Source organism: Mercurialis annua, linkage group LG3 (genome assembly GCF_937616625.2).
Source record: "Mercurialis annua linkage group LG3, ddMerAnnu1.2, whole genome shotgun sequence".
Taxonomy (NCBI): domain Eukaryota; kingdom Viridiplantae; phylum Streptophyta; class Magnoliopsida; order Malpighiales; family Euphorbiaceae; genus Mercurialis; species Mercurialis annua.
In genome coordinates, this window is record NC_065572.1 from 530342 (window position 1) to 674520 (window position 144179).

A 144179-nucleotide genomic window follows, 5' to 3' on the forward strand; every position below is an offset into this window, starting at 1 on the left:
TCGGTTAAAATGGTGGGTCCGAAATTTGCTCACCCTATTGATTTGTGCTTACTAAAATATAATTATTGGTAAGAACATGTGTGTTAAAAATATTAGATATAATTGAAATCAAGTTTATAGAATTAAATGGAGCAAATTGCCCGCTGATCTCACCACATGTGTGTCATAATTTACATTTCTATTTTTCTTATTAGAAAATCAAATGATATGATTCTCTACTTTTATTTCCATTAATATTTTAGTCTTTCGATCTTAAAACAGTCTATTTTTAATGTTAGTCAACCAAACCAAAAACACTTAACAACAAATGGTCGCTTACATTTCATATTCAATAAATTATATTATAGTGATTATTTTAAGAGAATAACTTTGTTTCATGTTAGATTCATAATGCAAATTACCCGGAATATTAATTTTTATAATTTTTTATTTATAAATTTAATAAATTAATAAATTTTTAATCGATCAAGTATTTTAATTATTAGAGAGTAAACAATATAAATATAAATAAAATAATTGTGAGGTTATTATGAATATTCTTTTCTTGGGCGGATGAAAAAGAAATTCGGATCCATATTTTACCCGACAAGAAAGAAATCGATATACGAGGTTCAAACCCAACTCCAAAACAAGCACCCGTTACATGTCATCAATTTGATGACTCACCACCACCTTATTCGCAGTGCCATCATACTCACGATCTATGACTTTCCGGATTGATGACGTGTATGGTCCAGATTCACCGTCCAGCTTATGTTTAGATTCGAATCGCATCGGCTCCATATAAACTCAACCTCTTTAACCAAACTCCATAATTTTCCTCTTCAATCAACTCAAGTTAATGTTTTCATTTCTTCATTATTCAAGAAAATATAAAGAAATTTCCTCCATCTCCAAGCTAGGCTTCACGATCTCAATTTAAGTAACGGCAGATCTGGAAGATCGAACTTCCAAAACTTATAATTCTTCGATTCTTTAATTTTCACGGAAAAAGACCTAACTTAAATTTATCTGTGTTTGTAACATACTTAAATTGGATTTTCTTGTGTTTTTACATCCTGATTTCTTGATTTATGTTTGTTGTTGTCACCGATTTTGGATCTAATTGTTTCAATAAAGTAAGAGAACACGAAACAGAATTGGAATCCGAAACCCTAGATTTTTCAACGATGGGGAACGAAGAAGAGGAGATTAATAATAATAATAACAGTAATAGTACTAATAATAATGATAATACAGAAGAGGTAGAAGACGTTGAAGAAGGTGAAATATCCGATACGGCGTCGGTTGAAGAGATCAGTGCAGAAGATTTTAACAAGCAAGATGCGGCTGAAAAATCATCAATTAGTAATAAAGAGACAACGAAGCAAAAAGAAGAAGAACAAGGAGGTAACGGTAATAATAATAATGGAAATGGAAGGGTATGGACGATGAGTGATCTGTACAGGTATCAGATGGGAGGTGGTTACGTGTCCGGTTTGTATAATCTTGCGTGGGCTCAAGCAGTACAGAGTAAACCTGGTAAAAGTAGTAAACCGTTAAATGAGTTGTTAGTTGAAGAAGTGGACGAGAATTCTAAGCGATCTTCTTCACCTTCGTCTTCTGTTAATAGTAATGGGATGGTTAATGGTCATGATAATGACAGTAAAGAAGAGGGGGAGTTAGAGGAAGGTGAGATTGATTTCGACATGGAACCCACTGAGAAAGTTAATAACGGGACTCAAAATGGGGATGTTCCGAATAGTGATGATGATCATGTAATGAAATTTGATGGGTCAGAGGTTGAGGTTTTTGAAAAGAAATTGAGTGGAATTCGAGAAGTTTTGGAGAGTGTAACTGTGTCTGAATCTAGCAGGTAAAAAGCAAATATTGTTGCTGACGTTTTGAATTGGAATCAAGATTGCTAGTGTTTGAATCTTTTTTGACTAAGTTGTAGTTCTTGCAGATCATTCGATGAAGTTTGCAATAAACTGTGCTATGCATTGGACGGCTTGCGGGAAGTTGTAAATGAAGATAATGTTCCCTTTAAAGATGATCTTAAGCAATTGTCATTAACTTCTGTTGGAGTTCTTAGTTCTGTAAGTCGTCGATTCTATATGTCTGAGATTGTTTATCATGACTTTATCTTTTTGGTTAATTGCAACATTGATTGTTTGTATTTGCGGCTTGTTTTGTTTGCAGGTTTTTTCCTCCATGAACTACAAAACCAAGGAATGTTATAAAGACAGTTTTTCAAGGTGTCATTTTTTGTGATACTTATTGTTCTCTTGGTAAAAAGTTTCTGACCGGAAATTGTGTAATAATGTGTTTGTTTGCATGTTTATAACAGACTTCTTTCCCTTGTAAATAGCTGTGTTCCTTTGCTCTTCACCACTGAGCATGCCAAAGAGGTATGGGAAATGTATTTTTATCCTTTGGATTTGTTATTACTGTAATTCTTGTGTGGGTCGTGCTATAATTTGGAATGGTTTCGGTCACTAAGAAGTTTAAAATGAATTTATTCCCACAGATAGAGGCCTTTCTCCCCTCTCTGCCTTCTTCTGGAGTTTGCTTGAGTTCTATATCTAGTGAAAAGGAGAAAGAAACACCGATTTCCAGCATGGTGAATAAGAGGGATAATGATGTCGTTGGTAGAACTGTAATTTATGATTTGAGTACTATGGATAAGTTTTCTACTGATCCATCTATTAACAATAAAGCAAACACGTCTCTTGAAGCTCCAAAACCGGGAGTATCTATTTTTAAGAGCAGAGCTGTTTTGCTCCCTTTGTTAGACCTTCACAAAGATCATGATGAAGATAGTCTTCCATCACCCACACGAGAAGCTGCACCTCCTCTACCTGTACATAGAGTATCAACACAAAAGTTGGTTCTTGACTCTCGAAATTCTAGAATGCATCCATATGAAACAGATGCACTAAAAGCCGTCTCTAGCTACCAGCAAAAGTTTAGTAGAAGCTCATTTGCTTTGAATGATATGCTTCCTAGCCCAACCCCTTCAGAGGAATCCGGAAATGAAGATGGCGATATAGGTGGTGAAGTTTCTAGCTCTTCAATTGTTAGTAACTTTAAACCTGCAAATACACTGAATTTAGGGCAGGCTACTGGTTCTATAGCTCGTTCTCCATCGGATGGTTCTGGTATGGCAGGAGTATTCATAAGTAAAAGTGCACCACTGAGTTCTACCCCTAGTTTAACTGCAAAAGCCTCAGCAAAGAGTCGAGACCCTAGGCTTCGGTTTGTTAGTACTGATTCCAACGCGTCGGACCAAAATCATCGCTCCTTGCCTGTGGACAATGCACCCAAATCTGAACCTGTTGGAGGAATCATTAATTTAAAAAGGCAGAAATCTGTTGATGATCCTCTTGCGGATGCCAATTCATTAAAAAGGCACAGGAATTTATTGGAAAATTCTGCAACCGTCAGGGATGTAAAAACCGCAGCTGGAAATGGTGGTTGGTTAGAGGAGAATGATATTGTTGGACCTCAAACAAATCAATTGGTAGACAATGCTAAATCTAATCCCTGGAGAACAGATAGTGGAGGTTCTTGTACTAGTAGTAGTTGTGGTATATCTAGTGCGAGTATTAGTGGAATTGAGCAGATACCACTTGCAGGAATTAGTGTACCTATTGGAGGTGAGCAGGTGCCTCTGACAGGTACCAATGCAGCATTTATACCTGATTTACTGAAAAATATTGCCGTAAATCCAACAATGCTGATAAATATACTGAAAATGGGACAACAACAAAGATTAGCATTAGAGGCTCAGCAGAAGCCTATTGATTCTGCCAAAATGACATCTCATTCTACGAATTCAAATTCAGTTCTGGGAACTGTACCTGTTCAGGGTGCTGCTATTCCGCAGCCCTCAGGGACTGTGATGAAAACAGTTCAGGTTCCATTTCAACCAGTTAATCAGGTGAGTTTTAACAGTTTTTTATTATTGTTGAGGTGTAATATTATACTTGTCTGAATTTTGGACCTTGGATGGGAATTGTTTTGTTTAGGTTAGTGCTGCTGATGCTGTTCTCTATAATCTTAAAGAGTTCTCTCTGGTCTTGCCTTTTGTTTATTTGCCCATGATTTTCAAAGCGTTGTAATCTGTATCAGTTGTTCTGTCACATTTGTTTTACAGTGGTCCCTATGATTTGACATAATTCTTGTGATATGAAACGTTGGAACTTTGACACTTCCATACTTTAATGGGTTTCTTTTGTATGGTTGGATGATGGGTTGTAGGATGAATTGGGGAAAATTCGAATGAAACCACGGGATCCTCGTCGCATTCTCCACAACAATAATCTCCAAAGGAATGGGAGCATGGGATCTGAGCATTTAAAAACAAATGTAACCTCTTCACATATTAGCCAGGAGACTAAAGACAACCCGAAATTGCAAAAGCATGATTGTCAAGGAGGAATGAAGCCAGTGCCTTCACAACCTCTTGCTCCACCTGATATTTCCATGCCATTCACAAAGAGTTTGAAAAATATTGCTGATATCGTGTCTGTTTCCCATGCATCGACATCTGTACCGCTTGGTCATCAGAAGGTTGGTTCAATGCCTGGTGTTGCAGCTGGTGCTTGTCCACAGAGCGCATGGTTAGATGTTGAGCATCTCTTTGAAGGATATAATGACAAACAAAAAGCTGCTATACAAAGGGAGAGGGCAAGAAGGATAGATGAGCAAAAGAAATTGTTTTCTGCACGCAAGCTCTGTCTTGTTTTGGATCTAGATCATACACTTCTTAATTCAGCCAAGGCAAGTTCTTATTGATAATGTAGTTCTCACCCCATTGATAATGTAGTTCTCACCCCATGTTTTTGGCCTCATAGTTGAGGACTAAGTGCCTGTAGATTGAAACATTACTTCTGTTAAGTTTTTCAGTTTGCTGAAGTTGACCCTGCGCATGATGAGATTTTGAGAAAGAAGGAAGAACAAGATCGCGAAAAACCACGGAGACATATATTTCGTTTTCCTCATATGAGCATGTGGACAAAATTGCGACCTGGGATTTGGAATTTCTTGGAAAAGGTAGTCTTTTGCAGGAAGTTTCTTTCTGTTGAAGTATTGTTTGTTCTTTAATTTGAACGGCAAGCTGCAAGCATCGCTAACATGTCTTATTTCTGCATTTTAGGCTAGTAAACTGTATGAGCTGCATCTTTACACAATGGGGAACAAGCTGTATGCCACTGAAATGGCAAAAGTTCTGGATCCAACAGGGACTTTGTTCAATGGACGAGTTCTCTCTAGGGGCGATGATGGGGATCCCTTTGATGGTGACGAGAGGGTTCCCAAGAGCAAGGATCTTGAGGGGGTCCTCGGCATGGAGTCTGATGTTGTCATTATTGATGATTCCGTGAGAGTTTGGCCTCATAACAAGTTGAATTTGATTGTTGTGGAAAGGTTAGTGTAAGGATTGCTGCTCACTTTAAATATTACCTTTTTTGGTTTGGTGCAATACCTTTATCTTCTTATTTGTATCGCAGGTACATATATTTTCCTTGTAGTAGACGGCAATTTGGGCTGCCTGGTCCTTCTCTTCTTGAAATTGACCATGACGAGAGACCAGAGGATGGGACTTTGGCTTGCTCATTGGCGGTGAGTCAAAAGCACCTTATCTAAAAAATTCTTACATTAACCTTACACTCAGTCCCTTGAATATTATGTCTTTGGTTGAATCAGGTTATTGAGAGAATACATCAGAACTTTTTCGCTCATCCCTCATTAGATGAAGCAGATGTTAGAAATATACTTGCATCAGAGCAGAGGAAGATTCTGGCGGGTTGCCGTGTTGTATTTAGCAGGGTTTTTCCAGTTGGCGAAGCCAATCCCCATCTACATCCGCTATGGCAGACTGCTGAACAGTTTGGTGCTGTCTGCACAAACCAGATAGACGAACAAGTGACTCACGTAGTTGCCAATTCTCTTGGTACTGACAAGGTACGGTTACAAGCTAATTGATGCTTTTTTGGGTGACCATTTCAATTGAAATAAACTTAAAATGTTTTGGGGAGGGGTAATTTTTTTGTATATATAAATTAGACTGGTAAAATTGATCTGCAACAATTTATTATTGCAGCAATAGAAGGCAAGATATTTGTGTAGTTGCAGGAGTTGCTTATGTTTTTTTTTTACCTTTTAATAATGGCAAATATATCTATTTGGGACTGGAATTTTATGTGTTTTTTCAATTTGGTGCATAATGCAAGTTATTTTGAACAGGTAAATTGGGCTCTGTCTACTGGAAGATCTGTTGTCTATCCTGGCTGGTGCGCATCTGAACTGTTTGCTTATATGAGTTTAGCATTTTATTCTCCGATTAGTTTGCATTTGGCCAATGGCTCCCTCTCTTCTTTGACTGTAAATTATGTTCACAGGGTTGAAGCATCAGCATTGCTTTACCGGAGGGCAAATGAGCAAGATTTTGCCGTTAAAACATAAAAATTACCATTTTGACCTTTTAAGTAAACCATTAACATCCACTTTTAGTGAAAGTCAGGTTGTGATGGGTGGATTATGGGGAGGACAAGGGACGGCTCGGCATAATTTTGACCCTTTTAGTCGGGAATCTACTAACCACCATCAAATTTTCAAATGGCCCGTAAAGCTTTAAAAGAGAATTTTAGTTGGAGTTCAAGTTGTTGGAATCCAAAAGTTCCCAAAATCTGGGTCTTGCTTGCGTTTACAATGAAAATGATGGATTCAGATTTGGTGGCCGACTTATATGAAAGTTACCCTAGTTATACGAAACCAAAGAGAAGTGGTGTAGCATTTTGGCTAACGTTAACCCAAGTTTTACAAAACCAAAGTGAAGTGATGTAGCCTTATTGCTAACGGTAACCCAAGTTATACCAAACCAAGGAGAAGTTGAGTAGCTTTTTGGCTAATGTTAAACTCTGGTTATATCAACTTGAAGTGTCGTTGCCTTCTAATGCGGATTAAACAATGGGAAAAACAATCTTCGAAAATGTTGGGGAAGCATTGACAATGAACCTCGAGAGGGTTGGCGGGGGAGAGTGCGAAAAGGAAATATATGAATTAAACTTACTAGGTAGTAAAGACAGAAGAAAGCATTGAAGTTAAGGTGGAACATCATCTGTGAGAAGTTATTGTCAATGCTGTCAGTGGGTAGCTTCTGAATTCCCCTATTTGGTTTGCTATGGCTCATCTGTTCGAAGTGGCCTTTTCACCATTTAATTTTTGTCTATTTTTTCCCATTCTAAATTTAACTTGAAGAAAAAAAATTAAAGAAGAAAATATATAATATAACAAGGGATTTTAAGCTCAATTTTGTTGTATTGAAAGGTTGAGTTGCTGATTTGACAAAGGTAATAGCTTAGAAAGCATGATCCTAAAGTAGAATTGATAAATGAGAACTTCAAAGAAAATGCCTTAAAGTGTATGAATTGTTTAGAGGAAGAAGTCCTTAGGCTTGAGGTCTGGCAGGAACAGAGTTGGCAGATTCAACATCAATGCCTAAACTGTGAAGAGGAATACATGGACATGGAATTATGGTGGGGTTGAAATGGACAAATTGTTTCTTAAGCATCTCAAAAATTTTATTTTCTTTCCATCTACTCTAACCACCTTCACACCAGAGGCAAAAAGTTATAGAATAATTCTTGAATTTCCTTAAAACTGATTTTACAAAATAAATAAAGATTGAAAATCAAAGATATCACACAAAGAAATATTTGACGGGGTGAAATTTTCTTCTATATTTAACTATAGGTATTTTACGTAGCGATTATTATTGTTTTTTTAATTATATTTTGATAATTGAACGTTTATTTTTATATCAACAAGAGTTTTAAAAGCAATTTGGGTTAAAAATTACTACTTATAATCACATTTGACACCGATGTGACTTTCCATTGGCACATAAATAATCTTAACATGAATTAATATATAGTAATGTTTTATTAATGTTAAAATAAAAATTGAGCTATCAAGAATATAGCAAATGGTTAAACTGAGGACCAGACAACTGTCCAACCCGACAAACTAAAATGGTAATTCAGTCCAACCGGATTGGATTAGAAGAATTGACGGTTAAAATAGTGATAAAACTGGTTCAATAAGTGATTGAACTGGTTAACCGGACCGGATCAGAAGACTTGACGGTTAAAATAGTGATAAAACTGGTTGAATAAGTGATTGAACTGGTACTTAACCAATGGTTGGACCGTAAACCATGAAGTTAGGTTCATTTTTCATATTTTACTCAATCGGTTTAACTGGCGGTTGAATCTACACCGAGAGCCACACCTGTGCTGATTTACTGATCCAAAGAAAAGGTACTGTAGATTTGTTTGAGTGAGAAAGAGTTGAATACAAGATAGGCATCCTTTCTAATGAGTTTAGTTTAACAATCCTTATCAAGTCATACCCTATCTACTTTCTTCTGGTTCGGTTTCTTTATCAAGAGCCATTATGACCCTTCCTCTTAAGAATAAGAAACAACAACTAGTTTCCATGGCGAAGGAAGCCAAAGATGACGACGACAACTTGTCTGCTTCATTTTCATGGTGGTCAGATAGCCATAATCGTCCTCATAATCAATCTCCATGGCTAAAATCCATATTCTCAGGTTTTTTTTATCTATTTTTTCAGTTTATTTTTAGTTATTCAAGAACACAATGCACACTAACCAAATATACTATATCATGCAGATTTAGATGACAAGATTAAAACGATACTAAATATCATACAAGATGATGGAGATTCATTTACAGAAAGAGCTGAAATCTTTTACAAAAGAAGACCTGAACTTTTACAAATCTTGCATGATTTGCACAACTCATATCACTCCTTATCCCAAAACTACGACCAATCACCTCTACAAATCTCAACCGACGTCGCCGGTCTCCAATCGGACGGCCAGGATGAGGGGTATCATCATATGACGGTGTCGAAACTGATAGAAGATAATCGGAGACAGCAGGCTGAGCTGATAAGGAGAAATGATGAGAAGAGACTAGTAATTAAACAACTTCGTGCGCAGGTCAGTAGGCTAATGGATGATAATAGGGCATTGATGAGTCGTCTTCCTCTTCCGAGTTATAAGGTGGATTTGAAACGGAGCGAGTCGACTAGTTTCTCCAAGATCAAGGGACTCAATTGCATTGGCAACTTCCATGACTAAAGCACTTTCATAGTATTGTTCAAAGGAATCTTTGATTGTTTTGGATTGTTGATTAACGATGATAATTTTGTTTAATTCATTTTTAATCTTAATAATTTGCTCTTGCTGTTTTTGGATTCTACATGTGTTACAAACTTACAATATCAAAGGAATTAATGATATTTTACAAAAAAATAAAAAATAATTACTGTCTGAATTTTATTGGTTTTCATGTATCAAACAAGCATTTTTTTTTTACCAACGAGCTATAGCTCAAATAATATAAGCGTTAGGCATCAAACTACTAGGTCCCACAAGTGCTCCCCCTCCAATTATCAAAAAAAAAAAAACAAGCGTTTGTTTTTATCATTTTTTATCACTAAATACTAACTAAATGAATGAACTCCAAATTATTTTTATAATTTCTCATTTTAATTTCATATAAACATATATAATAATATTATTTTCCAATATGATAATAGAGTTTAAATAAACATTTGATTTAACTTTACTTTGTTGTAATACTATTAATGATGGAAAACTAAGTAAAATTATTTATATAAAATGATATAAGTGCTGAGCAACAAACTATTAGGTTATGGGTTCAAATCATCTCATATACGTTTTTCCTTTCCAATTATGAAAAAAAAATTAAATAGCTGGATTGCTAAACACCGCCCGGTTTTACTTACCACCGCACAGGCAAAAGACATTTCTGCCCTTTTAGCAAAATTTTGAAAAAAAAGTTCTCTCAACTCATTCGAACAAATACGTAAAAAAATCGATTAAAATGACGAACAACGAGTACAATTCATCGGATAACGAATATCGACGTTCGGAAACAACCCCCGATAAATATTTTTTTTAAAAAAAACTCGAAATAAATAATTTTTTAAAATTTTTTTAAGGAGGGACGTTTACATTTCACGTCCCCTCCAGAGGAGTGGACGCCGGAAAGCGGCGTCCCCTCCTCTGGAGAGGACGTGGATTTCCCACGTCCTCTCCTGAAGAGGGGACGTCGTTCGTCCCCTCCTCAGGAGAGGACGTGGGAAATCCACGTCCCCTCCTCTGGAGAGGACGTGGATTTTCCACGTCCTCTCCTGAAGAGAGGACGTCGTTCGTCCCCTCTTCAGGAGACGACGTGGGAAATCCACGTCCTCTCCAGAGGAGGGGACGCCGCTTTCCGGCGTCCTCTCCTCTGGAGGGGACGCCGGACGTCCCCTTTTCAGGCGGAGGGGATGCCGGAAAAACAGAAAAAAAAAATTAAAAATTATTTTTTATCTCGAAAAAGCCGGAACATATTGTTTCCGACTGTCGGTACTCGTTTCCCGACGAATTATACTCGTTATCCGTCATTTTACTCGACTTTTTACGTAGTTGTTCGAGTGTGTTCGAATGAGTTGAGAGAATTTTTTTTTTTGAAATTTTGCTAAAGGGGTAAAAATGTCTTTCGCCTGTGCGGTGCTAAGTAAAAAGGGGCGGCGAATAGCAAAACCCTTAAATAGAATAGAACACTAATTCACAAAATATAAATACATAAACACTTAACTTTAAAATAATTAAAATCACTCATATATGAAAGAAGCACTTTGTCTATGACCATTGTAGAAAGGATATAAACGATAAAATCTTATAAGTAGTAAGATAATCAAAAATTTGCTAACCGTAAAAAGTTGGCAAATTTTATAATAAAATAAAAGTTTAGACAAATATAATGTTGTTAAAAGTTCATGGACTATTGGTATAATTTATCCCTAAGAAAAAGAAAAATCTCAATGAAAATCTTAGTAACCATACACGCGCGAACATTCTCTAGTCACACTCACAACACTAGTCATACTTACTCTCTGCATTTTCTTCATCCTCTGTTCACACACTCTCACTATTTTTGGAGACCGACACTTCGCCGTTCGTCTCTCCGTTTATCGGAGATCTAGCTAACATTACTGCATTTCCGACCAACCTTCTTTATATTTCTTTAACTTATTATGCTTTAAAATGAACCGGAACAGGACCGAGAGCCCGGTTTATGCGCACCAGTGGAGCAGCGAATCTAGTGGTTTAGGCACAGTTCCGGCATCGCCACCGACAATGTCGCCTGGGCGTCCACACCACGCGCGCTCTTCTTCCGTCTCTGGAATTTCATCCATTAAGAGAAACCAAAATGTGGCGGCTAAAGCAGCCGCTCACCGTCTGGCTCAGGTCATGGCTTCTCAAACAGCAGACGATGATGATGAGGAAGACGACGATCTAGGGTTTCGATATAGTGCACCTCCTCCGTTCTCTCTTTCAAGAAATTCTAATGCTAATAGCAGCCCTAAACCGGCTCCTACCAGAACCAATAATAATAATAATAGATCTCCTTCACCTTCAGTATGTTTTCTTTTTTAATTATATTCTTGAGTGCTTTTTATTTTATTTTTATTTATTAAGTTAATTTATTCAATAGAATTTTCATGTTTTTTCAGTTGGCGAGGAACATACTAACGGAAACGGCACCAGTTAGATCAACAGCAGCAGCACCGCCACCAGTGCCGCCTAGTAAAGGAACATTGAGGACTGCTGTTTCTTTGCCGCCATTAGAGCCTCCTAGAAATGGTCACAGAGACGGTAAAAGGTAAGCATTATTGCCTACAATGTGAATATTATTCGATAGATCTAATTAAAAATGTAACATTCTTTTTGTGTGGCATCCAGATTCTTGTTGGATGTTGGACTTTTGAAACCGAAAGATGCAGGAGATCTGCGTGAGGCTTCGGCTCTTCGTGATGAAGTATATATGCTACGAACTTATTTGTTTAGTTAGTGTTATTATCATATTTTTGTTAAGATGTATATAAAAGGAATGTTTTTGATTTTACAATATGGAGGGAATGTCTTTGTCAGCTTGATGTACTACAAGAAGAGAACGAGAACATGCTTGAGAAGGTGTCGTATTTGTGTTCCTTTTCTTCTTTGTGATAAAAGTTTTATTAGACTTCAAATTTACTTATTTTAGTATATACTAAAATTCCTGTAATTTGCTTTACAGCTTAGGCTTGAGGAAGATAGATGTAAGGAAGCAGAGGCTAGAGTTAGAGAGCTTGAGAAACAGGTGATTGTTTGCTGTCTCTATGTATTTAGTTATTACTAGGACTCGTAATACTCCTCATTCCCATCACACATGAATGTATACTGCTTTTCTGGGTCTTTAGGTTGCTGCTCTTGGGGAAGGAGTATCCCTGGAAGCCAAATTATTAAGCAGGTAAGTAGGTGTTCTAACAACTTTGTGGTTCGCCATTTTCCGTCGTGATTATTGTGGTCGTGACATCTTCTTCTTCTGCAGAAAAGAAGCTGCATTGCGTCAACGAGAGGTAATGGACATCGTTGATCCTATTGCACAGTTATAAGGTTTTTGTATTTTCTCATTTTTTTTTCTTTTCAGGCTGCTCTTAAGGATGCAAAGCAAAAGAATGTGGTTGATAAGGAAATTGTATCTATTCAGTCTGAGGTGGAGGTAACCGGCCACCATGTTGTCTGTGCCTTGTGCCATATTTTCCTCTAATGCTAGTTCAAACTTTTAAAAGCGTTGTGCCATCTTGAAGTTAATCTTAATGTATTTGAGTGTCTTGGTTAAATCAGAACGCAAAAGAGGAGGCCGCAACTGCTATGAGACAGCTTAATGGAGCTGAATCTGAACTGAGAGCGCTTCAGTCAATGACACAAAGAATGATATTGACTCAGAAGGAAATGGTATTTTATCAAAGATTGAGAGAAAAAAAATTCGTTGGGAAATATTTAATTTTTCCTTAACTTGCACGATTGTATATCAGGAGGAAGTTGTTCTTAAGAGGTGCTGGCTTGCTCGTTACTGGGGCTTAGCTGCAAGATACGGTAACCTTTTGCTCAAGATTTGTTTTTGATTTATCACTGTAGTTTTCATTAAACATTAAAAAAATTCTTAGTTGCATTTTAACTCATGAATTATGCATTAAGATAAATAAAACTTTTCCTTTACCTTTAGCAATTTTAACTTGCTCACTGTCAAATTCCATAATTCCACTGAAGCTCTGAACTTCCAGTCACAGTTCTGTCTCTTGAATGGAATTATGATACATGATGAGTTTTAATAATAACTGTTAGAATTTCAATTAAAACTCACACGAGATTCCAAGCTGATTGTAATGATATTAATTCTGCTTATTGCTGCATAACGGTATCTGCGATGCTCTCGCATATGCTCTGTGGATTTGTTCTTCTGAGCTGGTTATGTCGGTCAAGTTTGCATTTGACTTTCATTTTTTTCATGTTTAGGTATATGTCCAGAAGTTTCTGTATCAAAGCATGAATACTGGTCATCTGTAGCTCCCCTTCCCTTTGAGGTTGTTGTTTCTGCTGGACAAAAAGCAAAGGAGGAATGCTGGGAGAAAGGTTGGTTTTGATAGATGGTTATCTGTTTTCCCTTATCATATTCCATCACTGGCAGCATTACTGGATACTTTATGTTGATTGATTAAAATGGTATCAAGTTTATGCAATTTATATCAAATCATCAATTTTTGTTGTCAGGATTCTCACTCCTGATTATTTTCAGTAGGTCATGATGACAATGAAAAGAAAAGTACCCTTGTGCAGGACCTGAGTGATCTAACTGGAGAAGGAAACATCGAAAGTATGCTTTCAGTTGAAATGGGCTTGAAAGAGCTCGCTTCCTTGAAGGTAATGTTTTCCTTTTTTTTTATTTTCATTGCCTTCAAAATAATTGGTTAAAGCATTTGCTCAGTTTTAATACTACCATAAGCAGAAGGTGGATATTAAACTCCCTGGGTCACTCGACTCTCAAGAAATTTCAAAAAGGTCACTAAAATCAATTTTCTTACAAAGTTGTCACTGAACTATACCTTTTATTACAAAAATATTTCTATTGTTACGAAAAGAACACTAAACTTTTTGTGAACTACAAAAAAAATCATTGGGTTATTCCTTTTATTACAAAAAGGTCACTGAACTATGTTCCTTTTTGTAATTTTAGCTTGCCACGTAAGCAAAAATGTTAGGTTTTTAAGTCGTTTTATATAGGTGAACCCTTTTGTAATAAAAGGTATAGTTTAGTGACCATTTTGTAAGAAAATTGACTTTAGTGACCTTTTTGAGATTTCTTGAGACTTGAGTGACCTAGAGAGTTTAATATCCAGCAGAAGGTATTACAGGTACTGATTACAATGTTATTTTTCCTTTTTGTAATCTCTTTCAATAATGCTCTTAATGTATGGCAAAAACAGTTTTGCCTTTTTGTTTGTCCTCTTTATTCTCTATTGGCATATACTTTATATTTTGCTTCATTGAGATTCGCATATTCAGGTTGAGGATGCCATTGTACTTGCATTAGCTCAACAAAGGCGGGCAAATTCAGCCCGAGTGTCCATCTCAGGTATGTATTGTGTCCTTTAGACCTATTTGGGTTTGATGCTTTGCTGACAGAAACTATAGCTGGCTTGGTTATTTACTCCACATTTTAAAACTATATCTGCTTTGGTGATATGTATATTGAAATTGAATGCTTATTTTCCATTATTGCATTCAGATATCAAATCACCAGGTGATCCAAAATACATGGAAGCAGTTGGTAAGTTATTTGGTTACTGCATTATACCTTTTTCATGAAATAAAGAGGGGTATACCTAATAACAAACTAAGTTTATATTGAATATTCTTGTCATCACATCCTAATTATTATTCCGATGCATCTTTATCCTCACAGAACTGAGTCCTGAGGAGTCTGAAGACGTTCTTTTCAAAGAGGTGCGGCAGTTCTTGATCCATTCTTTATTAACTTTTTGATGAATTTTCCAGTGTACTGCTTCAACCTGTTCTGTGAAATATCTCATCTTTCTTCATGCATTTTTTTTGGTTCTGGACCTTAAAATAGAAGCTTTTGATGAAGTGCTGTTGAAATTCAATTTAGATAACCTTGCTTATCACGTAGAGTTTTAGGTACCTGGGAGCAAATCTAAACTAGTGATAGACATTTAATTGTACTCGAATCAGCTTCCATGCTCATGAGAGAAATTTTTGGATGCGTCTTTCTTCTACAAATTAAGTTAATACATTTTATATTATCTATCTGTTACTTATTTATGGTGTCTGCAATGTTGTTCTAATATCTTTCTTTCACATTATAATGACTAAATGTGTGTTGCCATTTGATGAAACTAATAAATCCAAGGCTTTCAACTTCTATAGGCTTGGCTTACCTATTTTTGGAGCAGAGCCAAAGCCAACGGTATAGAGGAGGATATTGCCAAAGAACGACTTCAGTTTTGGATCAACCGGCGGGGGCATTCACCTAGTTCACATGATGCCGTTGATGGTAAAGTTAATAACTTTGAATTTATTTTTTCGAACCATAGTGCTTTCTCGAGTTGCTTTGTTCATTTTATTTTGTTTAACATAAAAAATTACAAATTTAATAAAATTATTGTACAATTTTAAACAACAAATTTCGTTAGACTTATATATAACATATGTTGATATTGCAACTTGTATTCTAGAAAAAAAGTCATGAGCTATATTGTATGTTTGATATTCAGTGGAACAAGGTCTGACGGAGCTCAAGAAGCTGGGGATAGAGCATCGACTGTGGGAAGCATGTCGCAAAGAAATTGATCAGGACTCGTCCAATAATGTAACACGGAAATGTGATGCACCCTAAGCCTGAGATAGCCTGTACAAATTGTGTCTCTGGGAATATGTTAATGCATACATCTTATTCTTTTTAGTATATAGTCTCTAGTTTTGTAGCTTAAGCATAGTACCATTAACAACTTAAGTAACCAAAAGTAGACATCTAATTACTGTTTATTCCATGCAATGATTGTCACATGTCATATTAATAATAAGTTAATAATTATATGTAATAGAGAATTTTTTAATTATTAAAAAGGCCTAATTATTTAAAAATCACTCACCTTGTAACTTTTTTTCATTTATACCACGACCTAAGAAAATTTTCAATTGTACCTATTTTCGATTTTTATGTTTCGTTTGTACCCTAAGAGTAATTTTTTTGATAATTTAATTAATTTAAAGATGAAAATATTAAAAATAAGATACATAAATGATTAACATTAACGTTTTATTAGAATATAGGTTAAAAATGAAGGATTAATTTAAACTTTTTTTCAAAAGAAAATAGGTCAATTCAACTCATTAGGGTAGAGATGAAACATAAAAATCAAAAATAGGGTACAATTGAAAATTTTTCTAGGTCATGGTATAAATGAAAAAAAGTTACAAGGTGGGTGGTTTCTAAGTAATTAAGCCTATTAAAAATTCCACATGATTTGTTACACGAATAACATGCTGTACGGTTGCATTGAATAATTTTCTCAATCTTAGAGGTATGAAAGATTTATCATATAATTTAATAAAGGTTATTTCAAGTTAGTTTTCAATGGGTAAGTAAAAAGATCTCATAGTCTATCTTTTCTATAACGTTTTACTTTAACTAGTGTCGTTTTATGTGTTTCACACGTGGCTCGTATTAGCGTGACTCGTCAAATTATGAAATTATATTTAAAATAGTAGTTAATTAAAATAGTTTATTTTATTTAATATTTTAAATAATTTATTAATAGTTTAACGTTTTTAAATAATATTTTTTATATTTATAGAAATTTTAAATTTTAAATATAAAATTATATATGATTAAAAATAATTTAAATAGTAATAATTAAATATTTTAAATAGTCTATTTTAGTTAGTACTGTCGACAATTATCTTAATATAATAGTTTATTTTAATTAGTATTCTAATTTTAGTATTTATCTTAACATGGAGTAGTTTATTTTAGTTAGTACTTTAATTTTAATAATTTTTAACTAATAATTATATTTTTTAAAATAGAAAGGATATTAACGTAAATATACATTGTCCCAGTCCGTGTTTTTATATATAAGATTATCAATAAAAATAAAAGAGTTAAATATTTGGCTTGACTCGACTCGTTTACGCTCTAGGTGTTAGGAGCGAATTACAGTGGCAGGGAAATTGTGTGTCACGTTTTAAAAGGAAACAAGCTAAAATACAGCTGAGCTGATGAAGCCAATGAGAATTTGTTTCACTAATTTGCTTCCTGATGATATCGCAGTCTTTATAGAATAACTTGGGTTTTGGATTTGGTTGGGTAAGCTATTGAGCTAACATTAAAATTCCGGAAACCAAAAGCAAATATAATGGACAGAGGATAGCTGATCAAGAAGTATGAAGAGCAGCCCTTGTAAATTGTAATGATATGGAATGTGAGGAGGCTCATGAAAGAATGAAGGAGGCATTTAAAAGTCGAGCGCTGGCTCTAAAGCGGGAATTCCACAGTAATTTCATGTTTTCCCTTTTTAATTTCAACGTTGGAACCCTAGTATTTATTGTATTTGTTGTTGTTGACTAATTTTCTGATGATGCATATGTTTATCCTTAATAATGCCAGGTAGGGAATCAGTTGAGGCAACTGATAATGAAGAATTCAAAGGATTTTTGGAGCCTAGTGATGTATGATTTTCTTTTTTCCCTATTTGTTTGGCTATTAATTGTAGGTTTGGTTTAAGGTTAGGAATGAGAATGAGAATGATAATGAGAATAATGAGGTTTCATATGTTTTTTTGGTTCAATAAATTAGTTTGGAATGAGAATGAAAACGAGTGCAAAAACCGAACCAAATTTGGTCCGGTTTGATAATAAAAAGTAATTAGTTTTTCGGTTCAGTTTGGTTTTAGACATAAATTTGTACTTAAATTATAATTAACCGAACTGAAAATCGACCTAACCAAAATCCGACCAAACTGATCGATCTAGTTCGATATAACAAAAAAATTAATTCCTTAAAATTTTGGTTCGATTCTTTATTGTAGAAAATAAAAAAAATTAGCTTGGTTCGAATCAATTCAAAACAATAGAAAATTCTGATTCGGTTTGATTTGGTTAGTTTGATAATATATAAAAATGGTTTTTGGTTTGATTAGCTTTTGGACATAATTTTATCCCCAATTAAGTTCTAATATAAACCAATCCGAAATAAGTGAATCAAACTAAAAAACAAACCCAAATTTTCGGTTTGATTTTATAAATAACAGAATTTTCGGTTCATTTTGGTTAATTATGTCTAAGTTCCAAATAAACCAAACCAAAATGATCGGCTGAATCGAAACCCGCCCGTACTGACGGGTCCTGCAATATTGTGTTAAAATACCACCGAGGCTAGTTATTTGAAAATAAGCTAATAAGAGTAGTGAGTGAAGAAAATATATTAATAATGAAGATGAAACAATATGGCATTGTTTGATTTTTAAATTTAAGTCCAAACTCTTCTGTTGCATAATTAGACGGTGGAATATGCTTCCGGACTCGACACAAGATTATATAGCATGCTTATTGCCTATCGACACAAACTCCTCTCTTTGACTTCATCCTGTTCTCATCTAATGAGGACTGCTCAAGAAAATCTCATGTTTTCTTTCCTTTGCCGTGTACTGTAGGGTAAAGCTGATAGTGATGCTATGGCATATATGCGAAGAGAAGGCCGTTTGCATCATAGTGAACACATTTTTCTAGCTGAAGCATTTCTTGATATGGCTTCAACTGCCGAGTAATGCTTCGCCCGCTGTTAGCATACTTTATGTTTTAAAGTCTTGTGAACAAGATTATATATCATGCTTATTGCCTAAGTGTCTTAACTTGGTGCAGGATTGAACAACAGCAAGAAGTTTTCGCCTGGTCGCTAAAACTTTTACGCCAGCAGTGGACGCATCTAGACTGGCAAAATAATTATTTATCTGAACCCCTGGGTATAGTTCGTCTATGTTCTGAGACACCATTTATGTGGTCGATTTTTCACACGGTGAAGTTATTTGAGAAGGCACTTAAAATAAGTGGAGCCAGAAAAGAATATACAACTTTACATAAATGTTCAACGAGTAGTCGCTTGCATCCAATGGCTTCACATCTGTCCTGGATGCTCCCTCCTCTTTTAAAAGTATAGTTTGCATAAGAAATAACAATTTTCTATTTGTCATTTTATATTATCTTATTTGAAGCCATAACTACTGAAAATATGGGCTGATGATTTGCAGTTGCTTCGCGTCATACATTCTCTTTGGTCTCCTTCCGTAAATCAAGCATTACCTGAAAAATTAAAAGCTGCCATGTCTATGAGTGATGTTGAGCTACATGCTCTTCTTGGCAAAGAAAATCCCAAATTGTCAAAGGGTTTTGTAACATTTGCTGATGGATCTCAAACTGACACAAGCAAGGAAGGGTATGCAGAAATCAGTAAATTAGATATGCAAAATTGGTTAATTGATATTAGAGACAGTGGGTAAGTACCAAGTGCTTTCGAGATAGTTTAAACTCTTTCATTGTAATTGTTGTCAAAAATTTATGTGTCGTTTACTTCCTTCTTTCATTCCCGCTTCTCTTCTTTTCCTTTTTCTCCCATGTCTTGCATGAATTTTATTATGGTGTCTGTTTTATTTCCCAACTTGTAGTTTTATAATTGTTTGCTCACCTAGAATAACTGGCTACCATTTGAGATTTATGTATTTACATATGGTTTTTCATAGAAAAAAAATGGTGGATGGAAGGAAAAGCATCAAGTTTATTTATTGTCTTAAATTAGGTTTGCCTATTGAAATTAACTCTTGATCCGTTGTTCATGATTCCAGGTACACAGTCTTGGGCCTATCAATAAGCATTGGAAATCCTTTTTTTAATTGCTTGGATATCGATTCTGTTATGGTAACAGTAGCGCTGGTGGAGAATATACAGTCAATGCAGTTCAGGCATATAAAGCAGCTTATTCGTTTAGTTTTAATTTACTTAGTCAAATCTTGTCCTTCAGAGATGTGGGAAGTCTGGCTAGAAAAGCTGTTGGATCCCTTATTTATTCATGTGCAAAATGTTCTTTGTTTTTCTCGGTCTATTAATTTGCATGAAGGTAAAGCAAAGGTGCCTGATGTCGAAAACATGCCTTCTGAATTAGATGTGAAAGTGGATGTCATGGCGGAGAAATTGCTTCGAGATGTTACTCATGAAACATGCTCACTTCTTTCTGCTATGGCATCACTAGAAGTAAATATTGGACTTCCTTTTTTGGAACCATCAGGGCTTGTGAACCGTATGGATACATCTTCTCTAAAGGATCTGAATGATTTTGCGATAACCTCTATGGTTGGGTATGTCTATAAGAGTAAACTTTATGTTTAGTTAGGGAGGTAACTTTGCTTCTTTAACTTCTGTTTTATTACGATCACTGCTGCTTATGTGTAAAATTTTATTATATTCAGTTTCCTTTTAAAGCACAAAGGTCTCTCGCATCCAATACTACAAATTTGTTTAGAAGTTTTTAGTTGGGCGGATAGTGAAGCAGTGAAAAACATTTCTGTTTTTTGTGCTGCTGTTGTTCTTCTTGCTATTTTAGCAAATGACGTTGAAGTCCGAAGATTTGTTTCGAAAGATCTATTCAATGCCATTTTAGAAGCGATGAAGCTTGAATCAAATTCAATTATCAGTGCCAATCTTGTTGGTCTTTGTCGAAAAATATTTTTTTATCTCCGTGATAGAGATCCATCACTAAGACGGGTAAATAATCATTTTCGATACTATTCAAACCTGTTAGATTAAAACTATTGTCGGTGTGATGATCAATTGAAGACCTATGGATTGTAAATTGAAATATGTTTTTCTTTTATATATGCAGGCTCTACTCTCTCTCACTGATTCAACCCGTAGATGTTTGATTTTGTTTGAAGAAGATTTGACAAAAACATCGAGTACTGAGGAACAAAATCAGTGTATGAAGAGGTTTCTCATATCAGTTGAAAGATACGAATTGTTGGCACTTAATCCTCCTATTATGGAGGACGACTCTTGTGATGATATACCAAATCTCAGCCCGTCAGTTATGGCAAGGGTGATTGAAAATAGGGCACGTTCTAAAGCTCATAAAAAGAAGATGGCAGAATACAGAAAACAAATGGGAGCTATGAGGAAAGCATATTATAGCAATCCTGGTAATCTTATTTTACTTTAATTTCATATAGCTGTTTTTCAGTTTTAAACAAGATCATTTTACTTGAAAGCTTGAACCCTATAATTTATTTATTCGTTGAAAGTTTTGACAGATATAACTGATAAAAGTTTTGACAGATAATCCACTTTTTGAGTCTAATAAAGAACCCGATGAGTGGTTCGATTCGGATGGTAAACATGAAATAACTGATGAGGAATTGAAAAAATATATGGAACAACTTAATGCTAGTGGGGTATGTATTTGTCCTCAATTTCCAAATTATTTTATATAATTTTCTCTAAATACTAAGCCTTCAAGTCCTAGAAGTATTAATCCTTTATTTGTGTTGTTTTTGTATAAATACATAGGGTTTTGAGATGGGCGACTTTCCAAATGTTTATGAATTTGGTATGATTCAACCAATGAAGTTAAATGAGCGTTCCGTTGCAGAACTTGATAAATATATTAAAATGGCACTTGAAGAATTCAATCAGAAAGAGGTTTGCCTGTGTTTTCTTTAATCTTTTCGGTGTTGTTTTTACCGGTTCTTATATGTCCTAATGCATTTACTGTTCTTTTTTAGAACTCAAATTTTGAATGTGTGGAGATTGAGAAGGCAAGTGTATTAGGGGGACTACGCACAGAGTATTATATCACTTTTAAAGCAAAAGATGAGAATAGAGTTTCAACCTTTACATTTCAAGCTTTAATATTTTATGATTATGTTTGTGAAAAAAGACACTATGAAACATCAGTGGGCATTTGCAGATTGAAGCCAGATACTGCTCCTGGGCATGGTAAATAGCGTATCAGATGTCACAATTTATATTATTTTATTATTTATTTATGTCTTAATTAATTGGTGAAACATTCAAATTCAGTTTTTTTTACGTTATGAAAGATACTTCTAGTCGGCAATTAAAAATTGATTTTTTTTAATTTATTTTATAGAAATGAATGAAAATTTGTATAAAACTAATCAATTAAATTGCTACTCTCTCCATTTTTTTTAGTTATCATTTTAGACAAATGTATTTTTTTTATCAATAGTTGTCATTAGCTATTATCTTTCAAATTTATTTCTTTCTAATAAATGACACTATGACTCAATTTATAAAAGCATTTACTACAATATAGGGTTATATGAGTATATTTATTTCCATAATTTAAGACAAAAACCCCACTTTCTTATATGTACAATATTAGCTAAATGGAGGGAGTATAATTTATAATCCGCTTATCTCTAACTCGTGAACTTAACCGGTACAAAGTTATACGATAGCACCCCATTTTTCCGACTCGGCAGTTCAATCTATGATTTTCAATTTATCATTCATGGACTTCTTTATAACCACAGCTTTGAAACACTTACCTATAATCTAATCACTGCCTTATTACCCTAGGAGGTGGTTATCCCTAACTTTACCACATACAGGTCAAGCATCTTTGTCCCCTCAGCTCAGACTTAGCCGCAACATTGCTACAATAATAAAGATGCATAGTATAAAAAGATTATAGTATAGGATAAAGTAAAGACAAAGACTAAGTAATAAATAAAAAAAGATCTTCTTTCTTATGCAGATAGAAGTGAGGCGTGTTGGTCATGAGGAGGGGGGTTCAGGCAAGGATTGAGAGAGATCTCCCATTTCAAATAAAAAACAACCGGATATAATATATATTATAGTATTAGTATGAATTGGCGATCAGCTCAACTGCATACATTACTGCACTTTCACTTGGCACCTATCGTAATGATAAACGGCTGGTCTCGCCGTGACCGAGCAAATTGCTTTAAGGCGCCTTATGTTAGTCATAATTCACAGTTTAATATCCTTATCTGAAAATCAAACAATTTGATATTTCAGTTTTGATTTTACAAACACTTATAATTTTGAAAGAAAAAGAGATGTCTACTTAATAAATGGGAGATGATATGATTTTCTTTTTTACTGTTTTAAATCTAAGAAGAAAGACACATTATTCGATATAGAAGGATTTGAACAACCTCTACACCGATTACTAGGGATTTGTAACCAACCATAATTTGTTAAAATTATATATACTAAATTGTTAAAATTATATATACTAAATTTGTTAAAATTATATATACTAATTTGTTAAAATTATATATACTAAATTGTTATGCATGTGAGTTGTACGTGGTTTATAATTTTATAATTTATTATGATTTATATTTGAAATTGTTGAATGTAATTTTGTAATTATATAGGTATCATCATTTTATATTGGGTTAATTCTATATAAAATCATCACATTTACACGTTTTTTCATTTTAATCACGTTCTTTAAAAAGTGTTAAATAAAATCGTCACCTTTTATTTTTTTGCAAATTTATCACGAATGTGAAAATTTGGTGTATATTTGTTGACTCGGCAACCGGAAACAACAAGAAAAAAGTAAGACGAAGATGTTTCTTGTGTTAATTAGGGCATTAGTCAAATTATGATATTTATTTGAGAGAAAAAAGACACCGGATTTTCTCATCGGTGTTAGATTTGCAAAAAATAAAAGGTGGTGATTTTATTTAACACTTATTAAATGACGTGATTAAGATGATGATTTTATATGGAATTAATTCTTTTATAGTTGGAATTATTCTATGTGTTTTTTTTTCAATATTTATATATCCTCTTATACATTTGATATTATTTAAAAATATATTAAAGACGTAATAATATAAATAACTAATACATATGGCCATATAAAGACTACGAAACTTAAAATATAATATATTATAAGTAATAAGATTTGTTTATATATTATTTATAACAGAGAAATATTAATTTAATTTGGTTGTGTGTGTGTGTGTGTGTATATATACATATACTAGGACGGAACCCTCGCGATGCTTCGGGTCATAACTTTTTTTAAATATTAGTATCAATAATATTTTTCATAGATCAATGCTATGGTATTTTCATCAGTACACATTTTAAAAATAAACAGATTTGATTCAAAGGAAGTATATAGCTCTAAAAACCCTTCATGTCATATGCAGCTCAACAAAAGAACTAAATATCAATCAGTGTCTTAGTTATTAGTAACTGCATTACAATCATTAACACGACCAGAATTCAAGCTTCTATAATCTCTACCGTTAAAAAAACTTAATTATGCATAAATATTAATCAACTTAAAGCTAGAAGTAAAAAATTTAAAAAAATTAATATTTACAATTCCTCCCAAAATAATTACATCAGCATCAATATGAAAAAGTCTCACTCCCACAAGCTTTGCAAAGCTAGAAATTAAAAAGTCTACTGAAACTAACTTGAACTTGACTGCACGTCTATAAAATAAAAAATAAGACACGTCTATAAAAATAAAAAATAAGACAGAGAGAACTCAGTAACTGGCAAACAATCTGTATAGAAAAACAAATCAAACATAACCAAGGAATAACTCTAAGCACATATAATACATCAGCAGTAAAGATTTCATGAAATGTCTTCTTGTCCAAATTGCTTGCTATCAACAACAATCTTCATGGGAATAATAACTTGTACCTTATTCTATTCGTAGGAAAAAAAAGAGTGTATTGCTTTCGAAGCTTTACAAACTGCCAAGAAAACATCAACAAATAAAGGATCAAAATATCAAAAAAGAGTTCAGTTTCAGTTACTGGATCAAACTTACGACATAAGATGATATAAATAAAGGAGACATTTATCTAGTCCTGTAATTCTTACCCTGTACAACATAAATGAAGGAGAAATTTACCATGTACATCACAATATGTGAAGAAAATTAAATTCCAAATTGAGAGAATAAGCCATTAAACATTCATCAACATGTAGAAGACAAATAAATTTTCACTGAATCTAAAAGAACTGAATACATAATGTTTATATAATCACCGAAAGCTAAAGTATAGTAAAGAAAATATGAATTTGAATGTACCTTGAATCTCCTTTTCTCTGCTTGATAAAAGATGGGTCCTCTTAAATCTTGTGTTTAGTTTCTGGAGAAAATACAATTTTAACAATTAAACAGTCTCCAAGTTTTATCTTTCTCTTGGGTTGAAGAATTTGATGTAAATTGAAAAGCCTAACTTCTGAAAGTGATTCACTAAAATCTCGTAATTGGTAAAATTTGAAGTGAAATTTATGATAAAAGTTTAATAAAAATAATTAAATTTAAATAAGTGTTTCTAAAAAGGTGGGAACTGATGAAAGTGTTCTATTTGGTGAGAATCAATGAGGAGCCTCCGTTGATCCTCTCAATTATATAATACTAGTCGTAAGCCCGCACATTTGTGCGGAATCAGATTTATATAAATTAAATTTTAATTTTTTTTATATAATTCAGGAAAGGGAGCGATTATGGAAGAATTTCAACCACGACTTAACAGTATTCCGCTAACGCTTGTACTATTTGATATATAGTTATAAAAAAATTAATCATACCTAAAATTAAATATTTTAAATTTGTGAACTTAAAATAAAAATAAAAATCTAATTTAATAATCCAAATAATATTTTTTTTTAAAATATTGACACATTCTTTTCATTTTATATTTTTATATATTTTTTATAGTATAATTTTATCTTTATTTCTCTAATAAGTTTTTTGATAAATTTCAACAAAAGAGCACACTGTTTTTGCTCTATTGCATTTTAATACCATATCATATTGACCTTGTTTCACGTGACATGTGAATTTATAAAAAAACTCAAAATCCAATTTTTTGAAATAATCTGAATTTTAAGATTACAATATTTTTTGATGAATTACACTATAAAATTAAAACTAAAGAGAATGATGTTGAACTATTTTTCCAAGTATTTGTACCTTATCTTATTACTAATATTATCACAATATTAATTATGATCGAGGTAATTTGATATTTTATTTGTTTAATATAAACATGATGTCACTTATATAAATGAATATGAAAAATCCAATATTATTTTATAAATCTGTAAGAAAATTAGCTATAATAAAAAAAATCAAGCATAGCTATTTTTAGAAAAATTAATGTAAATATAATTTAAATAAATTATTCTTAATTACAAAAAATATATAATCTAAGCACGTATATGTTTTTATACATATTAATTCTAATTGTATAATAATGTCTTAATTAGATTTTTTTGACAAAATGGAACTGAGAGACACGTAAATGAAAACAGTTCTGCCATATTAAGAGAATGGTCACATTAATTTAAAAAAATAGCCCTAAAATAACCATAATGCCGAAAAAAAACAATAACCATGAATTACACAGACACCAATAAAAAGAAAACTAATGTAATTCTAACGAAGTTTTTTTTGCTACAAATAAGAAAAATATTAAGAATTAAAAATTAGCTAATAATTATAACTTTTAAATATTAAATAAATATTTAATTTAAATTTAGTTTTCATAAAAATGTACATTTAGTATAAGTATTTTGTTCAAATTATAAAACCAATGAGAATTATTTTTTGATAATATTTTTTAAAAATAAATTTAGTATTTATCTAAATTGGGAACTCATGAGAAGGCTCCTTCAGTCCTTTCGATGATCTTTAATATTAATATTTTTTAAAAAATAACTTTTATATTAGGTAAAATAAAATAAAGCATAATTTTAAAATCATTAAAATTAAATAAATATTTTTTATAACATGTAAATTTGTCAATATTTTAGATTAATTTTATTTTTAAAAAATTAATAAATGATTTGTAGAGATTAGAAGGTAATATATATTTAACACTATAAAATGTAGAGAGTTAATATAGATTACAACACTATAATAGGTAGAGATTAGAATTTAATATAGATTAGAACACTCATTAAAATAAGGTCAAATCCTCAAAAAATACCAAATTTTTGAAATTTTTATCAGTTATGACCAAACTTTTCAAAATTTGCAAATATATTTAAACATAAGTGATTCAAAAAAAAATGGAAACTGATGAGAATGCTCTTTTTTGTGAGAATTAATGAGAAAATTCTATTTTGTGAGAATTAATGAAAGACCTTCATTGGTCCTCTCAATTTTATAAGTAGTAGTCGGAAACCCGTGCGTTTGCGCGAAATTAAATTATTTAATTTAAATGATGATTTTATTAAAACATACAAAGATTGTTAAAAAATTAATACATACTTTACATTGTATTTTGCATCGGGATTTGATTTATTTCTCTCTAATAATTACTTTTATTAGTATGTTCAAATAATTTTGCGAATCGAATACCATAAATCTCAGTATCTTACGATTTACATCAAAATTGTTATATTTTTTTCCTATCATAAAATATGTGTTCGATAACTGCATATTTTCTTATAAGATTGTTTTAAATTAAAAAATTCTTGTAGTCTTTTCTGCATTTTAAAGATCATCTTTAATATAAAAAATTTTATTGAGAGATGTTTAGATAGCATCTTATAGATAAGAGTAATATTTTTAATTTGAGTCCAATGAACTCCCTCATATTGACATTTTATTTTACTTGATTTTCACAACTATTAATAATTATATTTAGTTTCGTTTATTTTCATTTTTAATATATTTATTTATTCAATTCATATAAAAACGAATTATATTCCGAAAGAAAAAATAACCAACTTAATTGTCTCTATATATACACAATGACGGAGGAAGAGGTTGGTTGAGAATGGCTTTGGCAACTTTTTTTTCTTTTGCAATTTGACCCTCTCAACTTTTAAAAGTTATCTCTTATATATATATTGCATATTACTTTGGCCTCCCGATATAAAAATATTTAGTTCTGCCATTGTGTATACATATACATATTATTTCACATATGTAGAAAAATGTTAGAATATCAAATTAATTTAAGTTAAGCTATACTTTTAAAAAAATCAAATCTTTAATATTTTAAAAAGTGAAAAAAAAAAATACAAAAAAAAATACCAGTAGTGATTATTAAATCAGTCCACAATTATAAAACAAAAAAACTACCTTATTTTGTAAATATTCAAGTTGTTCTGAATGTTAGTGGCCATCATTGATAAGTTTGTTTTTCTAAAGAGTAGATTACTGTTAAGTATATTTTCTATAGCAGTAAATTCTATCTTATAGTAGTGAATTTTTTTTAATCGTAGTAATAAATTTTTTGAGATGAAGTTGATATACATTAAAAGTGATATAATAAATAATTAAATCTAAATAAGTGTTTTAGAAAAAATGGGAACTAATGAGAATGGTTTATTTGTTTAAAATCAATGAGAGTGCTCTATTTTGTAGGAATCAATGAGAGGGCTCCGTTGGTCCTCTCAATTATATAAGTATATAGATATAGAGGTGAGAACTGATGAAAGTGTTCTATTTGGTGAGAATCAATGAGGAGCCTCCGTTGATCCTCTCAATTATATAATATATAGATATAGATATAGATCATTATATTAGTTAAAGTTAAAAAGATATAAAAGGGTTCATCCGCTGATGCGCCTGCCTCTTTGTGTTGTGTGTTAAAAAATGAACAAAGGATCAATTCACCCCCTCAACTTGTCACGAAATATTAAATGAGTCATTTTTGAACATTTTTGGGTTAAATAGACCCACAACTTGCGTTTTTCGCTCGAATCAGCCCCTCTGATACAAAACACCCAAAAGAGAGTGAGATTGCTAATTAAGCTAATTAATTCTAATTAATGACAATTAATACCTTAATTAAACACAATTAAAATCCTAATTAAACCTAATTAGTCTAATTATTTTATTTAAACATCTAAATCTAAAACGCCGAAAACCGCTCGACCACACTCTGTCACAACCCAAATCCGCTCCTCAGGCCGTCATAAACCGCTCCTTACGCGAGGAGCCGATGCTCCTCGCCTCAGGAGCAGCAGATCTACTCCTCCGGAGCAGATCTGCTCCTATTGCTCCTCTAAAATGAGGAGCAGCGAGGAGCTCTGCTCCTCAGGCGAGGATCAGTAGCTCCTCGCCTGAGGAGATGAGGGGGAGGCGTGCTCCTCAACTAAGGAGGTGGGGGGGGACGGCGGCGGCGGCAAACGGTGGTGGTCAGAGTAAAGAAAAAAAAGAAGAAGAATAAAAGAGAGGGAAAGGAAGAAGAAGGAAAAAAGAATAGCAAGATCCTTTATTTTTTAATAAAAATTAAATTAGTTATTGAATTTTTAAAAAATTAAAAGATGTAATTGAAAATTATAATTATTATGTATTAATTTAAGAGATAAATAAAATATTGAGGATTTTTTAGAATTTTTTCCAAAAAAATTTAAGAGAGTGTAACACACTTGTTTAGCTGAGAGTGGGGGAGGAGTCTTTTGACCGAAAAACGCAAGTTGTAGGTCTGTTTGAACCAAAAACGTCCAAAATATTTTTTTTGATATTTCGTGTCAAGTTGAGGGGGTGAATTGATCCTTTATTAAAAGATTGTGTTTGTTTGACGCTTTTAAAAAGGAAACAAGCTACCGCAGTTTTAACAAATTATATTTAGCCTTAATCACTCAAAACCCCCTTACCTTTAAGTTCTTTTGCAAATATATCCTGATTTAGAAATTTCTCCTATTTTACCCTAATTTGCCCTTTTATGTGTCAATTGACCAAAACACTAAATTGGCCCTATTTTCATTTATAAAAAAGTTTAAAATAATTTTTTATTTTATATTATTAATAATATTAGAGTCTAATTGAAATAGGCTGAAAATGGAGAATTATTTTAAATTTTTTTACAAGTGAAAAGAGGTCAATTTAATATTTAAGGTACAATTGAAACATAAAAGGGTAAATTAGAATAAAATTGAAAAGATTACTTCGTCTACAAAAGGGGATAAAGTGGGGTGTTTTTGAATAATTAGATTATATTTATAAAATAACTTTGGTTTTCGGTTCAGTTCGGTCAGCTCTTGTATATACTTTACCGAACAGAGCTGTGACTCATATTAGTAGAAAAACACTAACTTCGCCATTGTTCTATCTTTTTGAGCTAAATAGGAATTTTTTTTCGGAAAACCAAAAGCAAATTAGAATAAATTATTATCAAGAATTAGATATTACTTATGGAGGGAAGCTCTTCTACAGATATGCAAAAGTTGAGTCTTTCGGTGATGGAATCTAAGGATTCGGAAATTCCACAGTAATTTCATGTTTTTCTTTTTAGTTTTTAAACCAGATCAGATAATTTCAATGTTGGAACCCTAATATTTATTGTATTTGTTGAATAATTTTCTGATGATGCATACAATAAGTGATAATTGTTTTGCCAGGTAGGGAATCAGATGATAATGAAGAATTCAAAGTATATTTGGAGCTAATGGAAGATACTGATGTATGATTTTCTTTTCTTACTATTTGTTTGTTTGGCTATCAGTACTAAAGCATTAATTCCTAATTTCAATATTCTGTGTTAAATACCCCCGAGGCTAATTATTTGAAAATAAGCTGATAGTCATAGAATAATAACCAAGATGATATAATAGCATTATCTAAACTTTAAATTGAAGTCCAAACTCTTCTGTTGCATAATTAGACAGTGGAATATGCTTGTGGACTTGAAACGAGATTGTATAACTCCTGTTTGCGGAAGACTAATCTCTATCCTGGTCTCGTCTAATGAGGATTTCTCAAGAAAATCTCATAGTTTCTTTCTTTTGCTGTGTACTGTAGGGTAAAGCTGATAGTGATACTATGGCATATATGCAAAGAGAAGGTTGTTTGCATCATAGTGAACATATTTTTCAAGCTGAAGCATTTCTTAACATGGCTTCAACTGCTGGGTAATGTTTCACGCGCGTCGAACATACTATTATATGTTTTAAAGTCTTGTGAACAAGATTATAAATTTTGCTTATTGCCTTAAGTTTCTTAACCGATGCAGGACTGAACAACAACAAGAATTTTTGGCCTGGTCGCTAAATCTTTTACGTGAGCAGTGGACGCAGCTAGACTGGCAAAATAATTACTTATCTGAACCCCTAGGTATAGTTCGTCTGTGTTCAGAGACATCGTTTATGTGGTCAATTTTCCACACCGTGAAGTTATTTGAGAAGGCACTTAAAATAAGTGTTACCAGAAAAGAAAATACAACTTTACGAAAATGTTCAACGAGTAGTCGCTCACATCCAATGGCTTCACATCTGTCCTGGATTCTCCCTCCTCTTTTAAAAGTATAGTTTGCATAAGAAATAAATTCTTTATTTTTTTCATTTCATATTATTTTTCTTGAAGCCATAACTACTGAAAATATGAGCTGATGATTTGCAGTTGCTTCGCGTCATACATTCTCTTTGGTCACCTACCATATTTAAAGCATTACCTGAAAAATTAAAAGCTGCCATGTCTATGAGCGATGTTGAGCTACATGCTCTTCTTGGCGAAGGAAATCCCAAATTGTCGAAGGGATTTTTAACATTCGCTGATGGATCTCAAACTGACACGCACAAGGAAGGGTGTGCAGAAATTAGTAGATCAGATATACAGAATTGGTTAATAGATATTAGAGACAGTGGGTAAGTACCGAGTGCTTTCGATATAGTTTTACTCTTTCATTAATATTGTTGTCGAAAATTTATGTGTTTACTTTCATCCTCGTTTCTCTTCTTTTCCTTTTTCTCCCATGTCTTGCATGATTTTTATTAGGTTGTCTGTTTTGTTTCCCAACTTGTAGTTTTATAATTGTTTGCTCACATAGAATAACTGGCTACCATTTGAGATTTATGTATTTACATCTAGTTATCAATGAAAAAAATGGTCAATGGAAGGAAAAGCATGAAGTTTATTTATTGTCCTAATTAGATTTGCCTATTGAAATTAACTTTTGATTTGTTGTTCATGAATCCAGGTACATTGTCTTGGGCCTATCGATGAGCATGAGAGATCCTTTTTTTAAATGCTTGGATATCGATTCTGATATGGTAACAGTAGCGCTGGTGGAGAATATACGGTCGATGCAGTTCAGGCATTTAAAGCAGCTTATTCATTTCGTTTTAATTTACTTGGTCAAATCTTGTCCTTCAGAGATGTGGGAAGTCTGGCTAGAAAAGCTTTTGGATCCTTTTTTTATTCATGTGCAAAATGTTCTTTGTTTTTCTCGGTCTACTAATTTGCATGAAGGTAATGCAAAGGTTCCGGATGTCGGAAGCATGCCTTCTGGATTAGATGTGAAAGCGTACGTAATGGCAGAGAAATTGCTTCGAGATATTACCCATGAGACATGCTCACTTCTTTCTGCTATGGCATCACCAGAAGTCAATGTTGGAGTTCCTTCTTTGGAACCATTGGGGCTTGTGAACCATATTGATACATCTTCTTCTCTCAAGGATTTGAATTATTTTGCGATAACCTCTATGGTTGGGTATGTCTATAAGAATAAACTTTTATGTCTAGTTAGGGAGGTGATTGTTGCTTCTTAAACTTCTATTTTATTATCCAATTATTGCTGCTAATGTGTATTTTTTTAATTATATGCAGTTTCCTTTTAAAGCACAAAGGTCTCTCGCGTCCAACATTACAGATTTGTTTAGAAGTTTTTTGTTGGGCGGATAGCGAATCAGTGACATTGATTTCTTCATTTTGTGCTGCTGTTGTTCGCCTCGCTATTTTAACCAACGATGTTGAAGTCCGAGGATTTGCTTCGAAAGATCTATTCAATGCCATTATAGAAGCTTTGAAGCTTGAAACAAATGCAGTTATCAGTGCTGATTTGGTTGGTCTTTGTCGAAAAATATATTTTTATCTTCGTGATAGAGATCCATCACCAAGACGGGTAAATGATTATGTTCTATACTAGTCAAACGTGTTAGATTAAAATTATTGTTGATGGAATGTTGTCCCGTTGAAATTTTTATAAATATGTTTTCTTTTATGTATACAGGTTCTACTCTCTCTCACTAGTTCAACCCACAGAGATTTGATTATGTTTGATGAAGACTTGACAAACACATCGAGTTCTGCGGATCAAAATCAGCGTATGGGGCGCTTCCTTCTATCCGTTGATGGATACGAATTTATGGCACTTGATCCTCCTATTATGGAGGACGACTCTTGTGATGATATGCCAAATCTCAGCCCTTCAGTTATGACAAGGGTCATTGAAGCTAAGGCACGTTCTGAAGCTCATAAAAGGAAGATGGCAGAATTTAGAAAACAAGTGGGGGCTATGAAGAAAGCATATTATGACAATAATGGTAATCCACTATTAATTAAATTTCATGTAGCTGTTTTCCATTTTTAGGTAAGATCATATAATTTGAATCCTTAAACCATAGAAATTATTTATTCGTTGAATTATTTTCTCATGATGCATGTGTTTATACATTAGATAACTTATTAAAGTTTTGCCAGCTAATCCAATTCTGGAGTCTGATGAAGAACCTGATGAGTGGTTTGAGTGGGATGGTAAACATGAAATTACTGATGTAGAATTAAAAAAATATATGGAACAACTTGAAGCTAGTGAGGTACGCTTCCTCAAATTTCAAATTATTTTATATGTTTTCCTCTAAATACTAAAGCTTTAAGTCCTAGAAGCATTAGTCTTTTATTTGTATTTAACTATTAATTATATTTTCTGATAATTTATCAATTTTTGTTGTTTTTGTATAAATACATAGGGTTTTGAGATGGGCGACTTCTCAAACGTTCGTGCATTTGGTATGATTCAACCAATGAAGTTGAATGAGCGCTCCATTGCAGAACTTGATAAATATATTAAAATGGCACTTGAAGAATTCAATCAGAAAGAGGTTTGCCTGTGTTTTCTTTAATCTTTTCGGTGTTGTTTTTACCGGTTCTTATATGTCCTAATGCATTTACTGTTCTTTTTTAGAACTCAAATTTTGAATGTGTGGAGATTGAGAAGGCAAGTGTATTAGGGGAACTACGCACAGAGTATTATATCACTTTTAAAGCAAAAGATGAGAATAGAGTTTCAACCTTTACATTTCAAGCTTTAATATTTTATGATTATGTTTGTGAAAAAAGACACTATGAAACATCAGTGGGCATTTGCAGATTGAAGCCAGATACTGCTCCTGGGCATGGTAAATAGTGTATCAGATGTCACAATTTATATTATTTTATTATTTATTTATGTCTTAATTAATTGGTGAAACATTCAAATTCAGTTTTTTTTACGTTATGAAAGATACTTCTAGTCGGCAATTAAAAATTGATTTTTTTTAATTTATTCTATAGCAATGAATGAAAATTTGTATAAAACTAATCAGTTAAATTGCCACTCTCTATTTTTTTTAGTTGTCATTTTAGACAAATATATTTTTTCATCAATAGTTGTCTTTTTAGGAATTCAAGATAACATTAGCTATTATCTTCCAAATTTATCCCTTTCTAATAAATGACTCTATGACTCAATTTATAAAAGCATTTACTACATAATTATATGAGTATTTATTTCCATAATTTAAGACAAAAACCCCACTTTTTTAATATGTACAATATTAGCTAAATGGACAACTTAAAAATGGAGTGAGTATAATTTATAATCCGCTTATCTCCAACTCGTGAACTTAACCGGTACAAAGATATACGATAACACCCCATTTTTTCGACTCGGCAGTTCAATCTATGATTTTACAATTTATCATTCATGGACTTCTTTATAACCACAGCTTTGAAACACTTACCTATAATCTAATCACTGCCTTATTACCCTAGGAAGTGGTTATCCCTAACTTTACCACATACAGGTCAAGCATCTTTGTCCCCTCAGCTCAGACTTAGCCGCAGCATTGCTACAATAATAAAGATGCATAGTATAAAAAGATTATAGTATAGGATAAAGTAAAGACAAAGACTAAGTATTAAATAAAAGGCCAAATGTTGTAAAAAGGCCAAATCTTTTACAAAAGTTTCACAAAAGTCCTGACCTTTCAATTTTGTCGATTTTGGCCGAAAACTGATTATTTGGTTTCACAAAAGTCCTGACCTTTCAATTATTTTGTTTCACAAAAGTCCTGACCTTTCAATATATGTGCATGCCACGTAGGTGACACATAGGCAAAATTGAAATCAAATTGAGAGTTGGCCACAATTGAAACCAAATAATATGTTTTTGGCCAAAATCGACAAAATTGAAAGGTCGGGACTTTTGTGAAACTTTCGTGAAAGATTTGGCCTTTTTAGGACATTTGGCCTAAATAAAAAAGATCTTCTTTCTTATGCAGTTAGAAGTGAGGCGCGCTGGTCATGAGGAGGGGGGGTTCAGGCAAGGATTGAGAGAGATCTCCCACTTCAAATAAAAAACAACCGGATATAATAGTATTATAGTATTAGTATGAATTGGCGATCAGCTCAACTGCATACATTACTGCACTTTCACTTGACACCTATCGTAATAATAAACGGCTGGTCTCGACGTGACTGAGCAAATTGCTTTAAGGCCTCTTATGTTAGTCATAATTCACAGTTTAATATTCTTATTTGAAAATCAAACAATATGATATTTCAGTTTTGATTTTGCAAACACTTATAATTTCGAAAGAAAAAGAGATGTCTACTTAATAAATGGGAGATGCTACGATTTTCTTTTTTACTGTTTTAAATCTAAGAAGAAAGACACATTATTCGATATAGAAGGATTTGAACAACCTCTACACCGATTACTAGGAATTTGTAACCAACCATAAAAATCAAAATTGATTATTTTTTAAATTCTAAGAGATCAAATCGAAATAAAAAAAAAAAATTATATATACTAATTTGTTAAAATTATATATACTAATTTTGTGATGCATGTGCGCTGTACGTGGTTTATAATTTTATTATTTATTATGATTTATATTTGAAATTGTTGAATGTAATTTTGTAATTATATAGGTATCATCATTTTATATTGGGTTAATTCTATATAAAATCATCACATTTACACGTTTTTTCATTTTAATCACGTTCTTTAAAAAGTATTAAATAAAATCATCACCTTTCTTTTTTTTTTTTCAAATCTATCACGAATGTGAAAATTTGGTGTATATTTGTTAACTCGGCAACCGGAAACAACAAGAAAAAGGTAAGACGAAGGTGGTTTTTGTGTTAATTAGGGCATTAGTCAAATTATGATATTTATTTGGAAGAAAAAAGACACCGGATTTTCTCATCGGTGTTAGATTTGCAAAAAATAAAAGGTGGTGATTTTATTTAACACTTATTAAATGACGTGATTAAAATGAAAAAATGTGTAAAGATGGTGATTTTATATGGAATTAATACTTTTATAGTTGCAATTATTCTATGTGTTTTTTTTTTCAATATTTATATATCCTCTTTTACATTTGATATTATTTAAAAATATATTAAAGAAGTAATAATAAAAATAAGCTAATACATATGGCCATATAAAGACTACGAAACTTAAAATATATTATTTGTCGTATAAGATTTTTTTAGAATTATTTTTTGCAACACTCAAAATTTAACCTACGTGTATTTGTAAACCTTGTTAATATATTTATTTAAAATTACACTTTTAACTTATCTATTAATTATGTTTTAAGTGCGACATACATAGTTAATTAATATAATTATAAGTAATAAGATTTACTTATATATTATTTATAAAAGAGAAATATTAATTTAATTTGGTTGTGTGTGTGCGTGTATATATATATATATTAATTTAATTTAATTTTTATATTTATCGTGATTTAAATTTAAGATTTTTACACGTGGTTTTTTTGACAAAAGGTACAAAATCTTCTAAATTTATCCAAAAGTATAAAACAACCCCTTAACTTATTTTTGGCACAAATAAATCTTCACAGTTCTAAAATCGAACAAAAAAAACCACTTTGTCCATGATTTTGACAAACATGCGTTAAATTAGTGACGTGGCATTAGAAAAAAAATTCAAAAACACCCTTAAATTTTAAAATACTTACCAAATTCATATCTCAATTTTTTTATTATTTCACCCTCATAAAAGGTTCAAAGATACACTTATTATTTCACCTTCTTCTTCCTAATTAACTCTAATTATTTTTTTATCAAAATCAATTAAAAATTGAACCACCGTAACTCGACACCTCTGGAACAAACGACAGCAGGCACATCAAATTAACATCTTTTTTTATTTTCAATTAAATTTTTTTAAAAAAGGTAACAACCTCAATTAATTAAATTTCAATTAGTAGAACCTAATTAAGTGTAATTAAATCAATAAAAACCAATTAAATTAAACAAAACTAATTGAATCAAATTTAATCTAATTAAAACCTATTTGTAAACCCCGAAACTATCGCCACCCCCTAAACCACCCTCGGCCCCAAAATCATGGTCAGTCCCAAAAAAACTGCGGGTCCAAAAATCACCGTCGGTCAAATCTTTTCTGAGAGTGTCGGGTTACGGTGGTTAATTTTTTAATTGATTTTAACAAAAAATTAATAATAGTTAATTAACAAAAAATTAAATTAATCATTTCCGGCACCGCCTCCTCGGGCCCGTCGCCGCACTCCGTCACCGCCCGCTTCTGCAGATGAGCTGCTCGTCTTCCATGGAAGACCAGCCGCACTGGTCGTCGTTTGGGGAAGACCTGATCAGTAAGAAAGACCATCTTTCCCAAAGGAAGACGATGACGGAAAGTGGCGGCGGGTCGGGGAAGTTGTCGGAAAAGAGGTCGGGAATATGTGTTTTTATTTTTTTTATTTTTTTTAAATTAGTGGAGAAGAGGGTTTGATTGAATGTATTTTAAGTTAAGGGTATTTTTGAGCTTTTTACGAGGGTGAAATAATAAAAAATAAAATAAAATATTAATTTGGTAAGTATTCTAAAAATTAAGGGTGTTTTTGAACTTTTTTTAGTGCCACATCACTAATTTAACGTCCGTTTGTCAAAATCATGGACGGAGGGTGTTTTTTGTTCGATTTTAGAATTGTGAGCGTTTATTTACGCCAAAATATGCTAAGGGGTTGTCTTATACTTTTGGGTAAACTTAGAGGTTTTTTTGTACCTTTTGTCTATTTTTATTTAAAATTGTTTACATATAAAAATTGAAATTAAAAATTAAATCATTAATACAAATAGAAAAATTTGATGTCATTCGTAAATTATTATTATATATTTGATTAGAGTTAGAAAACACTTTTAAGTGTATGTTTAGGATTAGGATTAGGAAAAATTTATAAATAGTTAAAAGTTAAAAAGATATGAAAGTCTTCATCCGCTAATGCGCCTGCCTCTTTGTGTTGACTGTTGGGTGTTAAAGATTGTGTTTGACGCTTTTTAAAAGGAAACAAGCTAAAATACAGCTGAACTCACCAAGTCAAAATTCGAATCTGGTCGCCTATGAGAAAACTTCCCACTAATTTGCTTCCTGATATCGCAGTCTTAACAAATTGTATATATATAATAATTGCGGTTGGGTTCGGTCAGCTCTTGCATACACTTTACCGGCCAGAGCTGTCATATTAGGGAAAAACACTAACCTCGCCGTTGTTCTATCTTTTTGAGCTGAATAGGAATTTTTATTCGGAAAACCAAAAGCAAATTAGAATAAATTATTATCAAGAATTAGATATTAGTTATGGAGGGCAGCTCTTCTAGTGATATGCAAAAGTTGAGTCTCTAAAGCAAGTGAGGAGGCTCATAAAACAATGAAGGAGGCTTTTAAAAGTCGAGCGTTGGATCTAAAGCGAAAATTCCACGGTAATTTCTTTTTAATTTTTAAATCAGATCAGATAATTTGAATGTTGGAACCCTAATATTTATTGTATTTGTTGTTGTTGTATTTGAATAATTTTTTGTTTTGCCAGGTAGGGAATCATATGAAGCAACCGATAATGAAAAATTCAAAGGATATTTGGGTCTGGTGGAAGCTAGTGATGTATGAATTTCTTCTTTTTTCCCTATTTGTTTGGTTATCAATAGTAAAGCATTAAGACCTAATTTCATCTGTATTAGTAACTTTTAGGTTGCTGATTTTTTGAAAATTAGCTGATAGAGTAGTAAATGAAGAAGAAATAATAATCATACTCTTCTGTTGCATAATTAGACAGTGGAACAAACTCAACACAAAATTATATAGGTCCTCTTTGAGGAAGACTAATCTTCATCCTGCTCTCTTCTAATGAGCACTTCTCAAGCAAATCTCATATATTCTTTCTTTTGCTATGTACTGTAGGGTAAAGCCGATAGTGATACTATGGCTTATATACTAAAAGAAGGCTGTTTGCATCATAGTGAGCATATTTTTCTAGCTGAAGCATTTCTTGATATGGCTTCAACTGCTGGGTAATGCTTCACCGTGAACATACTATAATGTTTTAAAGTTTTGTGAACAATAATATTATATGTTTTGCTTATTCCCTCAAGTTTCTTAACTGGTGCAGGACTGAACAACAGCAAGAATTTTTTGCCTGGTCGCTAAATCTTTTACGTGAGCAGTGGACGCAGCTAGACTGGCAAAATAATTACTTATCTGAACCCTTGGGTATAGTTCGTCTATGTTCTGAGACACCGTTTATGTGGTCAATTTTTCACACCGTGAAGTTATTTGAGAAGGCATTTAAAATAATTGGAACCAGAGAAGAGAATACAACTTTACGAAAATGTTCAACGAGTAGTTTTTTGCATCCAATGGCTTCACACCTGTCCTGGATGCTCCCTCCTCTTTTAAAGGTATAATTTGCATAAGAAATAACTTCTTTCTATTTGTCATTTCGTATTATCTTTCTTGAAGCTATAACTACTTAAAATATGGGCTGATGATTTGCAGTTGCTTCGCGTCATACATTCTCTTTGGTCTCCTGCTATATATCAAGCATTACCTGAAAAATTAAAAGCTGCCATGTCTATGAGCGACGTTGAGCTACATGCTCTTTTTGGCGAAAAAAGCCCCAAATTGCCAAATGGATTTTCAATATTCGCTGATGGATCTCAGACTGACACGAGCAAGGAAGGGTATGCAGAAATAAGTACATCAGATATGCAGAATTGGTTAAAAGATATTAGAGACAGTGGGTAAGTAGCAAGTGCTTTCAAGATAGTTTTAACTCTTCCATAGTTCATAGAAATTGTTGTCGAATATTTATGTGTCATTGACTTCTTTCTTCCTCGTTTCTCTTCTTTTCCTTTTTCCTCCCATGTCTTGCATGAATTTAGTTAGGTTGTCTGTTTTGTTTCCTAACTTTTAGTTTTATAATTGATTGATCATATGGTATAACTGAATACAATTTGAGATTTATGTATTTATATTTAGTTTGTCCATGGAAAAATGGTGAATGGAAGGAAAAAGATAAAGTTTATTTATTGTCCTAATTAGGTTTGCCTATTGAAATTAACTGTTGATCTGCTGTTTATGATTTCAGGTACACTGTCTTGGGCCTATCAATGAGCATGCGAGATCCTTTTTTTAAATGCTTGGATATCGATTCTGATATGGTAACAATAGCGTTGGTGGAGAATATACGGTCGATGCAGTTCAGGCATATAAAGCAGCTTATTCATTTAGTTTTAATTTACTTGGTCGAATCTTGTCCTTCAGAGATGTGGGAAGTCTGGATCGAAAAGCTTTTGTATCCCTTTTTTATTCATGTGCAAAATGCTCTTTGTTTTTCTCGGTCTATTAGTTTGCATGAAGGTAATGCAAAGGTGCCGGATGTCGGAAGCATGCCTTCTGGATCAGATGTGAAAGCGTACGTAATGGCAGAGAAATTGCTTCGAGATGTTACCCATGGGACATGCTCACTTCTTTCTGCTATGGCATCACCAGAAGTCAATATTGGAATTCCTTTTTTGGAACCATTGGGGCTTGTGAACAGTATTGATAGATCGTCTCTGAAGGATTTGAATGATTTTGCGATAACCTCTTTGGTTGGGTATGTCTATAAGAATAAACTCTTATATCTAGTTAGGGAGGTATCTTTGCTTCTTTTACTTCTATTTTATTATCCGATTATTGCTACTAATGTGTATTTTTTTTCATTATATGCAGTTTCCTTTTAAAGCACAAAGGTCTCTCGCGTTCGATGTTACAGATTTGTTTAGAAGTTTTTTGTTGGGCGGATAGCGAATCAGTGACAAAAATTTCTACATTTTGTACTGCTGTTGTTCTTCTCGCTATTTTAACAAATGACGTTGAAGTCCGAGAGTTTGTTTCAAAAGATCTATTTAAGTCCATTTTAGAAGCGATGAAGTTTGAATCAAATGCAGTTATCAGTGCCGATCTTGTTAGTCTATGTCGAAAAATATATTTTTATCTCCGTGATAGAGAGCCATCACTAAGACGGGTAAATAATCATTTTCGCTACTATTCAAACGTGTTAGATTAAAAAAATATTGTCGATGGGATGTTGTTCAATTGAAGATTTTCTATTGATTGTAATATATGCAGGTTCTACTTTCTCTCACTGGTTCAACCCGTAGATATTTGATTTTGTTTGAAGAAGACTTATCAAAAGCGTCAAGTTCTGAGGAACAACAACAATGTATGAAGAGATTTCTCATATCAGTTGAAGGATATGAATTGTTGGCACTTAATCCTCCTATTATGGAGGATAACTCTTGTGATGATATACCAAATCTCAGCCCTTCAGTTATGGAAAAGGTGATTGAAGCTAATGCACGTTCTGAAGCTCATGAAAAGAAGATGGCAAAAATTAGAAAGCAAGTGGGGGCCATGAAGAAAGCCTATTATAACAATCCTGGTAATTTTAATTTAATTACATATAGCATTTTTCCATTTTAGACAAGATCATTTTACTTTAAAGATTAAACCCTAAAATTTATTTATTTGTTGAATTCAATTCTCATGATGCATGTGTTTATACATTGTATAACTGATAAAAGTTTCGGCAGCTAATCCAATTTTGGAGTCTGATGATGAACCTGATGAGTGGTTTGAGTCGGATGGTGAACATGAAATGACTGATGAGGAATTTAAAAGATATATGGAACAACTTGATGCTAGTGGGGTATGTATTTGTCCTCAATTTCCAATTTTTTTTATGTTTTCCTCTAAATACTGAAGCTTCAAGTCCTAAAAGCATTAATCCTTTATTTGTATTATTAACTAAAAATTACATTTGCTGATAATTTATCACTTTTTGTTGTTTTTATATAATACATAGGGTTTTGATATGAACGACTTTTCAAATTGTCGTGCATTTGGTATGATTCAACCAATGGAATTGAATGAGGTTTCAGTTACAGAACTTGATAAATATATTAAAATGGCACTTGAAGAATTCAATCAGAAAGAGGTATTGCCTATGTTTTCATTAATCTTTTGGGTGTTCTTTTAACGAGTTCATATTTGTCCTAATGCATTTACTGTTTTTTTTAGAACTCAAATTTTGAATGTGTGGAGATTGAGAAGGCAAATGTATTGGGAGGACTACGCACAGAGTATTATATCACTTTTAAAGCAAAAGATGAGAAGAGAGTTTCAATCTATACATTTCAAGCTTTAATATTTTATGATTATGTTTGTGAAAAAAGACACTATGAAACATCAGTTGGCATTTGTAGATTAAAGCCTATTCCACCGCCTAGGCATGGTAATTAGATATCATATTTTAAGTTCTCAAGCTAGTATATCAAATAATTTAATTCTCGAACAAAATGACCTGTATAATTATTTAGGTCTTTCAATGGAAGTCTGTTATGCGCATGATTTCACGTTATTAAGAATATAAAATAATTAAAAAAATGACATGTATGATAATAATAATTACATTAAAAATACACGTTTGTAAATTAACATGACATGACAGCGGGTTTGTTTGAATGGGTTAATGGGTTTGAGATATAAAGGTTTGTTTATTTATTTTATGGTTCCAATTCAACACAAACAGAAATTGCCTCGAAATTATCAATTTGAGTGGGTATGCTAATTTTAGGGTTTCCAATTTGATTATTTCTGATTTTAGGTTTTGTAATTTTAGGGGTTTCTGGTAATTTTATGAAATTCATCTTCTTCTTGGGAGGATAAGCTAATTATAGAGTTTTAATTAGATTTTATTGTTTGTGTAATTAGGATTTCAAATTATTAGGGTGTTTGATTTTAGGTTTGAGGGTTTATGATAAAAGGGTTTTTGATTTAGGTAGAGTTTCTGATTTTATGTGTTTTTGATTTTATAGGGTATAAACCGTTAATGCATTGTTTCTGATTTTACGTGTATTGACAGGCCACACAATCGCCCTTCTTTAGATGGTATGATGATGAATATGCTTCTCACCTCAAGCACATGTTGTATATGAAAAAATCCAATGAGGAGCTACAGAAGGGAGGGGAAATCTCAAAGAGAAGTGTTCGAGCTTAAGTATTTAATTGATAAATGATGCGATTAATGTGGAAAATCATCTTATTCAAGCTAATGACAAAATTGAGAAGATTGGAGGTGGAGCTAACATATTTGTATTCTACTAAATGGTTTCTATATTTTCACAACCAACAGAAATCCTCCCCCTCATTTCTAACATGTCATGGAGGAGAAGGCTTCAGGTAGGTGAGTAGGTTTTGTATCGTGTTTTGTCCAGCACTATTTATGGTATTCTAGCAACAGATAACAAAGAGGATGAGCCTTTTTTATGAATATGAAGAGGATGAGCCTTACTGGATCTCGATGGCTAACAACTACATGTCGAGCAGCTTCATCAAAATCTGTCATGGCAGTTCAACTTCAACTTCAGCAAATGTTATCTATAGCAGGCTTTGGAAGGCTAAAGTTCCACCGGAAGTTTAATTCTTTGTTTGGGTCCTTCACAAGGATCGTATAGTTTTGAAAGAGTTATTATTTTATCGCCGGATTATTAATGAGGATGCTCTGTTATGTCCGAATTGTTTGATAGAGATTGAAACAGGAATCCACATAATATTTCACTATTCTTTTGCTTGGGATTTTTGGTATCACTTTCTTTGTCGATTGAAAGTTTCCACTGGGTCTTTTCCGTTTGATTTATAGAGCTTCTATTTTCAGTGGATGAAATTGGCTAGTAGGAAATAGAGGGACTTTTAGGAAACAATTTGATTTTTTAATGTCTGGGAGGTTTGGAAAGCTCGCAATGAAGTTTTTGCCGGGTTGCTAGAACCTTTGATCCGGCCGTGGATGAATCTAGACTGTTATTTATCTGAACCATTCGTCTAATTTTTAAGACACCATTTATGTGGTCAACTTTCCACATAGTGAAGTTATTTGAGAAGATACTCAAAATAACTGGAACCAGAAAAGAAAAAACGACATCACAAGAATGCTCAACAAATAGTCTCTTGCATCCAATAACTTCACATATGTCCTGGATGCTCCCTCGTCTTTTAAAAGTATCTTTCACTTAAGAAATAACAATTTCTTTTAGTCATTTCATGTCTTCTTTCTTAAAGCCATAACTGCTGAAATTTGGTTATTCATTTGCAGTTGCTTCGTGTCATACATTCTCTTTGGTCTCCTTCCATATATCAAGCATTACCTGATAAAATAAAAGCTTCCATGGCAACAAGTCATGTTGAGCAATATTCTTTTCTCGGTGAAAGAAATCCCCAATCGCCAGAGGGTTCTTTAACATTCACCGATGGATCTCAGATTGATACCGGCAAGGCAGGGTATATAGAACCGATGTATCATCTATACACAATTGGTTACATGGTATTAGAGACAGTGGGTAAGTATATTGGTTTGGGAGTTTTTAGTTGGACAAATAGCAAATTAGTGAAAGAAATTTATTCTTTTTGTGCTATTGTTGTTCGTCTCGCTATATTAACCAATGATGGTGAAGTCCGAGGATTTGTTGCGAAAAGATCTATTCTATGCCATTATTGAATAGGGCGAGCTGCAGCGGCCGCCCCTTCCTTTGGCGAAAAGCTTGGTACCGGTTACTTCATCGACATAGGGTTATGATATGGACGACCGCCTCAATATAAGGTTTTTATATAGACGATTTCCCAAATGTTCATCCATTTGGTACGATTAGACAAATGAAATTGAATAAGCGTGATGTCACAGAACCGGAAAAAAATTAAAAAAATTTGTCGGGTTTCGGTGGTGGGTTTGTAAATTAGTTGAGTACGGTGATGGGTCAGAATTTATTTATTTGTTAATTTATTTAATAAAATTTTAAAAAATAACTAATTTTTAGGATTTATTTGAATATTTTTGAAATTGAAGGACTTGTTTGTATTTTTCAAAATAAAAAAAATATGATATAACCCTTCTATTTAATTGTTTTTAGTGTTTTCATCCTTAAGTTAATTAATTTGTCAAATTTTTTTAAAATTATGATAGAGATGAAACCTAAAAATCCGAAATTGGGTAAAATTGAAAAATTTCATACGCTAGGATATAAATGAAAAAAAGTTGCAACGTGGAGTATTTTTAAGTGATTAGGCCCTTATCTTAATTACGTTTGACTTATGCAAATTAACTGTTCATTTGTTCATCACAATTTTCGGTACACTATCTTGGGCCTATCAATGACCATTGGAGATACATTCCTTAAATGCTTGAATGTTGTTTCTGTTAAGGTAGCATTGATGGAGAATGCGAGGCCGATGCAGTTCATGCATTTAAGCAGGCTTGTTAGTTTAGTTTTTATGCGCTTAGTCAAATCGTGCCCTCCAGAGTTGTGGGAAATCTGGTTGGAAGAGCTTTTGGATCCTTTATTTATCCATGTGCAAAATGTTTTTTTGCGTGAAGGTAAAATAAAGGTGCCACATGTCCTAAGCACGCCTTCTGGGTTAGATGCGAAAGTGGGTTGACACCATTTCTAATATGGCATCACTTTTTTCTGCTATTGCATCATTTCTTTATGATATGGGATTGTCGGGAGTAAATACTGGACTTCCTTCGTTGGAACCATTGGAGCTTGTGTACTATATCGATCCATATTCTATAAAGGATATGGATGCTTTTGCGATAAATTTTATGGTTGGGTAATCATATTTTTGCTAATTATGTGTAAATTTTCATCATGTACAGTTTCATTTTAAAGTGCAAAGGTCTTTCCCTTCCAGCATTACATATTTGTTTATGAGTTTTTAATTGGACAGATAGTAAATTAGTGAAAGAAATTATTCTTTTTGTGCTATTGTTGTTCGTCTCGCTATTTTAACCAATGATGTTGAAGTCCGAGGATTTGTTGCGAAAAGATCTATTCTATGCCATTATAGAATAGGGCGAGCTGTGGCGGCCGCCCTCTTCCTTTGGCCAAAAGCTTGATACCGGTTACTTCATCGACATAGGGTTGTGATATGGACGACCGCCTCATATAGGGTTTTTATATAGATGATTTCTCAAATGTTCGTTCATTTAGTACGATAAGATCAATAAAATTGAATAAGCGCGATGTCACAGAACTGGGGTGAATATGCTAAAATGACAATTAATGTATTTAACCAAAAAAATGTTTGTCTTTTTCTTTTGTCAGTTCTTTATTTTCTGATGAAATTATTGTTCTTATTTTAGAATTCAAATTTTAAATTTTTAGAGCTTGAAGACAAACAAATTAGAAAATTTATACTTCCACTATTACATCACATTCAAGGTCAAAAATGACAGTAGTATAAAAATATTTCTAGTATTGGATTTGAATGAGTTCATAATTAGAAATAATCAATTCAAACATGGACAACATTTTGTAGGTTGAAGCCTATTACTACTCCCAGCCAAGATAACTAGCTTCTCACGTATCAAATCATATGTTTAATATTTTGAATTTCTTTTCTAAAGGGTAAGATATAGTTAATACACTCGATTTTTAGTTGTTTTTGCAATTATCGTTTTGCGATCATTTTCACACTTGTTTTAATTTTTCATGCAAAAAAAATTTACCTCTCCTTATTATGGTACTTATTCTTAAACAAGTCTGAAATGCCGCTGCTGCAAAAACTGTAAATAGAATACTTTCAATGTGGGCTCTATTGCAATTATTCCTTATTTTTTTCCCATTATTTAGACAATATTTTAGATTTACTTTTGAAGCAATTTACGAAAAAAATATAATAAGGTCTTCTTATGATTACTGAGCCTCGAAACTTATCTGATGATAAATGATTTTTTTAATTTATAGTCAATTCAACTTACTGTTTTATTTTTTAATAAAATTTTTAGTCATGGAGATGAGTCTATTGATTCAAACAAAGTATTCTTACCTAAAGAAAAGAGTGACAATTAGTGGCGAAGGTAAGGTGAGGCGAAAAGCTTGAGACAGGTTATAGTGTCTTAATACGTACGACCGCCCAACATAGAATTTTGATATGGACGACTTTCCAAATGTTCGTTCATTTGGTATGATTAAACTAATGAAATTGAATGAGCGTTATGTCACGAAACTTGATGAATATGCTAAAATAGCAATCGAAGTATTTAACCAGAAAGATGTTTGTCTTTTGTGTGTGTTTTTTTGCAGTTGCTTATTTTTTTGAATGAAATTATTGTTCTTTTTTAGAATTCAAATTTTAAATATTTGATACTTGCAAAGGCAAACAAATCAAAAAATTTATATTTTCACTATTACATCACATTCAAGGTTAAAGATGAGAGTAATATAAGAACATTTCAAGTTTGATTTTTGATGAGTTTATAATTGGAAAGAATCAATTCAAAAACATCAGTGATATTTTATAGGTTGAAGCTTATTGCTACTCCCAACCAAGATAAGTAGTTTGCCATGTATTAAATTATATGTTTAATATTTTGAATTGATTTTCTAAAAAGGTAAATATGTAGTCAATAGACTCGACTTTTAGTTGTTTTCACAATTATATTTTCGCACTCATTTTCACATTTATTCTATTTTTTTATGCATGACAAATTTATCTCTTCTTATTGTAATACTCATCTATACTATATATGAAAGTACGGATGTGAGGGATGGGTGGCGGGGGGGGAGGGGGGAAGGGACAGGCACATTTACGCTAATACCCTTAATGTTATTTTAATTATTATTAATTATATCTAAATATTAGCTAATTTAAACTACTTTTACTATTCATAAAAATACTACTTTTAATACAATTACAATACTCACCTATTTTATAGAATTCCATAGTAATTATTATTTTCCTATTATAAAAAGAGTCAATTAGTAAGCAAATTACCATGGATTATGTTTTTTTTTAATATTTGATCACTTTATGCTCTGTTGTTTATATATATGATTTTAATAAATTGATTTAGAAATATTGATGATCAGAAGGAGAAAAGTTAGCTTTCTTCCATCCATCAGGGGTCTTCTTTCTCAACATAGGACAAGTGCATGATCCGGTGGCCGTGAGATCGGATACCGCTGTTTCATAAGACCCAACCTCTTGATAATAGGTGTCCATAGCCACTTTCTATTTGTGGCTTTCTTCCCGAAGAAGTTCTTTGTACTCAGAGACCTTTGCAGCCAATTCATAAAAGTCTTTGAACTCCATCCTCTAGAACTTCTTCTGAAGTTCAATATCTAAACCTCTTTAAGCCATTTTGACATATTCAGTTTCTGGGAGGATGATTTTGCACCTGCTCCTCATCTTCTTGAAGGGTGGATATACATGTTTGGATCTTCTCCATTTCGTTGAGAAATTCTGGATAATTCTGTAATACAAATATCCGGCTCAGCATGGTTAAACTGGGTATGAAACAATATTTCCATCTCCGACCATGTTAACACTGAGTTTCTTCATAAGGTGGCATACCAAGTGAAAGTCGTACCTGTCAAGGAGTTAGGAAACAACCGTAATTTGAAATTAGCAATATTATCAAGATTGGCCAGAACCCCACATTGAATGATAAATTTTACAACATGTTCAATGGTGGAGTGGCCATCTTCTCCAGAAAACAAAGAAAAATTCTGGACTTATATTCCATATGGTAAGGATTTTACCTGGCAATATAATTCAGGTATGGTTTGTGAAACTATGGTCGGTCAATTTGTCTCAAACCTGGACCATACAGGTCATGGACAGCTTTTCTTACAACCTCCATGTCTAGTGGTCTTTTTAGAGGTTGGAGTGGCACCTGAGGTGGGTTCCGCCCCTAGGGAAGGTAGTTTCCCCCCGAACCCAGAGGTTGAATATAATTTTGATTAACCTCTTGGTCCTCCATAAAAGGATGATTAACAACACCTGTGTTATTAAACGGCCTAGAATTCTGGCCAGTTTGATTATTAGTTTTAAAAGAGTTAATTTGAACAGGTTCATCTCTTTTATGTGGTGGTACATACCTTTCTTTAGGGGCTGATGGATTCGAGATTGATACATGACTAGTGCTTCCAATCTCCTGAAATTCTGTAGATGATTGACCCCCGAGTCGGTTAGGATCTCGCTTAGCTGTGTTAACAGCCTCTGGTAAATCACCATCCTTTTAGGATGATAACTTCACCGCAACTATCAGTTCAGCCAAGTAGCGTTCCATGTTGCACTGCTTCTTATCCATCATCTCATGCTTCAGATTCATTTCAACCTGAGCATGGTTCAAATTGGATGACTCTCTCCATCATAGCCTTTGAGAACATTTCCAACACTTCCGCCAATCTCGGCTCAGAATTTCGCCGAGTCGGTGTTTGTTGCCCTCCAAAACCAGGTGGTACATCTCCACTCACCTCTCCATGGAGAAGTAATTTTTTTTTTTGATGTTTCAGACCATGTGAGGCACATAGTCTCCATGTCCTACATTTGCAGAAGTAGGATCATCCATTGTATCCTGAGATACAATTGCATTCCTTTTTCACTTCGAGTTCTCCGCATAACTCTAGTGTCCCACTGGGCGTGCCAAAATTGTTACTGGAGTTTTGAGATTGTTGTGAATAATCGTAACAAGTGTGTGAATTTGCGAGCGTGCCAGAAATAGATTCCAATTTGTAACTTGACTTCTAAAAACAAACGATCGGGGCTTGGTTGACCTCACTACAAGTACTCCAAAAATAAATGCTAAGAGAACTTGAATGAAAATACAGAAATTCAATCGTAAATGTGTTTACTGGTTGAAGAATTGAGATTACAGAATGTTTTAGTGTTTATGCCTTTGGGTGGTGTTTTTGTGGAAATTGATTGGGCTAAAAATCGTCATGCTCCTCTCTTATTTATAGTGTTTCTGGAAACCGTCAGTTGATAGTACTTCTTCAACTGCCCACGTTCCACAATGCTCCTCCACTTTTAAAACTGCTCATGAAGCGCCGATTCACGAAAAAAGCACGTGTAATCCTGGGCTTGTGGTCAATTAAACTTCTGACAAAAATATTTTTAAGCTTCTGACTAATTAAACACGGTTTAATGGCCAATCTAATTATGGACTTATTCTTTTAAGGATGAACTTGGACTTTATAAACCTTCTGAAGAATTATTTCTAAATTTATGGCTAAACCTATGAAATTAACTCTGAACTTCTAACTAAATCTGTTATACTATAAATTAAAGCTAAGAGAAAACTACATCATGTATAAACGGCAAAGCAAATGAGATATAGTGAACAACTTGAAAATTGAAATGATTGTAAACGACATATGAAAGTGAGCTACAGAGCCAACGCATCTTTCTTTTTTGTGAAAACTAAAGCCTAATAAGTTAAAAAAGGATGGAAAAAGTATTATTTTAACTTCTTCAACATATTAAAATAACCACTTTAATTCTTAGGTTTTTATTTTTTAACAAATTTATTTTTCAAAAGTAAATAAATTTTTAAATTATAAATATATTTAATAAAATAATTTTTTATATGATCATATGAAAAAATAATTATTAAGCCCTTAATTGCTCTTTCAGCCACTACTAAGGGTGTTGTGGTCAAAGTTTGTGAATAACTTTGTTTAATTAGAATGAGATTTTTTTTTTAATTTTTTCTTTAAAATATTGACATTTTACGATTATTTTTTCAATTGCTTACTGCTATTATTTTTTCTATTTGTAAGATGACTTTATATATATATATATATATATATATATATATATATATATATATATATATATATATATATATATATATATATATATATATATATATATATATATATATATATATATATATATATATATATATATATATATATATATATATATATATAATTTTCTTCGTAACTCATCATTTTTAGGTTATTATTGATACTATATATTTTTATCTTTCGTGTTTTTCTATTTAACTACAATCTGAAAAATATGGTACCATATATTCTAATTTTTTATTTTATGGCATATATGACCTAAACATCTTATACGACATCGTTTTAGTTATTCACTTGTCAAAAACATTATTATTTTTACGGAAAATAACGAATAAAACACAAACCCGGCTATAGTACGCAAAGTTTGAAATACTTGGAATATGAGGTGAGACGTTTTTTAGATTGTGTTTAAATCGAAAATAACACCAAAGATGAGGATATATAGTAGCAACCCTATTTTTAATACATTTTTTATTATATATTATTTAATTTTAAGTGATTAAAATAATATTGTTAACTAGACAAATTCTTTTATATATTCTTCGTGCTATGTTATTTATATAGATAATTAATAATATTTTATTAAATATTTTAAAATTGTAAATATTTGAATTATATTACTTTTTATTTTCAATAATTTTATAAAACATTACTCCATCGGTTTCGAAATAATAGCATTATTTGCCACTTTCACCTCTCTTAAAATAATAGATCTATTTATTTATTCATTTTATATTACATTTCTTATTTATGACAATTTTTTTAAAATATTATTAAGTGAAATACTTAAAAAAAACACTCAATTTATTAAATGTAATATTTGAAAAGTTCATTTGTTGATTTTTTTTCAATTGACAATTTAAATGACCGTAAATTATTCACTTTGACAAGTTTTAATATCTTCTTATACTTTCCAGTCATATTTTTTCATTTTATATAAAGTCTGATTTAATAATAATTAATAAGAATTATATAGATTATAGTTTCCGCTGCATCGCGCAGATAATATACTAGTTAAAAATTATTTATAATAACTAATTACGGTCTAATGGCCTTTCTTGATAAAAATGTCGGCTTATGAATTTTGGGTCATATTTTTTATTTTGTATAAACAATTTCAGTAACAAGTTGTTCTTAAAAGGGCTGGCCTGCTCGCTACTGGGGCTTAGCTATAGTAACCTGCCGCTGAGGATTAGTTTTTGATACTAGTCGAAAATCCCGCGTATTTATGCTGAATCAAATTAATAATTATTTAAATAATAAATTTATGAAAAGTATATAAATATTGTGAAAAAATATCATACGCCAACTAATAAGATAAAAATCTACTTTAATTTAGTAATAAATTATTGACTATCTTTAATATTAGTATTTTTTTAATAATAATTTCTATATTAGTAAAAATAAAATAAATTATAATGTTAAAATAATAAATAATAAATAAAATTTTAATATAAAATGTGTGTTTGTTAAAATGCTAGATTAATTTTTTATTTTTTTAAAGATTATTATTCAATAAAATAAATAATTTGTAGAAATTAGAAGTTAATATATATTAAAACACTATGATGTTTAGAGATTAGAAGTTGATACAGATTAGAACACTCATTAAATTAAGGGTTAATGTTAAAAAATCACGAACTTTACACGTTTTCTCATTTTAATCACGCAGTTTAATTTTTTTCATTTGTATGCACGAACTACCACTTTTTGTCAAATTCATGCACGGTTCTGACGTAGCACTAATTTATTGGTGTAAAAAGAAACATTGATTCTCCTCATCAAATTACACAAATGGAGTCTTGACATCTCAGCACGGTGCATGCACATGAGAAAAAGTGGTTGTTCGTGCATGAAAATGAGAAAATTTAAACTGTGTGATTAAAATGAAAAAACGTGTAAAGTTGGTGAATTTTTATGATATTAACCCTTAAATTAAATATGATTTAAAAAGTGATTTAAAAAAGTTAATAAAATAATATTAATATTAAATTAAGTAGTTTAAAAGAAGTGAGAAGTTATGGAAGAGCTCCTTTGATCCTCTCAATATAAATTTAGATAATTTATAATTTTAAAAATAAATAAATTAATGGATATGTAATAGAAAATTAACCTGCGCGATTTGCTATCAATTAATAGGTATATTATCTTCTCTAAAATGTTATTTACTTTTACCAACATAAATATCAAACTATTTTATAGAAATTAAAACATTATTTAAACTAAATTTATTGATACTAAGCCAATTTAAAATCATCCTAAAATAAAACTGGTTGATTATCAGTCCATTTAGGATTTGATAACTAATACACATTTAAATTTTGACAAATATAATGGTAATCAACATATTGTCTGTAATTCTTTTTTATATGAAGCCTTTGATAAAAATAACACAATTCACATGTGTATTTGTTGTTTATATTTAAATGGTTTCATCCTAATTATTAGGACAAATATGGGAGTATTGCTCTTCTAAATTATCTTTTGATCAATTACTACAGTAATTAAAAACGTAATTTTAATTTTTAAGAGGTTTATTTTGATTAAAACTACTTAAATCAATTAAAGTAAAATAAGTAGTTGAAAAAGATTGGAGACTATCAGAGCATTCTATTTGATGAGAATAAATGAGAGGGTTCCGTTGGTCCTCTCAATTATATAATACTAGTCGTAGGCTCACGCATTTGCGCGAAATCAATTTCATATTCTATATAAATAGTATCATTTTTATTTAAAAAATTAATAGAATGCCAAAATAATTATAATAAATAGTATGGAAATTAATAATATTAAATAAAATAAAAATACATTCTAATAAATTTTGTAATAAATTTTTCTAAAGTATATGAATATCTATAATATATATTTTTTTCCTTTTATATTCTTATAATTTTTTTGTATTATAGTTTTATACATGATGCTACTTCTCATAATAAATATGGGCTGGATACCATAATAATCAATAATTTACAATATTTATAAAATTTTCTTATGCAGTTTGATTTTTTTACGATTGATAATAAAAAGATTATTGTTCATTTTCTATTAGAAAACATGTGTTTAATTATTACGTTGGCAAAAGTTGCATATTTATTTTCCTTCTCATCATAATGCTTTATAGTGACGAATTCTAATAGTACTATTTTTTTTTGATAATAATAGTACTATTTTTCCTACGAATAAATAGAGTATATATTTTAATATTAATATATTGAGTTTTTTTATATTATATATAATTTTATAATGAAATTTTAAAAAGTTATAGTTATTTTTCGAATGACTTTCAAGAATGATATTGAGTTTTTCATAATTTGAAAATAAAGCACCCTGAATCTATCAATATAATAAATAATAAATAATAAATTGATGTGATTAGAATGAATATTATAGAAATTAGATGAAATTAATTTTTAAAAAATATGAGTGGAATAAAATCAATTTTTACCTTAAAGTATCTTATCTTTAAGTTACTATCTGAAGTAATTTATTAATTTATAACTGGGGTGCAACACTTTAAATTAGATACAATTATGAGTCTCGTCATAAAAGAAAAATTATCTAATAGATCATTAATTAGCTCTTAAGAGAAATAAAAAAACGCGTGACGATTTAGCACAATATCTGGAGGTATGATCCTCTACCTACCAATTTTAAAGTAATTATTCTTAGTCCTAATCTTAATTGTGTTGAACTAATTAATGAAGGTTTTTAATAGTTATACACTCGTACATTTACTAATCTAATGGTAAGGGAAATTAACTAACATATGCATACTTTCTAGCAAGGGACTTAGATTTGAGTTAGTCTATAACTATACCATATATTAGTGGGTACGTGTTCCATTCATCATTGCAAGGAGATTAGATATGTGTATATAGCACACTCATAATGAACAAAACAATACTAACTGTTCACAGTATATGCAAGTTATCTCTATTATATACTCCCTCCGTCCCACTTTAGAAGTCCCATTTGACTTTACACACAGATTAAGAAAACATTCATTATTCTTGTCTATTTATGTTTTTTCATGTTTTGCCCCTATTAATGATAGTGAAATTTTCCATAAAACTCTTTTAAGATAACTAAAATAAGGGTAAAATGGGGTATTCAATGGAAAAGTATTCTAAAAATAGTAATGAGACTTTTTAAATGGGACATCCCAAAATAGAATATGGGACTTCTTAAACGGGACGGAGGGAGTATAAGATTTGCTGTAAAAAAAATATTATACCTTCTTGGAATATTAATCACACCAGTAGTTAGAATAAAATTGCTGAATAGAATTGCTGAATAGAATTATTCATGTAAATTAAAAGTACATCGGTAGAGTTTATATAGATTGAAATTTGACGAATTGTATTTAACTTGAAACTTATCACTTTCTCAACAACTCAACTATTGTCAACTTATCTATATATATTATAATACTAATTTAAATTAAATTCATGATAACAATTTACCTAAAATAATTAAATTAGAATAAGTAGTTTAAAAAAATTGGAGACTACCAGAATGCTCTATTTTGTGAGAATCAATGAGAGCGCTCCGTTGGTCCTCTCAATTATATAAGTATATATTCATGATAACAATTTACCTAAAATAATTAAATTAGAATAAGTAGTTTAAAAAAATTGGAGACTACCAGAATGCTCTATTTTGTGAGAATCAATGAGAGCGCTCCGTTGGTCCTCTCAATTATATAAGTATATAGATATAGATATATAGATTAGTCGTAATCCCGCGCATTTGCGCTGCTCAATTTATATACAATTTAAATTAAAATTATTTTTTTCTAAAAATAAATTAATATTTTCTAAAACTAAAAATTTTAATGTGTGAACTTGTAAGAAAAATAAAAATATAATTTAATAATTTAAATGATGAATTGTCTCTACATTTTATATTTTTAACTATTTTTTTATCAAAATTTTATCTTTATTTCTTCAATAATTTTCTTCTGATAATTTCATCAAAAACCACATTTATTTTTCACTTTTTACATTTAATATGAGTCTAAGTAAAAAAAATACACAAATTCGTTAGTAAGAAAATAATTAATTGTAACACAGACTTGATAGGACTCTAATTGAAAAGTTTGATTTCAATACTAAAAACTAAACCTATAAATACAATGATTCTAATTAAATGTATTGTGACAGGCTTATAATTAATCTGCTTATAAAACTCTTTGTTTATCATATTAGGACCCAAAAAAACACAGATATGTTATTTATTGAAATATAAAAATTAAATAAAAATACAAATCTAAAGTCTTTTAAAAATATAAAATACGCTGCAAGTTGATTAAGGTCCCTTGATATTGGTCGAAGTATAGATACTAAACAACTGAAGACATAATCATGGTACAAATAGCTAAATGATAAAAACAATTGATTTACAAAATATAAATTATGCAATAGATTTCATGAGTCCATCACTCCTTCTAACTCAGAAAATACAAATCTGCAGTATGAAAAACAATTAATAACAACGTTGATCACTTCCTTAAAAAAACAACATTAATGATCATCTAATAATGTATACAATAATTATAAAAAAAGAAAATAAATAAAATATAATAATTCAACAAATTATTGAAGGTATTATTAAAGCATCAATAGATCCTTAGAAAATTAAACTTACATTTGCTGCCTGCGTATAAAATTGGGACGGCTTAAAATCCAAAGAGGAGAGTAAATAGATGATATTGATATAGGTTATGTTGATTATGAGTTTGATATAAATTAGAAGTCATACTTCGATGATATATATAGTGTATGTGCATAAGGAGTTTGGTATAGATTGAAAGTCATACAAAAATATTAGTTAAATTAACGGCTTAAAATCCAAAGAGGAGAGTAAATAGATGATATTGATATAGGTTATGTTGATTATGAGTTTGATATAAATTAGAAGTCATACTTCGATGATATATATAGTGTATGTGCATAAGGAGTTTGGTATAGATTGAAAGTCATACAAAAATATTAGTTAAATTAATTAAATTAAAATACGTATTTTAAAAATAATGGGAACTAATGATATTGCTTTATTTGGTGAGAATGAACGAGAGAGCTTCTTTTGGTGAGATTGAATGAGAGGGCTCCTTTTGGTGAGATTGAATGAGAGGGTTCCGTTGGTCCTTTCAATTATATAATATATAGATATAGATTATTTGGTGAGAATGAATGAGAGAGCTTCTTTTGGTGAGATTGAATGAGAGGGCTCCTTTTGGTGAGATTGAATGAGAGGGTTCCGTTGGTCCTTTCAATTATATAATACTAGTCGAATACCCGCGCAATTGCACGGGATGATCTTAATAATTATTTTAAATTTATATTATTTTTATTTTGTTTAAATAAAAATTAAAAATATAGTAAAATTATAGATAAATTTGATACAAAAATAAAATAAAAAATATTTCATATAATCTATAAAAATAATAAAAATACATTATTAAATCTCTTAAATTTAGTGTATTTTATTTTACTTTGACTTATACTAACTCTAATAATTGATTTTTTAAAAAATATTATATATCTATTTTACAGTTTGTTTTAATTTTCACTTCACTAAAAAAATATTTGTTGGACGTTTGGATTTATCTTTATGAAATAGCTTCTTGTACTGCTCAATATTTTTTTTATCTTGTTTTTTATTAAGGGTGGATCATATCCTATTATATTCTCTATAATTGAAAATAAAATTAGTCTCTCATTATAAAAAGCAAACTTTTGAATTTGAATTGTAACATAGAGTTCGAATTTATATGTTAAAGAAAATGTAAATAAAATTCTCACTATTTTTATTTGATGAATTTCTCACTACTATTTTAAATATGTTTGTCTTTTCTACGATTAATAACAATTTTTTTTTCATTATAAAAAATTTGGTTTTGAATTTTGATTGTATATATTCGAATTATGACACATTAAAAAATATAATTTTTTGACCATTTTCTAATTATAAGTAATTTGTTAAACTTATTCTAAAAATATTATAGGATTTTCCATAGTTTTAATGTAATTTGCAACTTACCTATTAAAAGGACAATTCAAAATATTATCTCATTGTTAATTGTGTCTCAAAATTTATATAATATATTAAAACAAATAAAAATTATGATAATAATAAAATTGCATGTTTAAATTTTTGGGTTTGCGAGATTTAAATAAGCAAATTCAAGTATAACTAAATTCATAATTACCAGACAACTAAAAATAGTCACAAACAACAACAAATCAACTAATAGCATAATAGTTGTCATTCAATCACATAAATAATGATAAAAATTCTTAAACTTTAAAAAATTAAATAAAAAGATTATAGACATAAATACCAAAAGCTGGTTGTTAATCCCATTGTCCTATATTGCAGCCTGCAGAAGCACAAAAATGAAGAAGACAATACCCTCTATAGATTTGAGAAATAAAATAGACATAGCATGTATACAAATATCAATACATTATTAATAAAATACAGAATAAACGATCTACGTGCTTCATAATAGCAGGTCGGACTCTTAAAATAAACTATTCCTCTATGCTGCGAAAAATAAATCACCAAATTCCCCATGTTAATCAATCTATAATACAATATATATATACACTAAAATTGAATTACATATTTCATATATGATTGTGGCAGTGACGTATAAGCCACATTCCAAGCTATTTATTTGCTTAGGTGAAATAGTAATCATCAAATTGAGAAGAATTAAATAGAAATCAAAAGAGAGTTTGTAGTGTAATAGGAGCAGATGTTTGGGATAAATCTAAATACTACTATAACGTAGTAATCTTCAAAAAAGAGAGAGAACAAATGTAAATATTAAAATCAAATATAAATATTAAAGGTAAATAATTTATCAAATCGTTAAAAATATTAAAAGTAAAATAAGTGTTTTTGAAAAGGTGGAAACTATAAAAATGCTCTATTTGGTGAGAATCAATGTGAGGGCTACGTTGGTCCTCTCAATTATATAATATACTAGTCGTAACCCGCGCATTTGCGCGGAATCAATTAATATTTAACTTATTTGATGATTTTATCAATACAAATAATGTAAAAGAATCATAATTTACAATTCAATAAAAAAAATCTATTCTAATAATTCTAGTAATTTAAATAATGAATATATGTAATCTGTTTTTTGCATTTATATTATTTTTATATATTCTTTTTTGATGTTGACCTCTTTTTGTTCTATTTTTTCAGTAAATTCGCTTTTAACTCTTCTTAAGTTTGTATATAATTAATATCCATATTATTCAATTAATGAGTTTAATTATAAGCATAAAATAATTAATTAAGTATTAAATTTTACAGTAAAAATAAATGATGTTAAAAGCTATGTACACCATGAAAATGAACCTTTCAAAAAAATTCGAAAGCTCCTATATATAAATATTTATTTTTATTTTGTTCAATTCAGATAATCACATAAAATATGAAGTGAAACATAATCTAATTACAATTCTTTTTCCATCTATCATAATTATCCACCAGCAGCATAGAATCATAAAAAAATAGCATGAATCTGGAAGAAGTAGCAATTGTACGTAGTAATAGCAATATTAACAATAATAAACAAATTATATTTATACACATTTTGATTATATACGTTGTTTCTAGTCTCAACAAATATGAAAATATTTAAATGTTTGTCTGTATAATTCTCTATTTTCCAACGAATCATTCATATTACATCTCGTACATTGTTTACAGTTTGTATATTAACTCATGTAAATTCAAAAAACATTCTTCCAACTAAATTATTATCTTTCCCAGAAATCGCATGCACATAGCACAACCAACACAAATGTTAAACTAAAACACCAACAACATTGTTTTCAAAAGCTTTTGAAGCAGAGAAAAAAGATAAATTTTTACTTTAAGTTTGATAGACTATACGAATATCATATTATGTATTTAATATTGAGACATACAATAATATAGGATACGTTTTTACTTTTAATTGATAGACTCTAATTAATTATTGGCAATCTTAAAGTAAAGTAATTGCACATAAATTGTCTCTTTTAGAAGATAATGTGAAAAATAGAGAATAGGGTTATCATTTGAAGTCTTGGATGTGTTATTTATAACGATGAGTGATTTAAAAATTACATTTTATTTGAATAATTAAAACCTAATTGTTTATATAGATTAAAATACTTATTAAAATAAGTAAAATTTAAAAAAGTAGTTTAATAGAAGTGGAAACTCATTAGAAAATTCTATTTGGTGAAAATCAATGAGATGGCTCCGTTCTTCCTCTCAATTATGTAAGTACCAGTCGTACAACCGCGAGGTAGCGCAGAATCATTATAATTTTTTATTTTTATTTAAAATTAGTAACTTATTTGAGTGATTTTTGTATAAATCAATTTTAATAATTGATCGACAATAATAAGTAGTATGTACCGACTTATATTACATGACAACCGTTAAAAATAATGTTTAAAAATTGAAGCTTTTGTATTAGGAAAAAATTAATCGAGTACTTTTAAAAATTGAGAATTTTATATACAAATTAAAACTATTATTGATAATGATTTTTAAAATAAAAAGAAAAAAATTAAATAAGTTTGATAGACTATACGAATATCATATTATGTATTTAATATTGAGATATACAATAATATAGGATACGTTTTTACTTTTAATTGATAGACTCTAATTAATTATTGGCAATCTTAAAGTAAAGTAATTGCACATAAATTGTCTCTTTTAGAAGATAATGTGAAAAATAGAGAATAGGGTTATCATTTGAAGTCTTGGATGTGTTATTTATAACGATGAGTGATTTAAAAATTACATTTTATTTGAATAATTAAAACCTAATTGTTTATATAGATTAAAATACTTATTAAAATAAGTAAAATTTAAAAAAGTAGTTTAATAGAAGTGGAAACTCATTAGAAAATTCTATTTGGTGAAAATCAATGAGATGGCTCCGTTCTTCCTCTCAATTATGTAAGTACCAGTCGTACAACCGCGAGGTAGCGCAGAATCATTATAATTTTTTATTTTTATTTAAAATTAGTAACTTATTTGAGTGATTTTTGTATAAATCAATTTTAATAATTGATCGACAATAATAAGTAGTATGTACCGACTTATATTACATGACAACCGTTAAAAATAATGTTTAAAAATTGAAGCTTTTGTATTAGGAAAAAATTAATCGAGTACTTTTAAAAATTGAGAATTTTATATACAAATTAAAACTATTATTGATAATGATTTTTAAAATAAAAAGAAAAAAATTAAATATTAGTTAATGAAAATAGAAAAATCATGAAAATAAAATTTTACAAAATTAAATAAATTGAAAAATAATTTTCATAATAAAATATTGAATTACGAATGAAATTTACTATATAATGAAAGTTGATTTTATGATTACTTATTTTTATAATTGTATTTTTTAAACAGAAGATATTGTATTAAGGAAATAGGCCAATCTTACAACTTATACAGCACAATTATTTAATAACAATAGCATCAACCTATATGAGCTTTTACAAAGTTGAGCTAAAGCATGAGCCACCTACGAGAAATCCGTCATTCTTGAAACTGACGTTGAAGATGCAATATATCCATACTAATTCCCCAAACTTTTGAATCATCATTAGGTATTGAAAGTTGATTTTAGGATGATTGAATTTTTTTTTGTCAAAAGATGATGGAATTTATATCAGGAGTTTATAATGGCTTTATAGAAACAATGGAAATCAAAGTATAATTTCTACTGAAAACTAATATTAGGAAGACTTGATTTTGATTAGACAAAGCCTTTATAAGCCTTATGGAAATTAAAGTATTACCGATAGAAAAAATCAAATCACAAAATATTTGGATTCTTTGGAGAAGAAGAATATGCTAAAGAAATGAATTTTAGCTGTAATTTGATGGGGATTGTTTCGGCGTACATAATGAATAATATACTTTTTATTTATAAAATCAATGGAAATTAAATTTGAAGTTGAGTTTAAGATGATTTGTGTTTAGTAGGAAGTTGATTTAATTTAGGAGTGATACTATATCAATTAAAAATAATTTAAAATGTAATTTAAAAATTGAATAAAAATAAGTGTTTTAGAAAAGATGGGAACTAATGAGAATGCTCTATTTGGTGAGAATCAATGAGAGAGCTCTGTTGGTCCTCTCAATTATATAATACTAGTCGTACGCCCGCGCATTTGCGCGGAATCTATATTTCATTTAATATAAATAATAATTTTGTTGAGAAATTTTAATACAAAGAATGCCAAAAAAAGTAAAATTGAATAATATGTAAATAAATAAAATAAAAAATATTTATTAATTTTAGTTATACTTCTTTTTTAAATATAGAATATCTATTATATATATTTGTTGGAATTTTGTGCATAATGCTACTTTTCGTAGTAAAATATAAATCAAATATCATGGTTCTCAGTAGTTTACAATATTCATGAAAGTGGTTTGTGCGATTTTGATTCTTTTACAATTGACTACAATAACATTTTCATTTATTTATGCGTTAATTCATCACATATGCAATAGTAATATAGTTTGTGATATCTTTGAACTATTTTTCCTGCAAACAATAATAACAGTAAATTTTAATAACAAAATATTAGATATAAATTTAAAAAAAATTAAATATTCATAGCTATTTTTCGAATGATTTTTAAAAATAATATTTGATTTTTTTCACTATTTAATTAAGGTATCTTAGTATTACGTCTCTATGATAATAAGTAATCCGGCGTAACTATTTGTTTAAAAAATAAAAACAAATCAATGCATAAACATGGTGACTATAATACATCAAATTACTAATTTTATTTAGTTCGATCTTTCACATATCCCTTTAGTAAGAATTTTATTCTTTTAAATTGTGGAATTATCCGTTGTGGAATTCTTCCGTATGAAAATTTTCTTATTTTTCAATAATGGGATTAACTAATGTAAAAGTGGTTCATCTTAATTTTTTTTTTCTAATTTAGTATATTTTCATTGAAATAATGTCTAATTTTTTTCTTTCATATTCCGTTTTCCTTAAATACAAGGAAAAAAATTTCAGGATATAAAAAAAGAAACAAACTTTAGAAGACCAAACAGGCAAAGGACATAGCAAAACAAAAGCAATTTACAGATTAAATTAAAAATCAATGAAAAAAGAACTTCGAACACGATCACCGTAGCGCTATTTGTGAAGAAAATCACAAAATTGTGAGAGATAAATAATAAAGGAAGATAAGATTAATGGTACATAGAGATTACCTGTACCAGCACTATTTTGAATATGTCCATTTACATGTATGCTCTAGCAAGGAACTTAGATCCAATTATAATATGTACATACACACACGGGCTTTCCATTCTATCAAGTACTTCAGTGACCTTAGATGTGTATGTATAGCACATGAATGTGAACAAAACAATATTAGTATATTCATTACCTGTATCAAATTATGCTGCAAAAAGAAAAATTCTTATTAGTTTCACCAGTAGAATATAATAGTTATTATGATAGAGAAGAATTGCTATTCATCAAAAAGTGAATCGGTAGAGTTTATAAAGACTAAAATTAAAATTAAACAAATTGTGTTTAAATAAAACTTGTGAACTTCATAACAATTCAACTGTTAAATACTTATCTAATAAATAGATTAAGATATTAATATAAATTAAAATCTGATAACAATTTAAATTAAAATAATTATATTATAAAATAAGTAGTTTGAAAAAGGTAGAGTTATAAGCTTAAACAAATACTAATATAAGTTGAAAGTGTAAATTAAAAAAATTATAAAATTTAATTAAAATAAGTAGTTTGAAAAAGGTGGGAACTAACAGAAATTCTCTATTTGGTGAGAATGAATGAGAGGGCTCATTAAACGAAATAAAGAAAAGATAAGAAACAAAGGGTGTTCTGGATAATTTTTTGAGTTTAAGCTATATTATTGTTGCATTACATATTAATTATAGAAATATGAGGATCTCATTAGCTTTTTCATTTTAGTATTGCATCGTTATCTTTGTGAGGTTACATTTTGATATAGTAAATGAGTAAATGCCTTTTCTACAGAAACTTAACAGATTAAATGAGCAAAAGAAAGACAAAAAAGCATATGAAAATACTATACCAAATAAGAAGAGGCGCTGTTTATCAAACTGTAATGTAACTTCTGCTTTTGTTTGTCATTATGAAAATTTACTTAAGATGAAGGCTTATTCAGCCAACGGTGATGGTGAATCCAATAGCTATATGTCTTTTTATTTTCAAAATATAAAACCAAATTAACATAACTACATCTTCAAATCATTCTAAAAATTCTCTTTTTGAATATCAAAATCAAATTACCTCAATTTATAATGTAACTGAAAAAAACTCTTTAATTCAAAAGACAACTGTAATTTTTGTTCTTTCAATTTGAGATTAAAAGAGATGAATTGTAAGAAAAGTTTAAAATAGTTTGATGATTTAATAAATTTCAATATTTCAAATCTTAATTATATTACATGGGCACTAAATGATTTGTAATTTGTTGAAATTTCCTTTTTATATAGTCATGTTTTTTTGTTCACTTTTGTTGTATATTTTTCATGTTTTGAAAATTCCTAATGCATTTTTTTTCTCAAACTTTCTTTGACAATAGTCTTGTACCGGAAGAAGAAATCCGACAATATTTATGCTACGAAAAAGTTAAATAAATCTGAACTGCTAATGAGAGAACATGTGAATATATGACATATTTTCACTACATAAACCTTATTTACCTCCATGCCTATTCCTGAATTAAATCTGCTTGAACCCAATAGTATATACTTGCTTGCTTCCATTGTAGCAATAGCTCCACTTTGTCTCTCATCCCCTTCCTTTTCTCCTTCAGTAAATATGAGAAGTTCATAAATTACTAAACTTGAAACACATTCATAAGAGAAGAACCGTGAGAATATAAAAATATGCAAAGTCCATGAATTAACTCTTAAGAGAGTTTATATAGAAATAGACTTACGTGTTTAGGATGAACACAATCTCTGTTCTATTAGATTAACTATCTATTAAATTAAAAATTAATGATAATTATCTAATAATCTATTAAATTAATAATTAATGATAACTATCTAATAATAAAAGTTAAGTAGTTTAAAAAAATTGGAGACTATGAGAATGCTCTATTTGGTGAGAATCAATGAGAGCGCTCTATTTTGTAGGAATCAATGAGAAGGCTCGGTTGGTCCTCTCAATTATATAAGTATATAGATAGATATAGATATAGATTATTAGAATTTTCATTGTACATTAAAAAATATAAGCAATAAAAATAAAAACATCGCCCACCGAGGGGCTCGAACCCTCGACCACAAGGTTAAGAGCCTTGCGCTCTACCAACTGAGCTAGACGGGCTGTGTTGATACTGACTGAAGTAAAGTATTTACAAACTGATTAAGCAGCTGTCCTTACAGCTGTTCACACTTCAAAGTTCAATCAGCCACGGTTCACTAAATCACCGCCATCTTAAAAAATGAACCCTCATCCAACGGTCTAAAATCCACACACTTCAAACTCCCGAATCATCAGATCTCTCCCTTTCCCTTATCCTGCACCCATTGCCCCCCTATACGGACTCTCCACTCTATTTTCTATCACATCTATCGCCGCTATGGCCGCCGACCTATCGCCACCGGAAGTTCCAATCACCGCTGTCGCCGCCGCGGTAACGACTTCCAACACGGCAAATATTACATTAACAGAACCCGAAGTCGCCACCACCGCAACCGTCTCCATGCCTCCAGCTCCAAAGCGGCAACGCCGCCCAAGCGTCCGTCTCGGAGAGATCGGCGACCAATCAGCTACTATCTCATACGAAACGCATCACATCCGCCGCTCAAAACCTCCGTGGCGCGTCCATAAAGACTCCTCAAAATCAGTGAAAGCGCGCTCGTTAACAAATCTAGTAAACGGAAACGACAGCTTTGAGAATCAAGAAACAGACGGCAACAATCAAAACGGCGACGTAATTCTCGAGTTCGGACATCGGAAGAAAGCGAAGCGAGCAAAACGAGTCCGGTCTAATTGGATATCAACAAAAGCCGATGACGATAATAACAGTAGAGAAGACGAAGACGAAGGATTTAGGGATTTTGACCAAGATTCGGATAGTCAACTGTTAAAGGATCAGCAACAAAGTCCGGTTCATTCCAATGATAACAACGTTACGTGGCATGGTCATAGAACATCGGGTATGGGTCGGGAAATGGATAACTATCCGGAAAAATGTAGTACGAGTGAAGGAGTGAGGACGTGGCTAATTGAATTAGGGCTGAGTCGATACGCTTCCGTTTTTGAAGTACATGAAGTTGACGATGAAGTGTTGCCATTGTTAACGTTGGAGGATCTTAAAGATATGGGAATAAACGCTGTTGGTTCCAGAAGAAAACTTTACTCTGCTATACAGAAGCTTCGTAAGGGGTTTTCTTGACTTTCTTTTTGTTTTTGTATCTTTTTTTTGATCGAATGTGTAACTTTACTTACTCATAAAAAAAAGTTCATAAGAAACTGCTCATGTGATCTTTCTAACTAATAAATTAATAATGGTTTTATATAGTAAAGCTGTGAGAAGTTGAAGGGCTTTGGTATGTCGTTCTTTTTAAGCTTTTCGACATGTTACTTAATTGGTAACTTGCTATTTCACTGACTAGTTATTCTTGATGTTAATGGGGAATTTCGTTGTCATAGATAGAAAAGTGATTACTTTAGATGGCTGTGTCAATGTCATATATAATACATGTTGATGTCACCAATTGCAATCTCATTATCTTGTTTTTTGTTAGGTAACTGGTCCCAATTCGGCATACTTCTTGCTAATGTGTTTATTTTATGAACTAGTATTCTGTTTCTTTGTTTCCGAGATATATAAGCGGACCATTTTCCTTTGATTTTTTCATGCTCGTGTTTAAGCTTTTGTGAGCTTTATGCTGTTGATGTTGGTTACCTTTGCTTTGTGTAACTCTCTGATGTTTGCGTCTATATGCTTCTATTTTATATCTGATTAGTGATTGTACTGGAATTGATAGTGATGGTTGAATGTATTGTACTTTGAAAAACAGAAGTTAAGGTCCTAAGGCAGATCAAAATCAACTTAGCTGTAAGTTTGAGTGGTGGATTCATCCTATGACTTTTGTTACTGGTTTATCTGCTGCTTGTGGAATGAATTTCTTAGCAGCTTAATTATCTAATCCCAACTTCTGTAATCTGCATATTGACTTTCTTCAACTCTACTTTTCTTTTGCACTCTTTTATTGCTGCCTGTAGTCTTTGATATCTCAAGTTCAGCATCGTTTATGGATGCATAAACTGCTGAGTGTAGAAGTTTAAAACTTTGTTCAATGTAGCTTGGTGGAAAGAAGCTTCGCTAATGATGGTAAGCGCATAGGCAGAGCAGTCTGCATTATTTGATCAGAAGAGTTTGAGTCCTGTGACGTGAATTGGGTGGTGGTAAGCAGGTGTACTGTTGGCTTTGATCCATTATCCCATTTATTCGGAAATTGGAACAGAACGGTTTTAGGGCCTCGCTTACTTGCAATGCATATGTCAAAATAATCAAGCAGTATGTCATGCTTAGTTTGCAGCACACTTCTTTGGGTTGTTGAAAAGGTAGTTAGCTTCAGGTTTTCTCGTTAGCTATAAATGTTGTGTTGATGTTGTCAATCTGTCAAAACTGACCTCAGGGGTGTTATTCAACTAGGAAGGATGTTATAGCTACTCTTTGATAATGATGTGCTTCAGAGCAATCTGATGTGCACTTGTATAATGGTGAAGCTCTGGACTTGGTATAAGCAGTGATTCAGTTCTGGCAGTTTGAAGAAGTAACTGAACTGGACACTAGTTTTAGGCTCCTTTGCAAATGGTCTAATTTGAACTTTGTATGTGCTTAAATGTAGAACATTCTTTTCGCCCCGCCGCTAGATCACGGCTTATGTATTTGGAAAAGCTTTGATGCAGAATGTGTACTAGGATCTCGATCTACTTGAATATCTCTGCTAATTCTGTAGTTCCTTTGCATGTCTGATTATGCAGAGTCGTGTATTTTTGTTTCAGGTGCAACTAATTGGCATATGTCTAAGCCCTTCAACGATAAGCATTTTATATTCGAATATATGAGATGAGGAATTTGCAGGGGCAATGTTGTGCAATTAACTGTGAACAATTCGAAGGGTAAGGCCCATTTCTTAGTCGCAACCAGTACGGAGCCATTTTGATTTCACACAAGTAGATCTCTTTATGGGCTCTGCATCAGTCACAGGATCATGATTTCTTTTCAGCCTGGTTAAACTTCATTTGACTATTTAGTTCATTTTTATTCTACCCCCAGCCCGAACCTAGCTTTCGTTTAACCTTAATTTCATTATAAATTTACTTACTCCTTAATTTTTTTTAATTCTTTTAAAAGTTTTCGGAAAATTTTCGACGGCAGTCTGGGTCAAAGCCTACCTCAAATCCGGTTCAAGCCCAGTTTGGATTTTGCCTTTATTATCCAAATCGAAAATGTATAATCCATGTGAAAACACAATACTACTTAATATTTTCTTAATTCATGTGAAAAAAGTATATCTCTCTTCTTAAACGGGATGGAGGGAATATTATATAACCAATTAAATTATTTTTTTAGATTTATATAAAAAATTATACTACAATAAAAGTTTAAATCTGCTCATAAAAATTCAAATTTATAATAAATTTGGGCCGACTTAAGGCGGAAGGGCTTGATCGATTGGATATCCAAGCTCATGATCATGTCACACAAATATTATGTGATGATCCATATGTCTTTGTCAATATTGTGACTCAAAATAGCAACTTGAATAAGAGGGGTATAATTATAGTTAATTAAGTTGCAAATCATTCTTTGGACAATGTGAACGTACACCAATTCCCACTCTCCATCATCATTATAACCTTTAGACTTAGCAAAACACACATGATTAAGCTTATTGGTTGTTTTAACATTATGAAATACTACACGCACGTCTTGCTGCTTTTAAATATTCATTATTATTATGTAGTCATCGTAATCAAAAAGTTATGTTAATTAGCCACTTCATCTAAATATGACAAAAATTAAAATTAAATTTGGTTAAAATAAACAAATTGTGATTCGATATGAAGCTCAAAATACAATCTGGGTTATGTTACCCCAAAACAGTATACATAAATTTTGGGGTTTCTCCAAACTATTTTCTCCAATTAGAGAATTTAGAAAAAAATAAATAACAGAGCCCATTAGAAGAAGAAAAATATAAAGGGTTTGCATGACTTAAAAAATAAAACATGTGTAAAGAGAGAGAATTAAATTATGATCAGTTCTTTTTTGTAATTTAATTATTTTTGAGAAGTCCTAGCATAGTGAAGGACCATGATATGGTCAATGGTTGACGAGTCTGGAACCAAACTCACTGAGTCTCTTCGGCTCCATATGTTATCCCTTACATGCTGCAACGTCAACAAAGGCTGTAGCTCTTCCCCTCTACATCTTATCTCTACCTGTTTTTTTTTTTTCCAAAAAAAATTAAATTACAATAAGATTAATATTACTCAATTGAAATTTTATTATAGTAATAAAAATTTCACCAAGCTTTACTCCCATTCCTGAATGTATGAGGTTAAAGCAATTGTAATATTACTAATTAGAGTTTCTTATTGGCTCATCTATCCGCTCAGCACATCCAGATCCGACCGACTTGAACCAGACTTGAATGCTTAATTCTTTATTAAGTCTAGTCAGTCTAGACTCGGTATGTTGGATTCAGGTCGGGTTGGACAATTATTTTGTATGAAATCCGTTTTGAATTTAAATTCATATTAAATATATGTCTTTCTGTGCGTACTTTTATATTTATTTTTTATTTCTATAGAGGCGAAATATACCAATTCTATATAAATTTAAAATATAGACGAGATTAGATAATAACATTATGATTGAACTAAATCCATACCAGATTTAAATTTACATTAAAAAGAGTCGGTTTTGGTTTGGAACTATCCATGAACTCTTTAAGGGTTTCAAATAGCTTGCCAGAATTGAATTGTATTAACTAAAAAAACAACTAAAATTTCAATTCTTTTGCAAATGTCTCTATAATTGGTAGCACATTAAGTTGAAAATATGATCACCCGCCAATAATAATTTCTGTATTCTCAAATTGTAAATCTAAAGATAAATGTAGTTCGCAAATTAAAAGAATAGAGAATTTTGAAGTCATGCTTTGTCACTAGCTTACGTCTTTCTTAGTGTATGTATATAAATATATATCTATCTTTAACTTTACCCACAAAATTTCTATCATTTTACTCTAAAGGACCTATAATATCTTATTATTTCTTATTAAGCTATTATTCTTTCATCTCAATTCTAAGATTGGGTCAGCTGGTCAGTCATGGAAATGACTATTTGAAGCTGCCCGCCATTTCCACCTTCTTTTAGAACTGCCCGTTCTTAATCATTCCTGGCCCCCACCAGACTTTGCTTCTAAGCCAAAATCATCACCTCATAGACTTCTACTTTTTTTTAATACCCTCAAAGATTTTAATAATCTCACCAGCACCACTAAAATATTCTATCTATTGCTAATGGCTCCAAAAAGCACGTAGAGACTAGAAAATACTCTATTTTTATGCCCATATATGGAAATTTAATCCTTATTATTCTGTTTTCACCTACTATTTATAAATATAAAACAATTTTCTAATTATTTTTTCTCAAAGCATTTCCTCTAAAAGCAATTTTATCATGACTAACAAAATTACCATAAAAGACAAAAAAATATCTATCTAATTATTTTTTCTAATTATTTCTGTGTAAGATGTATAAGGTTTGATATAATAATTAATATCAATCTCATGACATGCACGTCTCATTCACGTTGTTTTCTAATCTTTCCACTAAAATAAAAATAATAAAGATAAAAACCCAACTAAGATAATAGAAGGTCAATAAATCTGAGTGGTTCTGTGGTTGGTTTGAGATATATATTTTGGGATTTTTTTTAATTTTGCATGCATATCTCTTACCAACTATATATGTATAGAATTCATATTCTTATTTATTATATATATACATATATCTCTGTCGTTTTATGCTTTATTATATGAGTTTTATATTTTTGTTGTTTTTGAATTCAACAACTTGGAATGATTCTGTTGTGGATTTTATCCTCTCATGCATTGCTTTCCTAGGACGTAAAAAGGAAAAGAAAAAATAGTGGTGTAATTTGATGTTATTTTGTCTATATAGATATAGTGGGGAGTTTATTTTTTAATTTCTTTTTCAAATTTTGTGGAAAAAAATTTAAAAAAGATGATGGGGTCTAATTTAAAGTGCACCACTTAAGGTTCTTGATGAATGATTGAATAGTGGCTCTTTTTAGAAGATTTCAAGAATTATTTTCAAGAAAAGAAAAAAAAAAGATTTCGAGAATTTGAGATGATCTTAAAGAAGCGAAAGCGTGACGATATAGAGGGATAACGCATGCACAAAGGGAAGAAGGTGCTTGATGAGAACGACATGGTCCACGTGTGATTTTTCTGGCCCTACGATATCATCATCATACTTTCTTTTATATCACTTTTAAATTTTATTATAAGGTTTTTTTATTACCTAATTTTATATATGCTGTTTCTGTTCGTAATGAGTGTCAACGAGGCAAATACAATTTCACCCTACATGTATACTATATTTACATAGAGCATGTTTTTATATCTTAATAAAGTCAAATGCTAATCTTTCATTAATTTTCTATTTAAAAAAGTGATTGGAAAAGTAGATAAGAAACCTTCCTAACATGAAGACATTTTTAAAATAATTCATCCAATATTTATTTGATCTACATATATTCTCTATGTTAATCCCGCAGATTATGGCAAAAATCATTATTGATTTATATAATCATGCACCAACATAAGAACATAGAAAATACTCCTCAATTTACGCTAAAAAAAGACTCATTATTATTTTCTCTACCTTCATCTTTCGCACGCACATTAAAGTTCAATAATTTGGAACTTAACTGCATGCCATGTGTGACTATACTCCATATGAGTTCAATTGATTCAGAAAACCAAAATTCTATGTTCATTAAAGAAAATACTTCTCCAAAAAATAAAAATATTGTGGAATTTATCATTTGAAAAGTTATATGTAAGTTCGCTTGATTTAATTTTTAACTTCTTTATTTGACAAAAAAAATTAACTTCTTTAAAGGCTAATTTTAAATTTTGTTAGTATTTATTAAATATTAGAGATAGTAATATCTTCCAAAATACTTAAAATAAATAAACTATAAATTGCAATTTTGCCACTCAAAGTTTAATTTAACAAGTTAAATTACTTAAATTAGCTAGCGTGGACGGTTCTTCCAACACCACTATAATTTGCCAAATCAATGGCATAAGTTGACCTTATATTTATAAAAACTTTCATTCTGTTTATAAAATTAAGACATGAAGAATGTTGAAGGTGTCACAATCCTTTGATAATTACAATATAATTTTTTTTTATATTACACATATTATTTTTTTCCCTATATGTATGACCTTTTTTCGAATTGTAATTGCTTGTACAGTTTTTGGTATATATTTAATGACTTCAGATTTTATTGGCTGTTGCATAGTATATGGCTCTCTATCCTTACTTCATGGCATGGCATTAAGTGCAAGAACACGAGAAAATATTATGAATATAGTTAGCATCAAACTCATGGTATAAAGGGTTGACCTAGACATAAACTTCTACCTAAAACTAGATTATATAAAGAAAAAAATGGAATGTTGATTGTGTCATAGACATGAAGATCCTAACAAGAACCCTAAATAACTATACTTACATGTTGTTAAAAGCAACCAATTAAGAGAACAACATTATACATATATACAAATTAATAATTAAATGATTTTCTGCCTAGCTAGCTGGGTCAAGTAATAAATAATCCAATTCAATGGCAAAACTAGTTTTTTTTTAAATAAAAATGCAGACTTGAAAACTAATTAATATATACTAATTGTTACTATAATCATTCTTGCCATTCGTTAGCTATACATAATACATGGATGTTATTGTTCTTTTGGTTGTTATCCACTAATATAGGGGCTATTATTCTCTATACATATCTCTTATAATTGCCTGTCGCCCTAGAAGAATAAACCCTAAGAATTGTTGTAGCCATAGAGGACAAAGTGACTGATTGATAGTTCTAGATCAAGTTTGCTCCTACTAATTAAAGTACGACCCCTAAAATTCTAATAAGGAAACATGACCCCTAAATCATTAGAAATTGATAAATAAGTAAATTAATAAGCATTAGCTGGCTGATTAAAAGCACATCTTGAGATTACACCCTAAGCAAATATAAAGACTTGTATGACTAAGTTATTATGAATTCATATAAAAATGCAAAACTTCTATGAAGTTATACCTAGAGTGATTTTGTCATTTTGAATGTAAAATAAGCAATTACATGCAGTGTTTCCAACTTCTATTTCCTACAAAACTTTGAGTCCGTTGATAAACTAAATGCAAAAGTATACCAATGGTGTTGAAACTTTTCTAAATATGCAATTTGAATGCTTGAACTTCTATGTCTTTTAAATTAACATTTTAACTGGTTAAAAATGTATAGCTAGAATGGTTGCTTTTATTCATTTTTCGATCACCGGAGTACTTATTTTTATAATTTTACTATGTTGGTGATCTAAAAATTGCTAAATGTAACTGTTTGATATATTTTCAATAATTTAAAATACTTATTTAAACAAAAGTTAAAAAGTATAAATTTTCAAACGTTCAGATATACCGCAATTATAATTTTATCTCAAGTAAATGCAAAAAATTATAGGCTTGAGTTGGAAGGATTTTATTTTTCAACTAAAGATAAAGTTCTTGATGCATGTTTAGAAGATAAGGAAACATTTCTATGCATCAAAAGAGAATTAAATTTATTTTAATATTTTAGTTTTTCGAATACGAACACTTAAATTCCAAATCTAGATATACTACTCAATTTCTTAAGAAAAAATGGTGCCACTCAGTTAAGGAAGGAATCATTTAGTTTCCCTTGGACATGCAGAAACCTTGATCAATTTCGTCCATCACGTGTGCATGAATTATGTTTCTTAGGTTTGTAATGCTCAATTATCATAAATAAACTTTAATATATAATTGTAATAATTACGAAAAAATAGTGATGATGAAGAGTGTATGAGAAGCAGTCTAAAATGATGTGAATGTGATACAAACATCATACATATATAGCTAGCTTTATATGATGAATGCATTTGTGCACAAATTATCAATGTGTAAAACAACTTCTACAGTAATCGCTTAATTATGACTAAATACGAATTTTGGACTATTTTCGAGTACTTTGATAATCTAATAATTTACGCCCTGTTATATCCTATAAAGTCTAATTTGTATATGATTGAATGAAACAATATGAACCGCCATATTTGAGACAATCATATACACAAGAGACAAAAAAGCGTACAAAAGTTTACCTACTAGGATAGAAGGCTCAATATATATATCATTAATAGATGATTATGGTATTAGTGACCAATTTTTCGCATTATAGTGTACTTGTAAGTAGAGTAATTGTTTTTGTTAATCTTCTTTTGTTTGTGGATTCATTCATTTTAAAAATAAATATTTAAGTTACTAAATTATATTTTATTTTAATAATTTAGACCCTTTGATAGATAATTGTATATATTTGGCAAGATTTGCATAAATGCCGAATCAAACCGAAAAAGTTTTAGTATGTAACAAGTATAGCAAGAAAAATTCATTTCGCCTAATTTTTTTTGACATCCGACATAATTTTTTTATATTTACAATATTCTATAAATAAGAGAAATAGTTAGATGAATTTTACGTTTGACTTTGTTTACAAATAACGTGGGAGCATTGTTTATCTAAAAGTTTCTCCATCAATAATATATATGTATTACATTAGATACAAGCTATAGGGTTCAAGACCTCTATAAATTATGCAAAAGTCGATTGATTCGAAGATCGTAATATTAGCTTGGATTTCTACAGCAATGTCATAATTTTAGTTAGCATTTTGTATTCTGAACACATCTAATTTGTTTATGGTCGAAAAACAACCAAGCCCATTTCTACAAGAATGAAAAGCTAACCTTCTTGTACCTATTTATGGACAATGAAAAAAGTGGTGGTAGGTAATTGTCAAAAATCATCTCCCTAAGAACCCTCCACCCCAATTTAATCTCCTTGATATTCATATAACTAACTAAACAATAATGTTTTAGAAGATTCATTAATTTCCTTGATTAGACAAACATTAAGTTCCTAAGACCATCTTTATAAGATTAGATTATGGCATTAAAAAGCTAATGAAACAAAAAAAGAAGATAGCTCTACCAAGAAACGTACTTCCCACCTAATAAATTGATATTATCAGACAGAACAAATATGCCACTATAGCAATGCATTTAGTTCTGCTGTTTCTGTCATTTCTCTAACACCAACAATGTCCTAAGCTAGCTATTGTAGTTTAAATTACTAATTTAAAACCAAATCTTAATTAATTAACTATTTTTCCATTTTTAGCTTCTTCTGTCTCACTGTGTGCTCATGCCAAAGAAATGATAAACATATATAATTACGAGCAGATGTAATCATGGTTATAACTTATAATTCATAAATACCTCTGATTCGCTATCCAGTCTCAGTTTGTTAACCAGATACTTCATTAATAACCGAACTGTCATCCTCCCATCCCTTTAATAAAATTTTAAAAAATGAAAAACATTTTCAAGAGACTAAAAAAACACAAAAACTTCAAGAAAATAAGCTAAAAAATGAGAGAAAAATGTAAAAAATTTACTTGATTCTGAGGTAGCTCTTGGATATTTGAGGCAGTAACGGTTCTTGGGTCCTGCATTAAAAATAAAAGGAACAAATTTGTTAAAAATAGAAAAAGCATTTGAAAAGGCAAGAAAAGGTATAAAATGGTGGGGCAAATCTTGAAATTATCAGTTCGTTTTGAACTTACTGATTTAGAGAGGCTTGTAGAGTAAACCAAATGCCAGAATGGGGTCTTCTTGGAGGATCAATGACTCTAAAATCAGAGACTGTGCTGCTGCTGGGTCCTGCTCCGCTGTGAACTTGAAAAGGTCGTGAAAAATAAGACCCTAATGGCGGCATCAAAGACGACGAAGAAGATTGAGAATTTGGAGAAGATGAAGAAGACGGCGCCGTCGCTATATTATAAGGCACGTTCCTAAATGCCCAGTTAATCTCTTGATTATTATGATGAGGATACATTAAGCTACTACTCCCAGCTGGTCGCTGAAAAAATACAGAAGTAGTAAAATTAGTAGAACCCGCAGCCAAATTCATAACTTGCGATCTTGCTGACGGAACTTGAAAATTTGGTGCGCTAAACCCTCCTCCCTGTAGTAGATCAAGCTCTACCAATCCGCCGCCTCTTCCGCCCGCCGTTGGATCCATTTCTTGAAACTTTCTTTGATTAGCAGAAGATGGTGTCGTGTTACCGCCGCCGCCGCCAATACTCAACTGAAGCCAGTCTTCTTCTTGATCATTGTCTTTATTTTTATTATTAGTAGTAATATTTTCATGGTTGTGGTTTTGATCCTTGGAGCTGGAGCCAGCAGCTTCATTAAAACTGTTAGTTCTTGATTCATCTTCAGCCATAAGATTGTTATTATTAGCCGCCCGGAGTACTAGATCAGATCCTAATAAGCAATTAGTGTCACTAATACAATAGTCATAACCTTCTTCTAATCTGCTCATAACACCAAAACTCTGCGAATTATAACTTCCTCCCCCGCCGCCGCCAAAACCACCATAACCGCCGTAAAAAAGACTATGATGCTGTTCTTGTTGATGTTCAGAGAGAGTTTGAGCAGGAACCATGGTCATATCCCAAAAACCAGAAGATAGCCGCCAAATTTCCAGTAGAGAAGATGAAGATAACTGTATTTCTTGATTCTAAAGAGAGCCATAGATTGAAAAAACTGAGAAAAAAGTGTTGTTATATTGGAAAAATAACGCATCTGTAGTTGCCATAAGCATGTGGTAAAATTATGGAATCAAAAGAAGAAAAATAAACAAAACCCATGAACCAGATTATTATAAGGGTTTTAAAATTTAGGTTTGAGCGTAAAGATAATAATATATCCAAAGAGAATAAAACTTGGAAATCTCACTTTCCATTAATTCTCTTTGTTTGGAAGCTTGTGAGAATGAAAAAACAAAACTTGCAGAAGAAAGAGAATTAGAGATGGTGGTCAGTCAGTCAGTTTATCTCTAAATAATTAACATTATATTATATTTATATATTCTTAGGAATATGAATAATTTTTAAGACGAAATATATGTTGTACCAGATTTATAATACTATATAGTAAAAGGAAAATTTGAAGGGTTTGTTTGTCAATCCAGCTAATAACTTTAGGACATGTTCCAACGAAGAAGAAAAAAAGACCAAAAAGGCTCATTCTTTTTAGAATATCTCATAAAAGGTCCTTTTGAACCCTAACTGGGGATTAGGAGAGGGCGGTTTTATTTAAGACAGCTAACCTACAAAACACAAATTTATATACTAATTCAGGCAGACAGCTAAAAACTAATTCTTGGTTTGGGGTCCCCTTTTAGATTCCACGCCTCTCACACTTTTGTTACATAACAATTAAGATGGATCTTTATTAGGTGTCACCAAAATGATCTAATCAAAATCGAATTATTATATGATCTTGTTAATCAAATCAACTGAATTAACCCAAATCAAATTTATTAAATCAATCATATTTTATAAATGTAGAATTAAATGGACCATAAAAGTCGGTTACTTCAGTTTTAACGGATAAAATAAGAATAATAAAAATTAAAAAAGATAAAAATATTCAATTTATTTAATCTAAAACCTAGTCAATTATTTATTGATGAAAAATTGTAAAAAATTTCACATCGTCAAATAAAAAAAATCATTGAAAGGTTCATAAAGAGAATAATGACATCACTTCTCATTTTTTTACGCTTTATTTACTTATTCATTTAGCATATATACACTAATTTAACCCATTACTGATTTAAGTATCAGAGGGGATTTTGAATTTAAAAACGCGAACCCGTCTTCTTATCCTTCGCAGATCTGCTACTGTCTAAGAGAAGCGGCAACCGGATCTCTACCAAAAACAGATCCTCCACATCTATTTTAGATCTGTCATTTATTAACCAAAACAAACTAACTTAATTAACTAAGCTTTTAATCGAAATTAATTGAAATAGATCAATTTATCAACACTACAAGGAATTCTGTATTTGGCAACAATTTCTTTTGCAGCTAAATTTTTTTGCTGCTAAAAAACATTTTGCAGCATTAATTTTAAAAGTTGCTGCCATTAATTAAGTTATAGCAGCATTTTACAGTAAATTTTGTTACCAATTACTTAAGGCAACGTTTTATTAGCAGCAATATGTCATAATATTTTTTTTTATATATTAATAATAACAATTCAAGCACTATTACCAGGAAAAGTGTTTGCTGCTAATTTTAGTATTTCTTGTAGTGCCAGTTATTCCGGGTTTAACCAATTGTCTAATCACGCCTAATCTCTATACTCCATTAGTCTACAATTGGTATATATATGTTTCATGTCTGAAGAAAAATAATGCAATTTGGCTATATATTTGTATGAATCGCATAATTTCAAGGTAATATGCTATGAATTAATGAACTAAAGTATTGATTGATATAAGTACTAGTGAAAGGTATATTTGATACAAGGAAAATAAATACATTACCCTCCACTAAAAGCCAAGAAAAGAAAATGAAGGTGGTATTTCTCTTTCAAATGCGATTTTTTTCTCTATGTACATATGTATGAATGTGATATTGATTTAAGTGGCAAGACTTGTAATTAATTACCACCTCCAACAAACTTACGAGATTAATTATAGATATTTTAGGCGAATGTAGAATTATGAATTTCATTAATTAAGATTAAAAACAACATACCATCAATCTATCATTTTATTTTAATGCATCAACATTTTAAGATTATATATAGACATGAAATCGAATCAACTGGCATACTATTTCAAATTAATATAAAATATTAATAAATAATTCGATATCAAGTTGAGTTGTGATTCAAATTATTTGAGTCAATTATAAAATAAACTCAAACATCAAAATACTCAACTTTAATTAATTTAATTTATCATCTATAATTAGGTTACAATACTTTTACATTTTATATAAAATATAAAAATTAAATAGAGTCAGATTAAAATTTAATTTTAGTTACTTTATCGGATTTGAACTCAAATTTTTACCATATTTTAAATTTTATCATATTTATTATTATCTTTTTGACTTACTAACTATATATATCTAGACATGGCGTATTGTTATATGCCATGTATATGAAATTAATTCTATATGGGATGTATAACATTGCGTCACACCGTGTCCGAATTGATTGTGGATATAATTCGTAAATATTGAAAAAAATGTATGATTCAATTTTGAACAATGATATATTTAATAAAAGGATTAAATTTGTGTCAATTATATTTAAATTAATTTAACAATATATCAACTCTACTTGATCCGATTACTACATGTTTATATAAATTATATATAATAAAAACATTCTTGCCTTTTTCTTCTGATTATTAAGTGTATAATAATAAAAACATTGTAACGGAGGGTTTGGCAGGTAGAACTATAAAGTAATGTATAGAAAAATGGAAAAAAAGAAATATAAGCATGCATGATGGTGTTTCCCCATAAACGGAGAGAAAAGCAAAATAAGGGGACGTGGGCTTTTGTAGGACATTTGTTGCATAACCATGTGCCTCCCACCGTCCCTGCAACAACTGTACCATGCCCTCTCATATATTTCTCATTATTATTTAATTCTCTTCCTCAATTGGTCACACCCAGGCCTGCTGTGCAATATTGTTGCTTATGTTATATTTATAGTATATAGTTTTCATTTTAATTTATGGTTTCCTATATTTAATAAAAATGAAAAACAGAAGCTCGAAAGAAGTGAAGTGATATAATTAAAAGGAAATGGAGAATGGTGGCTGTTGGTGGTGGCCTTGGCTGGGCAGTTGCATCTGCTGAAAAGCTGCTAATTCTCTTTCCAGCCCATCAAATATGCTATGTTTTTAAAAGAAAGAAACGGATTGAGTTTTCAAACAAGGGTCAATCAACCACTTCTCTCTATTTAAATTTTAACTCAACCATGCAACTGGAGGGTGTTTGCAATAACAATTCACAAAAAGTTGTTAGTTATAGGTCTAATGATCAGAAAGGATAAATGTTTAGCGAAAGTCTCATTTCTGTCTAAATTTTTAAAACGTTCCAACAATAGCTAATAGCTTATTTTAAAAAATAGCTTATAATGATCTGGCCAAAATGGCTAAATTTTTAATAAAAGTTTCATATTATGTCCAAACCTGAAAATGTTTTTCATATATGGAAGTTCATGTCATCGACACATCAAAACCGGTGTATTCCTTTCAGGTTAGGACCTTTTTGAAATGCTATAATACAATTTAAAACATTATTGAGACGTTCTAAATGTTTGGCCTGAACAAAACCTTTTGACAAACGTTTGTTTTTTTTGTTTATTAAGTCTTAGTTATGAAATTTCATCAAATTACTCGCACAACATTTATCATATGTTTAAAAACTAATTGAACTTTTCTTAAATTAATATTTTGATTTAATGACTAACATCAATATTGAAACAAAATAATAAATATATTAATAAAAATATAAATACAAAACTATACCATTTATTTTTCTAATATGAATGCACTACTGTGAATTATATCATATGTGAATAATGTCAGCATAATTTACTCTTAAAGTTTTTATTATTCTAATATATATGCATACATAAATATTCATTAAATTCGAAGCACGAATAATAATAAAATTGTAAACAACTCGATCACTTAGATTTTAATATTATATCAAATAATCAATTTATCCAAATATTTAACTAGTTAGATGAGCTTGAAATTATAAATATCATTATCTTTAACTAATAATATTTTGAAGAGGTAATTGTAGATAAAATTAGTAAGTTTTATAATTTTGACACAAATTTTTAATTTTAACACATTAGAAAGAGAAATTGAGTAAAAAACAATTTAACAATTTTTTTTCTCTCTAAACAAATCCTAGCTGTTTAGATTTTTTTTTTCCGACAACCGCCAATGCTTTGATTTTGCCGTTAATGGTAGCCATCTCTTTATTTATATTATCTTAATTCATAGGACATAAATAGTCAAATTTTTTTTATTTTTTTCTTAATAAATTAAAATTTATCATCGAGTGCAATCTAATTATTAAGAAGAGAAAATAGATTGAAGATTTTTCAACAATAAAATTGAATCATTTACGAGCTATACTAGTTTTATTTATTTTTCATTGTTTGTTTTTTTAAAGGTTTTTTTGGTGTTTTTTTTGTGAAAAGTTTGTTGTCATTTCTTTATGAAAGGTTTGTTGTCCTTCTTTTATGAAGGGTTTATTAGGTGGTGATTGAATCTGATCCCGTGAGTTTGCGAGAGACCGGAGAAGTTTGATCAAAAATTGATTGAACACTACACTTAATTAACGAAGTAATTAAAAATTTAATTTTTATTTTCATAAGTAAATTCTACGAATCATGCACTATGTTGTCTGTTCCATGTCAGGTCATCCAATTTAATTTTTGAATTATCCCGATTTTTTTATAAATATAAATGTTTTATATACGATTTAATAAGATTTGATGAATTAAAAAAATAAATTAAAAAGAGAAGTATCATTTTTTGACAATTCAAAATATACTAATAATTTTTTATCAGAAAAATGTTGATGTGGATATTGAAACCGGACAATATTTTCCTGCAACATGAGGTTGTAGGAACTCCTGCTCCTATTAATGTGGCAGCCTTAGATTGGCTTCTTAATCGTAACAAATTTGGCAAAATTTATAACTTTGATTCTCATATTGTATTAAAAGTTATAAATCATGTAGTGTTTGATTATCGAATATCTCAAATTTTCCACACCAACATTTATATAAATCATGTAGTGTTTGATTATCGAATATCTCAAATTTTTATAAACATAATTGTTCCGATTTATTGACGTTCGATGAAGTCAAATAAATAGATAAAAATGAGACAATGCACATAATTTGCCTTGATAAAAGAATATTCAATTTTAAAAGGGGAGGAGCGCTTGTTCCATTGTTGATGAGACAATTCTTAATATCTTTTAATAAAGAAAAAACTAGTAGTGGAAGAAACTTAGATATATAAGTATAGATATGAGGCAGAAAGGCAGGGATATATATGTGGAAGTAACAGTAGGCTACATAGAGATGATATGATTACAAATCCCAAATATTTAGACAGTACAACACAACAATTCCTTATAAACTCAACCCTAACTTTATCAACCCCAAATTTGCTTCAACAACTCAACCCATCTTTTCAGTTTTATCATTCAACTTTCAATTATGCCACATTTTCCATTTGTGGGTGCAAAAGATACTCATACAAATCATGGACTATGGACTCTTCAATCATAAACTTGTCTAGTTACATGTTACTTAGGTACATTTATTATTAGGGTTAATTACTATTGCCTTTTTGATTTTATGTTAAAATTATTATTTTTCTCCTTAATTATGTAAAATTATTGTTTTTCCTACGATATTTTACTAATACCTGAAAATTAGAAGAAACTAACAGTTTTAAAAACTTTAGGAGGAAAACGATAGTTTTGGCTTAATGTTAAGGAGGTGATTGTAAATATACCCTTATTGGTACTTTTCTGCAATTCCTATTAATGAACAATCTCAGATGAAGAAGGCCTACTGAATGATACGGCCCAGTGGACTTTATGGAAGATAAATGCAAATTGAACTATTTAACTAATTTACCTTAAAATAGAATTCAGCTAGTAACTATGTGGATAAAGTAATTTCTTTTTGGTAATTCAGATCTTCATTCCCCAACTTACAGGGAATTCAATTTTGTGAATGTGACTTTTTACCCCATTTAACTTAATTGTTGTGTGAATTCAATAAACTAGAAGTTTAATTATGATTCTAATAAAATAAAGAAACTCATCACATTAATAAATCTAAAATATTTATATTAATTCATATAGTGCCATCAATAAAAAATATACCTAAAAGTATTCATTTAAAGTACTTTAAAGAAGTTGAAATAGCAATAGATGAGCAAGAATAAGAGAAGCTGAGATACTATGGGATACAAACTAGAAACTTTTATAACAATGACAGAAGCAAAACACCATGTTTTGTTAGAAAAGGGAAAAAAGTGTGGAAGCATGTATTGGAATATACGTAATAATCATGCATGTATTGATGAGCTCTTGACAAAAATGGAAATAGATATGATTTCATGCAGCCCAGTACTATGCTTGGGGACCAATCCATTATCCAATTTCAATTGAACCATCCTAATTAATTCCCAACTTTTTTATGTAAAATTTGAAAATGTAGCCATTGGAGAAAGTGGGAGTCCTTTCTCTTTCCCACTATAGAGAAAATGATCAGCATAAAGAAAATTAATGTGCTTTAATCTCGTCATCATGCCATCATGAATACGATCATCATCAACCATTGCTACTTACTATAGTTGCATGCCCATTGCCTCTAGTTAATTAGGGTTTTGAATATTTTCGCTATAAGTTTGCATGTGCATGTGGTCTAATGAGTGGCAATGTCAGTGCATGCATGTGAGTCATGCAGCAGCAGAACAGAGGGAAGAAATTGAAGTTATTTATGTGTTGCAATCGAGAGAAAGCTGAGATGGCCGATGCAATGCATGGCGTAAAGAGAGTGTTTTGTCAGGTGATTCAGAGCATGGCCAAGGAAATTAGCTCGAAAAAATTAAATTTAAAAAAAAAAGGGCTTAGGCCATCTCCAATAATCCACTGATTAGTAAAAATCCTCTCCAATAATACTCTATATCTAACTCTATTATAATATACTTTATTTTTTTACTCTATATATAGTCACTCTATAATAATATGCCTTAAAATAGAATACGGTTGGAGATGAGAATAGAATATCTTCATTTTACTTTTGATTTTCTTTATTATAAATTTTATTATTGAATATTTGTTAGTTTTTGCTACAAAATAGTCCAAATAATTTTTTCCGATTTAGTCAAAAATTTAAATATGTAATATTAAAAAAATCGCTATTAATAAATTCAACAGTTTATAAGTGGAGTATATTTTAATATTTTTAATATTTAATAAATTTTTAATATTTTAATAAATATAGTTATTATATAAATTTAAAATATATATAACATATTAGATATATAAACATAAAATAGATTTACATTAATTAATTCAACAATTAAAAAGACACACAACAACGACATATAAACTAAAGACAAAATATAAATAAAACTATGTATAATTTATATTGTAAGTCTTAAATAATTCATACATGTAATTTATATAGTAAGTTTTAAATAAAAATAAATATATGAACATAATTAAAAATAAAAATAAAAATATATGAATGTATATTGTAAGTTTTAAATAATTTATGTGTGTAAGTGTAAAATGTTTAATTAATTTATTAGATAAGAATATGCTTGAATATTCTTTTAATGTATAAAAATAGAGTCAACTATTGAAAATGAAACACTGTAGCAATGGAATTTTAGTGTAAAATTTACACTATTTTAGCTCCCACTATTGGAGATGCCCTTAGGGTATTCTATTTGAGGTCCTTGAATATGCATGTGGCTACTTCACATTTTGGCTTCTGCTCAAAACAACTCGAAACAAATATCACCTACACTTCAGGATTAGGACCACCAATACTAAATTTGTGCCCACAAAAGTATATCTAATAACCGGTTTACATAAATTCCAAACCATTCGGTGAGTCCAACAATGATATCAATATTTTAATACATTTTTGGACGCAAATACTTATTGAATTTAATATGTAAACTAATTTCGGTCCACTTTTTCTGCATTTATTTAATCAAATAAATATGTCAAAATTTATCTCTAGGTCTTTCAATAATGAAGACTAATATTTTGTTGATTATTTTTAAATTCATTTCAACCCTATTTTGCTTATTTTTACCACATAGCAATTGAATGTTGCTCGTTTTTCCCTCAAATTTTACAGCATATAGGTTAAATTATATAAGGCAAATTTTCAAACAAAAAGAAAAATAAATCTCGGCTGCTACGACACATGCATTTTGGTCGTAAAACCTCCCACTGAAACAAATTTCAAAGGCAAAATAATTTTATCTGCCTAAAAATTTAACATTTTTGCCATATGTACAACGATCTTTAAATGTTGTCAGTTTGATCCGTTTTTGTCTTTTAAATATTTACCAAATATACTCACAACTTATTTGAAGGTGACATGGAGTAAAGTTGTATACGCGTAGGATAAATGTTGTATATTTAGACGAACTGTTGGATATGGCTCATTTTAGACTTGTCCCACATTGTTTAGAAAAGGGACTTGTGATTGTTGAGCTATATACATATAGTGTAGAAATCCCACATTGCTTAGGAGTGGAAGGGTGAGGACTTCCTTAGCCTATAAAAGGGAGTCTCCTCTACCCATTGAAACTCATCCCACAACAAGCCTTATTAACTCCTAAGGCTTAGTTGGTTCTCTCTCGAGTTCGTATTTTGTTACAAACAATTAGTGGAGTATTTTGGGCAGTGCCCGAGGATGTAAGCCGGTCATTTCTGGCTGAACCTCGTTAAAAGGTTGGTGTTCTCTTTATTGTTTATTTATTAGCTAACGCTCAGACTAGTTGGAGTTATATATTGTGAAGTTATTTATATCGTGTGAAATTCTGTCTAAGGAGTTTGGTACTTAAGTGGTCCGCCTGTGACCCACCATTCTTTCCTGGGAATTTTCCGGTATAATTATTTAGCACAATACGTGATTCGCTAGCGTAATCGATTGAGCTTCCGCAACAATTGGTATCGGAGCTAAGGTTCTATCCTTGGCATATCGGTTAGCTATTAAATAAAAATTGGAGCAGAAATGTCTGGAAGCAAAAGTCTATCCACGTTGATAGCTTCTTCTTCGGGAAGAATGGCAATGTCAAATGCAAGAATTGCGGTGGAGATTTTTGATGGTACAGGACATTTCGGCATGTGGCAAAGTGAGCTTCTAGACGCTTTATTTCAGCAAGGTCTAGATGTCGCTATTGAAAGAGAGAAACCAGCAGATGTTGATGAGAGAATGGAGTAGCATCAATCGTTTAGCATGTGGTACCATTCGGTCATGTCTTTCCAGAGAGCAGAGATATCCTTTTTCAAAGGAAACATCTGCAAGTAGTTTGTGGAAAGCATTGGAGGAGAAATTCTTGAAAAAGAACAGTCAGAATAAGCTTCACATGAAGAAAAGACTGTTTCGGTTCACGTATCTCCCAGGTACTACTATGAATGAGCACATCACAAATTTCAACCAATTAGTAGCCGATTTGTTTTATTTGGATGTGACGTTTGATGATGAAGATTTGGCTTTGATGTTGTTGGGATCACTTCCTGAAGAGTTTGAGTTTCTTGAAACTACTCTCCTTCATGGGAAGGTTGGTGTGTCTCTTAGCGAAGTTTGCGCTGCATTATATAGTTATGAATTGAGAAGAAAAGATAAGAAAGAAAACACTAGTAGTGCAGCAGAAGCTTTGATTGTTAGAGGCCGTTTGAAAAGCCAAACAATTGGGAAGGAAGGGAGATCAAAATCCCGACTAGAAAAAGATGAATGTGCCTTTTGTCGAGAGAAAGGGCATTGGAAAAAGGATTGTCCCAAATTGAAGAATAAAGGCAAGACTGATAAAGAAAAAGCTGAGTTTGCTTCGAATGTAGCTGAGTGTGACGACGAAGATTCAGATCTTTCATTGGTTGTTGTGTCATCGGTAAATACTCCTACTGCATGGCTTCTAGATTCGGGTTGTTGTCATCATATGTGTCCCAATCGGGAATTGTTTGTTGACTTCAAAGAGCTAGAATGTGGAGTTGTTTACACAGCAAGTGGCAATCCTTGTTTGACAAAAGGAATTGGTTCAATTCACTTGAGGAGCCATGATGGGTCAATAAGGATTCTGGAAGATGTTCGCTATGTACCGAGTTTGACGAAAAAGCTCATTTCTGTAGGAGTCCTAGAATCAAAGGGCTTTGTTGTGACTGCAGTAAATGGAGTTATGAAGGTATTCTCAGGTGCACAGGTTGTCATGAAAGGAATTCGAAAGAACAATAACTTGTATTACTATCAGGGTAATGCAATTATTGGGTCAGCTATAGTTGCTTCTAGTGATGATAATGAGCTAGAAGAAATCAGTCTTTGGCATCGGCGTTTGGGGCATGATGGTGGAAAATTCTTGACGGTTCTTGCAACTCAAGGATTATTGGAGGGACTACGTCCCTGTAATTGGATATATGAAGAAGGATTTCCGAACAAGAATGATATTGGCTATAAGGCAAAGTTGGTAGCTAAAAGCTATGTTTGGACGGAAGGAATTGAGGCTATCTCTCGAGTTGTTAAACATTCTTCCATTAGAAATTTGTTGGCCTTAGTAGCACATTTGAATATGGAACTAGTTCAGTTGGACGTAAAAACAGTGTTTTTACATGGATTCTTGGATGGGGAAATCAATTCGACTCAGCCAGATGGACTCAAGGTGGCTGGAGATGAAAATTGGATTCTACAGTATACTTTGAATACTGTGGATATTGGTCTAATATTTGGGCAGGACAAGAAAGATGGTCAATATGTAGTTGGGTACAATGATTCGGACTACATTGATAAACGGCGATCGACTATGGGCTATGTGTTTACACTAGCAAAGGCGTCGTTTAGTTGGAAGTCTACCTTGCAGCCAATAGTTGCTTTGTCTACCATAGAGGTAGAGTACATGGCAAGTGCAGAAGCTGTTAAGGAAGCAATTTGGCTTCATGGGTTGTTTGGTGAATTGGAAATTGAAGAGAAGGACCAAGTTCATCATGCAAGGACGAAGCACATTGATGTTCGATATCATTTGGTGCCAGAGGTTATTGAAGAAGGTGGAGTCCTACTTCGGAAGATTTTGACCATGGAAACTCCTGCTCATATGATGACAAAGATTGTGAAAGCAGTCAAGTTCAAACATTGTTTGAATTTGATTAGTGTTCTCAATATTTGAGATTTGAATGTGGCCCGGCCCACGCGATGCGTGAGGGGGGATTGGTTGCTCTGCTCGGTCATGCTATGCGTGAGGGAGAGTGTTGAAGTGGGATCATCCCACATTGGTACTTGACTGTTACAGTTGAGAGTTGGCGCTTTTGAAGCGCATTTGAAGGTACTATTGAAGATAGTCCGAGATGGTAGAGAGAAAATTCGCCAAGGTGGAGATTTGTTGGATATGGCTCATTTTAGACTTGTCCCACATTGTTTAGAAAAGGGACTTGTGATTGTTGAGCTATATACATATAGTGTAGAAATCCCACATTGCTTAGGAGTGGAAGGGTGAGGACTTCCTTAGCCTATAAAAGGGAGTCTCCTCTACCCATTGAAACTCATCCCACAACAAGCCTTATTAACTCCTAAGGCTTAGTTGGTTCTCTCTCGAGTTCGTATTTTGTTACAAACAATTAGTGGAGTATTTTGGGCAGTGCCCGAGGATGTAAGCCGGTCATTTCTGGCTGAACCTCGTTAAAAGGTTGGTGTTCTCTTTATTGTTTATTTATTAGCTAACGCTCAGACTAGTTGGAGTTATATATTGTGAAGTTATTTATATCGTGTGAAATTCTGTCTAAGGAGTTTGGTACTTAAGTGGTCCGCCTGTGACCCACCATTCTTTCCTGGGAATTTTCCGGTATAATTATTTAGCACAATACGTGATTCGCTAGCGTAATCGATTGAGCTTCCGCAACACGAACAATGTTGCAATATATCAATTCAAAATAAGTTATATTTGACAAATATCGTAAAGATGATGGACCAAATTGGCAAAACTTAAAAATCATATATATTTAGTAAAAACATTAAAGTTGTGGTAGATAAGTTAATTTCATCAAAACAAAATACGATAACTAATAACATCAATGGAAAAATTAATAAAAGCTACTGCTTTATTTATATATTTGTCCATTTAATCAAATGAATTTGTCTATAATTAATTATGTAAAGCTTATTACATAATAGAGTTATATATATTCAAATGGATAATGAATTTGTAGACATTAGCTATTATCCATTTGACTATATCATTTATTAGACAAATTCATTTGACTCCTATATGTCTATAATTTGTCTATAACTAGTTATATAAATTGAGTTATATAAAGCTTATTACATAATAGAGTTATATATATTAATATTTACTCCTATAATTTAAGCCAAAAATCCATTTTTTTATATGTATAATTTTAGCTAAATGGACAACTGAATAATACTTGAGGGTTGAAACCTCATACTTTAAACAATTAATATACATTTGTTTTAAATATATTGGAGAGGGCATAACGCTTTTGGAAAGAATTGAAACCCGACTTAATAAATTGTCAGACGTTTATACCATTTGAACTATATCTAATTAGTTAAACATAATAGTATTTTAAAATATTTGTAAAAGATTTTAAAAGGATCCATTTCCAAATCCATCAAGATAAACCGAGTGGAATATGTAGTAGTGAGAATTTTATTAAGATTCCATCTTTAAGGTTAAAATCATTTTTAAACACTGTTCAACCATTATAACTATCACTAGAAACCTAATATTATGCGACGAAATCGCAAGAGTTTTGACAACCCCACTCTCCTATTACCAATTGCATCAATGCGCTTGAATTATTACATTTCAAACTTAGGAGCCGTTTGGTTTAAGGTTGAAAACGGAAATTGGATTTCGAATCAGAATCAGAATGAGAACGAACAGGAATGAAAATGATTGTTTTCATTTTTTATTTGGTTCAAATTGTAGGAATGGAAATAGGAATGGGTAAAGTTTAATAAAAAAATTATTTATTATTTATTAAAAAAATTATTTTAAATATTTTTTTAAAAAAGAATTATTTTATAAAAATAAAATATTTAAAAAAAATAAAAACAATTATTTTATAATTTTTTTTAGTATATTTTTTTAAAAAATAATTTTTTTAATAATTATATATTTATTATTTATTATAAAAATATTTTGTTAAATTTTAATTCCCATTTTCAATAGTCCATTCTCATGGGGTAAAGGGGAATGAGTGATTTCCATTGAAGGGGTAATCACATTCCCATTCTCTAGTGTAATTTGACAAAATAAACATAAACAATGAGAATCATTCCCATTTCCATTCTCATTTCCCCTTTTTTTGGCGAACCAAACGGCCCCTTAATTTATATAGAAATTTATAAGAAAAATTCCCTATAAATTATACATATTTTGAAAAGTATATTTCCGAAAAGTTAATTATCCAAGAAATTAGTATGTAGATAATTACGTTGTTTGGTTTACTTACCAACTTTCCGAAAAATTACATTTAATTTTTAATTTTTCAAGAGCTAATTTTAAGTACAGAAAAAGTAGCATTATGGTTTATTTTGGTAAAAATAGTGATGGAGGAGACTGATGCTGAAAATAGTGGGGGGCTGTGGCTATGGTGATCATTCGAATGGGAAAAAGGGGGCCAACTTTCCAATAAGCTCCTCCTTTTTGCATGTCCCCTTTCAATCCAAGCTAAACCTTCTCACGTCTATTTATTATTCTCTCTTTTCACTTTCATCTCTTTTCACTAGCTTTTCTCTATTCCAGCATAATTTTATGAGTTAATAATAGGCCCTTTTTTACCCTATTCTCTAGCATTTCTTCATGGAGAAATATTATTGTTCAAAATATGAATTTATACTCGTAATTTTAATGTTTTTATCGATTAATCATAATTTATAAATCTTGTCAGTTTGATCTATTTTCTTTTAAATTTTTGCTATATATACCCACGACTCATTTAAAGGTGATCATATGGAGTGAGGTTGTACACACCACCCAAGATAAATTTGTAGATGTGGACCAACAAAATAGAGCCACATAAGCATAAAACAAGTTCTCGATATATTTTGCAAGAATCGAAAAGATAATGAACCAAAATTTAGAAATTGTGGTAGATCTGATAAAAATATTACAATTGTGGATAGCCAGTATATTTTACCAAATTTAATTCTTTTTTAAAAAATATCGACCCATAGTACTCTTAATTTTAATATTAAAAGAGCTAAGCAGGGTCAACGATGGTTGACTACTACTAATTTAATTAATTAAATCTATTTAAAAAATATATGTACAATTCTATAATTGTAATTCGTTCCAGATATATCACGATTTTAAATTGTTATCAGTTTGTCTATTTTTTCGATCTTTACCAAAAATCCAAAACTCATTTAAAACTGAAATAGTACATTATCATACGTCCACACATATAAATCTTATTATATTAGACGTGTATAACATCGCACCACGTCGATGTATGATAACAAAGCTCCAGGTACTAACCCACACTTTGTTATCTCCACAACTATAACAATTCACTATGCATTCTGCAGAAGGCGTGGGTTCGACCCACCCCTCTGTCAGCCAGTAAAAAAAATATTTCCTAAAAAATTTAACACTGACAATTAACACCTAACCTAGTGTAATTCTACTTTTGACAAAAAGAACAACACAATGTTATATGTTTAAGTATATAAATCTTATTCTATTTAGTTTATAAATAATGTAAAATAAAATATCACACTGATGCTTTTTTTTATAAATCCAATATGTATTTGGTTTAAATTATACGGTTTTTATAAAATGGTTTCTAAACTAAATTTTATCTCTTTTTAGTCCCAGAGCTTATAAAATAAACGTGTCTTTAGATCCTTCCTTATGAGCGTGCAATTTACGTTTAAATAATTGCAAGGTACTTGTTAAAAATTGTCAAATAACTAACATAATTTATAACGGAGATCCATCAAAAAAATTAAAGACAAGTTTTTCTTGAGTTTAGAAAAAAAAGATAAATTTTAATTTAAGGATCAATTAATCAAAAATACATAATTTAAGGATCTAATAATGAGTTGAGCTAAATTTTATGATTAAATGATGCTAAAAAAATTAAGCTTTTTTGAATCCATTAAAAACAATATAGCACTCTCTCCATTTTTCTTTAATTGTCCATTTAGCCAATATTCCACATACAACCAAAGTAATGTTTCTTTTGTCTTAATTTATAAAGAGAAATATTAATATAGCCCTATTAGTTAATAAATGTTTTTTAAATTAAAACGTAGAGTCATTAATTAGGGATGGATTAATTTGGAAGATAATACTCCCTCCAACCTATTCTAATTGAACATATTTTCTATTTTGAATGTCTCATTCTAATTGACAATTACTATTTATAGAGTATTTTTCACACTACTTTTCTCTTTTTACCCTCTTCAATTAATGCATTTAGAAAGCATATTTTTAAAAAGTTGTGATGCATTTAATTTAATGTGAGGATATAAAAGTAATGTTACTAAAATTTCTTAAATAATGTGCAATTGAAATTTTCTTAATTAGAATGGGACGGAGGGAGTAGATGAAATCACATTAAAATTCTAAATGGACAACTAATTAGAAATAAATATATATTTTAATAAATGAAAAATTAAATAAAAACGAAGGGAGTATAATTTAAGTATCAATTAAACAATCAAGCCTTTTTCTTTTTAAAATGAAAAGAACGTCTGGGAAGGCTCATGTGTTGTGCTGATCTGTGAAAGCAGATGCACGCTTTCTTGAATCCATCAAAGCACAAATATATACATAAATTTATGAATTCAAAGCTTTAATTAATCATAAACTTATAATTTTATAAAAAGATTATGATAGTATAGCTCAACTGAAAACAATCACTACATCATTTTGCATGTCGCTAAACCCTAAATATTCTTTCCCTTTTTGCTATTCTTTAATTACCCTTTTCCTTATTAATTTATTGATCTGTTCCACTAAACATAATCATCATCATAACCTTATTTTTTAATCAATGTATAAACTTTTTTGTTCTTGGCCCGCTATATAGTTCTGACATTGTTTTTTTTTTTGATAAATTTCATTTTTTTTCCATTTTATAAATAAAAAATAATACTATATAACCATCCTTTTTAACCCACCTTTTTTTAACCCACATAACGTGGTAATCAATGAGTGAATGCGTTAAAAGTTGTTTTTTGAAATATACACTTTTGGAGGAAAAATATACGAACGAAATGTTGTTGAAACAGTTATTGCACCAACAAATGCTGTCGTGGAAGGAGAAACATTGAAGATGGTATAAAATGGTAGGTTAAATAACATTTTTCATTATTTATTGTAAAACTCACTTTTACCAATTCGCCAAAAATTCAGCAATTTTTTAAAAACGGTGTAATAGTGTCTACATGATAATGTCAAATTATTGGCATAAACTATGAAATTATAAGTTACTCAAACTATATGGCATTTCAGTTGGTCACTTTTTCTTTACCAAATTTAGAAGTATTATACATTCAATTGCCGGATATGCATAATTAAATACATTTTGAGAATATGTCTAAAAAACAACCGACTTTTAATATATTTTTTCAATTGCATGGTTTGTATTTGTGTTGACCCTAATATGTCAACAAAATGGATCGACACGATACGAACACGACCCGTCAATCCATTTTAACGCCCATAATAGAGAGTAAGCTACTATAATGACATTTCGGGTTAATAGATAATTGGAGAGAAGGAACATTTATGTAAGGATTTAAACCCACAAACTTACAGTTTGCTACCGAACGCTTATATTATTTGAGTATAGCTCATCGGTGCATTTTAGGTAGCTTATCCTAAAACTATTAAGAGTAAAAAAAACATATGAAAAATTAATATGGTTGTTTCTTTTAGGCTTAACCTATTATAAAAATTTATATTTATATATGTTATTTTGAGGCGTTTTTATTATTTTACGGACTTTACTTGGTCTATTTACTTTCAAATATAGTTTTATAAAATTTTTCTATTTTTTATCTGGTTATTGTACGTTTGAAAAATAGTTTTATTTGGTCCCTGAAAGTGCATGACACGTCCGTACTTTTATTAACAAAAAAGCCTCATAAAACTGTTCTTAAAAGTACGAGGATCACGTAAAAAACTGTTAAAAATAAAATAAAAAAAATAAAAAGTACAAGAAATTTAAAATAAGTTTTGTCTTTATTTTACAATTAATTACGTATGTGCATATACAAGTAAATACAGTTGATCTCCTAATAGTCTTCAGTACTAATTCAAATCATTTTCTAAATCAAATTTATAATTAGTTTACTTAGTACTAACTTCAGCTGTCCAACGCCATTCTAAATTTAAGGGAAATTAATAAAAATTTAGAAAGAAAAAGCATATTAATAATTTTTATTTTAATACATGACTATCTCTAAACAAATTATCGAATATATAAAGAATTAGCATGTCCATAAGTAAAAGTAAGGAAATAAATTTTTGTTTTGTGGCCTTCTATATATAAAGGAAAAGTAAGAAGAATTTGAACGTAAAGAAAATTCATTAATTAAACTTTTAGTAACAATAAGCAATTCGTGCATGATAAGTGACCTTCGGATGCAATCAAAACTTTGTTGTCTTTCCTTTACTCGTACTCCTAGTTCTACCAAGTAAACATGATGATTTACTTAATAATTGCTTGTGATTTCATAGATTTACAAAGGATAATTAACATCATAATCGTAAGATACATTATTTTTTATAGATATTTTTTTTTAAAAATTGTTGTTTTTAGTATTCAAACTATCACTTTTGTAGTTTTTTTAATCAAATTTTGATTCGTTTTATTTTAATCATTAAACTTTAATTTCACTTTAAAAGGATGTTTTTCAGCTTAAAATGCATTAGACGTCTGTTTTAGACGATATATATGTATATATACGCCTAAATTTTTTGGCTTAAATAAAATTATCCCTACATAGCAACTTCCAGATAAAATTAAGTAAAAATGAATTGCCACATATGTATAATTTTATAAAATGGCATTTCTTCACTTCAAACAATAATAACTAATTAGTACTCCATATATGATCATTGATCAAGTATGATTTTGAATAAAATAAAGAAAAAGAATAATATGTATCATTACATATTATACCTTTACAGCATTACGGCTTATATAATGCCAATATGATTATTTTAGAGCAATCTTATAATCCTTTATGGCAAATTATCAAATCGGATACCTAAAAAGAATCAAAATTATATTACTATTAAAATATTTTTCTTTTTAGTAGTTGATCAGCGAATGTCTGTATGCATTAATTGGGCTACATGCCACACCGTTAAAAAAATTACTCTCTTTAGACTCCTCCAACAAATATATAAAACTAAATTAGTAGTACATTAAATTATTTTAGAAGATTCAAAAATCTTGCTAAGTCTTTGTTAGGAGTTTTCAAAACAATAATTAATAAGAATAATATAAACACAAATAATTACTATTCCTTCTGTTCCAATATAGTTGTCCATTTTAAGAAAAAATTTTGTTCTAAAATTCTTGCCCACTTTAAAAAAATAACTAACGTTTACACTCAATTTTTCTATATTACTCCTATTTAAAATCCACTAATAAATAAATTGAAAGTAAATTGTAAGTGAACCCTAGTAGTAAATAGGATATGACAAGAAAATTACGAATTTTTTTACAAAATTCATAAATAATAATTGCTTTTGATATAGTGGATAACTCTATTGGAACAGAGGAATGCCTTTTTAATTTAGATAAAAGGTACAACAAAAACCTTCGTAGTTTTCATAAAAGTACAAATCAGCCCTTTTACTTTTTGGAGGTATAATTAAGCCCTTTTTGTTTTCAAATAACACAAATAACCCCTCTCGTCAAGCTTCATTGAAAACACTTGATAATGGCTGACATGTATCTCATATTCATATTGGAAAAAAGTTCAAAAATTATTTTAATGTTTAAAATGTTTACCGAAATTTTGAGGGGATAAGTGTTCCAAAAGTAAACTATAAGGGTTTATTTGTTCGATTTTTAAAAAACAAGGGTTTAATTACTCAATTTTTAAAACACAAGGGTTTAATTGTGGCTAAAAAAATTAAAAAGATTGATCTATACTTTTGAAAAAAGTTGAGGGTTTTTTTGTACTTTCTGCCTTTAATTTATGTTTGAAAGGGATAAGTTGTTTTTAGGCTTTAAGGTCTGAAAAACTATCGACCTTTTAATTTTTTTTCAATTGCACCCTCACCTTATAATTTTTTCTATAGCATCCTATTTCGTATTTTTGGCTTTCAATAGCACCCCGACCTTGTAAAACAGTCAATTTTATCCTATTTTGTATTTTATACTTTCAATAGCACCATAAATCATCAAATTAAACTCATTTATCGAGGACTTATTTGAATTTTTTTTAAGTTAAAAGACTTGTTTAAAAGTGTCCAAATAGAAAAAAAATATGATTTCATCTTTAAATTTAGTTTTTTTTTTAATTTTCATCCTTATAGTAATCAAATCATCTAATTTTTTTAATTTATAGTGCTATTGAAAGTCAAAAATATAAAATAGGATGCTATTAAAAGAAAATTGAAAGGTCGGTAATTTTTTAGTTTTTAAACCGTTTTTTTAAACATGGGAATATATATATTTTGCATGGGACATGGGTGGGCCAAGGACCAAAGAGTGGGACCAGACACCTGACCACGCGTGCGAAGGCGGAGTTCATGGGCGACTCTCATTGTGGGTCCCATTTTCCTACAATAATCAAACACGTATTATCTCTCTTTCCTATTTTCTGATACCGCCATCATTAATTTGTTTCCTTCTTTCCTCTAATATTGATTTAATATTAATCACTTGTAATTAATAAAGATCAAAATTAGGCCCATCTAAACGATAATCCACCTTAATATGAGTAGATTATCTTGATTTTTGACATAATGATTATTTTGTTAATTACAATGTATTGATAATATATTTGATTGATTACCAATGGGAGTTGGTCCAAGTGGTAAGCGGCTTGTTATCGCTTAAGCAAAGTCTCGGGTTCGAGTTCTTGTGAATGCAGAAAATTCCCACTGGAAGACTCACCCACCATGTCAGGTGCGCGACACGGATCGGATCCGGATTAGTCAGGGCGAAGCCTTGGAAACCGGATAGGCTTACCAAAAAAAATATTTGATTGATTTAAATTTAAATTAAAATATAAAAAACCCATATAAACAATAAAACGTTTTACTAAATTTTAATTATGGTGTGTATAAAGGCTAGACTCTCAAGTGAACCTGGCAAATTTTTAATATTAAATATCTTTGTTGTCTTACAAGATGGCATGTTGGCGGGACCTATGCATGCATAACTAGGTTAAAATTAATATAAATAAAAATAGGAAAGAAGAGTGGGAATATAATTTGGGTTACATATTAGGGAAAATATGGGGAAGTTGGAACTTGTCATGGTTGAGTCACGTCGACGTTTGATTTGAAATATACTATAAAACAAAAAAGTAATAAAACTATATAGTATATAGTATTATTATTTTGTGTATATGGGAATGTGAATCTTGCAAATGGCTCCACATAATAATTGTGGAGTGTAACTTTTGTGTATATATTTGATGAGATGGCTCATTTCTGATTTGTGTTCTATTTGGTCAAGGAACCAATCGAGTACTACTACACTATACTCTAAATATTCTCGTAAGAGATTGCGTAGCCTTATGCATACGTTCTTTTTCTTTGCCGATATCAAAGCTTCAAGTTAAAGTATCAATTTGCTCCATATATTTACATACTTATAGTCTATGAATACCAAAATTAATATTTTTATCAATCTATGAAAACAATCGTAGATAACTTATTAGACAAATATATCAGTATTGAAAACAATTGTAGTAAGAGCATATTGATAAAAACTGACAAGTTTAAAGGTTTATTTGATAGTAAAAAAATTAATTTTAATGTTAGTTGCCCTTGGCATGCAAGTTTAGAGGGTAAATTGATTTTTAATTCAAAAGCTTGGGTTTATCTCTTTAAAATTAAATTAAACTTCCGACTGAAATTAACATTAGTATATTTAAGTTCTACCATTTGTAATCGTACATTGATGTGAACTATGAAGAATTAATTGTGATAATAAAAGAAAGAGATAAATATAAATTGCCTTTTAAAAGTTAGGTTCACATAATTATATTCGAAGGCAGCAACAACAATTAATTAAGTTTAGGACCTTTTTAGTTAACTAAGATGAACGTAAACAAATATATATGATGTAGCACCATGAGATGCCTAATTTTATCATTGCAAAACAGTTCAAGAACGATGTGATGATGACTCCATCATGGATAAAAACCTGTATCTTTTTTTTTTAAATCATTTCTTACAGCTGAGGAGGAATTTTGTCTCCAAGCATAGATTACTTGTTTTTGTACATGAAAATTTGGGGTATTTTTTACTTTATCTTTCTATATCTCTCAATTATTGTTTTTTTTTATAAAACCATAGTTAAAGAAGTCGAAAATTTGTTCAAATCAGAAACAAACTTTTCCGTATAGAGACCAGGCCCAAGGATAACATTACATTTAAGGTTGTTGCAGGCCTAGTTCAAGCAGCTTTGTGGACCAAATGTCCGATATGTGGCTCATGAAATATTGGATTTCGGCTACGTTCATGTCATGATATACCTGTTAAGGATTGATCCGGCCCGGAATCCAATGAACCAATGGTTAACCCTCTTTTACGTGGTTGTCGTTACGGAGAAAATTCGCGCTTTCTCCTTAGAAGGACATAAAGGTGCCGTGTCTACTACTAATGCGACATAATTAATTATTGAATTTGATGTATAAAATTTAAATACGGCATGTTTATAGTACGGATTATACAACACGACAATGTAAATACACATTTAACTAAACATTTTATTGAGTCAATTTATTTATTTAACATGACACATTTGAGTAAAATTTTATTTTAATTAATACAATAAAAATAAAAGTATTGATATCTATTATTATAAATAATATTATAATTATATATAATTTCATAAAATACAAATACACTATAGTTTTTGTATAATTTTAAAACTTAAAATTAAATAATGCTTAATTCAATATATTTAATCGGGTCACATGCTTTTTATTTACTTAGATATGAAATAAATCGTGTCATAAACAAATTCAGTTATACCAAAACTAAACTAGCTTAATTATGTGTAATATCGTATCATCTAATCATGTCACGTCTAAAATTAATATGTGTAGTTCATCATTCTTTCATACGACATCTACGATGGCAATAGGCCTTTGCCTCCAACTGTGCTCTTTAATAACAGCTGAAATTGTTCATAAAATTGTTAAAAACTTTGAGTCGTTGATCATATCATAAAAGAAAGAAAACAACTAATTTCAGCAATGGCAATCTTAGATAGTGTTGCTCTTTTTCGAAGTAATGTCAAGTCCTTTTCATGAACTCTCCAAAAGAAATAATGTTGGCATATCTTACAGTTGGGGATAAAGATTTACTTTCACATTCATTTGATTTGATGATGAACAAGTACTTCACATCTTATTGTTAGTACATATAAATAAAGTCAAGTGACAATATATAACTGATTGTAAAAAAGTTAAACCATGTGATAATAGTCAAAATGAAAATGAGCACTCTGTTGGTGGTCCATCAATTCCTATTTCAAGCAGAAACCGGAATAGTTTACCCTTTAATATGGCCTAAAGTGCTCCAGTGAGTTGGTATTCCTCAGTAACAAGTTTGATCGGGTTCAACAGCTATAAGTTCTATAACCTTATAACTTAATGCATTTTGGATATCATTTTCCATGGAAATCAGCAGCAGTTGATGAATCGTATTGATCATTTGGAAACATTAAGAATAAATGTCTATACTTTGAAGGAAATTAATTTTGCAAGAGATCTTTAAATTGATTAATAATCATATTAATGAGTGGGGATATATAGAAGTCATACTTTCATGTCTCATGGACTTCATTTTGCTGGTTGGAATAGCATATCGTCATGTTGAATGACAAAGTTGCAATAACATTTGAAGCCAACCAAAATTTAACAAGCAGCATGCAGCACTAGCAAACAAATTCATAGCCTTGTCATTACCTGAAAAACAGCCACTTCAAGCAATATTCTCTGTCACCAGTAGTCGCCACACTAGCAAATTCCGTCCTGAAAGTGATGGAACCTGTTCATATCTCTAATGATTATATCTCGCTCCACAATCCTTGATATAACCTTTATTACAGAATGACAATCTGCACATATTCGGAGATTTTTAAGTATGTGAATATCCCCTCCAGATGGAGATCTAACTAAACTGAAAGCTAAAGCTAGTCTTTCACTGTGTACCCACAAACGCCGCATCTTTTCATTGTCTTCCACATCAAGCAGAACAGAATTCAGATTCAGAACATAACCTGCCCTGGTAGCTTTCATGTTCAACAACTCAAGCATCCCATTAATCATTTTCATGTTAGGATGTGAAGTATCACCCACAAAGAAGTAATGAACCGTGCCCTGGTTCTCAGTCCAACTTAATCCCGGTTCTTTCTTTACTCCTCTATCTTTCATGACTTTCCTGACAGAAGCAACACTTTTCCACCTCCTTGACGTGGCGTAAATGTTTGACAATAAAACATAGGTTGCCTCATCTTGGGGGTCGATCTGAAGAATGCGTTGTGCAGATATACTAGCCAGATCAACATCATTATTGACGACACAAGCACCGAGTCAAGCATGCCACACCATAACATTGGGCTCAAATGGGATTTCTTCGATCAATTTTACAGCCTTATCAAGATTTCCTGATCTCCCTAACAGCCGTAATAGTAATATGTTCTATGTCAAAAAAACATAAGTAAAAGTCAGTGTTCCATGCATGGTTCAATGCCATAGTCTCGTACCATAGATTTGAAATAAAATTGTCCTTTATCGAACAATCCTGCATTGCTACATGCTGATAGGACTCCAACAAAGGTTAACTTGTTAGCTAAACAATCAGTTTCCTGCATCATCTCAAATACTTTTAAAGCTTCGCCATCTTGACCATGCATGGAATATCCTGAGATCATAGCATTCCAGGAAACTTCAACAAGTTCGGACAGCATATCAAACACCAAGCGTGCCTGTTTAATACTTCCACAAACATATCAATTAACGCATTACCGACCACAACATGCTTATCATAGATGGTTTTCACTGACAGTGAATGAATCTGAATTCCTAGCTCCAAAGCTGCTAAAGTAGCACAACCACGAAGTACGCTAGAGTATGTTACTTCTGTATCCTGAAACTGGCATTCAATCATATTTTTAAATAAAGTTAATGCCTTTTCTACATCTCCTGACTGCACATAGCCAACAATGATTGTATTCCATGTCACCTCATTTTTATTTGACAGTTCCAGAAATAATTTTATTGAGTTCTCCAACATTCCACATTTAGCATAAACATCCAACAGAGCATTTGACACAAACACATTTCCGTCCAAGCCAACCTTAAGCACATGGGAATGTATTTGCTTTCCCAAGTGAAGATTCTCCATACTTGAACATGCTTGCAACACACTAGCAAATGTAAACTGATTTGGAAAGACAAAAGCTCGCCTCATCTGGCCGAAAAGCTCCAAAGCCTCACCTCTCTGGTTGCTCTGCGCATAGCGCGAAATCACAAAACTCCAAGGGATCACATCATATTTAGGAATGTCCTCGAACACCCGTAAAACATCATTTGCATCTCCAGACTCAGTGTACAAGTCAAGCAACCCGACACCAACATAAATATCCTTCTGGTAACAGGTTTAAAAACACAACCATGAATACCTTTTCCCAACTTAAAAGCCTGCAATCCGATACAAGCTTTGAGCTCCACGAATCTTCAAAACAACGATTCTCAGCGTAACAAACCACCATCCCAGTCCAAGAAACCAGGTCATTGTTAGTAATCTCATCAAAAACTTGTCTTGACTCTCAACATAGCCACAAATATCGTAAGAATCGATTAAAGCAGTCCCGACAAACGCATTAGAGTTATGACCAAGCTTATGAATACAAGCATGAACATAAAACCCCAACTCTGCACACTCCAGACTAACTAGCAGCTTCAAAATTGTAGTAAAAACAAAAGGATTCAGCTCATGACCCTCTCCATGTAACCTAGAGAACAACTTAGTTACTTCATCCAATTCAAATGACTGCCCATATCCCTGAATTAGAGTAACAAACGATATTGTATTTCTGTCAGGCATTTCGTCGAACAGTTTCCTTGCATCACATACTAAATCTTATTTAACATAGAAGTCCAAGAGAATGTTGTTGGCAAACAAATCCAGGCAATTACCCTTCTTTAAAATCTGAGAGTGAAGGCCTTTGCCGGTGTACAAGTCACCGGTTTGGATACAGTTTCGAAGCATACCTCTCGAAATGTGGAGGAGAATGGCGTTGAATTTGGGACAATTGAGCAGCCTTGGCTACGAATTCTCGTCGCCAAAAACATTTACAATAATTTGTAACAAATTCAAATGTGGTTGATTTTGTAGAACACAGTCTAATCATGCATATCTTTTAATTCAAGTCCTCCCCAGCAGAGGATTTGGCTTAAATAAATTTAAAATGTAGAATGAAATACAGAATACTAGTATATCTTTGCAGCTGAATTATTACTTCAATATTTGCAGTCCCTACACATAATTTATTCCTACTTGAACAACTCTAACACGAAAAAGAAAAAGAAAAAGCTGAAGAGAGAAAATAACGGTCAAATGAGAGCCTGAAAATAACTTATACTAACAGAAACGTTTTAAATGAAGAATTACTAAATTGATTCTTTTTCAGCTATTGTAGGCCAGCACTTGCTAAAGTGGCAAATTCTTGCATTAAAGGTAATTTTTATCGATCAAAATTCAAGAAAATTTAGACTTATTTGCAATTTGTCCTCTCAACTTGCAAACAATGATCAGTCAAGACATATTTTAATTTTACGGTCAATTTAGTTATAAAATTGAATTTTTTTATCAATTTGCTCCATTTTAACATAATAAGTATGGTTGAAGGTGAAATGGGATTAATCGATAAAAAAAAGCCAAATTTGAAATAAAATTGACTATAAAATAAAATATATGCTAATTGACCTCACTTATAGTTAGGATAAATTGTCACTTACGCCAGAGAGTTACCATCTACTGTCAGTCTACTACATTTGTATTATATTAAGCCAAGCTAAATTAAGTCCCTTTTTGTGCTCTTTATAAATTTTAGAGCAAATTACTCTAAAATTTTCCACTTTATCATAATTCATATTTTAATATCTCTTATTTAAAAATTAAACGATTTAATATCTCAGTTTTGATTTTGCAAACACTTACAACATTCTATTAAATATACATATCAAATCATAAACATTAATGAAAGTGAATATCAAATTGTTAGCAGAACTAATAGAAGCCCCTAATTGTTGACGGAATCAAAACCGAGATACTAAAATGTTTAATTTTTAAAGAAAGATAACAAACTGTGAATAATTACAAATGTAAGGAATTTTAAAATAATTTATCCTAAATTATATGTTATGCAGTATTGATTAGGTTTTGACCAATTCAATGAGAATAAATAAAACTTTTTTCAGTTCCTTAGCTTAATGGTTACTTGTCAATGGTTTACTGAAATTGTCATGAAATAAGACTAGCCTAGTCAGACAGCATTTTTTTCTGGCCAAACACATATATAGGTCCATGCACTATAATGTTTTTCCAAAATAAGTCCTTACATTAAAAAAGTGTAAATTTTTTCCCTACACTATCATGAACCTTTAATTTAGGTCCTTCTGTTAACATCCGTCAGAAAGTGAAATACACGTGATTTACTATGAGATTGGTCTTATTTAATTGTTTGGTGAATTGTTAAATAGACGCCACCTCATTAGTACTTAAAAATATCCAAAATAACTTTAAGGATTGTTTTCTACCTTTTTCCATTATTCAACCCTTTTCTGGCGTAATTTCATCTCCATCCTTCTTCTTTTTTGAAATCTCATCTCCTTCCTTCAAACACCATAAACCAGATAACTTTATTTCCTCCACCACGCTGCCAAACTTCCAATCATAATCTAAAGAACCCATTTCACAAATACACAAATTTAATTACCCAGCAAAAATCACACCAAATCTTAGCCATAAACATGTAATTACAATAAGCATATGAATTAGAAGATAAGCATATGAAACCAGAAAAAGTAGAAATTACAGAACAAATCAATTCCATTCGCAAAAGCAAAAGCAGCTGCATTCATACAATCATATATTCTCCCATCTAATAAATATGCACTCGCCTTTCCCAGATTGAGTATTATTACTCATATAAATCATATAATCAATACCCACTTTCTAATTTCTTCTCTATTCACGGTCTATCGCTATTTTAACACTTCCCAAAAAAAAGATTAGAGGAGTAGTAGTGGCTGAGTAATGAGGAGCAGTAGTGGTTAGACAGTGATAGATAAGGCGGAGAGAAGAGAAAATGGAGAGTGATCAGGTGGCACCAGAGTGCTCACACGCACACCACCTCCACCACCACCGCTAAACAACCGCTGTTTTCCTCCAAAATAATTCCCCTCCGAACTAGAGCTTCATTAGACGATATTCTGTTTCGAGCTAATAGCCAATGGAAAAATTGAATCCGAGGTGGAAGTTTCGTTGCCCAAATCATTCGAATAAAGTCGTTCCTTCCTCTTGAACCTTCTGAAGAAGCTGATTTCTCACTAAATAAACCGAACATGGAGGCTGAAGAGTAAGATTTCCAAGTCTGCCAAAATGTTTCATCCATGCGAGAAGGGGTTAGCTGAACTGTTGAGACCAGTTGCTGCAAACAAAGAAACTCCTGAGCTTCTCCAATTCAAAGCCTTCGAATCCAGTTAATGCCGGCGAGATCTTGCTAATTATCACTGAAAGCCGAAGACACCATCATTTGTTTGTTGTTGCAAATTTTAAAAAGAGAAGGAAACTCAATTGCCAGAGATTGATTTCCCGCCCACAAGTCAAACCAAAATCTTGAATTATTGCCACTGCCAACTTTAATTGAAGTTTGAGAAATAAAAGCTTCCCAAGAAACTGTCTTTGATACAAGAAGTAACTATACCTCGCCAAGTATGAGAAAAACGCTTATTATGACCGGATAAGAGATCGAACCGGAAATTAATGCCCAAGCTATTAGATATCACAGAAAACCACAAAGATCCCGAGCTCGCATTCATAAATTTCCACCACCACTCGCATTCATAAGTTTCCATATAATGCAGGGATTCAAATATGCGTTTGGCCTTTTTTTCTTAAGGCATTCATAACACCTGTTTTTTTAGCTCAATATACTGTTTATGAGAAGTTTCATCACAATTTCCTGCTGCCAAGCGTCAATGGTACCCTTTATTTGGCAAATGGCATTAGTAATGAGATAAACATAAATATAATTTTATTTTATTTTGTCATAGGGTTAAATTTCCATTAATAATAATGAAAATACAATAAATGAATAGTTCTTCAACAGATTGAAAGAACTATTCTACAATAATGATGAGTGTTGTAAATACAGTTGTAAATACAGTCATCGATTAGGGCTTTTCAAACCACCAAATGGGTCACCCAATACATTTATGATTCCAACATTAAAAATACGATCTTGAAGGCGCTCTTTCCGTGAAACTTCAAACCTTATCTTCAACATGAATCACAAATTAGATCTAATAAAACACAAACACAACACTTAAAAAATATTAGAAAAAAGCAACCATAAAGACTTTATTTTTCAAGTTGAAGATTTAGATCCGATCAAAAAAGTTTTAAGCTATTATGATTCGAGTAAAAATCCAAATCGACTAAAAAAAGAGAAGAAAAATTTCATTAATAGATTTTTAAAAAAAACCACTAGTTAAAATGAGAAGGTGGTTTTCCGGCCACCAAAACCACCTTCAAACTATAGTTCTTTATTCATCTATAATAAAAGGATCTTCTTTATTCAATAATCACTAAAGATCACTAAAATGGAGGAGGTGGTTTTGGGGCCAAACTCAAAACTATGATTTTTGATTTAGGCTTCTTCTCTTTTTCATTTCATTTTTCTCTCTTAAGCATTAAGCATTCAGACAACCCAATCAAACCCAAATCTTTTTAGTTCTATTTTAATGCTTAAGAGAAAAATGAAATGAAAAAGAGAAGAAGCCTAAATCAAAAACATAAATATAATGAAGTGGAGGATTTTATTTCACATGTTCTAATCTTAATCGACATATTAAAAAGCATTGATGAGCTATAAATAAGCAGACTTTAATTGACTTGACTATCAATCTATTATATACTAATACAACAGAAACATACATAATACAAACCATCCAAATAAATTAAGGAAAAATAGATATGATTCCGTTCCATAAAAAATTAAGAAAAATAAACATAATATTATAACAAGTAACGAAGGGTTGGAGGGATAGGTTAGTAACCATGTGCTTAAAATGTTGCAGATAAAATAATGGCATCAAATGATAGACCATAGGAAACTGCAACGAAGCAAACAAAACAATATATATATTAAAGCCTAGACAACTAAACGTGACTACTACCAAAGGCAAAAAAAAGGACTTCACCAACCCAAACTTGTTTAGTAAAGACATTAAACTCGTTAAAAACGAGAAAAATCACATTGGAAAGAAACCAAACTCCAACTTCATATCGAAGGAAACAGTCTTCTATAGCTATATATGCTGGGTTTCTTGTCTATATACGAGACTCGGTAGTACGGCCATATGGGGATGATGCTGAAATCAACCTACAAAACAATAATAATATTCCAAAATGTTAATTTAACTGTGTTTTCTAATAACGGAGATAAAAAAATGAAAATTCATATATATATTGCTAATGAAATTTTCTGTGAATTTTTTTATTTGTCGTGCATTAATCACGAGTATGATTATCATAGTGTAGTGCCAGTTGGTTAAGGCGTCTTCAAGTACATTTGAAGATTGTGGGTTCGAACTTTGCCTTTGTAACTAACATCTAACAAAAATGAGACTCTAGTACTCGAAACCCTATCTACGCCAAAAAAAACTATCATAGTGTAGCCTAATTAATTGAGTTGATTACTGGTTTATTAACAATAGTAATTTGTTTTGGAAAAGTAATTGAACAAACTTCTAGTTTTAGAAAACTTAAAGTAGTTGGTCAGTAGTCAACAATGGCAGGGTCACGTCAATATTGATAGTCTTTAAAAAGAGCAGAAGATACATCTTCCTAAGTCCTGACCAAGCAAACACATGGATGAACTGACGGTCAAACAGAAGCACCACCGGATGCGCTTGGTTCCTTATTTTCTTTCGGTACAACATAGTTCTTTTGATACATATTTGGTACATAATCAAAGTGGAACCAGCATCATTTTCTCAATTAAATTTGACCAAATCTTTACAAATAAATAAAGGGCTATTGTCAAATAAAATAAAACTGAGACTTTGATATTTTAAGATTTAAGGATATCTTTTAAAATTTGACTTAAAAATATTAATCTTTCGGCATTTTCCAATTCAACGTCATTATTCGTTATTGTTTCATTTTAAAAAACCATAAAACAAATATCATTTGGTGAAAGAAGAATACTTTTGACCAAAAATGCGGAAGATTTGACCTTTTCATCCTAAATTTCTAAAAATTAGTTTAAATAGCTAAAAAAATAGAAAGTGTGGCCTTTGTTTTATAAACATCCCACAAATAAAATCACATTAAAATTAAAGATATGCATATTTATGAAAAGAGGAAAAAAATTGTTATCATTAATCACTTTAAATCAAAATACTATTTAAAAATTATAGGGTAGCGATTTTTACACTCCCTTAATCGATAACCACACTCCACATTCTCCTTTTTTTAATCTAAAATGACATCTATAACCTTAATCACTTATGATTATTTACATCAAAAATTTGATCCTTTTGCGTTAATAAAAAGAATTAATTAAATCTTTTAATAAATTGCATAACTCAGAAAGAAGATTTAAATATTAGTTCCCAATTCTTTTTTAATCAATTTGATTAAGTTTTCTTATTACTTTTACAATCTACAATATTAAAGAATAATTTTGCAATTTTACATTTTATTGAAAAACTAATCATGTTTTATTAATTATTTTCTAATTAATTTAACATAAGTGAATTGCTACAATAATCGCTTCAAAAAATATATTATTAATATATATAGAATATTTACCAACAAATTGTAGTTCAAATAGTACAAGTATTGGGCAACATTCTATTAAAGTCGTGGACTTTATTCCTCCCATAGATAATTCTCTTTTAATTATATGTAAAAAAACATGTACGATACTTGCAATCATTTTATTAATATTCAAATATTATGAATTCATTTGTTTTAATTATATATTTTAGGGAAGACATAAAACAGAAAGAAAATACTAATCTTTATTAAATTTTAATTTATCCTGACAAACCTACTTTCATAAACGAATAAATAAAATATTTATTTAAATTAGTGAAAGCAGCAACTGAATGTTAAAATGTTTATATTTAAAAAATAATGAATTGATGGAGATTATAATTGTTTCAATAAATAGATATTATTTGCCATTATTATATTACAATTATTGAATTAAAATTATTTCTTTACATAATTGTCTAAATTTGGTTCAATGAAAAAAAAACATTTTTTTAAAAGAGAGGTGTAGTTCATAGGAAAAATTAGCAGTGACCGGACCTTAATTGATGGAATGAAAGGATAAAATTGTCATATAGTGGAATTACATACAAAATTGGAGTGCTATTATAAATTAGAGGAGTGCGAAAATCCTCACCCAAATTATATTGTTAAATATTTTTTTGGATAATATATCTTTAAATGTTTAGATATTAGATAAGGAAAGAATTTCAATCTAATATTTAGATATCGATAAAGGGGAGATTTCATGAAGAATTTCATTTACATAAAATTAAAACGTCAGAAGAAAATAACTTTTTTTTTAAATATAAAACAAGTACTAATATTTTAGATCCAACTGTTATAAATAATCTCAAAATCTCTTGGTGGTGGGGATAGTCATAAACTAACAGAAGATAATTTATGCAATACCAATTCGATATATACAAAGAATAATTATTGTATGTTACGTTATTCATGCAACAAATGAAATATAATGTGTTATACGTTGCGAGGAATAATCACTTCATATGCAAAGAAAAGCATCCTAGCTATAAAAATGATAACGAAATTGGGACCACATTATGCTAAATTAACAATCAGTACGAGAAACATTAAAAGGAAGCAAATCCATAGAAAGAGATCCTCAGTTTCATACTCATGTTCTTTTGGAAAAATTGAACAAACTAAATTCAAAATTTAAAACAAAAAATAATTAGAAGATTGTGTTTACCTTTCTCTGCGTCTCTCTAAAAATCTCTGCAGTGATTTTGCCCTCGCAATAGGCAGATCTGTTTCATAAACAAACAAATTAAACAAACATTTCATCAAATTACTGAGATATAAAAAAATGAAAAAAAAAATGCAAAAAGAACAGCAAAACCACTGACCTCCGTTAGACTCCGGTGGCGGTGGCTGTTTCCCGTTCTCAGCGATTTTGAAGATTGTCTCAGCCTTATCTGGAGCAAGGTCAAAAACCGCAACAGCTCCGTTGTAAAAGATGGTCAGAGGAGCAGTTTGAACAGGATTCTCCATTACAGACCTAATTACATAAAATCTCATAACTGTTCATAAATTAAGCATCATCATACACAGCTAATATACTACTATTAAGGATATTAATTTAAGTACCTCGGCAAAGGAGAAAAAACAGGCAAAACGAGATTTTCTTCCTTAATCTGATTTCCGTTTTCAGTATTTTTCTGATTAGCAGAACCAGAAGCAATCACGGACTTCAAAATCTCAGGGTTAATTTTTGAAATGGCGCTTTGAATATCTGCAACCCAAAATAATTCCAAATACACTTTATTATTTATGCAAAATAAATGATTAACATGAGAAATAACAAAAAAAAATTAACGAAGAGACCTCGAAAGCTTCTCTGGCGGTTGAATGTCGGGAAACAAGGCTTAGAAGAGGAATCTAATTTCTCCATGCCAAAGAAATCGAGCTCTACGGCACCGTTTGTCATTTTGTATTTGCAAATATATTGATTAATGGGAGAAGTTGAATGGTAAAGGCGGGAGGGAGATGAGGCTTATAAATAAATAGGGAATGCCTGCAGATGGAAAAAGGCACGAGTTACATGAGCTGCATTTAAATTATAAATTATAATAATAATAATGGTGAGCGGGTTCGCGAGGGTTCTGTGTTTCTCTGGAATGGGGTTACCGCTTTTATCCCCACGCATGCCTCTCACGAGGTGTCCGTGCCAGTAGAAGAAACTATTATGTAGGGCTATTTTCGTCCTAGATTCTTAGTAGAATCGATCTATCACGTCATCTATAAACTAAATAAGTGTTGCTAAATACCGTCCTTAAATTATTAGGTACCGCCCTTTTTTTACCATTTTACTCTTTTAAATTGAAAAATTCGCGTGAACGTCCTCGGAAGATGTCTCGCATGGACGTCCTCGGGATACGTCATTAAAATAGTGATATTATTGTAGTATTACCATTAGAAGGTGTAAAAAAAGTAACAATAAAATTACGATAATGCCACTATTTTAATGACATTTTATATTTTAATAAATTAATTTATAGATGACGTGGTAGACTGAGTCTATTTAAAAATTTATCTCTGATAAAGTATATAAGTAAGCGTTTGGCTAAATTATTATTTAAATCCGGGTTTTAAAAACTAAACCAATAATCAAAGTCCATGTACGTTAGCATTAATGAATTGCTGCTCAACTCATCCAATTAGTTGAATTGCCGGTTCAAACAATATAAATACTCCATGAGGTAAGATTTAATTATTAAGTCTTCTTCAATATTTTACAATTGTATTTTCTCCCTGATGTTTAACCAGAGTTACTAATATCCCCCAGCGTCAGTTATATATATTATTTAGCTTAGTAAAAGAATTGTTAAAAATAATTTTTTTTAATTTTTAAATTAATTTTGATTCAAAAAATACCGAAGATCATACATATTATCTCAATTTTTAAAATTAATTTTTAATTCAATCGGTTCGAATTTTAAAATAATAATTCAAATCAATTGTATTAAAAATAAATATAATGATTACATATAAAATATGGAAATATCCATATTTCTAACTATTGTAATAATTTCCATTCCAATATAATTTGGTGGTGTGATTAGAAGGAAGGGTGGGGTTGTTGCTTCTCACTAACTTTAGTACTCTAAAGTCTATTCACAAAATGTAGTTTCATTATTATTCTCAACGGATTGCATTCAATTCATTTACTATTTTAATTCCACTACAACCCACCACGTTTATTTTCCCTTTTTATTTCATTTCTATTACTGAACATACCAACTTTTGTTTTTTCTTTTGAATATCCTTATACCCTTTTTTCCTAAATGAATACATGTTTTGCAATACATTGTCACCATCCCCTTACATATCATATATAAAAAGAAGCTTATAACAATAAACTATATAATTCATAAAAAAAACTATAACTTAAATGTTATATGCATTTAATATTATTTTATTAATATTATAGGATTAATTGTTTCAGAAGTGGTAAAACTTTCTACCCCAAATGGGGAAAAAATCAATGTAAACATTCAATATATGTAAAGATAAAGTAAAGGTAAAAATGGAACTGAAATGTAGAGAGAAATAAAACGTTTTAGTTTGAAACCCACCTAATCTAGAGAAGTGGGGACTACTATTATGGATACTATATAGTTGTAGTTCACCCCACTCCACACGCAACCCACGATTACGGTTGTATTTAGGGGTGTGTAAAAACCGAACCAAACCGAACCGTTTCACCGAACCGAACCGAAATTGCAATTGCGGTTCGGTTTTTTGGTGACTATGGTTTGGTTCGGTTTGTAATTAGGTAAAAGTTTGGTGTTCGGTTTTCGGTTCGGTTTGAGCATTTTAAAAACCGAAAAAACCGAAAAACCGAACAATTAAATAAAAAATAAAAAAGATATATAAATATATGTAAATTTATATTTTTTTGGTTTAGTATTTTAATTATAGTTGATATATAAGTTAATAAACTTCATACAACATATAATTATGCTAATAACTATATAAAAATATTTATTAGACACTTATTATTTAATATTAGAATTTATTTTATGATAAAAAAATTAAAAAATAGAGAAAGTAAAAAATTTCGGTTTTTCACCAAACCGAACCGAACCAAACCGAACTTTTCGATTCGGTTTGATGTAAGCCAAAATTAAAATTCGGTCCGGTTCAGTTTGGGATTTTTACCAAACTTCGGTGTTCGGTTTGTTCGGTTCGGTGACCGAACCGACCGAACTAACCGAACGCACAGCCCTAGTTGTATTGTATCTGCTTCTTTTCTACCCGACAACGCAATTTCCACCCCATTTCAAATATATTTCCATTTTCCTATTTTTAAATGTTTTATGCATCTATCCCCATTTTTCTTTTCACTTTTGTTTTTCTCCCTTACTTTTTGCATAGGAACTTCCTATAGAATATCTTGCAAATTTCACAATTTTTGTCATTTTTAAATGAAAAACTATTAAAACGTGTTTTCTTTACTTTTTTTCTCTTTTTTGATCCAACTTACATCAACTAGACTATGTGCTCTAGAGTTTTGAATAATTGAATTGGATAATGGATTAGGTAAAATTCAATCAGTATAAACCAAAACTAAGCATGTGGGGAGTGTCAATTAGGTGGGATCAATTGGTATAATAACAGTTGAAGTAATCAACAGTCCAACTTCTTTTTGGGCTAAAGGCCTGTTGATTCCTTCAGTTGAGACTTTTAGTTCTCCACCCATGAAATGGCCCATAATAGTTGAAAAGCAATGGGATGTTTTAATTTCATATATGGATTGATTGTTTGTTACTTCAATTTAGAGCTTATTATCGAGCTGAGTATCCGTTTGGCCCATCCAGATTAAATCCGCTTTAACCGGCTTTGAACATTTATTTTTGAGGTAATTAGATCAGGCACGGCCAAAATCCAAATTATTCTCACAATTACGATGCGGCTGTCCTCCTTTCAATATTACAATATGAACTGATTTCCTTTCATTTTTGATCTTTTTATTTTATTTTTTACTGTAAAATATCATTCCAATTATCCACGCTTGCATTTAATCCCAATCTTTGTGAATCTAACTAGTTGTTCAAATTTGCTCTGTCGCACCTGACGATGATACGACAATTACTGTTCTAACAAATGGTCACGATTACTACCGTTCTTCCAAGATCTGCAGACCAACTTCATTGTCATTAGGATCAAAGCTTAACAACTCCTTTGGTCGTGTTTTTTCATTTTGTTGTTATATTTTGTGGGTTCGACTTTAATCATGTTATCGGTAGTGTTATGATTGATGTGTATGGGAAAAATTATGGAGTAGCTGATGCACGCAACATGTTTGATGAATTGCTTGAACCAAATGCTATTTGTTGGATTTCTGTTATTTTTGCATTCACTAGAAATGATATGTATGATTTTTTTCTCATTTGATGACAAGAAAATTAAGATTAGTTCCGGATAGTTTTACATTTCGACCGGTGTTGACTGCTTGTAGATTGAAGCAAGGAAAGAAATTTATGCATCAGGTTTTAGCACTGTGGTTGTTGAAAGCAGCCCACTTGATATATATGGAAAATGTGGTTGTGTAGATTAGTTTATGAGGATTGGTATTGGTTTGTTTCAAGTTTAAATAAAGCCTATTAATTGTTCATAACACTTTTTGTTTTAAATTTATAAATTGTGTAGCATTAATTATTATTTTCAATTAAATGCATGCGGTTTGTTTTTTTTATCTACATTTTCTATAATACGGCTGTTAAACAGACAGTTTACCGTTAGTAAACTAAGCTATTTGTTTAGTAAACCGTTAGTAAATTAATAATAAGTTTATTTTTATTGTAAAATAAAAATAATAAAATTGAAACTAATTTAGTATATTTTTTATAATATTATTGATAAATTGATAGTAAATTAAGTAACACTTTATTTTAACATTTTATAATTTTATAATAAAAAATAATAATTTGATTTTTAAATAAACCGATAGTGGACCATTAGTAAACCTTGAGTTAACTGTTGGTAAATTTATAATTATTATTTTATAATGCTCGTGATTTTTTTTGTAATTTTTTTTCCACTTGTGTATCTATAATGATTTTGTTTTTGGTTAACCAATAGTTTACTAATGGTACACCAATAATTTTAATAAATTAAGTAATCATTCATTTAACATTTTATAATTTAAAAATGAAAAATAGTAATTTGATTTTTAAGTAAACCGATAGTAGACCATTAGTAAACTGTTAGTGAACTTATAATAGACAGATGTTTAGCAAACCGTTAGTAAACCATTAGTAAATGAAAATCGTATTTTTGCAAATGAAAAAAGTATTTTTATGAAAAAATTTAGTCAAACTGTAAATTTCAACTAATTTTGGTCAAAAGGTATTTTTGAGAATAAATAGATGTTTAATAGGTATTTATCTAAAAATCCCTTTATTTTTTTATCAATCCCGACTCGAGTCTAAAATCATTAGACAAGCTTTCTATTTGTGTTTTTCTTTACTAGTTAACTTTCTACATAATTTTTTTAAAAAAAAATAAAACTCAACTCAAACCCATAATTTAAACATATAAACCAAGCTTGATCTTATATTTAAAAGAGTTAAAGCTGGTTGGACTCAGTCCAAACCGTCCAAATCCATCAACTAATTTTATGGTTATCTAGCACATATGCTTATTATCATTCCAGTTGCCATATCAATTTGCTGGAATAGCAGAATTATTTGAATTCAATTCAGTTTCATTTGAAAGTTTTACATTATATACACAAATAAATAAAATGGAAATTGAAAGAGGCTCAAATGAAAATGAAGAATTGCTCTATTTCATTCTCAATAAAAAACAGAATTAGTCAATTTCATTCTCAAAAACACAAGAGAAAATAGAATCAGTCAAGCACAGCTAGCTTTTGATACTCTTCACCAGAAATAGCAGCTTCCATAACCGAGACAGGGTCAATAGCACCATCTCCATCCAAGAACAACTTAATCAAATTCTTCGAAAACCCGCTCACAAGCGCCACTCCGTTTTGTGTAGCCGGAACTGGCGTAGCCTTCGAATCTCTCAAGTTCCAGAACACAATCTCAGGCACAGCATTTCCATAACCCTTTTCAGTATACTTTCTCACTATAGCCTTATAATCAGTCTCCCATGGTGTTGTTGAAGCTTGATCAAATTCCATATCACTAAACACAAATAATCTTTTAATCATCTGATCCTCTCTCAATTTCCCATTCACAGCAACTTGTAAAATTAGATCAAACACCTTTTGAAAATTGGTGTTCATACCCCACTCCATTCTTCTCACGAACATTGACTTATCAAGAAGAGTATCTCCTTGAACAAATTGAAGAGTAGGGTTAGCACTAAAAGTTATCAGCTTCCCTTTCCATGGCTCATCACTTAGTTCAGAAACTAAAACACCCAATGCAACAGAAACTTCCATTGGAGTACCTGCCATACTGCCCGAAACATCACAAACAGCCATACAATTTTTCAATTTCCCCTTCTTTAAAAGATCATCAACCATTCTTTTCCATTGCAATTCAGCTACCTGCCCGCCGTCCTCGTCATTCAATGACTGAATTATTTCATGAGGGAACAATGCCCCAGCTGCAATTTTCGCCTTCCCGGCTTTCACATCCTCTAAATACTGCATAAAACGATCAGCATCATGTTTCAGAAACTTCTCCTTGTAAAACTTCATAGCAACAGAAGCCACCCTTTTGTAAGGAATCTCGCCCCATTGATTCTGCCCAATAAAAACCTCTGGCAACTCGAGAACTTTACGCAGCGGCACCAAAACCTCCTTTCGCAGCCTATCGCGAATTCTATAAGCGTAATGCGCCTCTTCAACCCCTTCGTATTCAGGATACGCGTCTCTAGTAAACACTTTTCTCGCGATGCTTTCGCATATCAGAGTCGCCTTATCGAAAGACGAGTCAATAGAGGGACACCATTTAGCAGCCAAACTAACTTTCACCATCTCCCCAGACTTCAAATGTTCCATATCAGCCTTCAAACACTCCGCAAAAAAATCCGAAACGCGATCATACAAGAATCGAAAATCAGGGTCTCTGTTATATCTATGAAAAACCTTCTTAGCCATTGAAACCTTATTCTCTTTCCTTTGCAGACTGGCCTTCTCCTTTTCAATTTCATTCGTTTTTAAAGCATTCAAGATCCTGATTTCTTTAGTCACACGGGGCGGCTTCACTCCTTTGCCTGATCTTTTACCCTTCTTTTTCTTAGCAGCAAATGGATGAATTTCACAAGGTTCATAACCACCATATCCATTATAACGGCCTCTCCTTTTACCGCCATACCCTTTTTTTCTCCCCAACCACTCGCTTTTCTGAGTCTTTCTAATCTCACTACCCTCTAAAAGCCGGTAGAGGATCTCCGGCAAATCCTTAAAATACCCAAAATTCGCCATGTAAGGAACGTTACAAGCCAGGGTTTTGGGGTGGAACCTGTGAAGCCAAATGGCGGCGGTGTAATACCCTTCTTTATCAGACTTACCGGTGCCACGAACACCGCGTAAATTGCAAATAAGTTTGAGGGTAGTTAAAGGGTTGTGCTGCCAAGCAGAGAAGAGCCTCTGTTCGACAGATTGTGATGGAGAATCGGGTACTACGTGGAAAAAGAAATCAAGACATGGATTACCTGATGATAAGAAAGTGGCGGAGCGGTTTTCAGTGTAGCCCATCCGCGGTAAGCGATGAGAAAGTTCGGCTGTATTGAAATCTGATACCATAAGGTTCATGAATTGATCAGTTGATGATGAATTCAGGGTTTGGTTTTTGGGTTTTTTGAGGAGAGTTGGGTCGTGGAGTTCGGGTGGTCCGAGAAGTGCCATTTTTGAAAGATTACAGAGAAAAATTGTAAAAACAGAGTGATGTAGAAGTGGCGTTTGTAGGTCAAACTTGGTAAGGTTATATTATATACAAGGAACATACTTGGAGGCCAAGTTGTCTTCTAGAGAATATATAGTAACCGATTTGATTTGATTAGATTATAATTACGTAATGGCCATTGTCTGTTTGAACTGAAATCAAACTCCCTTTTTTGGGATTTATCTACCAATTCAGCAATATTTAAAAACCTAGCAAGCATTGACTTTTATTTTTTTATAATTGTTGTTATAAATAAATGAGCTTTTTTTATTGTTAATTAGAAATGGATCTAAGTGCACATGTTCTCTGGACAAGAAATATAAAGAAAATCCTAACATAGTAATATGTCTCTACTTGGTCCTAATTAGGCTGGCCTATAACCTATTAGACTCCTTCTTAATGAAACTGGATTGTGAAAGAATTAGGCTTATTTAGATAAGTACCCTACATGACTATAATTAATTAGATTTTTACTGTTGACCAAAAAAAAGTTGATGACATACTTTTTAAGTTTTTAAATTGCAAAAATAACTTTATGATATTTGAGGATTACTGTCAACTATAAAAAAGGAAGGAAGTGCTTACAAGAATCAAAATCTCCTACAAAATCTCAAAGCATAAATATATAGCAATTAATATTCAAGAATTTTTAATAATCCTTAATTATAGCAACTGATAATTTGAATTATATGCCATAAACGGTAAAAGAGAAATCAAAAAAATAAAATAATTAAAAAAATAAAAACAACAAGCATTTAAAAAACAAAAAAAAATCAGCAAAATAAGAAATTCAAATGTAATTCCCATATATAATGGCAAATACATGATTATTCAAATTCATGATTCTTAAAAAACAAATGACAATTTTTTTAAATCAGCTGTAATTATTTTTTCAACAAAAAAACGATTTGATTTTTTTTTAAATAATAAAATTTTACTAATAGTTACCTAATGGTTAACTAATATGAAAATTAACAAATTTTTTATTTTATAAATGCAAGAATGACAACATTGAAAGTTTTGATATGACGGAGTATGGAAGAAAGATCTTTATGTAGACATTGGTTTTACTTTTCAGTTAACTAATAGTATACTACAAATCATTAAAAAATATCAATTTGTTCTTAATAACTTAACATTAGGTTGAAAAATAAAGTTAATATGAAATTAACATCCAGTTAACTAATAGTATGACATTACTCATTAAATATGCACTGTTAGTTAATTATTAGTCACATATTAGTTAACTGTAATTAAAAAAAGTAATTATCAATATATATTCATATTTTATATAAAAAATCATACAAAGTTAGTTAATTATTAATTAACCATTAAAAAACATATAGTTAACCTTAATTATTTTTACATCATTGCTAATATTCCAATTACAATAAAAAAGACAACAGTTGCCAGCCACCGCGCCTTCGTTCATCATTCGCTTTCGTTCATCGTTCGCTTATCTTCGTCCCACTCCAACGACTGTTTTCTTCGTTCAACTCAAACCGCCTTCGTTCATCGTTTTTTTTATCAGTTTGACAGAAAAAAAAACTGCAATATAAAAAATAACAAAGACGATTCAAAAACTTTAGAAATACTTGCAGAATTAAAGTTTCTGTTATAAATTAACTAATAGTATACTAATAGTTACCTAATGAACTCTAAAAGCAATAACATATAAGGATTTTTTAGAACAATTACCTTGACATCAACGGATTTCTTGACGTTTCTGTCGTCTTCTCCATGGCTTCATACCTGCAATTTTTGGACGTACGGCGGCAGCTTGGCAGCGGCGGGCTTGAGACAAATAGTGGCTGACGGCTGCAGCAAAAGACGAACTCCATGGCGACCGCGATGGCGGAGGGCTTGCGTCGGAGGCGAGCTAAGAGAGATGAAGATATTTCTCGGTTGGAGGTGGTTTTTTGGCAGCCCTTGTTTTCGCCATTTTCAGAAGATATTCAACCTAATTTCTAAACAAAATGGGGAATATTTTGTTAATTATAGGAGTTACAGATTGAAGGCAAGAATCTAGGGAAAATATATGAGGAAAAGGAAAGTGCATAAAAATTGTGGGTGTTACTAGAGATAACAGCTATGTATTTGTCAAATTTCAAAATCTTATTTGTGAGATAAATAACTTGTTAAATCAAAAAAAAAAGTTCCCAACCGTAAAAAACTAAATTGAATTTGCTGTCAGTATAAAACTAATTATTTTGACCCAAAATAGTATATGGGCTAATTTTCTCAAAAAATTATCAAAATTCCGTTTGAGATTGGCCCATTTAAATTTATCAGAGTTTTTGAAGGAACTCATAAGAGTTGGACATACAAGTGTAAATTAGTTGAACTACTCCTTAATTACTCAAGATAAACTTAAAAAATACTAATTGACTCGAATTGAGCTTTAACTCGAGCTACTTGAATTTAATTTCAAGTCAAACTCAACTATCAATAATAGAGGCTTATAAAGCTTGCGAACTTCTTGTACAGATGAAATAATAATTTATTCATTTTTATTATATTAACTTTCTATAAATTTTAATTTATGTTTATATCATCTTGACTGGTTTGATATCATACTTGATAGTAATTCAATATGATAAATTTCCAAACAATTTAATGAACTAGATCTTTCTTCATTCGAAAATGCCGGTTTGACTTCTTATTTTCCTAAACCAAATCAAACAATTGCCCATTTAACCTTAAAAAAACACGAAAGAGGAACAAAGCAGTGCATCAAGACTCAGGGCTCCCTAGACTTGTAACAAGACGGCTAGATACAAGAGGGTGAGTAGTCTTTGCCGTTGCGGGTTCTTCTTTTTTCGATGAGACAAGCCTCATTTTTGCGGTTTTTTATTGAATTTGATTTGAATTTGAACTCGAGTAGCTCAAATGTTACTTTGAAACTATGTAGTTTAGCTCGGATATCATAGAAAGTGTAGTTCGTAGGGAATCTAAGTTTGTCTGTTTCATTATCTTTGTGTTGTTGTGCTTTTTCTTCCAATTTGCATATTTTCTAAGCTTTCTGCACTTAACTGTTCTTTTCTTCTACCTAGGTTAGGCTGTGTGAAAATAAAAAATGGATGGAAAAATCAAACTGAATCCGGTTCGAAAAGTAATGTAGGTACAAAAGCAAATAATAATATTCTCTCTATTATCATTATTTTCATAATAGTAAGGTACTTGTATATGAACCTTTGTAATAAACTATATCTATAAAGAATTATATATACATTAGGAAAAGAATGGAAATTATTTAGGGAATTTATGAAACCCTCATGAACATTTATTTACCTGTTTATTATTTATTGTAATTAGATATAAATTTACAAAATATTTAATATTGTTTAGGGATAAAACCTAGAAGCCCTTTCTTAAATATGCAGAACTGGAAGCAACCCCACGGCCCATGAAAAAGTGGCCACCAGACCCACAACAAACACCATATTCTTCTTTCAAACTGCTAAATCCAAGCCCTATTGCCAATTTGTCATTATTATTCATGCTCATGCCCATGTCCCCTTCTCGTAAATTATTAGCTTAAAAAGAAGTGCATACTGAAACCACATGCATTTCTAATCTAATATAAATGTCTAAGCAGGCAAATATATTTTTTATTTTGCTATATCTGTTACTTCTGTTATTGCTTTCATTTTCATGCAGACTCTAGTCTTTTTGACATATAGTTTAATAAAAGTGAACACTTTACGTTGTTGAATCCTATCTTGTTCTACTAGAATAATTAGAATAATTATTGGGTACAACCGTTGCGCTATATCATTCGTACAACAAATTAATCATGCGCTAGCTATGTGTAAAAATCACATAATTTTTAGTAATTGAAATTGGTTACAATTAATGGAAACTTAATTAGTAGTAATAATTTTTATCTCCATTGAAATGGTTTTGTATTTATTTTTCACGTTATCTTTAACTTCCATATAGTCAATGAAGAAAAAAAAAGTCCTCGTTTATGATTTTGCAATTGAAATTAACAAAAAATCATCATTACAAGCATTGCACCTTCCTTAATTTGTGTTTAAACATGGAAATTAAAATTGGTGAGTTTTGACTTCTTAATGCCAAAAAAATTCTGATTCGGTGGCTGATTAATTTTGTGGACTATAAAACATAGCTTTAAAACTATGTGAATGTCAATGGTATCGAAGAAGAAGTTAAGTGAGCTTTATAATCATAAATATAAATCCAGTTGACTAAAAACATAAAAGACAAATGTTCAGTGGAGTATAAATCAAGTACTAACCTCTAAATACTTTTATTAGGAGTAATTTATTAAAGTTATATTAATTTTGGTCATTCATAATTTCACCTCAAATATTGTAATCTGATGTGCAATTCAATTTACCATTAGTTCCAGATCCTAATCTAAACAAAAGTTGAATTTGAAATATTGCAAGACAAATTGGGGGTTGACTGGGGTTGGTAAACCATTTGAATTTTATTAAATTGAACACCTAATTAAATCACACTAATCAAACACATTCAAGTTCAAGCATGGTGATATAATTAGGGTATAATTTAATCCCTGTACTTTAATGTATAGAGATTGAATCTTTATACATCAAGTCCTTCAGTGACATAATACATTGACACCAAATGTGCAATATATGGACTAACAGAAGGACATGATGTTACCTTAAAAAACAAATGCAGAAATTTAATCTCTACAAATAAAAGTAAAGGGACTTTATATTTTAAAAAATAATAGTGTAGTAAGCCGAAAAGGATTATGCTAATAATTTACACAAAATTCGTTCGAGTTTCTGAACTTGAGAATTTAAAAGCTTTTCGCTCTCAAGCTTGAGTATTAAAGATTATTTGAGCTTGAAAATAGAAACTGATTCGAGCTCTAGTTTAAAGTCGAGTTTGTATAAGACATTGAAGCTAGATTTTGGCATACTCAGCTAGGTTATAGTATGTGCTCTTAAAGGTAATGACATTGTTATGTTCAGGATGAAGAAGATTCCACTCACTAATAGGGGCATGCAATATATGGACTAATAGAAGGACATGATGTAACTTAATCCTCGAGTTAGATCTTAGGGCCATATATAACCTTTTTCTTTACCTAAAATAAATATGCAGGAGCTTAATCTCTACAATTAAAAGTAAAGGGACTCAATATTAAAAAAATAATACAAGTGTTTATTTATATAATTTTAATTACTACATGAATATATAGGTTAATGTTATTAGGAAAACACAATTAATGCAACGTGCAAAGTATCAAGTTTATGTCAACCGAAGCTAATGTGATTTCAACGTGCAGCTATAAACAAATACTACTAACGGTAGATGAAATGAAAATGAAGCAATTTTACAGCCATTCTTAAAACAGCATCAAATTAATTCAACAAGAAAACAACCCACACGTCCCAATCATATTCCTAAGGCTAAAAAAAATTCTTTGAATTTGAGTCTCCCCTCTAAGCTAAAGAACTCACCTCGGAGACTTCAATGGCATGCACTCATCCAGCTAAACAACAAAGAAAATGTAAGAAGAAGAAATAAACTAATATTTTCCACGCATTTCATGATGAACACTAAGAAAATCACAATGAAATTCAAGGAGAGGGATTACTATCAGATCTATCAAAGTGGAGAAGATGACCGTTACATTTGGGGCAATCTTGAACTTGTTTAGGGACCATGAAGTACATTAAGCAGCTCTTGCAGCCACCTACTACCAACACATGATCTTCTTTTTGCTGCTGCACTCTATTATTATTATTATTATTATTATTGAACGTCGAGCAAGGTGAAGGTGAAGATTCTGATGATGACTCTTCACTGTCACATGAGCTGTCGTCTTCATTATCTTCTTCTTCTGTGTAGTAGTAATCTCCATTGTATTCTTGTGTTATTTCTCTTGGATCTTCTTTTGCTTTCATTCCATTTCTCCAGTTTATGTAATATATCTCCCCTGTCTACTCCACACATCACCACAAATCAAGAAATCAAAATCATAATCAACTACAAAACATCAAGCTTAAAGATTCTTGATTCAACATGTCACAATCAAAGCAAATGTAGGTACCACGGCGAAACGAGACACTCAGACACGGCGAAACGGTGTAATTGTTTATGTAAAAAGAACGAAGTTTTGTGGCAATTTTTAAAACCAATCAAGCTTTTGAATGGTGTCTTTACTTTAAGAACATTTAATTTTACCCTTCAATGGATGGTCAAACATAGAAAAGTGAGATGAGAAAAAGAGAAAATTAATATGTTACCTTTTTAGGGTTTTTCTTGAAAGGTGGTTAAAACCCTATTTCTTAATCCGGGTAATCTTAAGTGTGAATTAAAAGCCAAGACAGTAAGCCAAAGAAGAGACAGGCATTGAAGAACAAAAGACATAAATTTCCTCAGAGAGTAACAAAAGATCTGCATTTATTAAACCTACTAAAAGACCAAAGACAGAGACTGAAACAAAAACAGTACCTTTAAATCAAGACATTGTTCCCAGTGGCAAGGAAGAGAGACATGGGAGTTGAGCTCCAAAGTTGTGTCAGATGATGAAGAGTTACTAATCTGTAGATTATTATTGTTACTATGATCATGAACATGATGATGATGATGATGATGATCAGAACTTGACGATCTTTCCCCAAAAACTCCCATAGTTTGATGAGGAAGATGATGATCTAATGAACAGTTTTGAAGAGACCTTTCTAATGATGCTGTAATGGCTGCCATGTTTGGACCTGTCATCACTTTTTCAGCTGAAAATCAGTTTGAGCTAAGTGATGAACATGGAAATTAAAAAGATTTATGAGAGAAATGAAATTAGCCAAAAGATAAGGGATTGAGAGATGGAGAGAAGAAATAAAAATGTCAAAAGGTTGAGATGTTGAAGGGAATAAAAAGAGGAGAGACTGATTCTTGAGAGAGAGAGTGAAATATAAAAGCTGAAAGCGCGTGGGAATGTTGGAGAGAAAACTCCTGGGTGGGCCCAATAACTGTTTGCACCAGCCAATTATTTGGTGATTTGTATGAATAGAGCGAAGTATTGGACAGGGATAAGCCACGCGCAGTAGATTGCGCTTGATGGAAACTAGTTTAGTGGTGGTTTATATGAGAAGGAGAGATCCGGTAAAAACGCGGTTGCCAACAAGAATGCCGGAACTTTCTTTCTTCCATTTCTTTTCAAAAAGTTGTTAATTATTTATATAATAATTTTTTTATGAATATTTATATAACAATGTTGTAAAAGGTGACGAGGGACAGCTAAAATATATTTTTAAAATTAGATTAAAATTTATATTTTTAAAAATTTGGATATAAATTAAAAAATTAAAAATATTAAATATTTTTGAGTGATTAAACTTCTATAATTCTTACATCCACTTAAAGCATCACTAGATTATATCTTAAAATATCAATTTTTTGAATTAAATGAATCTCATTTTTTGAAAATTGAAACTTCATAATCTTTCTGTTCTAATAGAGTTGTTCAATTTGAGAAATTTTTTTGTCTCAAAACTCTTATCCATTTTCAAAAAGTTAACAATTTTTACATTTAATTTTTTGATATTGCCCCTATTTAAAAATCCACTAATAAATAAATTGAAAATAAATTGCAAGTGTACTATGTATTAAATAAGGTTATGATAAGAAAAATAAGAAATTTTTTATAAAACCCACAAATAATAATTGTTTTTCTTAAACTGTATGATAAAAATAAAATGTACAACTCTATTGGAATGGAGGGAGTAATTAGTATTTGTTAAATTATATCTTAAGTCATATTTTCAGATTTGAATTTATAACTCTCTTCTTTTAGACAGCTATCAAATTTTAAATTTTCATGAGAAAAGTTCAAAAACACAAATAAAAGATTTTTGAAAGCTACATATAATTGATGTTGACGAACCTTAACAGTATATCTGTCTAGGTATTCTTTTAATTAAATTTACTTTTAGGTCATACAAACATGCACGGAATAATTAGTTATTTGTTTATAAAAATGGATGTTGTAGGGTAGTTGAATTCATTTTCGTTGACTTCATGGATTAAACTAGTTAATTAATTAAGTTCATGGGGCATTATTCTCAACTTGCACTTTTAAAACTTATATTATAAGTCCTATTTATAATCGATACTTATATATGATATGATAATTCATTTTTAAGACTAAATTAATTTGTTTGATGGCCAAATTCATCTTTAGACTCATGTATTTTAAAAAAATTATTTATATGGTCGTTTTTTTATTTTTTTTATCTAATCCATGTATTAAATTCATTTTAAATATTTAGATATTTTTTGCACGAAATCATACTCATTATAAAAACGCACATGAAACTGAATTTAAATATCCAACTAATTAGCTTGAAACGTTTGCAAAATGAATCATTTCATCAAACTTTAGAAGATATCATATAACGAATAATTATAAGTGTAGGGACCTGAATAAACTTTTTTTTATATAAAAAAAAAAGATAAACACAATTTTGAAAGTATATAGTCTTTTGTCATTTTCGACGTGAAAATTGTTAATCATTTAAAGGCGATTGAACCACACATTCGCGACCTCTGTCCATGAAAGAACATGTTAAACAAAAGACAAATAGAAAATGAACCTTTTGAATAACAAACTTTTAAAAGATGGGTTAAGCCTTGTTTGATCTATAACTATAAGTTAATCACAAATCAAATTTAAAATTGGAGAAACAGAAAAAATGAGAGGTAAAATAATCCAAAAGAAAGAACAAATGAAGGTAAGTGTAAAGGATAGGGACTTGAAAGTGATTCTGTAATCATCTTTTAATCACAATTCAAGATTTGAGAATTGAGAATTGCAACTGTAGGAAGTTGACAAGAAGAAGCAAACAAATATGAGTCCACCGGAGGAATGTATTGGGGTACCCGCTTGCTTTCATATATTCGCTGCACTCCATATTATTGTTTAAATAATTCTATTTTCAATATTTAATACTACTAAAATTTTAAATAAATAACTATTTTTGAATGTTTTAATATTTGATGTAATGAAATTGAAATTGAAAAAATGGTCAACCACCTTTGAATTTATGTTTTAAGGTTAAATAAATTGCTATTAATTTTTCCAATCAATTAGATTTCAAAAATATATATTGGGCCAAATAAATTATTTTTAATATTTTTAATTAATTAAATTTTTAAAATTATGTTTTGAAGTCAAATAAAATCAAGCATTTAAGATATATAAACTAAAGATTATTTAAATTAAATTAAAAAAGTTTAGTATCTAATAACTATTAAAGTTAATGTAATCTATATAAAATTTAAAATTTAATTGAATAAAAAGTTACTATTTGATTGTGAAATGCAAATTAGAGGTTCCCTTTGCTGAATTGAAATTTGAGTTAGGTAAAAAAGTAGGGTGGTGAATTGAAAGAGAGAATAGTAAATTCCAGAAAGAAGGAATCTAATCAGAAAAAAATTGTCAGCTGACTGACAAAATTCCTTTTTTTCTCGTTCTTTTTTGTGGGTGCAGTGAGTCTGCACTAATATTCCCTTATGCTCAGGCCATACCAGCTGTGACTTGTTGGTCATATTTGATTTTTAATTTATTAAAATTTCATTTTTCAAAAAGAATGTGGTACCCATTTGGACATACTATAATATTAATATTAATATTAAATATTTATAGTATAGTTTGGAAATGAAGGTTATGTTGGATTGGTTTTCCCCATTCATTGTGTGCACATTAAGCGAGGGTTGCGCATGAAGGGAACATCCATTAGTGCCTTCCTTATGCTTGCTCCTTTCTTAGTGCACTTATTACGACTACTACTATACTTTTATATATATTTCACCTCTCCTTCAAATTCCTAACCTTTTAAGTTTCGAAATAATAACAAATCCTCTTTAATTTGTTTTCCACGAATATTCACGATAGATCGGGAAAATTTCTAAGTGACGAAACTAGAAATCCTTACGTGGTGAGTTTGATTCACTTAAATTTTTTATCGATGGAGTGTGGCCTTTTGACTGAGACATGAAAATTAATAAAGCATTCAAATTGCTAGTTGGATTGTAATGGTGCTCACCGACATAACTAGGAGCACTCCTTATTCTGAAGCGTTACGATATTTAAATCAGTCTATGTTGAATGAGATAATATAATTTAAAAAAATTGTATTGAGTATCGAATAACTGAATTTGATCGATATTGCATCAAACTCTTATATTAGAGGTAGGCTAATCTTATATCCAATGAAGTTGTGATATGACTATATCTATAGCTTGAGATCATAGAAGAACTATTTGAGTATTTAAGTCGTTAGGTCTCATAATATCTCAAATAACGATAAATTCTTTCAGAATGTAAAACCTTATTCTAAATAAGATGGTTCCTATCTAACTGGCATTATTTTTTATTTGACATAAATAAAATCTAATTATGTTAATAGTTAGTGGTTAGTAGTTAAACTTTCAAGTTATAAATGGTCGTAAAATACTGGCTCTACTGATACTTGAAACCGAAATTTAAAAAATACACTGGAAAATTTTAACTACTTGAATTAGATCTCACTGCCTCCAAATGGGAGTATCTATAAAAAATATTTGTATGGTTCATACAGTTTCGTGTTTTGGACAAATTCTTGAAAAGTTATTCTCATTTTAAAAAAAAATATTTATTTAAATATAGAATTTCGTTTTTGGAATACATAATTTAGTTTTGAGAACCGCGGTGGTCGGTGGTAGTTGAAGTTTATTATTTAAGAGTGTAAAGTATGTAATCGATTTAGATTGGGTTAATGGTTAAATATTTTTATAGATAGTTTTATATTTTTAAGTATTTTTATATTTCGTTAGTGAAATAAATATATCTTTTAAATCAATTCGTATTTAATAATAATTATTTTTTTCTAAGATTTTTATAAAACCCTATTCTTAGGCATTACCACAATATTATTGTCAATCTTATGCTCTCGGTTGTTCTTAGGGCCTAAAAAGCCAATCGGGTTAACTAAGAAGGGCTTTTCTCATATACAACCAATTTTCCCAAACTTATTACTTTTATACAGCTCTTACTTTTATATCTCTAAAATACGGTACACGCTACTAATATTATCTTTTGTAACCTAAATCTAATTAGAAGAACATCTTCTTCTTCTGAACTTAGCCGCCGCTCACTATCACCCCACTGTTGTCGTTCTCCTTCATCATTGTTACGCTACTGCCGTCGTTTCTCCTTCAATCATTCTGCTACCGTTGCAGTCGTTCCTCCTTCAATCGTTCTGCTATCGTTGCAGTTGTTCCCTTCGTTATTATTATGTTGTCGCCGTCGTTCCTCCTTCACCGTCGTTCCACTACTGTTGTCGTCGTTTCTTTGTCTCCACTATTTTTCTAGATCTAATAGATCTACTCTTATATTTACTCTGCTGAAGTTCTGGTTAATTCTGGGTTCTTTTTAATTTTTGATTTTATAATCTTTTTATTTGTTTGTATGTGTTTTTGTTTTGATTGGTTGAGTTGAACATTTTGCTCTGTTATGTATATTTGAACTTTGTTCTACAGTCGGGTTTTGTTTTTATTTCTTCTTGTTTATTTGTTCATCTTGTAACTTATTTAGTTTGTTAATTGTTGCTTAGATGGTGAGTTTTGAGTTAATTTCTCATCTTGACCTGTAAATTACAATCATTACTAAATGACCAGCAATAAACATAATTGTTAGTATTCTTGTGAAAGCTAAGTTTACCTTTTCTTTTTTATTTTAATTATTGGTGTGGAGATTTGAGATTATTTTCTTGTCTTTTTTTTATATATAAATTGAAGCTCCAAATTCATGATGACTGTGAAGGGAAAAGATGAAGGATGCGGGAGGAAGCAGATGACTATAGTTGGCAAATGAATTGTAAAGAGAATGCGCCTTGGTCTTTTGTGTTTTCTTTGTACTTAAGTTACTCATCTTATGATATTTTATTGAAAATTCCAATTTCATTCTTATTATACAATAGTGTCGATCTTGTGTTGATTTTATGTTGAATTTCGGTTGATATTTTGTTGATTTTAGCATTGGTGAATAAGATAATAATTATGTTACATTATTAGTGTTGATATTGGATTGACATTTTGTTGATATTGTGTTGATGTTCGGTTGATATTTTGGTAATTTTAACATTAGCAAAAAAAACGATATTGTACGTGAAATAAAATGAAAAATAATAATAATTGAAATAATGCTGAAAAATTAAAAATTGTGTAAAAAAAAATTAAAAAATTAAATTAATTAGTTTATTAATTGTTGATTATTGATTGATCTTGTGTTGATTTTATGTTGCTATATGAAAAAAATTAAATATGTGGTAAATAATAAATACTGGTTAAAATGAGCAAAAAATAAATTAAAAGACATTTAAAAATAATAATCAATATAAAAAAGATTTAAAATAATAATTTTAACTAGTTTATTAAATGTTGTTGATATTATGTTGATAAAAACTGACGAAAAATGTCAACAGTAAAAAAAAAGTTAAAATTCAAAAAAAATTAAAAAATTAAATATATAATAAACATTAAATGCAGAAATATAATGGTGAAACAAATAATTAAAAATAATGAAAGAAAATGGTGGAAAATAAAATTTAGTATAGAAAGTACTTTTTTTTTAAAACATGGTATAAAAGAAAAGAAAGCTGGTGTGTAAAGTAAAGATTTATAAAGGATGGTATAAAAGTAAATGTCATAGAAAAAACAATATTTTACATAAAAAGCCCAACTAAAAAATGTTCCACAAATATTCCCGAATTTGGCCATTAGCCCAATTCAGTAGGGCTAACTCAGCCTAGCCTATTAATGTTCATCCTCAATCCAAAATTTATTAAAAAGAGAATATTTCCTTCTACAAAATTATTTGGGAAAATTAAAGAAATATCTAAAAATGGCAAAAAATTTTATAAAACACATACTTCCAAAAAAATTCGTTCAATAACCAAAACAATTTCAAAAATACGTAAAAAAGTTCACTTTTTACGTACCGTATCAGAAATATATTAAAAATGTATCAAATATGTATAAAAACATATTTTTATAGTAAAAAATAAGTATATAAAATATGAAAAGATTTTAAATTTTTTTATAAAACCAATTTTTTTGACTTAAAACGTATTTTTGAAAATTAACTGCCTTTTTTAGGTAGTTTTGTAATTGACCCTAATTATTTGTTAAAATGTGAATTTGGCAGAAAAAGTAGATTTGCTATAAAAAAATTAGTAAATATAACTTAAGTATTTCTTTTAAATAGAATTAGATAAATTATACTTTTCCAAATTTTATATAATTAATTGAAAACAATAATTATCCGTGTTGTTTTATTTTTAATTAATCAATAAAAATACTATTTTAATTGAATGGATAATCTAAAAAAATAGTTACTATCATTGAAATGGTAAATAATAAATTATCAAACTACGTGCAAATTTAATTCATATAAAAATGTAATTTATTTATTCTAACAAAGTTTATATGATAAATAATTATTAATATTTAAAACATAAATTTTTGTAATTATATTATTTTAATGTATTTTTTAAGATATAAAAAAGGTATACACTATTATAATCAATATTTGACATATATAAATATTTACAAAGATTTGTAGATAATTTGCAAATTTTATGACATCAACGTCATTCATATTTTTTACGTTGAATACATCGCTTGCAAATTTCGTTGTCACAACAATACGATGCCACAACCAACACTTCTAACGTTAGCAGCCTTCTCATGCAAACTTCAAATCTTTCTTCATAAATCTTCGAGGGTGTTTGGTTCAGATTTTTGATGGAACTTTTAACTTTTTCTTTTCATAAAACTCTAACAAAGTGTTTGATGAGAATATTTCTAGAGTTTTTTGTAATTTTTTGAACCTCCAATAGCTGCTGTTTGAAAAATTCCATTTTGGATCTTTTTGCCAACAGCTGATAGTTGTTTTAATATTTTTAATTATTTAGACAAAATTATCCCTACTAGAATATATCATTTTTTAATATATAAATTATTTAAATTATTTTTAAAATACTCTAATCATTTATAAATTATATAAAATTATTTTATTCATATTAAAACAACTATAATTTAATAATTTAAAAAAAAAATTATTATAAATTCATCAAAAATATATATAAATAAATTTAAATTAAATATTATTTTTATAAAAAAATAAGTATTAATATTTTTATTAAATAATATATGATATAATATATTTATAATTTAATAAATAAAAATAAAAATTATGTCATTTACGGTCATTTTATATATAAACAGTTATAGCTAATTAAATCTCAGCAAATATTTATGGTTTATTAGCTATTAGCTACCGGCTAACAACTACAAGAAATAGCTGAACTAAACATGCCCTTCATCATACTCCAATATTTTGCCTCCGACAAGGATAGAGATTTCCACCAAACCAATCGAGCTAGAAGGTCATTTTTAATAGTAATAATGATCATCCATTTAACGATAATAAACGAATAAAACAATATTTATTTTTATAATTAAAAATAGTATATACTAGTTTGTCAAATTAAGGAAAGAAAAAAAGGAAATTAGAGGGGGTTAGGATAGTAGGAAGAAGAAGTTTCCGGGTGGTGTGTTGAAGCAAACTCGTATTTCTAGAGGCAAAGCAGTCAAATTTATCCAGAAAGAAAACGACCTGTGTATATTTTCTCATCCAATTTAAAGAAATTTCAATTTTCTTGTTCTTTGTATATACTATATAATTAAACAATTGCTTGCCTTGAACGTTCAATTTGATGCTAATTTTAATAAATTGAAGACAACACAACACTCCTTTATTGAAATCTTCGTTCGGTCCGTATTTTTACGTTTTCAAGATTTATAAATTTCCGAATCGGATCGATCAGAAATGGGTCAAAAAGATGAGCCTGTCGTCGGAGTGCCGTACTATGCGGGTCACAACCTGTATCAAGCCGGAGCTATCCCGCCAAACGCTGTATTCGGCGATCCGAAAGGAATTCCGATTGAGCAGACTATGTATCGGGACACTCCTGCTCCTTTTAACTGTGTTTTCTGCGGTAGTTCTGGTCTCACTCTTGTTAGGTAACAATTCTTTCTTCTTTCTTTTGTTCGTATAACTATATGTTCTGATTAGGGTTTTGTTCATACATGATTTGCATTATGAGGTAATGAGTTAAATGTTAGGTTTTGAGTTCTGTATGCAATTTGCTGTTCTTGAATAAAAAATTGTATTTCCGTTGATTGATTAAAATTTTAAAGCTATTGTTTAGTCAATTGTACTTCTTGGCTATAAATTGGGCGCGAAAGTAATAGTTTTGAGTTGTTTTTAGAACTTGTTTTGATCCTGTTAAGTTATTGCTAGTCCAGGAATTGTAATGAAGATGCGGCTTTTGTTTTTGTCAAGATTGTTTTGTTGTGTTGCATGATCTCTATGATCAAGAAGGGATTATTGGCTACAGTTGTTTGCTATACTCCTTTTTGGTAGCGCTAGCTCCGGACATTGACACTTGCTGTGATAAGCTGAAAGCTTAAAATTGTTGATTATGTGAATCATGGAATGAAGTGATATTTTATATGCTATTTAAATGTTTTTGTTGCTGATATTTCGTTACTTGTCTGGCTTGAGTGACAATATCTTCGAAGTCTTTGTCTTTGTGGTTGAAAAACTAGAAATGCTATTTTACGGAAGTATGAATCAAGGGAGCGAGCATGTTAAATTATTAGGTAATTAACAAGTTAACATTGAATATCCAATGAATTCTACTTGTGGAGCGATTGATTTCTCAGGATGATAAACACATTGCATAGGGAATAGCTTTCGTAATTTAAATTCTACTACTGTAATTTGCTTAACTTCATGGATCAGTTCTCTACATTGGCTAATTGATATTTGTTCCTGTAAATTTGGAATGTAGATCGAAGCTTAGTCTGGCGGCTGTTGTTGGTTGTATGATGCCGTTTATGCTTGGATGTTGCTTTCTTTGCCCTTCCATGGACTGTCTGTGGCATAAATATCACTATTGCCCTAGCTGCAAAGAAAAAGTAAGACTAGTTCCACATTTACCTGCCCATGTCTTTTCCTCTCTAAAGGTTTTCAATAATCTTTGATATGTTTAACTGAGGAAGTTTCAATGCTTTATAACTGTTTACGCTGATTGTGTTTTAGGTTGCGGACTTTGAGAAGTCGGATCCTTGCTTAGTGATGGATCCGCCCCAGTGGACGCAGCAGAGCTTTGCATTGCCTGCATGAAATAATAAGTAAAGCCTATGATTTGTGGACTGCGCCTGGCTGAAAGTGTATGCTTAACGTGCGATTTGTCATTCACTTGCCGAAGAAGCGGACATCTTTTAGCTGCTATATCTGTACAAGGTACTGTAAAGAGTGATTTCTGGGTACAAATACTTTTCGGAGTTGTAGTGTATTTCTATACGGTCTGGAGTTTTATAAGCTTTGAACAAAGCATCTTGTTACTAGAAGTTAAGAGTAAATACTACTATACTAGTTCAGTTGTGCCGGGTGCTGTCAATTACATGATATCTTTTTTAGATTAGCATAATACATAAGAATATCGAGTCCCATGACTCTTAATGGGCTACCATGGGCTTGGCAGTGAGTTCCTGCCCTATGAAATGGTCAAGAGCAATCTTTGTTCAATTCTAAGTCCCATCAATCAGTGTCCAGAAAGTTGTGGATTTGTTAGATTAGAATTTAGAAGTGATGAGTTGTTATATATATTTCCTTATCTTAATTACCTTCTTCTGTAAGTATTCTCTATAGTTTACCAACAAATATTGACATATTTCTAGTTTAATATCTACCCATTGAGTATTAATAAAATTAAAATAAACATAATAGGAATTCGGAAAATGTATTAGCCAATGTCTTATAGTGTGTTTGGTTTAAATAATTTTTTGTGAAATTTATTCATAAATAAACAATTGTATCTAGTTTATATTAGGATAATAAGTGTAGTGAGAATTTTATATTGAAAAATATGAGTGGGAATGATTTATAAACTTAATGTTTTAATTTGGATGCTTGTGATTCACCTGTAGTTGTGATTTTCTTCCTGGACTTGTGCTTAGATTTCTCTAAGTACTGCTCTCCTTCTAGTATAACCATTTACTTAAAATTTTAATTTGATGTTCTATTATATATTGATCGGATATTTAATATTCTTAAGTCTCAATAATATTATTTAAGTTTTGTAGAATTAGTTATGCTTATGATAAATAACTTATAAAATGAACTAAGTTGTAAAGAAATGAGTTCTGTAATACAATTGGCTCCTTTTTTAATGGTAAAAGTGATGCTTATTAATTCAAATCACGAGCAGTTACACTTGTAAAAAAAGTATTGTTGAATAATTTATGCGGATGTGACAGAACGAGCTGCTTGGGCATGTGATAACGGATTCGCAGACCATTTTACAAATTTTTTAAGCTAAACTATGCAAATTCCTAGACAAAAAAAATATATTCATTAATAACGATATCAATATCTCCTTTAAACAGTGTTTTCGATATCAGTGACTACTTTCAAATAGATATGTTCATGGGCCGAGTTTGGGCTGGGTCCAATTGGATTTGGCTATTATAAATAAAAGTTCAAGCTCGGTCTGAGTTTGGTTGGGATCTCATATTTATTATTTAAATTTTGGCCCGTACATTATATTTATACGGGTTTAGACCGTTCTTTTTCCGACTTATATGAGAAATTACACAACGATAAAAATCCAAGTCCATCTATCGAAATTGAGTTTATTACGGGGTTGGACTCGAACCGAGCTTTAGATAAAATTCAACTGTTCAAATATGGCTCAAGACGGACTGGCATGGGCAAATATTCATACCCATAATCTGGTCTACTTCATAAACATCAGATTTCAGGATAACACTTCCTAATAACCATAGTTTCAGCCTTTCAGTGATTAAGTACCGACAACGCTGCTCCCCTAATTTTCAAAAGACCGCCTTGTTCATGTCGAATCACACAAGCCACCCCGTGCAATACCACTCAGAATTCATAACCTTGACCAATCGGCTGGAGGAGAAGCCTAAACGCCACCACCTTCAGTTCTATCCGAACCTGCCAGAGCCAAATTTAAATACCTCAACACTTTCAAAGAGTTACATGCTCAAAGCAGCCGCTGAAGATGCTTCAAGTTCAATAAAACCTTTCTATTCTAATAATAAGATGAGCGAGAATGTTTTAGTTAGATTATGAATTACGAGATCATGGAAGTTTGGCACATTTATCCAAAGAGAGTATGTGTATGTTTACTTCTACAACTATAGTGCAATAGAAAAAACTTGTACATATACATATGTACATCAGTGCATGTAAATTTATATTACCCAAACACACTCCACATGAGGTTATGTGTGAAATATGAAGGATGTATTGGAATTTTTCTCAAGTAAAAAAATGGATATTGAATAGAAGAAGTAAAAAATACACTAGACCCTCTAATAGTTAATTAATACTCAATAACTTAATAATTCTAATAATTAATAAAATTCCAGAGAAAGAATTCTAATATTACGTCTTATTTAACATTCAATAAATTAATAATTCTAATAATTAATAAATTTTTAATCCACCATGTATATTAATTATTAGAGGGTCGACTGTATTTCCGTCTTGACTTTAATGTTTTATATATAACTTAATTTCCTCTATGAGGGTAGACTAATTTTAGCTAAAAAAAATTTAAAATATGAGAATCAAAATAATAATTTTTTAATTCTTATAAAAAACAGTACAGACCTAACTATATAACACGAGGATTGACTCTGTACGCAATTATTTCATGCACATAAAATGATAAAAGTTAATCTCAATCAATAATTGTACATCTATATAATGCAAGCTGCAGCTGCACCTGTTTGTTCATTCATAACTCGATCTAAAAAAGAAAAGGGTTTCTCCACTTATATTGTGTATTCAATGCTAAATTAAACAGTTCTTTTTTAATATATAGAATCAATGATCTAAAAAAGACCGTATATCACTTCCATATTCGTCTAGTACTTTAAGTTTAAGAAGTGTTCATAAACTATGACTAAAATTGCACTATATGAGTGAGTGCATTGCGTATGTAGGGGTACGTACATTTCGGCTTAAACTGAATAAAGTTGGGAGGTAGCAAAATTTCATTTTTTTTAAATCAAACATAACCGAATTTGTAAGATATAAAATATTTCAAACTAAACCAAATCGATCGGTTCATTAGATTTTTCGGTCTTCAACTGAAAATTTAACTTTTAAAACCAAATCAAACTAAAAAAATCAATTTTTACAATACCAAACAAAATCGAATAAAATTTGTTGGTTCGTAAGATTTTTGCTCACTACTAATCGTATGCATGAAAGAGAATGAGTCGAGCATGGATGATAAGAGCCCGTCTGGCTAGCCAAGGAGACTGCCTACGAAAACAACACACAAATTCATAAAAAAACATGCAATTGAGGGTGCAGGCAAGTCATCCTTGGCTACCAAACCAAACTCTTTATCTCCATGTAAGACTTCTCTTCCTCGTACCCTACAAAGCTAAGCTCAATTTCTGGATACTGAAATCTGAAATTCATTCTCCCTATTTATAAGCTACCGTTTGCATCTTATTGCACCATAGTCTGCAAAACTTGGCCAATGGCATGGTATCATCAAGTGTACTCCTGTCTTCGAATATATTCTTAAGGAAATTTTTGCATGGCCAAGAGTTTGCCGTCCAATATATCTTGATTTACTGTCTTAAATATATAGTTTTCTCAAATTTTACGAGATAGTATTTTACGTTAACGAATCTCTCTTCCAAATAAATTTTTATGGCAGTGACATTACGTATACTACTTTCGATAAAAAAAACATTACGTATACTTATAAAATGAGTTTATTTATCCTACTAACCATACAACACAGGTGGCGAATGGTATTCTAGTCTAAAGGTAGTTCCGCGCTCCTATATATTACCCGTGAATTTTCTTTTGAGGTTTTAAATGAAGTGTTTAATCAAGTTTAATTAGATGTAAAGGAACAATATCTTAAAAGAATTAAATTTAGGGAGATTGGGTTAAAGGTAGAAATATAAGGAAGTTGATGAAAACGTATATAAATGAAGTTGATGGATGGAATGAGTTGCACCTCTGCCATCATATATCATCCTTTCTTTCTTACTTTTTGGTCTTTTCTTATATTCTAAATGCAACATTATCAACTCGACAACTCAACCATAACCCACAAGTCAAATATCAAATTCCTTTTGGTTTTGGCTAAGGCATCGCAATTATATAATTGGGTTAATTTCATAAAAAAAATCACGATCTTTATACGAAATTTCATTTTAATCACGACCTTTAAAAGTTGCCATATAAAATTACGACCTTTCATTTTTTTTCAAATCTATCATTTTAATGTATTTTTTTTTGACTAAAATCTTCATTAAACCATTAATTAAAAACCCAATCAATAAATCGACACCAAATATCATTATCTTTCTAATAGAGTATGTAGGATTAGTAATTTTTTATTAGAAAAAATACACCGAATTTTACTTTCGTGATAGATTTGAAATAAACTGAAAGGTCGTGCCTTTAATGCCAATTTTAAAAAGTTGTGATTAAAATGAAACTTCATGTAAATGTCGTGATTTTTTATGGAATTAACCTTATATAATTAATCTACTTTTATTCTGCATTATAAAGAGTCATCTCTATAATTAAAGTTCAATAGAAAAATAAGAATAAAAATAATCTATCCTTTTGTTCTGAATTCATTAATATATCCTTGATTAAGTAGGATTAATACATTATTTTAAAGAAAAAATGTTGTGATGTTTTGATTCAACAATTGGCATAATATATCCTAATAGTTTTGTATTTTATTATGTTTTCTTACTTCGTCTCTATTTTTTTAGTTCTTGTATTTTGTCATTTCTCTTTACTGCATTGCCAAGACATTTTCTTTTTTACTTTTTTATTTTACCATTTTTCTTTACTTAGTCTTTTGACATAGGAGAAATGAAAGATGGTTCACTATTTAATGGTGAACAAATTAAAATAAGACACATGGATTAAAGGTGCCCTCTCATAATTAAAATCCGTTTAGGACGCCTCATGGTAATATCTAAAAAAAGATGTTTTGAGAGACGTCTTAAGAATAAAATAAATAAATAGAAAAAAAGGAGCAAAGATGTTTTAAGAAACGTCTTAAGAGTAAAGTGAATAAGTATAAAAAAGAAAAAAATGCAGGGATTAAATTAAAAAAACATCTTAAGAACAAAGTAATTGGTAAAGTATAAGGACTAAGTAACGGAAAAAAAATCGTCTTAAAAACGAAGTAAAAAAAAGGACAAATTACTATGAGGACCCCACATGTATTATAATTAACAGTTTGATATCACTCATTTCAAAATCCTACTTAATGGTCTCTCACTTTCAATTCCGTTAATTACTAAGCCCTTTTATTAATTTGAGGTACCAAATCGTGAACGAAATTGAAAATGAAATACCAAATCGTTTTGAAAGTAAGATACCAAATTGTTAACAAAATAAAAAGTGGGGGACCACATCATTAACGAAATTGAAAGTGAGATATCAAGACGTTTGAAAGTAAGCACCGAAATTAACAGAGAAACCTAATAGTTAACAGGAATTAAAAATGAGAGACTATTAAATAAGATTTTAAAATAAAGAAGTATCAAATTTTTAATAATGCTAGTATAATTAAGGAGTCTTAGAGCAATTTGTTAAAAAAAATAGTATAATATATAAACTTTAGAATAAGTCATTGCCTTTAACATTTTTCATTTTAAATTATTAGTATACCATTAAACAAAAATATGAAGAATTAATTGATAAAAATAAGATATAATTCATTTTTTATGACAATTATATTAACAGATATTTAAGAGAAAGAAATTCATAAATTAATGATGATAGCATAAATTTTGCAAAAAAATTGAAGCAATGTAAATTTGGATAGAAGATTTCTTTTCTTTTGATGAATTGGATAGATGATTTCTTAGATATATATAATTTCTTTATTTATGAACTAATTATCATAAAATAAATTTTGTATCTATCAAATAGGTTACTGACCTGTTTTATTTTCTTTTTGAATATAATTGACAAATATCATAAAATTATTATATTAACTATTTTAACTATATTAAGAATATATTGTCAATTTTAATATAGTTTTTGATAGGTTCATGCAAAAAATAAACTGGACAATTAACTCGAACCACACTAAATTAAAATTCCATTTGGTTTTGTTAATATAGTTAAAAATGATTGATTTAGATATGATTAGTTAAGAAGTATATGCTTTGATTTTGCTTTAGCTTTTCTCATTGTTTAATCGAAACAATTGAAAATCCGAACTTTAAAATGATATCATTTTTTGTTAACATATATGTGTAACTTTTAGGCTTAATTATTTAAAAACACCCCACGTTGTAATTTTTTTTCGTTTATACCCCGATCTAGGAAAATTTTCAATTGTACCCTATTTTGGGTTTTTCGTTTTCAGCTCTACCATGAAGCACTAAATTAATCTGTTTTTATCTAAAAAAAAGTTAAAATAGTCCTTCATTTTTAACCTATATTCTAATTAAACATAAATATTATTAATTTTACAAAAACACCATCTCTTTTGAAAAAAATCAACTAATAATAAAAAATTAAAAAATCCCGACAAGTCGTCGTCCGCCCGTCCTCTTTCCACGGAAGGAGGAGCCGCGTGTTCCTCCTTCCATGGAGGAACATGAAGGAGGAGCTGCTGCTCCTCCTTTTCCGGAAGGGGGACGGCGGCTCCAGCGAACTCGGACGGAGGTGTCCAAAAATAAAAAAAATCAATTTTTTTATTTAAATTTAGTGACAGATCGGAGAAGTATGGTGGTAGATCGAAAAGTTTTTTTAATAATTTAATTTTTTAATAAATTTTTAAAAACAATTAATTATGTGGACTTATTTAAACTTTTTTAAAGTTGAAGGACTTATTTGTATTTTTCCAAATAAGAAAAAATATGGTAAAATCTTTCTATTTAATTGTTATTAACGTTTTTATCCTTAAATTATTTAAGTTATCAATTGTACCCTTAGTTGGGGTAGAGTTGAAAACGAAAAACCCAAAATAGGGTACAATTGAAAATTTTCCTAGGTCGGGGTATAAACGAAAAAAAAATTACAACGTGGGGTGTTTTTAAGTAATTAAGCCTAACTTTTATTAAAATCTATGTCAAACCAAACCGATAATAAATTTTGATTAACAAAAGCAAAAATTTTGTATAAATATTTGGTGTGATTTGATATTATTCCACTCCTTAATTTGTAGTTTGATATTAAATTTATTAAACCAAATCGAACTATGTTCGCTCCTAGTTTTTGATATACTAATTACTTTCTATAAAAAATAGAAGTTTATTGGTTAAAAAAAAAATGAAAATTTCAACTTTTTATAAATTTGTTAAATTTTTTAAAAGTATATAAATCTATTCCAAACTAATAATTTATCGTAAATGTATTCAATTTATTTTTATAATCAATTTAATTATTTAAATTTCCAGTTTTATTTTTATTCTAACTCTTTAATTAGTAAAATTTATTTTTTTATAACTGTAAAATTTAACTCTTAATTTAAAAAATACAAGAAAAAGGGCCAAATAAGCTCCTAACGTTTAATCTATGGGTCGCTAAGCCTTCAATGTTCGGAAAGGGTCAAATAAATCCCTGACGTTTTTAAATTGAATCATCTAAGTCATTCTTACTAACACTGAGGACCCCCTATGGAGGACTTAGATGATACGATATAAAAACGATAGGGTCCTCGTTATCACTTTCCGAACGTTGAGAGACTACTTGGTGCATAGACTAAATGTTAGGGGCTAATTTCACCTTTTTCCAAAAATAAAAAAATAGCAAAATTAAATTTTAAAATTTCTACCTCAAAGCCTACGACATTTTTTATGATAGAAATACTTATTCAGTTTTAAATTCGCTTAGGATTTTGCGTTTTCCCTTGTTTAAAAAGTATTGATAAACAGAAGAAAAAGAATCTAGAAAATGCACAATTTTGATTAGGAAGAAATGAAAAGCGGGAAACATGGGATTTGCTGGCTGGGCTGTAGTTTAAGATGGGATAATGGTTAGGAATTCTGGAATGTGCGATAGACAGAAGACAGTAGACAGCTTATAATTCCAAGTAGTATTAAATTAGTTCGTACTTAGTACTCTAATTAATCACTAAATCGGTAGAGGTTTAAAAATACGTCATGGATGACGATTTCTGACCTCGCCAACCTCAACTTCCCTCTTCAAATCGTAGGGCAATGAATAAATTATTTATTTATTTGTTAATCCTTTCAAAACAAATACTACTAATAATTATTAACTCCACTCCAGTCCCCTATGCTCACGTTATCGAAAATAATTTAAATTAATAGTTTTGTCAATCTCTTGTATGATTGGAAAAATATGATAATTCACAACTTCTTTTAAAAAATTTAAGTTTTAAATTATAATTTTTTTAGTGTGTGAATATTGAGTACGTGTTTAATTTCTAAAATTTGAATTGTATCCGTTTAAAACTATATGATTGAATTTTTGGCACGAAAATGACAATAATATTTAGACAAACTAAGGGGCCGTTTGGTTCAAGGTTGGGAATGGGAATCGGAATGAGAAGGAATGGGAATCGGAATGATTGTTTTCATTTTTTGTTTGGTTCAAAATTAGTGTAGGAATGGGAATGGATAAAGTTTAATAAAATAATTATTTATTATTTATTAAAAATACTTTTTTTATTTTTTTAAATATTTTTTTATATAAAAAAATTAAAAAAATTAATTTTTTTTTTGAAAAAATAAAAAAAAATATTTTTTAAAAAAATTAAAAAAAATATTTTTTTTAAAAAATAAAAATTATTTTAAAAAAATTTTAAAAAATAATATTAAAAAGTTTTTTTTTATTATTTTAAGTATATTTTTTAAAATAAATATCTAAAATAGTTTTTTTAATAATTATATATTTATTATTTATTATTAAAATATTTTGTAAAATTTTGATTTCCATTCCCAAAAGTCCATTCCCATGGGGTAAGGGGGAATGGATGATTCCCATTGAGGGGGTAATCACATTCCCATTCCCTAGTACAATTTGACAAAACAAATACAAACAATGGGAATTATTCCAATACCCATTCCCATTCCCCCTTTTTATGGCGAACCAAACGGCCTCTAAGTTGAATTAAATTTCTAAGTAATTTTTCTTTTTAAAAATAGTCACCAGTATGCTAGTTAAACAGAATAAAAATATACGTAAAAACACTAAATTTATAGTAGTTTGGCAATTCAATCAACATCCATTTCTTAAATTTAAAGATCTCGTTTTAAGTATTCAATTCTTCAATTTTTATTATGAGATAGAAAAAAAGCCTTTGAAAATATAAATCTAGAACGATCCAAAAGTTAGTATATAACTTATAAAACGATTTGATAGCTCAAATAAACTAAATCTTTCCTACATTTTTTTTAAGACGATTGGTACCTCTTTTACAAACGGATTTTTGGTGGTATTTACTCTCTCACAAAATACTGGAGTAGAGACGGATGACCAAAACAAAGTTCAACTATACTGGTGTGAATGTTCGTCTTGTTCCATGCCAAAGAAGAAAAAAGACACTATAAATAGATGACCAAAAATCTTTTGGAATTAAAGATGAGCCCTTTTTTCATCTTTATTCAAAAATCAAAGTGTGCAGATGACAAGTGAGGAGCCTGATAATACGATAAGCTGGTTGAACCCTGATGCTAACCTTGTTCGATATTGGCAGAGACTCATTCATAATACACTAACACTCTGACTTTGTGCTATTTTATTTTGATTATATCAACTAAAATAACTAATTAACAAAATGATACAAATAATAAACTTAATCCTCTGAAAAAAAATCAAAATTTAAGAAATTTATTTAGTATAAAATAAAATTCAGAAAACTTTTAATGATTACACCTATTTTTTATACTAGTTTCGCATTACGTGCTATGCACGTGGCTCGTAACGTAATTCGTCAATGAACATATTAGTAAATTTATTATAGTTAAATTATTTTTTTTATTTATAATTAATATTAAATTAGTTAAGAATTTTTGTAAAAGTAAATATAATATATTCGGTTATTTTTTTTTCCATATTGAATTTATTCTTCTTTTGGTTTTATAATAACCATAATTAAATAATTAATTTAATTTAATTAATAATATCTTTAAAAATAATAAGATAGAAATTTGTAACTCAATCAAACTAAAAGATAGGTATTCCTACTAATTTGTAGACAATTTAGTAATTGTTTACATACTAAAAACTATATTGGAGATAATTTAGCTACCTATTTTAATTAGGACTTTAATTATAATAGTAATTAATTAAATAACTAATTAGTTAATGACTATAAAATCTTTATTTAGTAGTAAACTGAAAAGGATTATTCAGTAAATTTGCCTGTCCCCCCCTCCGTCCGTGCTTTTATATACTAGCATTTCGCCACGTGCTACGCACGTGAGCGATATTCATATGATCCGTTAATTATCTAAAATAAATTAAATATTAAATAAAATAATTTAATTGTTAATAAATTGATATAATTTTTTTTATGTCATGTCCTTTGATAAAAATTAAAATAAGCTATAATAAACTTAAGCCCGTGAAATTATTATGGTACCTATTAAGTTTATAATATTTGTAAATACTTTAGTATGTATCTTATCTAAACATGCAAACAAATATAATATATGTATTTAAGTCTACGTTAATCTTAAATTAATAGGATTTATGTTTGAAATTAATTTTTTTGCAGTAAATATTTTGTATTGAATTCTTTTAATTTGAATTATACTTGTACTTAAACTCATGTTGTAATTAAACTCTTAATTAATCCATTATATTTTTATTTATATTATTTTATTTAGATTCAACGTTTATA

The 144179-nt window shown here is 30.4% G+C and overlaps 12 protein-coding genes, 2 long non-coding RNA genes, 1 other non-coding gene and 1 pseudogene across 19 annotated transcripts; 9 read left to right on the forward strand and 7 right to left on the reverse strand.

The window, feature by feature from the left end:
- The first annotated feature begins 792 nt into the window (after positions 1-792).
- Positions 793-6802, forward strand: LOC126671917 (RNA polymerase II C-terminal domain phosphatase-like 3). The gene is made up of 12 exons (XM_050365741.2): positions 793-1855; positions 1946-2078; positions 2182-2237; positions 2330-2390; positions 2510-3922; positions 4243-4764; positions 4891-5037; positions 5141-5409; positions 5493-5604; positions 5689-5946; positions 6229-6275; positions 6384-6802. The coding sequence occupies exons 1-12, from the start codon at positions 1074-1076 to the stop codon at positions 6445-6447; spliced, it is 3864 nt and encodes a 1287-aa protein (XP_050221698.1). The 5' UTR covers positions 793-1073; the 3' UTR covers positions 6448-6802.
- Positions 6803-7391: 589 nt separating this feature from the next.
- On the forward strand, positions 7392-9272 carry LOC126671918 (protein NETWORKED 3C-like). The gene is made up of 2 exons (XM_050365742.1): positions 7392-8596; positions 8679-9272. The coding sequence occupies exons 1-2, from the start codon at positions 8440-8442 to the stop codon at positions 9149-9151; spliced, it is 630 nt and encodes a 209-aa protein (XP_050221699.1). The 5' UTR covers positions 7392-8439; the 3' UTR covers positions 9152-9272.
- Positions 9273-10917: 1645 nt separating this feature from the next.
- On the forward strand, positions 10918-15970 carry LOC126673814 (coiled-coil domain-containing protein SCD2). 2 transcript variants are annotated; one of them, XM_050368112.2, is made up of 17 exons: positions 10918-11503; positions 11599-11747; positions 11828-11903; positions 12017-12058; positions 12162-12224; positions 12325-12374; positions 12456-12483; positions 12555-12626; positions 12752-12862; positions 12943-13003; positions 13424-13540; positions 13704-13828; positions 14471-14540; positions 14694-14735; positions 14871-14911; positions 15353-15479; positions 15700-15970. In XM_050368112.2, the coding sequence occupies exons 1-17, from the start codon at positions 11129-11131 to the stop codon at positions 15819-15821; spliced, it is 1671 nt and encodes a 556-aa protein (XP_050224069.1). In that variant the 5' UTR covers positions 10918-11128; the 3' UTR covers positions 15822-15970. The 2 variants fall into 2 exon arrangements, with proteins under 2 accessions (XP_050224069.1, XP_050224070.1); XM_050368113.2 differs by having other exon boundaries at positions 10919-11503; positions 13707-13828.
- A 1155-nt stretch (positions 15971-17125) lies between these two features.
- On the forward strand, positions 17126-22109 carry LOC126671690 (protein HASTY 1-like). 2 transcript variants are annotated; one of them, XM_050365485.2, is made up of 11 exons: positions 17126-17481; positions 17595-17656; positions 18640-18749; positions 18848-19136; positions 19234-19478; positions 19825-20334; positions 20446-20740; positions 20859-21171; positions 21308-21423; positions 21539-21670; positions 21754-22109. In XM_050365485.2, exons 1-11 carry the CDS (start codon positions 17403-17405, stop codon positions 21973-21975), a joined length of 2373 nt encoding a protein of 790 aa, XP_050221442.1. In that variant the 5' UTR covers positions 17126-17402; the 3' UTR covers positions 21976-22109. The 2 variants fall into 2 exon arrangements, with proteins under 2 accessions (XP_050221442.1, XP_055960885.1); XM_056104910.1 differs by having other exon boundaries at positions 19234-19418.
- A 7884-nt stretch (positions 22110-29993) lies between these two features.
- On the forward strand, positions 29994-43953 carry LOC126671688 (protein HASTY 1-like). 3 transcript variants are annotated; one of them, XM_050365478.2, is made up of 13 exons: positions 29994-30216; positions 38677-38759; positions 38867-38937; positions 39235-39344; positions 39443-39731; positions 39829-40073; positions 40421-40930; positions 41047-41341; positions 41446-41758; positions 41910-42025; positions 42182-42313; positions 42397-42610; positions 43241-43953. In XM_050365478.2, exons 1-13 carry the CDS (start codon positions 30164-30166, stop codon positions 43261-43263), a joined length of 2454 nt encoding a protein of 817 aa, XP_050221435.1. In that variant the 5' UTR covers positions 29994-30163; the 3' UTR covers positions 43264-43953. The 3 variants fall into 3 exon arrangements, with proteins under 3 accessions (XP_050221435.1, XP_050221439.1, XP_050221440.1); XM_050365482.2 differs by lacking the exons at positions 29994-30216; positions 38867-38937 and having other exon boundaries at positions 38298-38759; XM_050365483.2 differs by lacking the exons at positions 29994-30216; positions 38677-38759; positions 39235-39344 and having other exon boundaries at positions 38874-38937.
- On the forward strand, positions 30151-34215 carry LOC130015203 (protein HASTY 1-like). The gene is made up of 11 exons (XM_056104920.1): positions 30151-30240; positions 30371-30432; positions 30771-30880; positions 30982-31270; positions 31368-31612; positions 31945-32457; positions 32574-32868; positions 32977-33289; positions 33447-33562; positions 33716-33847; positions 33931-34215. Exons 2-11 carry the CDS (start codon positions 30418-30420, stop codon positions 34150-34152), a joined length of 2250 nt encoding a protein of 749 aa, XP_055960895.1. The 5' UTR covers positions 30151-30240; positions 30371-30417; the 3' UTR covers positions 34153-34215.
- Positions 43954-63189: 19236 nt separating the features above from the next.
- LOC130015344 (uncharacterized) lies at positions 63190-64985 on the reverse strand. The gene is made up of 2 exons (XR_008790454.1): positions 64743-64985; positions 63190-63436 (listed from the first exon to the last, which is right to left on the reverse strand). It is a non-coding gene; the product is annotated as an uncharacterized LOC130015344 (long non-coding RNA).
- Positions 64986-65300: 315 nt separating this feature from the next.
- Positions 65301-65373, reverse strand: TRNAK-CUU (transfer RNA lysine (anticodon CUU)). The gene has a single exon. It is a non-coding gene; the product is annotated as a tRNA-Lys (tRNA).
- Positions 65374-65511: 138 nt separating this feature from the next.
- Positions 65512-66578, forward strand: LOC126671135 (uncharacterized). Its single transcript, XM_050364853.2, has one exon. The coding sequence runs from the start codon at positions 65630-65632 to the stop codon at positions 66446-66448; it is 819 nt and encodes a 272-aa protein (XP_050220810.1). The 5' UTR covers positions 65512-65629; the 3' UTR covers positions 66449-66578.
- A 2494-nt stretch (positions 66579-69072) lies between these two features.
- LOC126671250 (uncharacterized) lies at positions 69073-77336 on the reverse strand. The gene is made up of 4 exons (XM_050365007.2): positions 76041-77336; positions 75873-75923; positions 75694-75766; positions 69073-69510 (listed from the first exon to the last, which is right to left on the reverse strand). The coding sequence occupies exons 1-4, from the start codon at positions 76928-76930 to the stop codon at positions 69349-69351; spliced, it is 1176 nt and encodes a 391-aa protein (XP_050220964.1). The 5' UTR covers positions 76931-77336; the 3' UTR covers positions 69073-69348.
- A 22679-nt stretch (positions 77337-100015) lies between these two features.
- LOC126671391 (putative pentatricopeptide repeat-containing protein At5g13230, mitochondrial) lies at positions 100016-102801 on the reverse strand (annotated as a pseudogene).
- Positions 102802-106497: 3696 nt separating this feature from the next.
- On the reverse strand, positions 106498-110329 carry LOC126671270 (protein TIFY 9). Its single transcript, XM_050365027.2, has 5 exons — positions 110168-110329; positions 109931-110075; positions 109690-109841; positions 109533-109590; positions 106498-106922 (listed from the first exon to the last, which is right to left on the reverse strand). Exons 1-5 carry the CDS (start codon positions 110268-110270, stop codon positions 106871-106873), a joined length of 510 nt encoding a protein of 169 aa, XP_050220984.1. The 5' UTR covers positions 110271-110329; the 3' UTR covers positions 106498-106870.
- Positions 110330-115013: 4684 nt separating this feature from the next.
- LOC126674893 (uncharacterized) lies at positions 115014-117251 on the reverse strand (the record flags this gene model as incomplete). Its single annotated transcript, XM_050369426.1, has 1 exon — positions 115014-117251. A coding segment is annotated over one exon (2052 nt), but the record flags the coding sequence as incomplete, so codon positions are not given.
- Positions 117252-122495: 5244 nt separating this feature from the next.
- On the reverse strand, positions 122496-124119 carry LOC126671290 (protein CURLY FLAG LEAF 1). The gene is made up of 2 exons (XM_050365056.2): positions 123667-124119; positions 122496-123152 (listed from the first exon to the last, which is right to left on the reverse strand). Exons 1-2 carry the CDS (start codon positions 123934-123936, stop codon positions 122790-122792), a joined length of 633 nt encoding a protein of 210 aa, XP_050221013.1. The 5' UTR covers positions 123937-124119; the 3' UTR covers positions 122496-122789.
- A 4054-nt stretch (positions 124120-128173) lies between these two features.
- LOC126674580 (uncharacterized) lies at positions 128174-129258 on the forward strand. Its single transcript, XR_007639569.1, has 2 exons — positions 128174-128608; positions 128992-129258. It is a non-coding gene; the product is annotated as an uncharacterized LOC126674580 (long non-coding RNA).
- Positions 129259-131712: 2454 nt separating this feature from the next.
- Positions 131713-133962, forward strand: LOC126675294 (GSH-induced LITAF domain protein). Its single transcript, XM_050369907.2, has 3 exons — positions 131713-132279; positions 133113-133239; positions 133364-133962. The coding sequence occupies exons 1-3, from the start codon at positions 132086-132088 to the stop codon at positions 133445-133447; spliced, it is 405 nt and encodes a 134-aa protein (XP_050225864.1). The 5' UTR covers positions 131713-132085; the 3' UTR covers positions 133448-133962.
- The last annotated feature ends 10217 nt before the right edge of the window (positions 133963-144179 follow it).

What these genes read in the sequence shown, in the direction of transcription:
- LOC126671917 (XM_050365741.2), top strand. Translation starts at nt 1,074, where the DNA reads ATGTTTGTTGTTGTCACCGATTTTGGATCTAATTGTTTCAATAAAGTA. An exon ending in CTGTTGGAGTTCTTAGTTCT is followed by an intron (nt 2,079 to 2,181) that starts GTAAGTCGTCGA and finishes TTTTGTTTGCAG; the next exon opens with GTTTTTTCCTCCATGAACTA. An exon ending in TTTGGAATTTCTTGGAAAAG is followed by an intron (nt 5,038 to 5,140) that starts GTAGTCTTTTGC and finishes TCTGCATTTTAG; the next exon opens with GCTAGTAAACTGTATGAGCT.
- LOC126671918 (XM_050365742.1), top strand. Translation starts at nt 8,440, where the DNA reads ATGACCCTTCCTCTTAAGAATAAGAAACAACAACTAGTTTCCATGGCG. An exon ending in GCTAAAATCCATATTCTCAG is followed by an intron (nt 8,597 to 8,678) that starts GTTTTTTTTATC and finishes TATATCATGCAG; the next exon opens with ATTTAGATGACAAGATTAAA.
- LOC126673814 (XM_050368112.2), top strand. Translation starts at nt 11,129, where the DNA reads ATGAACCGGAACAGGACCGAGAGCCCGGTTTATGCGCACCAGTGGAGC. An exon ending in TTAGAGAGCTTGAGAAACAG is followed by an intron (nt 12,225 to 12,324) that starts GTGATTGTTTGC and finishes CTGGGTCTTTAG; the next exon opens with GTTGCTGCTCTTGGGGAAGG. An exon ending in TTCACATGATGCCGTTGATG is followed by an intron (nt 15,480 to 15,699) that starts GTAAAGTTAATA and finishes TTTGATATTCAG; the next exon opens with TGGAACAAGGTCTGACGGAG.
- LOC126671690 (XM_050365485.2), top strand. Translation starts at nt 17,403, where the DNA reads ATGGAATGTGAGGAGGCTCATGAAAGAATGAAGGAGGCATTTAAAAGT. An exon ending in ATTGATATTAGAGACAGTGG is followed by an intron (nt 19,479 to 19,824) that starts GTAAGTACCAAG and finishes TCATGATTCCAG; the next exon opens with GTACACAGTCTTGGGCCTAT. An exon ending in GAGATCCATCACTAAGACGG is followed by an intron (nt 20,741 to 20,858) that starts GTAAATAATCAT and finishes TTATATATGCAG; the next exon opens with GCTCTACTCTCTCTCACTGA.
- LOC126671688 (XM_050365478.2), top strand. Translation starts at nt 30,164, where the DNA reads ATGGAGGGAAGCTCTTCTACAGATATGCAAAAGTTGAGTCTTTCGGTG. An exon ending in TGCTCCCTCCTCTTTTAAAG is followed by an intron (nt 39,732 to 39,828) that starts GTATAATTTGCA and finishes GATGATTTGCAG; the next exon opens with TTGCTTCGCGTCATACATTC. An exon ending in AACAACTTGATGCTAGTGGG is followed by an intron (nt 42,026 to 42,181) that starts GTATGTATTTGT and finishes TATAATACATAG; the next exon opens with GGTTTTGATATGAACGACTT.
- LOC130015203 (XM_056104920.1), top strand. An exon ending in AGCATATTATGACAATAATG is followed by an intron (nt 33,290 to 33,446) that starts GTAATCCACTAT and finishes AAGTTTTGCCAG; the next exon opens with CTAATCCAATTCTGGAGTCT. An exon ending in AAGAATTCAATCAGAAAGAG is followed by an intron (nt 33,848 to 33,930) that starts GTTTGCCTGTGT and finishes GTTCTTTTTTAG; the next exon opens with AACTCAAATTTTGAATGTGT.
- LOC126671135 (XM_050364853.2), top strand. Translation starts at nt 65,630, where the DNA reads ATGGCCGCCGACCTATCGCCACCGGAAGTTCCAATCACCGCTGTCGCC.
- LOC126671250 (XM_050365007.2), bottom strand. Translation starts at nt 76,930, where the DNA reads ATGACCATGGTTCCTGCTCAAACTCTCTCTGAACATCAACAAGAACAG. An exon ending in CTACAAGCCTCTCTAAATCA is followed by an intron (nt 75,924 to 76,040) that starts GTAAGTTCAAAA and finishes TTTTTAATGCAG; the next exon opens with GACCCAAGAACCGTTACTGC. An exon ending in AAGAGCTACCTCAGAATCAA is followed by an intron (nt 75,767 to 75,872) that starts GTAAATTTTTTA and finishes ATTTTATTAAAG; the next exon opens with GGATGGGAGGATGACAGTTC.
- LOC126671270 (XM_050365027.2), bottom strand. Translation starts at nt 110,270, where the DNA reads ATGACAAACGGTGCCGTAGAGCTCGATTTCTTTGGCATGGAGAAATTA. An exon ending in GCCACCGGAGTCTAACGGAG is followed by an intron (nt 109,591 to 109,689) that starts GTCAGTGGTTTT and finishes TTTATGAAACAG; the next exon opens with ATCTGCCTATTGCGAGGGCA. An exon ending in TTAGAGAGACGCAGAGAAAG is followed by an intron (nt 106,923 to 109,532) that starts GTAAACACAATC and finishes ATTGTTTTGTAG; the next exon opens with GTTGATTTCAGCATCATCCC.
- LOC126671290 (XM_050365056.2), bottom strand. Translation starts at nt 123,936, where the DNA reads ATGACAGGTCCAAACATGGCAGCCATTACAGCATCATTAGAAAGGTCT. An exon ending in AACAATGTCTTGATTTAAAG is followed by an intron (nt 123,153 to 123,666) that starts GTACTGTTTTTG and finishes TGTGTGGAGTAG; the next exon opens with ACAGGGGAGATATATTACAT.
- LOC126675294 (XM_050369907.2), top strand. Translation starts at nt 132,086, where the DNA reads ATGGGTCAAAAAGATGAGCCTGTCGTCGGAGTGCCGTACTATGCGGGT. An exon ending in TCTGGTCTCACTCTTGTTAG is followed by an intron (nt 132,280 to 133,112) that starts GTAACAATTCTT and finishes TTTGGAATGTAG; the next exon opens with ATCGAAGCTTAGTCTGGCGG. An exon ending in GCCCTAGCTGCAAAGAAAAA is followed by an intron (nt 133,240 to 133,363) that starts GTAAGACTAGTT and finishes ATTGTGTTTTAG; the next exon opens with GTTGCGGACTTTGAGAAGTC.